This window comes from Euphorbia lathyris, chromosome 4 (assembly GCF_963576675.1).
Source record: "Euphorbia lathyris chromosome 4, ddEupLath1.1, whole genome shotgun sequence".
Taxonomy (NCBI): Eukaryota; Viridiplantae; Streptophyta; class Magnoliopsida; order Malpighiales; family Euphorbiaceae; genus Euphorbia; species Euphorbia lathyris.
This window is the reverse complement of record NC_088913.1, coordinates 65027015-65171193: the sequence shown is the minus strand read 5'-3', so window position 1 is coordinate 65171193 and position 144179 is coordinate 65027015. Positions and strand designations below refer to the sequence as shown.

Genomic DNA, 144179 nt, shown 5'->3' with positions numbered 1-144179 from the left:
CTGAAACATCACTGAATTGAAACATTACCGAATTGAAACATTACTAAACTGAAACATTACTGAACTGAATCATCACTGAACCGAAACATCAATGAACTGAAATATTACTGAACTGAAACATTACGGAACTGAAACATTGCTGAACTAAAATATTACTAAACTGAATATCACTGAATCGAAACATTACTGAACTGAAATATCATTAAACTGCAACATCACTGAACTGAAATATTACTAAATTGAAACCTTACTCAACTGAAATATTACTGAACTGAAACATTACTGAACTGAAATATTACTCAATTGAAATATTACTAAACTGAAACTTTACTAAGCTGAAACATTACTGAACTGAAATATTACTGAACTAAAACATCACTGAACTAAAATATTATTGAACTGAAATATCACTGAACTGAAACATCATTGAACTGAAATATCACTGAGCAAAAACATCACTGAATCGAAACATCAATGAACATAAACATCACTGAACTGATATATCACTTAACTGAAACATCATTGAACTGAAATATTACTAAACTGAAATCTTACTCAACTGAAACATTACTGAACTGAAACACCACTGAACTGAAACATTGTCGAATTAAAATATTACTAAACTGAAACATTAGTGAGCTGAAACATTATTGAACTGAAACATTACTAAACTCAAACATCACTGAACTGAAATATTACTGAACTGAAACATCACTAAACGAAAACATCATAGAACTGAAATATTACTGAACTAAAACCTTACTCAACTGAAATATTACTGAACTAAAACATCACTGAATTGAAACATTACCGAATTGAAACATTACTAAACTGAAACATTACTGAACTGAATCATCACTAAACCGAAACATCACTGAATTAAAATATTACTGAACTGAAACATTACTGAACTAAAACATCACTGAACTGAAATATTACTAAACTAAATATCATTGAACCGAAACATCACTGAATCGAAACATCAATGAACTGAAACATCATTAAACTGAAACATCACTTAACAGAAACATCACTTAACTGAAACATCACTGAACTGAAATATTACTAAACTGAAATATTATTGAACTGAAAAATTACTGAACTGAAACATTACTGAACTGAAATATTACTAAACTGAAACTTTACTAAGCTGAAACATTACTGAACTAAAACATCACTGAACTCAAATATTACTGAATTGAAACATCACTGAACTGAAACACCACTGAACTGAAACATCACTGAACTGAAACATCACTGAACTGAAATATTACTGAATTGAAACATCATTCAACTGAAACATTACTGAATTGAGATATTACTAAACTAAAACATTACAAACTGAAACATCACTCAACTGAAATATTATTGAACTAAAACATTACTGAACTGAAACATCACTAAACTGAAATATTACTAAACTTAATATCACTGAACTTAAACATCAATGAATCAAAACATCAATGAATAGATACATCACCGAACTGATATATCACTTAACTGAAATATCATTGAACTAAAATATTATTAAACTGAAATCTTACTCAACCGAAACATTACTGAACTGAAACATTGCCGAATTGAAATATTACTAAACTGAAACATTACTGAGCTTAAACATTATTGAACTGAAACATTACTAAACTCAAACATCACTGAACTGAAATATTACTGAACTTAAACATTACTAAATGAAAATATCATTGAACTGAAATATTACTCAACTGAAACATCACTGAATTGAAACATTATTGAACTCAAAGATTACTAAACTGAAAGATTACTGGACTAAAACATCACTGAAATGAAATATTACTGAACTGAAACATTACTGAACTGAAACATCACTCACCTGAAAGATTACTGAACTGAACATTACTAAACTGAAACGTTACTAAAATGAAACATCGCTGAACTAGAACATTACTGAACTGGAAATGAACAGCGTGAGAGGAGAGGGAGACAGAAATGAGAAGAGTAGAAGTGAATATGATGAAGATATAGAGTGATCTAATGATTATTCGGGAAAAAAATCTAAATCCATTCTTTATCCTGCCAATCTAATTTATATATTACTATGATATCAAATAAAAGGATTTTGGAACAGACTATATATCAAATTATAATTATTAAATATAAATAACATTCAATTATATTCATGAGCTTATTCACGAGCTTCTATCGAGCTTGTTTACGAGCCTATATCGATTTTATTTGTGAGCTTCTATCAAGCTTGTTAATGAGGCTCTTAACGAGCCTGCTCACAAGCTTTGACATGTTCAATATCGGCTCATTTACGAATCGAGCCTTTAAATCATGTTTGCGAGTGGCCCGTTTATAAATCGAGTCGAACTCTTATTGAGCCGACCACTGAGTCGCTCATGAGCGGCTTGGCTCATTTACAAACCTACAAATAACCAAGAAAAAACATAAGAAACAACTCTAACTTATCAATAAACTTGTTTGGAAAGTCCGATATAATAGCCAAATATTTGTCAAACCAGTTTGTTCAAATTTTCTATTAAATATGGGTAAAATTGATCTTGCTTAAATATGTTATGTTACATTACGTTAAGTTTCATTACACTACATTAAATTATATTACCTTACATTACATTATGTTATGTTACGTTATATTATGTTATGTTATGATAAGTTATGTTACGTTACGATACGTTACGTAATGTCACATTACATAACGTCACTTTATGTTACATTATGTTACGTTATGCTTCTCTAATTTATGTTATGTTACATTACATTATTTTATTCTAAGTTACGTTACGTTATATTATTCTAAGTTATGTTACATTACTTTGTGTTACGTCACGTTAAGTTACGTTTGATAACATGATGTTATGTTACGTTACGTCACGTCACGTTACATAATGTAACGTGTTGTAACATAACGTTACATCACGTGACGTGACGTCACGTCACATCATGTTACGTTACATCATGTTACGTTACATCACGTTACGTTATGTTACGTCATGTTATGTTACATTACACTAAGTTACGTTATGTTCGGTTGGAGATCGTAAGCTCAATGATTGTTTATAAATAAATAAAAGCTTAAAGAAATAACAAAAGCTAAGGATTTTAAATTGAGCTTACAATCATGAGGATTTATAGATTGAGCTTACAATCCTAAGGATTTAGAAATTGAGCTGATAATTATTATATTATGTTACATTACATCGTTACGTGATGTTATGTCACGTTAGGATTGTAAGCTCAATGACTGTTTAGAAATGAGCTTATAATTATTACGTTACGTGACATTATGTTATGTTATGTTACCTTACGTTACATTACGTTACGTTACTCTAAGTTACGTTACATTATTCTAAGTTATTTTACATTACGTTACGTTATTCTAAGTTACTTTACGTTATGTTATTCTAAGTTATGTTATGTTACGTCATGTTACGTTATGTTACGTCATGTTACGTTACGTTACGTCACGTTATGTTACGTTACGTGACGTAACGTAACGTAACATTATGTCATGTCACGTAACGTGACGTGATGTGACGTAAGGTTATGTTACGTCATGTTACATTACGTCACGTTATGTTCAGTTGGAGATGGTAAGCTCAATGATTGTTTATAAATAAATAAAAGCTTAAAGAAATAGCAAAAGCTAAGGATTTTAAATTGAGCTTACAATCATGTGGATTTGTAGATTGAGCTTACAATGCTAAGGATTTATAAATTGAGCTTATAATTACTACGTCATATTATGTCACGTTACGTTAACTTACATCACGTCACGTCACATTATGTTACGTTAGGGATTATAAGCTCAATGACCGTTTATAAATTGAGCTTATAATTATTCCGTTATGTTACGTTATGTTACGTTACATTACGTTACGTTACGTCACGTCTCACGTTGCATTACGTTACGTTACGTTATTCTAACTTATGTTACATTACGTTACGTTATGTCAGGTTAAGTTACGTAAAATTAAGTTACGTTCGATAATATGACATTAATGTAACCTAAAGCCTAAATATATTAGTGAAATTAATTAGATTAGTTAATGTTTTGATAAGTATATTATTGTGCTAATTTAGTTTAATTAATTATTAGATGTTTTTTTTTTGTAAATTTTAATTGAAAAAGAAATCATAATAAATTTAAGCTCATGATGAGCATCCTCTAATAGTATTTTTTACTAGTATTTTATTTCAATCATGATTGATGATTTCTCAATAATATATTTTTGGATAAATTCCAAAAAAAACTCTGTGGTTTCACCGATTTCCAAAAAAAACCTTGTGGTTTGTTTTTACAAAAAAAAATGACTGTGATTTGCGCCGTTACCCGAAAAACAGAAAATGGGTTAACACCGTTAAAAATGCTGACGTGGCAAAGGGTAAAGTTGGAAAAACGATTTTTTTTATTTTTTATTTTTATTTTTTTTTATTATTTTCTTTTTTCTTTTTTCTTCTTTCTTTCCTTCTTCTTCTTCTTCTTCTTCTTCTTCTTCTTCTTCTTCTTCTTCTTCCTCCTCCTCCTCCTCCTCCTCCTCCTCCTCCTATTCTTCTTCTTCCCCTCTCTCTCTTCTCTTTTTCTTCCTCTCTCTCTTTTCTTTTTCTTCCACTCGAAAGAACCGACACCGCCACATAAGACGCAGTAATGATGCGAATTCTCCAGGCTTTAACCGTAATTATCAAACACAAAGCTTCAATTCTCCTCACAAATCAAGCCGTCTGCACAATCGTGAACGCCTGTTTTCAAGTGGTTCAACACTCGTCAAACAGAGCAGATCTACTCCAAAGAGGCGCGAAATACAGGATGAGAGAATTAATCGAAGTGATTTTCGCGAGATTGCAAGATATAGAGGTGAGAAACGAGGAGGATTCAGATACCAATAACGATGATATTGATATCGGAAACTGTATCGATTCAGGATATGGAGTCCGATGTGTGATTGATATTTTTCACTTCTTGTGTTCGTTGCTGAATGTTGCGGAAGTTGTGGAGACAGAAGGGGGAATAGGGGCAGTGCGTACACATGAGGGGCATGTTCAGATATTTGGATTGATTTTGATAAGTTCTGCAGTTGAATTGAGTGGAGACGCCATTGGTTCTAGAAATCTGGAATTTCCATCTCGAATTTCCAGATTTCTGGAATTCCAAAAATCTGGAAATTCTAGATTTCCAAAATCGGAAATCTGAGAGTTCCAATTAAAAAAAAAAGAAGAAACAGAGGAAGGAGAAGAGAAGAAGGAGAAAAGAAGAAGAAGAAAAAGAAAATAAGAAGAAGAAGAAAAAGAGAAGAAGAAGAAGGAGGAAAGAAAGAAAAAAGGGAAAATTAAAGAAAATTAAAAAAATCCGGAATTTTCAATTTTACCCCTCTATTTTAACACTTTTAACTCATTTTCCATTTTTCGGGTAACGGCGCAAACCACAGTCCTTTTTTTTTTGGTAAAAACAAACCACATGGGTTTTTTTATAAATCGGTGAAACCACAGGGTTTTTTTTTATTTACCCTATATTTTTTTTGTACCATCCGTCTCTCTCTTTTCTTTTTCTTGTTTCACTCTTTTCTTTTTTTTTTCAAAGATGGTCTTGAGCTGATAGGAAGAGAGAAGTGGTTTTTTTAATGATTTCTCAATATTATTTTTTTGTTTTACAGTACAATCCGTGTCTTAGAGTCTTGAAAGTTGATAGAATGAGAGAGAAGTGGTGTTTATTGATTGAAAAGAGGTACAGATCCTCTAGAGTTGAAATCCTCTAGAGTTGGTGGAGTTTGGTGCATCTCAACCATTAATTATAAAATGAATGGATGAGATTTGATTGATCAATAAATGACTAATTAAATATTAAAATTTATCAATCAAATCTCATCCATTAATGTTGCAATTAATGGTTGAGATTACAACTCCACCAACTCTAGAGGCTTTTCAACTCTAGAGGATCTCTACACATTGAAAAGAAGTTGATGTTCTTGGAAATGAAACAATTTTAAATTCAATTTGATTTTTTAATTGTTTAATTAAATTATAATTGACTGACATGTCATCAGGTAGCCCTCTTATAATATTAAATACCAACTTAAATTATGGACCATTAGATCTTGATCCAATGGATATTAAACACTCACCACCCATGAAGATAATTTAGTGCTCACCACTGAAAACAACCCCATATATATATATATATATATAGTGTGACAAGGGGTTAGGGTGTGACAAGGAGCTTATTGTGTAACATAACAAAACTACGTAGTTTTGATGATAATTAAAAAGGACATAGTGGCAAATTTGTAAATAAAATGAAAGAGAGGATAAAGAAAATTGTTTTATTTCTTTTCTTTAAAATACATTTTGCCGACATCTCTAACATCGTTTTTCGAAAAAATTTATACTATTAGACTCGTCTAAATTAGACGGTCATTTTAAGATCCCTGAAGCTCAAGTAAAAAAATTTCCGGTGAACGGAATCCGGGTGGGCGTTTTCCGGTGAGAAAAAAATGCCCAGAAAATTCTGAAAAAAATCCAGAAAATGTAAAACATTATTCTAAGAAACTTTAATTCTTGGGTCGAAGCGGGATTTCTTACGGTTTAGTCTCAATAAAACGTTTTCCTTAATTTTATCCATTTTACATGCTTCAACAATTTGTTGGGTCAAAACTGTAAAGAATCTCACTTTGAGCCAAGAACTAAAGTTTCTTAAAATGATGTTTTAAATATTTTGGAATTTTTTGATAATTTTCTGGGTACGTTTTTTGTCCTACTTACTTTGGTCCAAATCAGTGTACCATTTGTTCCAACATAATACTTATATTGTTCCAACAGAAAATTGTTTTATTTCTTTTCTTTAAAATACATTTTTCCGACATTTCTAACCTCGTTTTTCAAAAAATTTTATACTATTAGACTCGTCTAAATTAGACGGTCATTTTAAGATCTCTGAATCTAAAGTAAAAAAAATTCCGGTGAACGGAATCCGGGTGTGCGTTTTCTGGCGAGAAAAAAGTGCCCAGAAAATTCTCAAAAAATTTCAGAAAATGTAAAGCATCATTCTAAGAAATTTTAATTCTTGGATCGAAGTGGGATTTCTTACGGTTTAATCCCAATAAAACTTGTTCCTTAATTTTATCCATTTTACAAGTTTCAACAATTTATTGGGTCAAAACTATAAGGAATCTCGCTTTGAGCCAAGAATTAAAGTTTCCTAAAATGATGTTTTACATGTTTTAGAATTTTTTGATAATTTTCTGGGCACGTTTTTTGTCCTACTTACATTGTTCCAAATCAGTGTACCATTTGTTCCAACAGAAAAATGTTTTATTTCTTTTCTTTAAAATACATTTTCCCGATATTTCTAACCTTGTTTTCCGAAAAATTTTATACTATGAGACTCGTCTAAATTAGACGGTCATTTTAAGATCCCTGAAGCTCAAGTAAAAAAAAAATCCGGTGAACGGAATCCGGATGGGCGTTTTCTGGCGAGAAAAAGAGTACCCAGAAAATTCTCAAAAAATTTCAAAAACTGTAAAACATTATTCTAAGAAACTTTAATTCTTGGGCTGAAGCGAGATTTCTTACGGTTTTGACCCAATAAATTTTTGAAAGATGTAAAATGGATAAAATTAAGGAAAAAGTTTTATTGGGACTAAACCGTAAGAAATACTACTTCGACTCAAGAATTAAAGTTTCTCCAAATAATATTTAAATTTTCTGGAATTGTTTGAGAATTTTTTGGATACTTTCAGGTTTTTTATCGGAAAATGCTCATCTAACCGCCGGATTCCATTGATTTGGGACTAAACCGTAAGGAATCTCATTTTGAGTCAAGAATTAAAGTTTCTCAGAAAATGTTTTATATTTTCTGGATTTTTTGAGAATTTTCTGGATATTTTTTTCTCACAGAAAAACAGATCGCCGGATTCCATTCACCGGAAATTTTTTTACCCGAGCTTCTGGGATCTGAAAATGACCGTCTAATTAAGACGAGTCCAACGGTATAAATTTTTTTGAAAAACAATGTTGGAAAATTTGGGAAAATACATTTTAAAGAAAAAAATAAAACAATTTTCTATTTCCTTTTATTTACAAATTTGCCATATCCTTTTGGTTAATTACAAAATTGGTCTTTGTCACATAATAAGGCTTGTCACATCATAAGAAATGTGTCACATCTAATCTCATATATATATATATATATATGGGAGAGATCAAGTGAGAACTTAGGTGAGGACACTTCCATTATGGTGAAAACACTCAAAACTATGTCGGTTTGAGTATAAAAATCAATAAAAATCAATAAAAAAACACTAAATGTTGCTAATGAAAGTCGAACCTAAACACTTGCATCTACACTCTACCCTATTTACCACTGAGACAATTGCTTCTCTTGTGCATTATATCATGCGCGCTGCTTAATATTTCATTGGGGTAAATTTCACTTATGGTCTACAACCTTTGTCCTATTTCACACTTTGGTGTACAACCTTCAATTTGTCTCACTAATATGTACGAACTTAGGGGTGACCTCCCACTGTGGTGTATAGCCGGTTAAAATGACCGGTCAACGCCCGGTCAACTCGCCAGCTCAGCATTTTTCAACTTTAATTAAACACACTTCATATGCAATTACCAAAATACCTTTATAAAAAAATAAATAAAAATACACTATCTCCTTGGTTCAACTGTCTCTTTCCCATGGCTCATTTCTCTCTCTAACTCTTCTCCCTCTCTAACTCCTTTTTCTCTCTAACTCTTTCTCTTTCTAATTCAGTAGCCATTTTTCTCTCTCTAAAACTAGTTGCAACCTCTCTCTCCAACTCTCCCTTTCTCTCTCTAAAATTCAAACTGATGGCTCCTCCTTACACGACATTAACACAATCTGACAGTTCCATTTTTATTTGGGTTTGGAAAATTAATCTGATAAAATTCAAATAAGATGGTGCGCACATCCACCGCAGCTTTTCAATTGGAGATAAAATGAATAAATCCAAGTGTGTTCATTCTTGCAGTGGTAAGTATTTTTAATTTTTTTTCTCTCAAACAATTGGTTCATTTTTTTTTACAGAAATATATATTACAATAATAAAACTACAAATATTCCCTCATCAGATATAAATAAATGAAATAATAGTAATAAAAAACACTTTTCTTATTTATTTATATTTATACTACTGATTATTTTTTAACTACTATATTTATATTTAATATAATAATAGTACACCCTTGGATGATCACTTTCCAATCCACAATCCATCATCGGACGGTACTCCATGTCTTCATCGTGATCGTATACAAATTCCAGAATTCCCACTTCGTTTCTCCTTACGTGGTCCCACAGATAATCAATCCTACTGATGTACTTTAGCTTACTATACAACCCGCCAGTGAACAGTAAACGTCTGAAGGTGGCAAAAAAGAGTCTGGCCTGTAAATATCTCTTAAGCACATCCAAACTCAGTAAGCAAGCATGGAAATATTTTTCGGTAATACGAAGAATGGTGCGGCCATGCTTGTCTTTGCCGTGGATCTTGAAGATCTCGACCTTATCAATCAATTGATCTGAATCGACTTTTGAAAAGTAATTACCGAAACAAAATACATAAAAATAGCCTTCGATTATCTCTCGAAACGATGCACATGGAGAAGCGGTAAAACATCATTCTAGAAACCTACTGTTGTGAATTGATGGAGAAGAGGAAGCTGGAGGAAATGGTGGAGGAGGAGATAAAACTTCACTTTTGTTCTTATACTTATAATTTCATCTCCAACCATTTTTGTTTTTCCATTAGATCTGGAACTTCACTACTTTCAGCTTCAGCCATTAGATATGGTGAAAGAAAAAATGGAAGAGAGAAAGAATACGATGAGAGAGAAAGAATATGATGAGACAGTGTATATCTTTTTTAATTAGAAAAGAACAAATTAAGGGTATTTTAGTAATTACATTATGTGAGTCCTTTTTTTTATTAATGAATAGAATGGAAATTGGTGAGCTGGCGAGTTGACCGAGCGTTGACCGGTCATTTTAACCGGTTGTACACCATAGTGGGAGGTCATCTCTAAGTTCGTACATATTAGTGAGACAAAATGAAGGTTGTACACCAAAGTGTGAAACAGGACAAAGGTTATACACCATAGATGAAATTTACCATATTTCATTGTGCTAGTAGCTTCTATTGTTTAATATTTGACGCATGCAATTATTAATATCGATTAAATATGCATAATAATGAATTATTAATAGAAAAAAAAAGAAATGTGCATAATAATGAATTATTGTGAAGCTGAATATTGATGGTTCCTGCCTCAGTAATGGTAAGATTGCTGCCGGAGGTGTTCTTAGGGATGCGGGAGGCGCCTGGCTTTCTGGGTTTACCCAGAATTTGGGTTTGGGTTCTTCCTTCTCTGCGGAGCTCTGGGGCATTCTCTCTGGGATCCAGCTGGCGATTAGGCTGGGTGTTAAGAGGCTTTCTGTGGAGTCAGATAACTTGGAGGCCATCAATATGATTTTGGGTAGTCATGTCATGGGTCTTCATAGCCGCAACCTTATTAAAGCTATTAAGAGGCTTAGCCCCTCATTTGATATCCTTGGGTTCAGCCACATTTTTCGGGAGCAGAACCGTGTTGCAGATCACTTGGCGGCGGCAGGCCATGAGGGGATGTTAGGTGTTTCTACCCTTACCGTTCCCCCTATCGCTCTTTCTCCTCTTCTTTTAGAGGATAGGATTGGGGTTAACTTTCCTAGGCTAATCCCGGTGTAGTTGCTTGTTTTGCTTTGCTTTCCTTTCCTTTTCTACCAAAAAAAATTAATAGAAAAAAATCCAAGAACATGCTCAAATTTCTTATTTATTTAATTTCTTTATATTTTTTCCAAGGTTCGAATCCAATCAGCAGCATCGATTTTTTTTTTTTCATACTCAAAACGACGTAGTTTTGAGTGTTCTCACTATAAGGAAGTGTCCTCACCTAAAAAAGGATTCTCACAAGAGCCCTCTCATATATATATATATATATATATATATATATATATATATATATATATTAGGTAATTTCTAATTGAAATAGTCTAGATATGTAGTATGTGTGTTTAAATATGTAAATGGACCTCCAATTGGGTCAGTTTTGTAATTTACCCTTATTTTTTTCAGGAATAGTTACAGATCAATGACTGGCCGCAGTTAAAATTTACAGATTTTCTTTTTTTACGACTGAGCATCAATAATGGCTATTTTCGTCAGAAATTCTAATTCTTTCTATTGGAGTACAATTTTTTTCCATTTCTCCACTGAATCACCATAATTTACAATGTAGAAGGATTTTCTTTCTGTTTCTCAGGATCTCGCTAAGAATCTGAATTTCTCATGATTAAATAAAAACTGAGACTCAAATTCATTCTTAAATTTACCGGCAATTCATGTGGAATTTAGTATATATCAAAATTCAGAGACTTTGATGTCCTATTTTAAAATTCAAGGGTCATCATGTTTAATAACTTTAAAGTTGAAGGGTCATAAAAAAAAGTTGAAGGGTCATAGGTGTATTTTACCTTAAAACTGATAGTTGAAAACATATGATCACTGATTTACAGCATTTCATGGAGGTTAAAGGACTTAAATTAATTGAAACCCAATCTGCTCAATCTCCAATTTCAAAAGAAGAAAAAGATGATGGAAAAAAACCAAAACATGACTGTGCAATCAAGATCCAGAATTTATTCAGAAGGTAAAAAACACTTTGAGGTACTGATATTTAGATATATTAAGCCATCCATAACCAAAAAAAAAAAAAAACTTTAGGCATATAACTCGGTTTCTCTGAAAAAAAAACATATATAACTTGGTTAGTAGAGTGTTATATACATTTGAAATTCGTATTTTTTACAATTTAAAAGCATTTTTTGAAATGTGTAATGTGGTCGTAGAAATATCAATTGTCTGCAGGGGTGGAGATAGGGAGGGGCCAGGAGGGGGCCGGCCCCTCCGGCTGCCGGAACTACCATAGTCACGAGTAGTTTCGATCCCCTTGTCTCTGATAATGTAGAATCCTCGCCTTTCCATTCATTGATAATGTGATATATATACACAAGATATATGTGTGAACATGATAATTACAAATCAATTATATTCCTAAATTACAGCAGAAATATCCATATCTAATACACCCCCGTAGTCGAAACAGGAGGTGGTCGAACGTTGAGACTAGAGCGGAAGTCGTCGAAAAGAATTTGTGGTAGACCTTTGGTGAAAATATCTGCAATTTGATGACGAGAAGGAACATGAAGTACCCTAACCTCTCCTTTAGCAACCTTTTCTCGAACAAAATGTATATCCATCTCAATATGCTTGGTACGTTGGTGTTGTACAGGATTACCAGTGAGGTAAACTGCACTCACATTGTCACAATATACCAAGGTGGATTTACTAATAGGGCAATGAAGTTCAAGAAGAAGATTTCTAATCCAGCAAGTTTCAGATACGACATTAGCAACACCACGATACTCTGCTTCAGCACTAGAACGAGATAAAGTGGGTTGCCGCTTAGCAGACCAAGACAGAAGATTGTCACCAAGGAAAACACAATATCCTGAAGTAGAACGTCGAGTGTCAGGACATCCCCCCCAATCTACATCTGTATAGGAGACCAAGGAATCTAGTGAAGAGGTTGTGAATGTAAGTCCGAACTCCAGGGTTCCTTTAACATATCGAAGAATCCGCTTGATAGCTGCCATATGAGACGTTTTGTGATCGTGCATGAATAAACAGACTTGCTGAACAGCATAACTGATGTCTGGGCGAGTGAGAGTCAAATACTGTAATGCACCAGCTAAACTTCGATACTCAGATGGATCATGATAAGCAGAACCAGATGAAGCACTCAGTTTTTGCTTAGTGTCAACAGGTGTTGTACAGGAATTTGCTGAAGAAAGACCGGCTTTAGAAATGATCTCAGTAGCATACTTCTTTTGAGACAGAAAAAGAGAGCCGGCGCTCCGAGTGACAGATATCCCTAAAAAATAACTCAATGGGCCAAGATCTTTCATAGCAAATTCGGAACTCAATTTGTTGATAATTGACTCTCGTAGAGCAGTGGAAGAAGTAGCTAGAACGATGTCATCCACATATAAGAGTAGATATGCCATCTCTGCTCCCCGACGAAAGACAAACAGTGAATGATCAGATTTACTGTGAGAAAAACCCATGGTAGACAAGAAAGAGGCAAACCGTTGGTACCACGCCCGTGGTGCCTGTTTGAGACCATAAAGAGACTTTTGAAGAAGGCATACATGATCTGGATAGTTGGGATCCCGAAATCCCAGTGGTTGATGCATATAAACAGTCTCATGAAGATCCCCATGAAGAAAAGCATTTTTTACATCCAGCTGATGTAGTGGCCAACCTTTAGAAAGTGCAATACTTAATACAGCTCGAATTGTTGCTGGCTTAACAACTGGACTGAAAGTATCACCACAGTCTACCCCAACAAGTTGATTCGCCCCATTTCCAACAAGTCTTGCTTTGTATCTTTCAAAAGATCCATCTGCATTAAATTTGTGCCTGAGAATCCACCAACTACGAAGAACATTAGCATTAGAAGGACGGGGTACGAGGACCCACGTCTTATTTTCAATAAGAGCCTTATATTCTTCAGTCATGGCTTGTTTCCAATTAGGGTCTTGTAAAGCAAGTGAGGGATTAGAAGGAATAGGAGAAATAGTGGTGGTGTGTAAGTTGAGCTTTCTTTGGGGTTTGAAAATTCCAAGTTTAGCTCGGGTTGTCATAGGGTGAGTCGGTTGGGTTGGGTTGGCGTGTATAGGATCGGGAGAAGGCGGGGAAGTGGGCTGTTGTGGGGAGGTGAGCTGTTGTGGGGAATTTGTGTTTGGGCCGTGTTGAATTGGAGAAGGAAAGGGACTGTCGAGAGGAGAAGGGGGAAGTGCTGGGCTGTTTTGGGAAGATGGGTTGGGACTGTTGGGCCGTGGTGAAACTGGGCTTTGGTTAGGAGTGGACGCATTAGTGGGGAAGGGAATAATGGGTTGGGTTGTTTGTGTAGGTGAGTTGGAAATAGAAGAAATGGGAGGGGAGGCCGAGACATGTTGAGTGGAAAATGGAAATTTGCTTTCATTGAAAATAACGTGACGAGATATAATTATTTTCCGCGCGGAGATGTCGTAACACTTATAGCCTCGATGATTGGATGGATATCCAAGAAACACACATGGAGAGGACCTAGGTTGAAGTTTATTTCTAGAGGAAGAAGGGACAAGTGGGTAACAAAGACAACCGAAAGTGCGTAAGTGAGTATAAGAAGGAGTACGATTGTAGAGAATTTGAGTCGGTGAAAGAAGACTAAGATTTTTGTGAGGGAGAATATTTAAAAGATAGGTCGCATGAGCAAGAGCATGAGGCCAGAAAGAATGAGAGCAAGAAGCATGTGTTAGAAGAGTGCGAATTATATTATTGATTGTTCGAATCGTTCGTTCAGATTTACCGTTTTGGGAGGAAGTATGTGGACATGAAAAACGGAATTGCATACCATTATTGTTAAAAAAATCATGAAAATGACTATTGTTATACTCACCACCATTATCACACTGAAAAGTTTTGATATCTTTTTCAAATTGAGTACGTACGTAATTTCGGAATGTGAGGAACACAGAAAAAACTTGAGATTTATTTGCTAAGGGAAAAGTCCACAGAAAATTAGAATAATCATCTAGGAAAAGAACATAATATCTATAGCCACTAGAACTTAGAACAGGAGATGTCCATATATCACTATGAATAATATCAAACGGCATTGATGACATATTTTTAGAAGCATAAAAAGGCAATTTAATATGTTTCCCAAGCACACAAGAATTGCAAATAGAAAAATCAACATTTTTAGGACAAGAAATAAAATTATTAGTTCGAAGATTGTCTAAAATTTGAGGACCAGGATGGCCCAATCTATTGTGCCAAACTGAAGGAGATAAAACAGAAGCATTTAAAGCATAAGAAGACTCTGAAGAGGAGGATGTGACTGGATATAAATCACCGGTGCTATTACATCTCATAATAGGGATCCCCGTGCGCAAGTCCTTCACAGAGAAACCAACAGGATCAAATTCAACGGACACATTATTATCAATAGCAAATTTCCGCACAGATATAAGGTTTTTGATTAATCTAGGGGCATGTAAAACATTGTTCAATTCTAGGGTTTTGTTGTTTGTTTTTAAGGATGCATTACCAAGACCGATAACAGGAATACAAGTGCCATTACCTACTACGATACTCGTGTTAGGACTCTTATTTAAATAAGATGTGAGTTTACCTCCATCCCCGCTCATGTGAGAAGTGGCGCCGGTGTCCATATGCCAAGGTTCTGCAGGTGGTGTGATTGTCAAGGTGTGCATAGCCGCCTCAATGTTTGTTGGAGTGTAATACTGGGCCAGATGGGCCTGCGGATGGGCTCCCAATATGCCTGGCTGGACTGCAGAAGAATTGTTATTAAAAACAGGCCCGCGAGTTGCACCATGAGTTGCACCATGTGAAGAATTGGGCCAAGAAGGATAAGGACATGGGGGATAGGCCCATTGGGGCGCCTGTCCAGTCCATGGCCCGTACCCCCATGGCTGTTGTAAAGAAACAGCCCCTGACCAGCGAGGACCGCTATTTTGCTGCCATCGTCCGCCTCTGCCCCGTCCGCCTCTGCCACGGCGATAATAACCCCGGCCACCGCGAGCAGCGCCAGAATTTTGAGGGAAAGAAGGCCGAACGTGATTTGAATATGGAGGAGCTTGATTCGACGGGGACTGTTGGGCGATAGTAACGGCGGCAATTTCAGATCCGACGGTGGCGGCTGTGCGTTTTTTACGGGCAGATTCTTCCAATAATAACATGGACCTTGCCTTTGTGAAATTGGGCAGAATGTCATTGTGGCGAATTTGTGTTCCGATTGTCTCGTAGGCGTCAGTGAGCCCCGAAATTAATTGAAGAACGAGACGATCGTTGGATACGGCAGCCCCGACGTTGCTTAATTGGTCCGAGAGGGACTTCAAATGTTGGCAGTAGGCAGAGATATCATCAAAATTTTCAAGTCTAGCATTGGACAGTTCTTGTTGTAAATAAAGGGCTCTTGAATTTTTATTATCGGAGAATTGTTGTTCTAGGAGTTTCCAAGCGTCGGCGGCTGTTAAATTTGGTCCGATGATACTGTTGAGAAGGTCTGAAGATATGGTTCCATAAATCCATTGCAACACGATGGCATCAACACGAGACCATAAACCTGGATTCTTTGCTTTCATAACCGAAGAAGAGGTTTCCGATTTATCGTCGGTTTCAGGAAGGATATGATCAAGAACTTGAAAAGCACGGGCATGTGTTTTAAAAAGTTCAGCCCAAGTGGTATAGAGGCCTTTGCCGGATTCGAGAGGATCACGAATAAAGGAGGTAATGTTGATAATGGAGAGGGCCGGATGAGTTGGTGCGGCGGCGGCACCATTGTTTTGTTCATTGTTTGGCATGGTGGCAGTAGAGTTTTTAGGGATGAAGAACGGCAGAATGAGGAAGAGAGAAAGAAGAGATTTGGGTGGGATTAGGGAGAGAAATTTTAGGAGAGAGTTTTTAGGAAAGAAATTAGGCTCATGATACCATGATAATGTAGAATCCTCGCCTTTCCATTCATTGATAATGTGATATATATACACAAGATATATGTGTGAACATGATAATTACAAATCAATTATATTCCTAAATTACAGCAGAAATATCCATATCTAATAGTCTCCACGAAATTTAAGGCTGTGGTGGTTTCGGCCCTCTGTTTCCAAGAACTAATGATCTGGTGCTGAATTGGCACCCCAAAATTGACTCAGATCCGGTTAAGCCCTCTCTAAATCCAAAATTCCAATTTTTTTGGACTGTTAGGTCGCTCTCTAAATCCAAAATTTCATTTTTTTTTTTTGCCTATTAGGCCATCATTGAATCCAAATTTTTAATTTTTTTAACCTGTTAGGTTTTTCTTAAATCCAAATTTCTAATTTTTTTAGGGAAAATTACAAAGAAAATTCATCTTTTAAACTATTTACAATTATGTCAATTCATAATTTTGGATTATGTCAAACTAGTATAATCAGTACTTTTAATATATTTTAAGAATTAGAATTTATAAATTAGAAGTCTATATATTTTCTACGGTTTATGATTTATTAATTGGCGTTTAAATTTTTTAAATTATAATATAAAATCATAATATACAGAGAATAATGACATATTAAGAATACGTTTGGTGATATGACTTACTTGTAATTTTGTACTTAATTATGATATTCATGTATTTGACCCTTTTTTCTAACTTATTAGGCCGTCTCTAAATCCGATTTTTTCTATTGGACACAATTTTTTTTACCTATTAAGAATCTTAAACACAATATAACTTAATTTTGAGAAGTTTTACATTGATACTTAATAATTGGTTCTTGACCACTCCGTTAATAACACGTATATATACTAAAAAATTTTGAACAAGTTTAATTAAGCAATTTTTTTTACACACCATGTAAAATCGGCTCTTCAATCGAACAATACTGTATTCACCACTGATTGTCTGAATTAAATGTTCACGACTGACCAATTTGGCAAGCAGTGACTCAAACATACAACAAAAAAGAATGACCAGAACAAATAAAACATTAACGACTTAATGGACCAAAAATGGTTTTTGGCTAATAATTATTGATAAGATGTGCTAAATAATAGAAATCTCATGGTAACAAAACTCAATTTAACTAAGATAAACATTAAACAAGAGTAGTTTCTTAGTAAAATCCCCATCAGGAGCAGTATCTATAGGCTTAACAACAGCATACCCATTAGCCCCTTCATATTTCCCAATCCCACCAATCACAGCAATATGAGATTCCATTTCTCTTTTATAAACACCAAACAATCTCAACCCATCTCTAAACCCATACCCAAAACTTACTGTAAATGCCACCATATGACTTCTACTTCCATAATTCTCAGAACTACCAACAAACATCCCTTGTGCTTTTCCAACTATTAATAATGAACCATAAGATGCTTCAAACAAATGTTCATCTATTTCAGTCACACTTCCCATTTCCAATTCTTGTGGAGCTTCCTTAGGCATAAAAGACATCCCAATTAGGTTATTGTAATAATTTGAAGAAACCTCAAAAGATGGTGGTAAAGGAATGCCCTTTTTTGGTGGGAAAAACCCTCTGGGTTTTGAGAATGGGATTTGGGGTGATTTAGGGTTTGGGATAGGGTTTTTTTGTGTCACATTTAAAACATTTTGCATTAGGAATTTGATTTTGGGATGGTTTTTATGAGTTTGAGTTTGAGTTAGAATTCTAGCATAGGAAAATTGGGTTAAGAAGAAGAAGAAGAGTAAAGAAATGAGATTTAATTTGGGCATTTTTGTTAAGTAAAGAAGAGGAGAATGGGTTCAACCATGTTTAAACTAGCATATGATTACAAGGTTTGGTTATTTATAAAAGTGGAAAAAGAGCATTAGGTTTGATGGCGTTGTTGGATTGTGTGGTGTAGTTGGTAACTTGTAACACCATAATATAGTACCCCATTAATGTTAATTTTTCTTTAATTCTTTGTTCACATGTTTTAGAAATTTCTAACACTATATATACCAAAACTACCAACGATTTCATATTCAATTCGGTTTCAAAACTTATTTTTCACTATACTTATAGTTGAAAATGATCGTTTTGTGGTTGTCCTGAAAACAGAAAGAGTAAGAATAAGAGTCAACACTCTATACACAAGGAAATAAATGTTTGATAATTTAATATCAAATCTTAATGACCAAGAATCTAAAATTCCATAATTAATCTAATTAATCATACAAATCCCTATAACATAAATTTATAATTATAAAATTGTAAGAAGAGAGAAAAAAATTAAAGTATTCTAATTTCAACCTTGACGTGCGTGAATGTAATGTGTGCGTGCCGGGGAAGTTATTTCCCAAATGATTTTGGTAATTTTAAGATAATAATTGCACTTAAAACTTGGCTTTTGAAGAAACGAAACGATTGGTGAAGGACTCAAGAACTGAAAAAATCTCTCTTGAGTCTTGGCTCCACTTATAAAAAGCTTAACTAACTCATAAATAATTACCAAGAAAAAGCAAAAACATTAAAAAAATCAACAGAACGAATTTTTTAATTTTTCTCCTTTTTATAATATTATGATTATAAATTGGGAAGGAAAAACAAGAAATTAATCTCACGGAAAAATAGAAATTGCAAAATAAAAGAAACTAACGACAAGAACTTAAGCTAAGAAAATAAGATTAAAAGAACAAACTTGACATTGATAAATGAGAATAAATTGCGGAAATTGGTGTTTGTCGATGTTGCGATCATGAGTTAGTAAAACGATAGTTTCTCAAGCTTAGGAGGGGTTGAATTAATGTTGAGAAATATTGAACTTGAGCCAATTAAACAAAAATGCAAATAAATGGTAGCAAAAATCAGGAAAAAATGGTGTTTCTAGGGTTTGAAATGATGTAAAAAGTCGGGTTCTGGGTAAGAGTTTGGACAAAACAAAAGTAAGTTGGTATGTTAGGATGAAATCAATGTAAAAAGTTTTGGATTTAACGAACTCGATAGGTCTGGAAAAGTATTTACCTTTTGTTCTTCTCTTTACCTTTTGTTCTCTTTTGTTGAGTTCTTCTTCTCACCTCCTCGTGGTTGTCGTCACCGCCCTATATCTCCATTCTCATCTTTTTCCTCATTTTTTTTCGTTCTAACCTGCTAATCAGGTTTACTTAGATGAGGTTCTTCTTCCTCTCATTTATATTTTAAATTTAGTTTTTAGTTTCAGATTTACTTTTTCTTGTTGGTTTGAAGTCTACATACTTTATCGAATTTCTTTTCCGTTCGATTTACACCTATTAGCTATACTTCTTTCATTTATTCTTTTTTCGGTCTTAGCAAGAGCGAAAAATGTTCATTATTCTTAGATCTATAGATCTGTGTGGTTGTAAAAAAAGAAATGACTCAAATTCGAATGTTTGGAAAAGTTCATAATGATGAAGAATAGATTACAACAGTTTTTCAAGAGGATTCAACTTACGAGAATGATATGATTTCTATATTTGTTGTGTTTGTATCTTTTATGATTTTTATATGATTTAGGGATAAGGTAGCAAAATAGGCCTAAGGTTTTTGGGAAAATACCAATTTAGGCTCAACGTTTCAAAATAGCACCAATATAGGCTTAACGTTTACAACATAATATCAATTTAGGCTTAACGTTTACAATATAGCATCAATTTAGGTCTCACGTACAAAATAGCACCAATATAGACTTAACGTTTATAAAATAATACGAAGTTAAGCTTAACGTTACAAAACATATCAATTTAAGTTAAACGTCACAATTAAATTAACCATATTATATCATTTTTCTATTAACTTTATATGTTATCTTTTTATTTAGTTCTATTTTCTTATTTAGTATAATACAATTAATTAGTATTCTTGCCCATTAAAACATTATATTTGTTTTTCATCAACCATTCCATGACTCCTAAATTCCATGACTCATGTAATATATGCAAACTAAAAGTAATTGAATATCCACAATATTTCGAACACTAACATATATCAATATTATTTTAACTAGTGTTCGAAATATTATGGATATTCAATTACTTTTAGTTTGCATATATTACATGAGCAGTGAATTTTAGTAGTCATGAAATCATTGATGAAAAACAAATATAAGATCTTAATGGGCACGAATACTAATTAATTGTATTATAGTAATAAATAAGAATATAAAACTAAATAAAAAGATATCATATAAAGTTAATAGGAAAAAGATATAATATGATTAATTTAATTATGACGTTTAACTTAAATTGTATATATTTTGTAAACATTAAGCTTAAATTCATATTATTTTGTAAACGTTAAGTCTATATTGGTGCTATTTTATACGTGAGGCCTAAATTGATACTATATCGTAAACGTTAAACCTAAATTGATATTATACTGTAAATAAAAAACCTTAGACGTAAGACGTATTTTGATACCTTATCCAGTGATTTAAAATGATAGGTCATTTTGAAACGGAAGGAAGGTCCGAACCCAAAGTTCGGCCCACATTCGTTCACACTTGACCTCCTTTGCATTCTCGTCTATCAGTTCTTAATTTTGTTCTCGAACCCAAATCTAAATTTTTCTTGTTCTTCTTCGTCTTCTTCACCTAGTCACTCTAGTAAAACCCTTCTAAAACTTTCGAATTTCTTCCCTCTCTAAAACCCTAATCCCCTTTTTTCTATTTCTTTTACATCCCTCACACTCTCATCTCCACCACACCACAACTCAACTATGTACCTTTACAGTCTCACTCTGCAACGACCCACTGGCATCGTCTGCGCCATCAACGGCAATTTCTCAGGGGGCAAGACCCAAGAAATAGTTGTAGCTCGTGGTAAAGTTCTCGATCTTATTCGCCCCGACGAAAGTGGTAAGTTACAGACTATTCTCTCTGTTGAAATCTTCGGTGCCATTCGCTCTCTAGCTCAGTTTAGACTAACTGGATCTCAGAAGGATTATATAGTTGTTGGGTCTGATTCAGGTAGAATTGTAATTTTGGAATATAACAGGGAGAGAAATGTTTTCGATAAAATACACCAGGAAACTTTTGGGAAATCTGGTTGTCGTCGGATTGTTCCTGGTCAGTACTTGGCCATTGACCCAAAAGGAAGAGCTGTAATGATAGGTGCCTGTGAGAAACAAAAGTTGGTTTATGTTTTGAATAGAGATACTGTTGCTAGGTTGACAATATCCTCACCGTTAGAGGCACACAAGTCTCACACAATAGTGTATTCAATTTCTGGTGTTGATTGTGGATTTGATAATCCCATTTTTGCTGCTATTGAGTTGGATTATTCCGAGGCAGATCAGGATTCGACAGGGTTGGCTGCTAATGAGGCACAGAAGCATTTGACGTTTTATGAGCTTGATTTAGGGCTTAATCATGTATCTAGAAAGTGGTCTGAGCAGGTTGATAATGGGGCTAACATGCTTGTTACGGTGCCTGGAGGTGGAGATGGGCCGAGTGGAGTTCTAGTTTGTGCTGAAAATTTTGTAATTTATAAGAATGAGGGACATCCAGATGTGAGGGCAGTGATTCCTAGGCGTGCAGATTTGCCTGCTGAGCGCGGGGTTTTGATAGTTTCTGTGGCTACTCATAGGCAGAGGTCCATATTTTTCTTTCTGTTGCAGACAGAGTATGGTGATATTTTTAAGGTTACTCTGGATCATGAGAATGATAAAGTCAAGGAGTTGAAAATTAAATATTTTGATACCATACCTGTCACCGCATCAATGTGTGTGCTAAAGTCAGGATTTTTATTTGCTGCATCGGAGTTTGGAAATCATGCACTCTATCAGTTTCAAGCAATTGGCGAGGAAGCTGATGTGGAAGCCTCATCTGCTACTTTAATGGAAACTGATGAGGGTTTCCAGCCTGTATTTTTTCAACCAAGAGGGTTGAAGAATCTTGTTAGAATTGACCAGGTTGAGAGCTTGATGTCTATTATGGATATGAAAGTTGTTAATCTTTTTGATGAAGAAACACCTCAAATCTATACACTTTGTGGGCGTGGTCCTCGTTCATCATTGAGGATATTGAGGCCTGGTTTGGCTATCAGTGAGATGGCTGTTTCACAGCTTCCTGGTGTACCAAGTGCAGTTTGGACGGTGAAAAAGAATGTTACTGATGAGTTTGATGCATATATTGTTGTGTCATTCAACAATGCAACTCTAGTGCTTTCAATTGGAGAGACTGTTGAGGAAGTTAGTGACAGTGGGTTTCTTGACACTACACCTTCTCTTGCTGTTTCTTTGATTGGCGATGATTCATTAATGCAAGTTCATCCAAATGGTATTAGGCATATAAGGGAAGATGGACGTATAAATGAATGGAGAACTCCGGGTAAGAGGACCATTGTGAAGGTTGGCTATAATAGACTTCAGGTGGTTATTGCTTTAAGTGGAGGGGAGTTAATATATTTTGAGGTTGATATGACTGGTCAGCTAATGGAGGTGGAGAAGCATGAGATGTCTGGAGATGTGGCCTGTCTGGACATTGCCTCAGTCCCAGAAGGAAGACAGAGGTCTCGATTCCTCGCAGTTGGTTCATATGACAACACCATCCGCATCTTATCTTTGGATCCTGATGACTGTATGCAGATTCTGAGTGTTCAAAGTGTTTCATCTCCTCCAGAATCCCTCCTCTTTCTTGAGGTCCAGGCATCAATAGGTGGAGAGGATGGTGCTGACCACCCAGCTAGTCTTTTCCTAAATGCTGGTTTGCAGTCTGGTGTTCTATTCAGGATAGTGGTAGACATGGTAACTGGGCAGCTTTCGGACTCCCGATCTCGATTCTTGGGGTTGAGCGCACCAAAACTATTCTTGATTATGGTGAGAGGTCGGCGTGCAATGCTGTGCTTATCAAGTCGACCCTGGCTGGGCTATATTCACCAAGGGCATTTCCTGCTAACACCCCTTTCATATGAGACTCTTGAATTTGCTGCTTCATTCTCTTCTGATCAGTGTGCAGAAGGTGTGGTGGCTGTAGCTGGAGATGCATTGAGGATTTTCACCATTGAAAGGTTGGGAGAAACATTTAATGAAACTGCAATACCTCTAAGGTATACTCCACGAAAGTTTGTGATTCAACCTAAAAAGAAGCTTTTGGTTATTGTTGAGAGTGATCAAGGAGCATATACAGCAGAGGAGCGTGAAGCAGCTAAAAAGGAGTGTTTTGAAGCCGCTGGGATGGGAGAAAATGGAAATGCCAATGCTGACCAGATGGAGAATGGTGGGGATGATGAAGATAAAGATGATCCTCTCTCTGATGAGCAGTATGGTTATCCAAAGGCAGAATCAGAGAAGTGGGCTTCTTGCATCAGAGTTCTTGATCCAAGGACTGCAACTACAACTTGTCTTCTTGAGCTTCAGGACAATGAAGCTGCCTTTAGCGTCTGCACTGTGAACTTCCATGACAAGGAGCACGGAACTCTATTAGCTGTTGGAACTGCCAAGGGACTCCAGTTTTTACCTAAAAGAAGTTTAATTGCTGGTTTCATTCATATTTACAAGTTTGTGGAGGATGGGAGAGCTCTGGAACTTCTGCACAAAACACAAGTGGAAGGTGTGCCACTTGCCTTATCCCAGTTTCAGGGGAGACTACTAGCTGGAATAGGGCCTGTGCTTCGACTTTATGACCTGGGAAAGAAGAGGTTGCTTAGGAAATGTGAGAATAAGCTGTTCCCTAACACTATCATCTCTATCAACACCTATCGTGATAGGATCTATGTAGGTGATATTCAAGAGGTATGCGATTTTCGTTGTCAAATCTAGATGCATCTATGTTTTGATCCCTCTCTGCCACATGATCTTTCTCTTGTACATTTTCTGATATGTCCATTTCTTTTGCAGTCATTCCATTTCTGCAAGTATAGGCGGGACGAAAATCAGCTCTATATATTTGCTGATGATTCTGTTCCCAGATGGCTCACAGCATCATATCACATAGATTTTGATACTATGGCGGGGGCAGACAAGTTTGGCAATGTCTACTTTGTGAGACTGCCACAGGATGTTTCTGATGAAATAGAGGAAGATCCAACTGGTGGCAAGATAAAGTGGGAGCAGGGAAAGCTTAACGGAGCTCCAAACAAGGTAGAGGAGATAGTACAGTTTCATGTTGGTGATGTGGTTACAAGTCTGCAGAAAGCATCTTTGATTCCAGGTGGTGGAGAGTGCATCATATATGGGACAGTAATGGGAAGTGTGGGGGCACTGCTTCCTTTTACCTCTCGAGATGATGTTGACTTCTTCTCGCACTTGGAGATGCATTTGAGACAGGACTACCCACCTTTATGTGGAAGAGACCACATGGCATATAGATCTGCCTATTTCCCAGTTAAGGTAAGTCATGGTCCATTGTTCCATTTGCTTAAACACAATTGCACTTAATGAATTTGAATTGAGTGGAAGGTAGGTGGAAGTCTTGATCAAAACCAAGACAAATTGTTTTGACCCTTTTTTATTTCATACTTAGCTGTTCAAGTTAGAATTTATTGATCTGCTCTATTTTATATATTTACAAGATAGTTCGTTTTTGCAGGATGTTATTGATGGGGATCTATGCGAGCAGTTCCCAACACTACCTCTTGATATGCAGAGAAAAATTGCTGATGAATTGGATAGAACACCCGGGGAAATACTGAAGAAACTTGAAGAAATTCGAAATAAGATTATTTAAGGAAGGTACCCACAAAGTTGCGATTTCTTAGTCATTACAACTTTTTCTAATAGTATTTACTGTTTAGTCTGTGATGATACTACGATCTAAGCATGTCTAACAGCTGTTTTTTATGTCTATATTGCAAATGAAAAGCTGAAATGTAGTGAGAATTCAATAGTTGAACACATATGTGAAAGATGTTTGAATCTTTATTTCTTTTATTTCAAATATTATGTGACTTGGTCAATCTAAGTTTAAAATTTAATTTATACTTGTTTGGCTCTTTTGTGGGTCCCACTGGGCATGCCAATTTTTGTTTGGCTCTTTCGTGGGAAATTGCGGGCGTGCCAGAGAATTATAGTATTCTCGAACTATGGAATGAAATTGAGTGCGCTTTTTAACTTCTAAATATCAAACGACTGTACGGAATAAAGAGACCAAAAATTCCAAAGGATTCGATTATCAAAACGATACCGACCTTACAGAAAATGATTAAGAACAAATAAAATAAAATTGTACTGGAAGCTTGAATGAAATTGAACTTGAATGAAAATTGAAACTAAGGAAATAAACTGAGAATTCTAAATTGCTGAAGTCTAGAGTTTTTTGCTTGGGTTTGTTGAGTTGTTGAGTTCTCATCGTGATTCCTTCCTTTTATAGATGTTGGAGGTAACTTCCTGCTTGCTTCCACTAATCCACGTTCTCTACCATATTGAGTAACCTCCACTTTGACTTCCACGATGGATTGATATGTACACTTTCTGATTTTTTCTGCTTTTTAATTGGCTCACAAAAACCCGTTAAAATATTAAGGGGCCCTTGGTTCCCCTATGTTTGCTTTAAGTCCCCCCCTGATGTCTACTATAGGAAGTTGGTTTCCCACGATGTACACTATGGCTTCCCCCCAAGGTACACCATGGTTTCCCCTAAGGTACACTATGGTTTCCCACGAGGTACACTATATAGGAAGTTGGTTTCTCCTCAGCTATACTATTTTAGATGTTTCCCCTGAGGGAAACTGAGGTTGACTAGTGAACGATGTACTAGGAAAATATGAAAAGTTTTCTAAATAGACCTTTTAAGAAAAAAGTTTCCTAAAATGTTCTTTTAGAAAAAAGTTTCCTAAAAAGAAAAGTTTATCCCATGAAAAGTATAAACCAGGGTATGCAACAAGAAAACTTTATTTTTGGTGCAAACAATACTACATGGATAATAATAATAATAAGTGGTGGTGGTCTTTGGTTTGAAACACATATGGTGAGTCAATTGAAGCAACTAGGAAATTTTGTTGACGAAATTTCAAATTAATGAGTTTGAATGTTCCATTTGATATGTGTTTTCTACTGTGCCGGTCCGGTGGAAGCTTTGTGCAACTATTTTCTATTGAGTGTAACTAGTATTTTGTTATTTGTTATATTCTTTACTATTTTTTGGCCCGTACGATACAAGGATTCATCTTGACATATAAATATTAAAAAAATTATAATTTAATAATTAAAATTAATGACATAAATGTGTTATCTAAATTAAATTTTATTATTTTATTTTTGCATTCATTTTAAATAATCATTTTATAGATAAATATAATAACATAATTAAAATTAATATATTATATTATTTTTTTATCAGCAAAAAAGGAGAAAGTGACACTTCAGCTCCATCATTATTGTTTTATATATATATATATATATGCAGAGAATTAGAGAGAATTTAGGGATTAATCTAAATTCTGTAGATCTCTTAGATATAATATGAATAAAATAATATTTTTATAGATAAATATAGTAATATAATTAAAATTAATATATTATATTATCTTTTTTTTATCAATATAAAAAGAAAGAAGTGACACCTCAGCTCCATCGTCACTGTTTTATATTATATATAGATTTGCAGAGAATTTAGGGATTAATCTAAATTTTGTATAGCTCTTAGATATAATACGAATAAAATAATCTTTTTATAGATAAATGTAATAATATAATTAATATATGAGGAAGCGACACCTCAGCTCCATCGTTACTGTTTTATATTATATATATATGTTGGATCTATGATCTGAATGGAAGTTTATTTCTTTTCCAAAATTTTAAGTAAACCTGTGATTGAATTTTTTCCCATTTCGTAACAGTGAATGTTGACCTAATAGAACTGATATGCTGGCTGCATGTCGGAGAGGTGCTGGATAGCCCTGAGCCCGGAGGAAGTGAGGTGTGTGGTTTGTCTAAAATAATTAAATTCGACCCTCTTGTATCACTCTTTGAATGGGAGAGGAAGTTCAGTAAGGACCTGTCATAGGGTCTTATTAGCTGTCTAAGTAGCTTTGATACGGGAAGATTTTGAGAGTTAGATATGTCTTGCCTAATGTTGTCAATCTGATGTGAGATGTCTGATTCATGTAAGTTGCGCTCTTAAATTATGGTAGTAATGGGTTTTCGTTTACCATGTCGGTTAATCTGTACGAGTTCTTAGCAAAAGTTTTGAACAGTCGAGCAATTGAATTTCCATTCAAGGGGCACGCTTCTCTTTTTCTCTTTCCATGTTGGGTTACTTGCTCTCTAACTGGAGATTTTTGTTGTATTACAAGTTATTCATGGAATGGAAAATCCTACATAAACAGATTCTATTAGTGCTACAAACACCATTACTGATTACACTGATGTATTCATGAGAATAACACTGAACATTGTGCTTTTAATCCGAGGTGGTTATTTAATGTCTTGTGTATTAAATAAAATTTCTTAATATTCATTATTCTCCTTTTTTGTGCATTTGTGGTAAATTCTATAAGGATTTACAGATGTGAGTGAATTAGTCTTGACTTTAAATTCTTGTGGTTTTGTACTACTAACTACAGTGATATTGTGAATATAATGTGGTGGTAATATGTATGCAGGTGTCTCACCGCCATTTATCGGAAAATATCACTGGAACAGATGAACCACAATCTGATTAAGTGTAACAGCTAACTGCAGATGGCTGACACACTAACAGAAGATCTTGATACAAGGACTTGCCTTGTGTCTATTATTGATTAAAAGGAGGGTCTCTCGTTTATGGTCGTTCTTTAATCTTTCCGGCTGGAAGGAGGCTGAATGTGAAAACTCGAGGCATCACTCTGTAGATGGTGTGTCTCAGATATTTGATGGATGATATGTACTAAGTTGGTGTCCTCTTTTCTTATTGATGTAATCATTAGCCTCAGATAGATGATAGATGTTCTGAATCCTGTATGTTTTTGTTAGTCTAGCGTCAACCAGTTTCAAGGATTTTCTAATCTCATAGTCGCCAAGTAAATGTTCATGTGACAGCAGATTTTTTTTTTTTTTTTTTCTTTGCCATTCCAAAGAAGAGATTCTGCCTATCTTGATCTGAAACTCTTCAGTAGCGTTTCTGTGTTATTTGTTTGTTTCTATTTCGGTCTTTGTTTCTGTGCAACATTTTTTTTATGTAAACTTGATAAAATTGGGAGGTCTAAGAGATAATGGTCAAATTTTGACTCAGATGTGCAAATTTACCTTTTAACTTCTTATATCTTATTATAAAATTTGAAAAAACTGATTTGACGGTCATGTAAGATGTTTTACACAACAATTAATATTTAATGTATTGTTAATGCTGTTAATATAATAACTAAGTTATTTCAAATAAGTTAATTGTAGTTTTTTTTATTAAATTGTTTTAAAATGTTTACTTTCTTACTAATATTAATTAAAATTCTATAAAACTATTTGAGTTTATTGATAAACTTATTTATGATGTTTGATATGACAATTAAATGTTTACGTAACTTTATATCATTTTTTATGTAGGGTTAAATTTGTATTTATTTCAAGAAAAATATGACCCTTATTCCATCAAATATGAACCAAGATGCCTTTTTAATTGGATAAATTGGCTTTCCACATGAATATTACATTTAAATAAAAAAGAGATAATTAAACAATAAAAATAATATAGCCCATAAATTAAATAACCGACTAACTCCACTTGAACTGAGAGCATCCTATAAAAAAAAGTAATTAAGATTCCTAAAGTGCCCTTTTGGCATAAATGAACATTGTTTACTAGTTGTTCCCTTGCCTACTTGAATTGACCCAGTAAGCAAGCATGGGGTTATCCAGATTTTGAAGAATCATCATTCCTCTCTTTCTGTTGCCTTTCCAACCTAGGATTGCCAAGGGTAGCCCTGTCATTTAACCAACCAATAATGTCCTTGAACACAATTTCAATATTCTCCAAAGGTTCCCCATAGAGTAAACCATGCCACATTTCTGGATAGAGCTTGATAGTTTTGTCTGCTGATGAAGCATCTTCATGTAGTTTCTTACTTATTGCTTTATCTGTCACTTTATCATCTTCTCCATGTAGAACCAGAAATGGCAATGATACCTATTTATAAACAATTTACTCCGTTATTAAAACAGTTATAAACAACCTGCAAAAATACACGAAACTGCTGAATAGAAGATGAGAAAGTGGAAACCTTATGGAGCCATTTCTCAATTTCCATGGTAGTTCTGACGAGTTCAAGTCCGGTTTTGAGGCGAGGTCTTCCTTTGTAGCAATATGGGTTAGATCTGACTTGATCTCTAACTTCAGGTACTTTAAAAGCAAGATCAATAATATCCTTGCCAGGGACTAATCTCCAAGTTGGAATGTAATTTGAAAGTTTTGATAGAACATTTATCACCATTGTAGGTGGTTTCATATCTTCTGCTATCTGCAAATCAATATTTTCAAAATTAATTATGTATTAGTTAAACATAAACAATAACAACAACAACAAAGCTTTAATCCTCAAATGATTCGGGGTCAGCTAACATGAACCCTCATACGAAACAGTGAAATCAAGTCGTGTTAGTCACCTAAATTCTCTCTCACTACTACGTCCTATCCACTGCCATATTTTCCTCAATCGGCATTAAATTCATATCACTCTAGATTACCTCTTCCAAATTTGATTAGGCCTTCCCCTATCCTTCACTGTTGCAACCCTTTGCTACTCTTCAATCCTTCTAACTAACACATCAAGCGCTCTTCGTCTTACATGGCCAAACCACCTTAGTCGGTTTCCCTCATTTTATTCTTAATAAATGTAACCCTACTTTTGTCCTAATTATTTCATTATTCGCCTCATCCTTTTTGGTTTGACCACACATCCATCACAATATACGTATATCCGCCACCAACAATCTTATGAATGTGACAGTATTTCACTGCCAACACTCCGTATCATATAACAAAATTGGTACGGTAGAATTTTCCCTTCAATCTACTAGGCATTACCGGGATCACAAAGAAAATTTAAAGATAAAATTACAAATGAGGCGAGATGAGGATGAAGATTGCTTCCCCATCTTCGTCCGCCTTTCTAAACCCTAAAAGGATATAAAATCCCATGTGAGAATCCTCGTTCAATTTGTGTAGACATGTCTAAATTTATCTATGTCGAACATTCCAAACTAAGTTTTTCCGTATTTATAGCTATTTTAACCTATAGTAACACTTTAAAGACAAAAAAAAAAAAAAAAAAATCAAAATAAATGACTAATTTTTTTACTATTTACTGTTCCAGTAAAAAATTCTGCCCTTGTAAATAAAGAAAACCTCTGAATTGTGGTTGCAAACTTTCATTTTACTTCTCCCTAATAATTATCCAAGAACTTTTCTGTAATATGGCAATATTCAATTTTGTTGACCCAAGAAGTTACCAAATACATAATATTTTATTTTCAGAGAAACTACCCTATAGATATATGGTCCAAAACAAAAGGAAACGAATTATTATATGTACTATATGCTTTTTGTTTTAAATTGCCAAAGCACATAATTAACACAAGGAGAAAAAAACAAAAAACCAGAAAAGCAATAATAATGGATCCAAATGTCACCAAATAAAGTCCATGGACCAATTAAATAATAATACCTTACACATAGGTGCAGCCAAAATTGCACCATCCCAAAAGTCAGGCATCTTTTTATGAAGAAGAAGAACCACTGCTCCTCCCATTGATTCTCCTAACAAATATCTCATCTTCTCTTTATTCTCTGCTCTCTCTGCATTCATCAATCTCAATTTCACTTCATTTGAAACTATCTGAAACTAAACTACAGTAAAACCTTCATAAATTATATTAACCTTTTTAAAATAATAATTTTGTCGGGTCCTGATTTGTGCATGAAATCAATATGGTCCCAACATTATTAATTTATAAAGATTTTACTGTACATGAAACTGTACGAAACTCAACAACTCACCACATATGTTTGAATAATGTTTACTACAATCATCAATTATATTATCCATGTTTTCAACATATCCTTCCAATCCAGAAGATTTCCCATGCCCTTCGTAATCCATTCCGTACACCGCATAACCTTGATTCGCTAGCCGGTTCGCCGTGCCTAATCCAATCAATCAGCCATTAACATAACGTAACATAGCATAACGTAACGGGATTATAATTCTAAATGCTTACTGTTCATGGTGATACTGCATTCCATGGCATAGCCATGGCATATAAAGACCAAAGCTTTGGGTTCTTGTTTTATGGGAATCCATTGACATGTGAATAATTTCAATCCTCTTGAATTCAATATAAATTCCTATCAGAATTAAAATTAAACCCAGATTAGGATAACAAATCGGATTTTAATTAACGATTATTAATCAAAAAACAAACCTCATCGTATTTGAGGTTGTCTGTACTACGTGATCTTTCCTGCAAACAAGATAAAATAAAAAATTGTAAGAAAATAAAATCAGATGAACATGATCTTGGTAGAGGAGAGAGAGAGTGATCACCATGAATATTGTATAGAGAGATCCCAGAAAGTTGGAGAGTTTTAATTTGGTTTTGGGGGATAGAAAAAGGATTTTATATATATATATGGGAAGAAGGAATTGATATATGTGTGGGATTATTACCTACCGATCTTTTTTATTTTTTTATAAAATAGAGAATTTAAAAGGAAAATATTGTGAGAGCCAGGTTTTTATGGTGAATAGACACTCAGATTATAAAGAAAATATTCTGAGACAGAGATATAGAGTTTGATTCAGGAAGTTCGTCTAAAATTGGAATAATATATGCTTATATTTATATTTGTATTTTCTCAGGGTTATTTTCGGAATTTAACATATTCTAATTCAACTTTTTTTTTTTTTTTTTTTGAAGAACTTTCCAATATTAATGTGAGTCATATGCTAATTTTTAATTAGTATATACATATTTTCTTTTGAGAAAAGTATATACATATTTCAATTACTAATCAATTCAACGTTTATTTTCTACCTATTTTATTTTAATAAAATCATTCTAACAAATTTGAGTAGAAAAAATTACTAGAATACAAACGTAACAACCATGTTTGAAAAAACTCGTTCATACATAAAATGACATTCAAGTGGAAATTATGTGTAGCTACGTAACGATTAAAAAAATAAAAATATATATTTTTTACTGTCAAGTGACAGTTTTAAGCAATTGAATTAAGTGGATGTTTGATTGCTCATTTTCATGCTAATATTTATCTTTTCACTTCAAAATTGAGAGTTTTAGATGTTTAGTTAGTGATCTCATGTTTGCCTTTTACACCTGAAAAATAGTCTTTTACAAAAGTAGGAAATCTCTACTTTTTGAAAAAACAGTTTTAACAAAATGTAAATAGAAAACTCTAACAACAAATAATAGGTAAAATAAACGTTCTTGATAAGTAAATAACAAATATATTTTTTTTTTGTCATATGATCATGTCATTTGTAAAAGTTACTCATTTCCAACGTGAATGTCTTGTTATTATTCAAGTGATTTTTTTGGTCTTAATTAGTTAAAATGTCTGAAATAGATTAAATGACTCTATTGAAAGGAAAAAAAAAGCTCAAACTTATTGAAATAATATGAAGTTCAATGAGATTTTTGAAACTAATAACTTCAAACTTCAGTGACCATTATTGATTGATGCAATTAACCCAGAGATTAGTGGTATTATGTTTTGGTTATAATTGTATAATTCAGATTAATATTGACAAACTGGTAAACTGCACAAATTGCATGTTAATTGATTAAAAAAAAGAAAGCACTTTGTCTTTTTTTTTTAATTTCAAAATAAATTTAGAGATGCAATTTATTTAAACCCGATAAAATACTTAAAGTTGTAAATTTTTTTATTGAATACATGCAAAATATGAGATAATAATTTTAATTTTTTTTATGTGTATTCATATATCTTTAATTTGTTATTAATTTTATTATTATATATATTTGATTTGTTATTAATGACTAATAACATAATGTATATATGCAATAATGCATATATGCATATATGCAATTGAGATAATAAAATTTAATATTGAATGAATTTATCAATATTAAACCATCAATTATACTATTTATAAAGTTATAAATAAAACTAAGGAAATATATTTTACCCTATCTTTAAGTATTTTCGAAAGCATATGAAAAATTCCAATTTTTTCAAAAAAGAAAATTCCAATTAAATCAAGGAATTAATTTGTAAGATGTTGCAGACCTACATATAATAATAATATGTAAGGGGAAAAATTATTTTGTAACAAAACAATAATAATCTATGTCAATCCGTTAGTACATTATAATATAAAATAACATAAGGAAAAATTTAAATAATTGATTAAGAGGGACAAATAAAAAGTCAAGCTTGGTTTGTTACCCCTATAATTTAAAATAAATATATGGTGAGATCATGCCTAGTTAGTTGTTTTCTATTGTATATTTTCTGTTAACTAATTAATTTCTTATTCTTTACTGCTAACTTTTTTAGTCAATTGTTTGAATTTAGGCAACTTGTCCATGTTGCTCTATTCAATGGTTATTTAAAATGTTTTATTTTACAGTTTCATACATTTGATTATAGGTTAAGCAATATATCTCATTTTTTTATTTATTTATAGTAGCACATTGAATAATTAATAAGAAATTTTATTTTTTTAATGGAAAATGAATATAAGGGAAACATTAAAATAAAAGGAACCCTTTTAAAGAAGGGAGATCCAAACGATCCTATAGGATTTCATGCTTCAACAGTGATTAACATGTCTTTTTAAGTTACTCCTAATCTTTTATCTCTTTCATCACTTCTAGAATATTTTGTTTTTGCTCTATTTTTAATCCTTTACATTTCATATTTACGCTATTCCAAAAAATATAAATTTAGTTCTATAGTTATTTAAGAAGAGAGTAGAATTAGCATTCACGTATAAAATATTGCAATTCAGGTTTAATTGACAAAAAATGAATTTTTTTTCATTAACAAAATATGCACAGTTTCAAAGCTTATTGATGGCCAGACATCGGAGGTTTGAGGATGATAAAAATATTAAATTACATATGAAAAGGCCCATTTTGATGTAGAGATGGATTCAGAGAAAAAAAATAGTGAAAGTTTTGACCTTAGACCATCAAAAAAGATTTACAACCAAAACTTGAACGAATTGCAAAATCATCGATTATTAGGTATAAACCATAACTCTCAATGAGAGAAATATGAGGGCTGGTCTGAGTGGCAATGAGTTGAATCTTTGCTTGGTGATGTCTTCAATACTGAATATACTCTACGATCTGGCTTCTGGTGATCTGAATCAACAGTAAATAGTCAGGCAGGGGTCGGAGTCCGGCGTCCCCTCTTCGATGCTTAAATCAGTGGATTACTTAGGAGTAAGTAACAACTTGAAACACTTAGTAATGAATTGTGAATAGTGAACATACCGAACGCTCAGCTTCCTAACTATTTATAGATAATTGACATAACATCCATTTGAGTCCCTAAACTAAAATTTTAAAATCAATTAGGACCTTAAATTATCAAAATCATTAATTAGATCCATGAATTAAGTAAAAATCATCAATTGAGTCCTCATCATATCTTAAAATTAGAAAATATAACTATTTGATATGAACTATAATGATCTTTGTGTTGGTTCAAAATGATTTTTTATGAGAATTCAGTTGATGATTTTTTCTTAGAATGAGGACTCAATTGATGATTTTTATTTAGTTCAGTGATCTGATTGATGATTTTGATAGTTTAAAGTCTCAATTAACTTTGAAGCTTAAGTTTGGGGAGCAACATGGTGTTATGCCTAGATAATTACATATCTAAAGTGTACGCATTTTACATGTGTCAACTTCTGATTGGATTCGGCCAAATATCTTTCCATGTATAGACCGTTTATTGACTTCAGACTTCTTTTCAATTATAAAATTCCGCAATATAATCTATTGATCCACATGTGAAACTAGGTATTTTTTATTAATGAACCTTTTGATATAATAAGTAATAGTATTTTTATCTAAGATTTCAATTCCTCAATTAATTTTTGAAAAAAGCCTTTTTCTTATTAAAAAAATCCTTTAACTAATTCTCAAATAAAGAAGAATCAAATATAAAACATTGAATTGAGATGAACAAGTCATGAAATCTTATCCATTATTCTAGAATATTTCCTTTTGCCCATTAATGCATTAATGGGGTTTTGTTATGATGAGATAAACATGGAATAATGAAATTTACTAATTTATAAGTTGCAAATTGCATTTTTCATGTGACCAATTAAAAAAAGAATGCACTAATAAATCTAAATATTTTTATACAATTTCCAATCGTTCAGGCCGCGTAGGCGCAAACAATACCAGACGGCAGCTTTGACTTTATTATATTTTATTTTTCTATTTCTTGCTTTTGCTTTTGTCACTAAAAACACAATTTCTTTTTAAGTATCTACCTCTTGGAAATTAAGGGCAATTAGGGATGCAAATGGGCGGATTCTCCATCCCCATCCGTTCACCTACTCCGACGAGAACGGGGAATCTCCGATAAGGATCCTCATAAAATGGAATGTAGATTATTTTATCTTCTGTGATGGGGATGGGGAAAGGTATTCCCGTTTCATGGGGATCCCCGTCCCGTTAATCCCCGATGAGGATATCCGATTATTTTCCTGTGATAATTGATTTTTTTAATGATTTAAGTATATTTTAATTAGATGATTTGTTATTTTCAATTTTTAGTTTTTTTCATTTGAAAATTTTGAGAATGGTTGTTTGATGTAGGGTGAAATCGACTGAGGATTTTAATCGTAAATCCACAAAGAATGCAATCTTCTCAAGCTATACTTGAAGGTTGAGTTAACCCAAATGATAGAAATCCAAGCTCTCAAGGAGGCTATAAGTTTTAATTCATTAAAGTTAAGAACATTACAAAATATGGGAGTTTAAATACTATCCCTCAAATCAAAGAGAGACCCAAAAGCCTATGAATAGGGTTTTGGTTAACACTTGGCTAAGAGGGTAAAATAGGGAGAATGGTAGTCTAGTAAATAAGTCATAATGGCAATATAGTAAATAAGGTGTCACAGAAATGGTCCCCCAATGTAAGAACTTGGAGGAGAAGTAGTCTCCAGGTCATGATACGCCCCGCGTATCGGATCTTACGCCCCGCGTGAAAATGCTCCTGGACTTCAGGAAGTTGGCTCGAGTTCAGTACGCGAGGCGTCCTGCGGAATATGCCCCGCGTTAAAAAGCTCCTGACCTGGTTGCTCGGTGTCACGCGAGGCGTCCTGTGGACCACGCCCCGCGTTATGAGGTTCCAAGAACTGGCAGACCTGCGGAGTGGAATCTACGCGGGGCGTCCAAGGGTTGCGCCCTGCGTGTTTAACCTCCTGGAACTTTTCTTGCTTAATGTGACCCATCACGCCCCGCGTGGCAAAGGATGCGCCCCGCGTCACCAACTGACATGGTCTTTCATCCAAGACCACCATTCCCACGCCTTGCGTCAGGTTGGACACGCCCCGCGTGTTCTCTGTTTTGGGTCGTTCCGGACTCGGGCTTAGGGATAAGATGCCCTCATCATTCTCCCCTTCTTCGAAAGAGTCGGGTCCCGCCTCGGTGACCTTGGTCGGCAACGTTCCCTCCGGCTTCCACAAGCTAAGGTCCTGCACATAAAAAGAAGAAGACATCTTCCCAAGCCAGTTGGGAAGGGTTAGTTGGTAGGCATTGGCACTCATCTTCTTGGTGATCCGAAACGGACCGTACTTCCTCGGCCTCAATTTACTACTAGGGGCGTGCATGAGTCGCTCCTTCCCCAAATGCACCATTACTTCATCCCCCACTTTAAATTGCACATCTCTTCGGTGCTCGTCAACTTTGGCCTTGTTCTTACTATTCTTCTTCTCGATACTATTCCGTACTTCTTGGTGCATTAGGTGGTAGTCATTGGCCAAATTCCGGGCTGCCACACTCTTCTCCTCTACCTTCGGAATCTCCCCCAAATCAAGTGAATGGTTAGGGGCCTTGGTGTACACCACTTCGAAGGGTGACTTCCCGGTGGTTGAACTTACCGCTGAGTTATAGGCGAATTCGGCTTGGGCGATCACATAATCCCACATCTTGGGCCGATCTCGGCACTTGCTCCGCAATAGATTTCCCAAAGTCCGATTCACCACCTCAGTTTGTCCATCCGTTTGGGGGTGAGCTGTGGTGCTAAACTTCAGGGTAGTTCCTAAAATAGCCCAAAGAGTTCGCCAAAAGTGGCTAACAAACTTCGTGTCCCGATCCGACACTATACTCTTTGGAACCCCATGTAATCTCACTACCTCACGGAAGAAGAGCTTAGCAATGGTGGTGGCGTCATTAGTCTTTCGACATGGAATGAAATGAGCCATCTTTGAGAACCTATCCACCACCACGAAGATCGAATCCATCCCCCGTTGGGTCCTTGGCAGCCCCAACACGAAATCCATCGAGAGATCTTCCCAAATAGTTTTCGGAATTGGCAAGTGCATACGTAATCCGGCATTGGTGGCATGCCCCTTGGAGCCTTGACAATTCTCACATCGCTCAACGATATATGCCACATCTTTCCTCATCTTGGGCCAAAAGTACCGGGAACTAACCGCTTCCAAGGTTTTATCCCTACCAAAATGACCGCCCAACACTCCACCATGTAGCTCTCGGATCACCCTTTCTCGTATAGGCGTGTGTGGGAGGCACAGCTGACTACCCTTCATGAGAAATCCGTCCACAGGCTGATATCCACCCTCTTCGGTGCCTCTTCTACACTTCTCCCATTCAATACTAAAATCGGTGTCATCCTCGTATTCTCCCTTGATGTGCTCAAAATCTGTCAACTCCAATGCCACAGTTTTTATAAGTGCAACCCTCCGGCTCAAAGCATCCGCCACCTTATTCTGTTGACCCGATTTGTGTAGAAGTCGATAAGGAAACTTATCCACAAATGCGGACCACCTAGCATGCATGGAGCTTCGGATTTGCTTTTGACTTCCCAAGTACTTAAGGGCTTGGTGGTCGGTGTACAACATGAATTCCTTCCCAATAAGGTAGTGCTCCCACGTCTTGAGAGCCCTCACTACCGCATAGAACTCCTTATCATAAGTGGCCCATTTCTGCCTTGAGTCACACAATTTCTCGCTGAAATACGCTATGGGCCTCTTTTCTTGCATTAACACTCCCCCAACTCCAACGCCACTAGCGTTACACTCCACCTCAAAGAGTTTCTCGAAGTCCGGAAAAGCTAACATCGGAGCGGTACTTAACTTCTCCTTAATCAAGGCAAAACTATTCTCTTGCTCATCTTCCCACTTGAAACCTCTACCCTTCTTCAAGCATTCGGACATAGGAGCCACGATAGCGCTGAAATTTCGGATGAACCGCCTATAGAACGTAGCCAACCCATGGAAACTCCTAATATCCCCAACTGTCTTCGGAGTCGGCCATTCCCGGATAGCTCTCACTTTCTCTTCATCCACTTGAATCCCACTCCCACTGACCACATACCCAAGGAACACCAAGCTCTCCATCACAAAATCACACTTCTTAGTGTTGGCAAAGAGTTGGTTTTCCCGGAGCAAGGTTAATACGGTTCTCAAGTGCTCTACATGCTCTTCTAGGGTCTTACTATGGATGAGGATATCATCAAAGTAGACCACCACAAACTTCCCAATCACCGGACGCAACACTTGGTTCATCAATCTCATGAAAGTACTCGGTGCATTGGTCATCCCGAATGGCATCACTAGCCACTCATATAGCCCATCCCGCGTCTTAAACGCCGTCTTCCATTCATCTCCTGCCTTGATTCGGATTTGGTGATATCCACTCCTCAAGTCGATCTTCGAAAAGACCTTGGAGCCACTCAACTGATCGAGCATATCATCAAGTTGGGGAATCGGGAACTTGTACCGGATTGTAATCTTATTGATGGCTCGGCTATCCACACACATTCTCCACGACCCATCCTTTTTGGGTGTCAACAAAGCCGGCACAGCACATGGGCTCATGCTTTCCCTAACATACCCCATCTTAATCAACTCATCCACCTTCTCCTTCATTACCTCACTCTCCTTGGGACTCATCCGGTAGTGGGGAAGACTAGGTAAGCTAGCTCCCGGCACTAGATCAATGTGGTGTTGGATGTCCCGTAGGGGTGGTAATCCATCCGGTAATTCTTCTGGGAAGACATCTCGGAATTCATTGAGTAATCTCCCCACTTCCTTCGGAACCTCTTCAGTTTCACTCCCCACACTTCCCGTCGGTGTGCTCACCTTCACCATCACTACATAAACCGTTTGACTTTCCTCATACTCGTTAATAAATGCCTTATGAGTTGGGCAAACCATCAAGGTAGATTTCCCTTTATCTGTGGACTCCCCCGATAGAGGGGTTAGAACATATCTGATGTCGTCCTTCATAAAACGATAAGTGTTCTTTCTCCCGGCATGGGTGGCGTCTCTATCAAATTGCCACGGGCGTCCCAACAGTAAATGACACGCATCCATCTCCACCACATCACAATAAACCTCATCCCGGTACTCTCCTATCTCAAGAGGGACCTTACATCTTTGAGTGACCTTCATTGCTCCGACATCCTTGATCCACCCCACACTATACGGACTAGGGTGCGCCTCAAACTCCAAACCAAACCTCTGGACAGCGGTATCACTAATAATGTTCTCTTGGCTCCCACTATCAATGATCACATTGCACTTCACCCCTTGTACTAGACATCGGGTTCGGAACAATTGGTGTCGTTGATCCGAAGCTATTCGACTTGAGACTAGGAGCCTCCTCACTACGTGTATGGCATGGCCCCCATCATACTCTTCCCCATACTCATCCTCAACGGGATCACAACAAACATCCCCCTCGTCATCATAGTCCTCGTCATCCTCATACCGCTCAACCATATTGGCACTTCTTCTCTTGGGACACTCGTTGGAACGGTGGCCCGGTTCGTTACATCGGAAGCACTTGAATGGAGCCGGTTTAGCATAAGGGTTGTTGCCCCTAGGGGGTTGTGTCGCCTTAAAAGGCCTCACATCTCCGCTAGGTGCCTTTCCCGTATTTGGCGTCTTGGAATCACTTGAACTGGCGATTCCCTTACCCTTATCGATCCCCTTGGGAGCTCCTCTCCCTCCATAGGTACTCTCGGGTCCAGCCCTTCTATAACCTTCTCGACCCCTCAAACTCAGTTGTGCTTCAGCCTTCAATGCCAAGTTACGAGCATCTTGCACCCGAATGACCATTTGCGTCCCAATCCGATCTTGGATGTTGTACCTCAATCCTTCAAGATACCTTGAAGTCTTTTGGCTTTCGGTTTCCGACAAGTTAGCCCTTGCCGAAAGCCGCAAGAACTCCGAGGTGTACTCGTGCACACTTCTAGCGCCTTGAGAACAATTCCGATAGGAACTGTAGATGTACTGCTCATAATCGGGTGGTAGAAACCGTTCCCACAACATCGACTTCATCCTCAACCAAGACCTAATCGGTTCCCTTCCTCCTCTTCTTCTCCCTTCCTTAACATTATCCCACCAAACTGACGCTCCCTCTTTCAATCGGTAAGCAACTAAACGGACCTTCCTATCTTCCGGTATTCCCGAATAATCAAAGAACCGCTCCACTTCTAGCAGCCAATCAAGGAAGCCCTCTATATCAAGTTCTCCCCCAAATGAAGGTAAGTCCACTTTCAGTTTGAAAGCGTCATCCCGCTCAGAGTTACCACCATACTCCCTTCTCATATTCGGCTCTCTAACATATCCGCCTCTCCCATTACCTCGGCCTTCATACTGATCATTCAAACCCACATTTTCCCTCTCGTAACCACCTACAACATCATTATGCACAATATCCATATTCCCGGCACGCACATGCGCGGGACCAACAACATCATTCACATGCACATAATGTCTAGACCTACCATTCATGGCATTTTCATCAATTCTAATCCCTATATTCCTAGCAATCCTAGGCATATCATAATCATCAAAGAATTCCCCATCACTATCACTATCCACATTTCTAATGGTTATGGGATTAGTCCGCCTTACCTCTTGAACCCGAGGGTCCATTACTTGTGGTGCATAGGTTATCCGTGGTGGTGGTGTTGGTTGCCTTTCAAGTAGACGGTAGGTTTGTTCTTCTTGTCTCCGGTGAGGCTCTCCGGCGGGTTGGATTTGACTATTCCGAAACTCAAGAATAAGTCTCTCCGTATCAAGACGTCTTTCTCTTCGTTCCGTTTCTTGCCTCTCTTCCAACTCACTCATCTTGTCATTTATGGCTTTCAAGCTTGATTCTAGAGCTTCAAGCCTTTGTTCTTGAGTTCCAATGGTGTCGGTGGTGATACGTGGTTGAACCATCTCCGAGAAGAAGTCTCCGATCAAGGAAAACGACTCGGCTCTGATACCAACTGATGTAGGGTGAAATCGACTGAGGATTTTAATCGTAAATCCACAAAGAATGCAATCTTCTCAAGCTATACTTGAAGGTTGAGTTAACCCAAAGGATAGAAATCCAAGCTCTCAAGGAGGCTATAAGTTTTAATTCATCAAAGTTAAGAACATTACAAAATATGGGAGTTTAAATACTATCCCTCAAATCAAAGAGAAAGACCCAAAAGCCTATGAATAGGGTTTTGGTTAACACTTGGCTAAGAGGGTAAAATAGGGAGAATGGTAGTCTAGTAAATAAGTCATAATGGCAATACAGTAAATAAGGTGTCACAGAAATGGTCCCCCAATGTAAGAACTTGGAGGAGAAGTAGTCTCCAGGTCATGATACGCCCCGCGTATCGGATCTTACGCCCCGCGTGAAAATGCTCCTGGACTTCAGGAGGTTGGCTCGAGTTCAGTACGCGAGGCGTCCTGCGGAATACGCCCCGCGTTAAAAAGCTCCTGACCTGGTTGCTCGGTGTCACGCGAGGCGTCCTGTGGACCACGCCCCACGTTATGAGGTTCCAGGAACTGGCAGACCTGCGGAGTGGAATCTACGTGGGGCGTCCAAGGGTTGCGCCCTGCGTGTTTAACCTCCTGGAACTTTTCTTGCTTAATGTGACCCATCACGCCCCGCGTGGCAAAGGATGCGCCCCGCGTCACCAACTGACCTGGTCTTTCATCCAAGACCACCATTCCCACGCCTTGCGTCAGGTTGGACACGCACCGCGTGTTCTCTGTTTTGGGTCGTTCTGGACTCGGGCTTAGGGATAAGATGCCCTCATCATTGTTAATACTTGGTATTATTATCCACTATTTCTTAAACATTTTTGCATTTACTGATTTTTTAAATATAAACGGTGAATTCCCGCAGTGAATATGGAATGGAAAATGTGAATAACGTTTTTGGAATATTTGTAAACAGGGAATGGAGATTTTCGTGGGGACGGGGATTCCCCGTGAGACGGGAATGAGGATCAGTTTATCTCCGTTTAGCTTGTAGGTATGGGGATGGGGATGGTAATAGTGAGTCCCCAACTAGTCGGGGACAGGGATGGAAAAAGCATTCCCCACCCCGCCCTGCCCGTTTACATCCCTAAGAGCAATGTAATATAATATGAAGAAATTAAATTAGAAGGGAGTTGATGCTGCTTATTATGATCAGTAATGGATGAAAATTTATTAAAATTATACATCTTTTTTTAATAATCATCAGCGACCGATAATTCATACGTTTAGATACCGTTTCAAAAAATTTCATGAATTTTATTTTATTCCAATAAATTCATTTAACTTTTTTTTTATTCAATAAATTCATATAGAAAAACCACTAGAATAGTAACCCAACAACCATACTAAGAAATAACTCTGTTATATATAATGTGAAAGTTTGTGACATGTACCAACAAAAAAAAAAATATTTTTATTGTTATGGGATAGTTTTTAGACAGTTGAATTAAGTGTGTATATATTGTTAGCACCTTTTTATGCCATACCTGAATTTTCGGCTATTAATAGCTGTTGCGGTTACTGTTAGCAGTTGCAGTAAGCTGTTAACTGTTACTGTTAGCGGTTTGTTATTAAATGTTTAATTACTAGTGTTTGGTAAAATTATATTGAACTGTTACTGTTCGGATTTAAAATGTACATATTTTAAATTAATTAACGATGAAATTATAAAAAGAGAAAATGTGAAAAAATGCCCATAAAATTGTTTTTGGCCACCAACATTACAATTATAAACGTTAAGGGTAAAATTGCTCCTAGCTACAAATGTTAGAGATATTTTTGCACTTTATCCTATTATAAAATAAAAAAATGTGTTACACAAATTAATAAAAAATAATCTATATAAAAATAAAAAATTTATTGAACGCAATAAAATCTTGTTCTTCTGGTAATTATGTTGTAGAAATATAAATAATGTTAAAGAATAAACATATTTTGTGGAAATAAGAAAGATAATTTTATCAATAACATATAATTACAAACAGCTGTTTATGAAAAGCTCCAAATATGAGCTTTTCGTGAAAAAATGTTAAACGTTGCGTTTATATAAAGCTAACCAAACGCTGTATTTCATGTGGTTTGGAGTGAAACGTTAAACGCTCATCCGAAAAGCTGAAACAAACACCCTCTCAATCATTTTTTACGTGGTTGTCATGTCATTTTTCAGGTGATTACTCTCGTCTGAAATGATCAGAATGCCTTTATTAAAATAAAAAAAAAAGTTCATGATTTTATTAAAACAAAATGAAATCCAATTACCTTTTTGAAACTAACTCTAAACTTCAGTGACTTTAAGGCCGGATCTAGGAGGATCTATATGGGGTTTGAGCATCACTAGTCCCCAAAAAACGCCGAAAATTCTATGGAACTATGTAAGAGGTTTTTAATTTTTGTATGTAAAATCACTCAAAAAAAAAATATCAAATATTTAGCACTAATAAATCACTAAAAACCACACCACCACAAATACTTTGTTAGTGAATCCTAAATCCGCCACTGGTAACAATTGGTGCAACTAGCTGAGTAAACCCGTAACAATTTCTGATATGATCAACAAAGATTTTATATTTGATAGAAGGGTCGATAAACCCTCCGTAACCCTATCCCACTGTCCATACATTATTGAATGTCAACATATATAATATAGAAATAACGTTTTTTCGAGATGTGGACTACTGCAGATTCGATTAATAAACTAATTGCTGATCACTGGCAGGACTCGCACATTTCTTTACCTCCGGCACAGCTTCTGTGTCATAAATTAAAATCTTTAAAGCCCAAGCTTCGTGCTTGGAATCATGAGGTTTTTGGGAGAGTTGATTCGAACATTTCCGCGGCTAAGCTTGAGCTTGGTAACATTCAGAACCTAATCTCTGTTCTTGGTTTGAATGAGGAGAGGAGAGACCTGGAAGCCAAGGCGCAGAGGGATTTAGATCTCCAGTTATACAGGCAGGAGCTACTAGCCCGTGAGAAAAGCAGAGAAAAATGGTTGGCTGCACGGGATAGAAACTCAAGCTACTTCCACCGTTCTATCAAAATCAAAAAGGTGCAATCCTCTATGAACAGTTTGATTATTGATGGGGTTTTAACTTCTGATGAGAATGTTATTGCCCAGCATGCCGTTGGCTATTATTCGTCGTTATTCATTGGGGACCTTCTTAATATTGATTACCCTGCCATCGCAGCTGTAATCCCTGCCTGCATCACTGACGAGGCTAACAGCCAGCTATTGCGTCGTCCTTTGGAGGATGAGATTCAGGCTACTGTTTTTGCCATGAGTCGTGACAGTTCTCCTGGTCCGGATGGATATGGAGGTGTGTTTTATCAGCATTTTTGGGCCATTATCGGATCTGATGTATGCAACATGGTTAAGGGTTTCTTTGACATGGGCTACATGCTGCCAGGCATGAATTCCAATATTATGGCGCTTCTTTCAAAAGTTGAGGGAGCTAATGAAATTCACCAATTTAGGCCCATTGCGATGGGGAATTTCAGTTATAAAATTATTTCCAAAATTCTCTCGGATAGATTGGCGCCCATTGCCTCGCGGATTGTCTCTAATAACCAGTTCGGTTTCATTCATGGTCGAAGCATCCATCATTGATTGCAGCGGCCTCTGAGGGGATCAATATGTTAAAAAAGAGGTGTTATGGTGGGAATATGGCTTTGGAAATAGATATTAAGAAAGCCTTCGACACTCTGGATTGGAATTTTATGCTTGCTATTCTGGAAGCATTTGGTTTCTCCTTACAGTTCAGAAATTGGATCCTTGAAATCCTTCGATCTGCTCGGATATCTATCGCTTTCAGTGGGGGAAACAAAGGATACTTTGCCTGTTCTCGTGGTGTGCGCCAGGGGGACCCTCTCTCTCCTATTCTTTTTAGTCTGGCTGAGGACTTCTTCAGTCGTTGGTTGGATGGTCTTGTGAGAGAAGGCAAGTTTGTTCCGATGGGCTATTCCGGGTCGTCCAGCTTCCCGTCGCATCTTCTATACGCGGATGACATGCTTCTCTTTGGGAAAGCTACGGTTAGTAATATGCATTGTGTTCGGGAGCTTTTCGCTTTTTATGCTTCTATTTTGGGCCAATTGGTAAATTGGGATAAATCAGATGCCCTATTTGGTAATCATATCAGCAATCAATGTCGAGGAAGATTGATGAATATCTTGGGTATCAGGCAAGCTTCTCTCCCCTATCACTACCTGGGCGTGCCGCTATTCCAAGGGGCTCCAAGACCTCGGTTCCTGCAGCATCTGGTGGACAAATTCCTAGCTAATTTCAGTCTCTGGCGGGAGAAAACTCTCTCATTTGCGGGTCGTCTCACTCTTATCAAATCAGTTTTGGCAGGTGCGTTGATTCACTCACTTCTGATTTACAAATGGCCTGCTGCCCTCCTCTCTAAAATCAACAAAGCTGTTAGAAATTTCCTCTGGACGGGCAACATAAACACTCGCAAATTGATTTCTATCCCATGGAAAACTTGCTGCAATAGACTGGATGAGGGTGGTTTAGGATCAAGGATCTCAAGCTTTTCAACTCTGCTTTATTGGGTAAGTTTAGCTGGGATTTAATCCAAAGTAATGCCTTCATCCCCTCCTTATTACGGTCAAGATTTTTTGAGCATTCAGGGATCCCTCGAAGATACATATTAAACTCTACGATTTGGTCTTCTATGCGGGACACTATTGGCCAGATTAGGAGTGAGATGGTATGGTGGTTTGGGAGTAACTCTTCTCTGAACTTTTGGACTGATCTCTGGATCACTCCGTCGGTTGCAGATCAACTTGCAATCCCGGTTAAGGATCAGCGCAGCCTTTTTGATCCTATCAGCAATTTCCGATTGGGTAATGAATGGACCAATTTACAGCGGCTGCCCGAGCAGGTTCAGCTTAATATCAGACAGGTTTCTCCTAATTTTGAGGATACAGACATCTGTGTGTGGCAACCATCGGCTTCCGGCAAGCTAACGGTGCGTGAGAGGTATCGTTACCTTCGTAATGTTGCTACTGTCGATTGGCATCGTTCCTATGGAACGCTGTTATTCCTCCTAGAAGATCGGTAGTCTGCTGGTTTATCATCAACAAGCGCATTTCGGTTCAGACAAGCCTTCAAGGTTGCGGTTTTCAAATTGCTTCAAGGTGTGAGTTGTGCAAGTGTAGTGTTGAAACAATTGATCACCTCTTTGTTGGATGTCCGATTGCAACGAGTCTTTGGCTCATGGTCTTTAATTTGTTTGGCGTTCATTGCTGTCGCGGAATGATCTTTGATGAGTTCTTCCTGTCGGTTCGGTCGGTGCATCTTAGGCGTGGGCTAAGGCTTGGATGGAATCATGCAATTATTACCACCTTGTGGTTTATTTGGAAGTCTAGGAATTCTGTTATCTTCGAAGATGAGCTGCCTTCAATCCAAAATATGCAGCGCAGCCTGCGTCTTTTTATTTGTGATTTTCGCCCTCGGGATCGTCCTCTTCCGGCTCTGGATCTTCGTTTTGTGCGATGGCTTCGCCCGCCGGCCGGTTGGACAAAGGTTAATACGAACGGAGCCGTGTCTGGTGCGCCTGGAGTTGGTGGTGCGGGAGGTATCTTCAGAAACTGCAGAGGTTTCGTCAGGGGCTGTTATGCGTTTCCAATTTCTGACACCTTCGCACATGTTGCTGAGTTACTAGCTATTATTTTTGCTGTAGATACGACCTGGGAAAAGGACTGGCATTGCCTATGGATTGAATCAGACTCTCTTTATGCTGTTAATTTACTGAATTCAAAGTCCGCAAAGGTCCCTTGGAAAGTTAAGCAGGATTGGTGCAGATGCCTTGCCCGTGTCTCCGCTATGAACTGTCGGATCACACACATTTTCAGGGAGGGCAACCGAGCGGCAGACAGGCTAGCAACCTTTGGCAAGTCATCTTCGTCGATGGTTTGGTGGTCGTCCGCCCCCTCATTCTGTCAACCTTTTGTGTTTGATGATATTTGTGGTTTAGCTCATGTTTGTTTCCTTTGAACTCAATTTTTTCATTCTTTTCTCTTCTCCCCTCTCATGATTCTTTGTAATTTTTCTATTCTTTTTAATAATATTCGGGTTGTTGGTTTGTGCTGGAGGTGCCAACTTAGTTGGGATGTCCGGCCTTCCTTCGCGTCCCATCCTTTAGTCAAAAAAAATATAGAAATAACCATTTGATAAATACTCCAATATTTTCTCATGCTATTTGAGAGGGTTAATAGTTTTCAGATTAAATCACAAAGAAAAAAATATATATTAGGACACTTTTTTTAGCAACACTTTTTAATATATGTTTTTATATTTTTAAATTTAGCCATATTTTTGTATTGTGTCGCCTTTTATTATTATTTAACTATTATTGTTATTATTTTACACTATTTAAAAAAAATTAACGATAGCATGTACATTTTGTAGTAATGTGATTAATGAACACGAATTTTGATAAACTTATAATCTTTGATTTATAATTGAAGTAATTGAAAGTCTGAATAATATAAATATTAATATATGACATTAATATAGTTGTTTAAATAGCACTATCTATTGTTTTTGTAAGATGCAAGATATTCTGTTTATAATTATAATTTATATTCCATTATGCGAAACAAACAAGCAATGACTGACCCACCTAGGGGTGCAACCGAGCCGAACCTTAGGTAGGCTCGGTATTGGCTCGTTAATATCTCGAGCCGAGCCCTCTCGAATCGAGCTTTGACGAGCTTTGACCGAGCCGAGCTTTGACCGAATCTGACCGAGCTTTGACCGAGCCGAGCTTTTATCGAGCTTCTAACGAGCTTTAATCAAATTCATTATACATGCACATAATAAGTAGCTTAAAAAAATATAAAAGCCTTATAACATACTCCATAAGAGTTTAAAATATTTATAAAAAAAAACAATCATGTTATTATCGAGATTCCAAAACAGTATATGATATTTGTGATCGGAAAACACAAGTTCGGAGAAAAATTTCAAACAATGACATATATATTAAACTCTGTAATATATTTTATTTTTGTGTAATTTTTTATAAGGGTTAATTCTTATTTGAGTTGTGAATTGTGATGAAAACCAATAGTAACCAATGAAATATATATAGTAATTAAAAATAATCGAGCCTGCTCGCGAGCTTTCGAGCCGAACCTGAAGAAGCTCGGACTCAACTCGTTAGTGCTCGATCCGATCCCGAACTCGAGTCGAGCCCTATCGAGCCGAGCTTTAATCGAGCTTTCACCGAGCCGAGCTCGAATAGTTTGCGAACTACCAAGGCTCGTTTGCACCCCTATCCATGCAAGGATTCATCAAATATATGTTAGCTGTGATTATTGTTTTTTAGTTTTGTCTATAATTTATTAATGGTAGAAATATGTTAAACTTAATATTTGGCATATAATACTCATTGAAACTAAAAGGAGTTAATTGAATTTTTACAAATGGAGAAGTGATCAATTAATCAACCCTTTTTAACCTGTTATATTATGTTGTTGTGCAGAATTAACGAAAGATAAATAAATAAGCAATCGAAAAAACACAGATTTACGTGGTTCACGAACGTTGTGTTGGCTAGTCCACGGGCAAGGAGAATATTATTATTAGGAGGCGAAAATCAGATCACAAATTAGGTTTACATAATGGAGTATTTATAATACCCAATCTAACCTAATCCGACTTGGAACCCACGACCTAATCTGACTAGGAACCCATGAACCTACAATGTACCCACGATTCCGAATCCAAGTAGAAACCGAAACACAATACTACTCCGAATAGGAAATAAGATATACCGTTGGGTCGGGGGAGACTTCGCCCCCCAGACCCCTAAACCAGGGGGCGCATCGCGCCCCTGGACCTCGTTGCTTCCTGTCGTGGTGTGTTATACTGGTTCAAGGCATTACGATATATGTTAAGTTGTAGAGAACTTGACAAGTTTCAAAACAAATGAAGGAAATATCAATTTTCATTTGGTTGCTAATTTCAACTTATATATTCAAGTTGGGATCACACAATGTCTTAGGTGTTATTGTAACTTCCCACTTCAAAAACTAGTATAAAGGATGAGATTTTTTACTTATACTTATCGATAAAAAAAACACGCGTCCGTTCTAAATCGTTCTAAATTGCAGTTGAAAAACTCAACTATCTCCCTCACACACATCAAGCTAAGGTTGAAAGCAACAAGTTCTCTAATAGGGGTTGAGATGATGTAACCATGGGTTCTAACATCAATGTTGGATGGTTGATAGTAATGCTTTATATTATGTTATATCACGAGGAGGTTTTTTTTGTCCCACATTTCAAGTGACTTTGACGATGTTCGGATGAGTAATAACGGTCTATCAAAGGTTGTTGGTATTTTTAAAGGTTTGATTGAAGTTTGATAATGGCATCAAGTTGGTATCTCCAACTCACATCACAGACCAAGGTTGGGACATCAACAGTCTCGATGATATGGTAGAGATGTTGTAAGCATGAGCTCTTATACTTGTGTTGGGTGGTTGTTAGTGGTGCTTTATGTCATGTCACGTCATGATAAGAATTTTATTCATCCTATATTCCAAGTGACTTTGGCGATGTTCATATGGTAATAATGTGCTAGCAAAGGTTATTAGTATTGGAGAGGTCTGTTTAAAGTTTGATATTAGGATAGCATTGGTATCTCCCCCTCAAACATTGGGCCAAGGTTGACAACAATAGCCATACTGATAAGATTGAAATGTTATAACCATAGGTTTTTATATGAGTGTTGGGTGGTTGATAGTGGTGTTTCATATCATGTTACATCATGAAGAGATTTTTATTCATCTTACATTCCATATGACTTTGGGGGTGTTCAAATTGGTAATAATGGACTGCCAAAGGTTGTTGGTATCGGAGAGGTCTATTTGAAGTTCAATACTAGGATGGAGTTAGTATCCTCCCCTCACACACCGGTCCAAAGTTAGGAGGACAACCTCCCTAATGGGGTAAATATGCTGTAACCATACGCTTTAATACTAGTATCGAATGGTTGGTCGTGGTGCTTTATATCATGCTATATCATGAATGGATTTTTATTCGTCCTATTTCAAATGACTTTAGTGACGTTTAGATGAGTAATAACGGACTATCAAAGGTTGTCGATATTAGAGAGGTTTGTTTGGGTAATAATGAACTATCAAAGAATAGGACAACAACTATCTCCCTGATATGGTGGAGATGTTGTAATAATGGGTTATAGTACCAATATTGGGTGTTATTGAGCCTTCTCACTTCAAAAGCTAGCTCAAAGAAGGAGGTTTCTCTGTCACACTTATCAGCCACAGCCGCCCCCTAACACAAAAAATGTGAAAAAATTAAACACAATGCTTGTGATTTATGCGCTAGAATAACGAGATTTAAAAGAGAGAAAAGTTATATGGCTAACTTATTTTCCTCCAAAACTAATTTATTAAATTCGGTTCCTAACTACCATCAACATCAGACCCTAATCAACACATTGGTGGCAAAAGCTATGCGCCAAATTTAGGACCCAAATTAGAGAACAACATTTGGTCTAGAAAAATTTAGTGATAATTTTTTGTATTAAAAAGACTAAACAAGTAAATATTATTTTATAATAAAAAAATATAAAAGTTTTCATATTTTAATAATCCTTCCTTCACTTCTCTTCGGATTTTTTTGTTCGTCCATCTCATACGGTCAAATCTTTGGCCATCACCTCCCCTTTCTGTTTATTTCTCTCCTTACTTCAGTTCTCTCCTTATAAAAAAGTTATAGAAAAAAAGGCCTTGATTACTTTAACATGTACTCTCTCGTGTTTAGGAAAATGTCTATTCTGATGATACTTACAATCGTCGCTTTGTGAAATCTTGAAGTACATCACATGGATGTTATGACAACTTTCCTGAATGGAGATATGGATGAAGAGATCTACAGTGAACAACTTGAAGGTTGTGTAGCTCTAGGTTAGGAAAGAGAAATCCGTGAATTGGTGAAGTCTTTATATGGATTAAACCAAGAACCAAAATAATCACATAAAAAGTTTGATGATGTCATGATGGAAAACATCTATCAAATATACGAGTGTGACAAATGTATTTACGTCAAAACTACAAATGAAGGATATAGTTATGTGTTTGTATGTTGATGACATACTCATTGTGGGAAGTATTGACAAGATGGTGAAGAGTACCAATGATATATTAAACTTGCGGTTTAATATGAAAGATATCAGACTCACAAATGTGATTTTGGTCATCCAATTCAACGTTCACCTAAAGCTCTTCCTTAACTTAATTACACTACGTGGACAAGATTATTAGCGAGTTCATTGAAAAACAACCAATATTTATCTAAGAATAAAGGTGAAAGCGTTGACCGAGTGGAATATGCAAGTATTATAGATAGTCTAATGTATCTCATAAGTTGTACAATGCCTGCTATTTCTTTTACTGTCAATAGTTTAAGTAGATATATAAGTAATCCATAGGAAATTCACTGGAAAACCATTGTAAGAATGCTTCGATATTTACGGTACACTCGTGATTACGGATTAGACTATATGAGAGAACATGTTGTGTTAGAAGGATTCCCTGATGAAAGTTGGATATTTGATATAAAAAATCAAAGGCATAAGTGGATACATGTTTACTCTAGTAGGAGGAATAGTGTCTTGGAAATCCTCAAGATAAACGATATAACTAAATCAATATGGAGTCTGAGTTTGTAGCCTTAGATAAAACCAAAGAAGAAGCTGAGTGGCTATGAGACTTTTTGGAGGATATTCCTATATGGTTGAAGCATATATCCACAATTTGCATACATTGTGATAATCAAGCAACGATTAACAGAACACAAAACGTGATATATAATGGTAAATATCAACACATGCGTCGTGACATAACGCTATTAGACAATTGATCTCAATGGGTATTATCGTTCTTGGTTTTGTTGGATCAAAGGATAATACCGTGGATCCGCAAAGGTTAAACTTAGATCAAGCTGAAAAAACATAGAAAGGAATGAGACTAAAACCTATTACAATTTAAGGTATTATGTGAAGAAAAATCATGCCTTGTCAATTAGAAATATCAAGATTTAGATTCAAATGGACAACCTAATTACACAAACCTTATGGTCATTGTGGGGTTTAACCTAAATCTATTCCGATTATATAAACAATAAAAATGGAAAAAGATTAAACTATGCTTTTATTGATACATTGTACGTATAATTCTGAGCAATAGAAATCACCTATATAAGAGTAACGTGAGATCACTTAGAATGAGACTAATAGGACTTAGTTCTCTGAAATTCTTGCAGAATCAAGACATGTTTAACCACAAGAATTAAAAATCTTGTTATGATGATATTTGTGTGGAGAAGAAGAAGAAGAAGAAGAAGAAGAAGAAGAAGAAGAAGAAGAAGAAGAAGAGATAAAGGAAAGTAGGAGAAGTAGAAAGTTAAAAGGAAAAATGAATCACATCTTAAAGAGAGAAGGACTAAAAAGGAGGAGAGCAAAACTTAGAAAAATAATGATAAAGTTTTTAAAGGTAAAATTGTCATTTTATATTAAGTGGGTCTACTTTTTGAATTGTATATCCAATGGTAAAAAAAACAAAATAAAGTTTATTTTGTCAAAATCAAAGTAAAAACAAAGTAAACATAGTTTAACCCTGTATTTTAGTTTTAGATTATCTTTAGGTTTTATATATTTTTATTCGCAAAGTAAAAATCGAGTATTAAAGTGTGAAACATGTTAAATATTGAATACCATTTATTAATGCATATTATCCATAATAAATCCATCGAAAGTTTATGTTTATTTATACATTTACATGTTTCCAATATTTGTAAATTTTCTCCATAAATCCATCGAAAGTTTATGTTTATTTATACATTTACATGTTTCCAATATTTGTAAATTTTCTCCAAGCTATGTCAGCTTGTTAAAATGTCAACTCAATAATTAGGGGTGTTGGAATTATAAAATAGTCAAATTAAGGTGTATAATATATCCAATTAAAAATTTAGTGTGCCAAATGATAAAGTGCTATAAGTGTTAGTGTAAAGTTATGTATTATAGCACTTCATAATACTTGTATCAAATTTATTTATGAAGTTTCTCATCATTATTAAGGTATTATGAAATATAAATTTTTACTTTTTTTTTTGGGTTAAGGTGCAAAAATATCTTTAATGTTTTAATATTTTGTGTTAGGATCAATTTTAATCCTAACGTCTAAAATTGTGCAATTTTACCCCTAATGTTGATAATTTGGATAAGTTTTACCCCTATTATAAAACACAAATATTTTTTTCCTTATTCTACACCAATTGCATATCAATTCGTTCTAAAAAATGATTTCATGTTTTTTATAATTTAATAATAGAATTGAAGATTAATATTTATAAATTCGATGATTTTTTTGAATTTTTTTGTCCAATTTATACAAAAGACAGTATATTTTTTTATTTTTTTCACATCCCAACGTATGTTTGTGATTTGTTACTGATAAAATGACGCACATATAAAGTGTAGATGACAAGATTCATGACCGAGAAGATAATTTGATGAATTATTTTTTAAAATTGACCTAATTTGTCAATATTATAGATAAAATTGCTTTTGACTTCTAATATTAGAGATAAAATTAAACCATTTTAGATGTTAGGAATAATATTGCTCCTCACCCAAAACATCATAGATATTTTGTACCTTAATTTTTTTCTTGTATATTGAAAATCTGTTTTTCTAAGAGTTTTGGAATTTATTTCTTCATTTTAGATATATTAATTATGCTTGTCAAATTCTTCTGAAATGTAGAACTAGAAGATATTATTTCTTTTAAAATGTCAAAATGATGAGGGCTGAGTGACGATGGATGATGTACTTATTTAATGCCAAGCACACCAATGGAATTATAATTTTCTAGTAATAATATACATCCAACTTAATCTACTTAGTTGATTTATTATCTAGGTTTGGTACTATCCAAATTTAAATAATCTATATATATATATATATATATATATATATATATATATATTATTTTAATATTAATGTAGAATTAAATTAATTAAATTTCACATTAATAATCTACTTTATGTATTTTCATAATTGAATACATTTTACACTCCATCATTTTTTTTTAACCAAGAAGAAATTCATTCCTTAAATCGAATCAGCAACAATAGTTTCCTGCAACCATACCGGAGCAGAAAAAGATACGAACTCGCTAGCATTGGACATGACATGTCGTGCAACAACATGAGCGCCCCTGTTCGCTAGGCGTGGAGAAAAAGACACTTTGTAATCGTGTCGACTACTTAGCAACACCTTACAATCCTGAATAATTGACCCATAAACAGACAAGTCTAGATCAACCGATTTGACACTATTAACCACACTCAAGGAGTCACTTTCAAACAAGACATTAATACAATTAAGATGGACACACCAATGCAATGTCTCACGTAGAGCTAATGCTTCAGCTTCCCTAATATCATCAACAATTGGGATTATGCGACTACGACAAGCCATAAAGGATGCATCAGAAGATCTAAGTAAAGCTCCCACCCCACTTCGAGACTCAGCTTTAAAGGTAGCCGCGTCACAATTGCATTTGACAAAGCCGAAAGGGGGGCGAGACCAGCTAATATGTCGTACCTGTGGCACTGTCGCCCGTGCTGAATGTTCAATGCGATGGGCAGAAGTGTGAACGTTGGCATTGGCGTCGCTGGTGATGGAAATGGGCAACCTTCGTAGCGCAACTGGGCGGACGGTGACCGGTTGGCTTGCCCGAGGAGGTGGATTTGGGCGAATCTGTGCGATGCCGGCTTCGGATTGGACCACTAAGGGCATGGACAGGTGACAGACAGCCAGCCACAGGGAGGTTCTTCAGTTGGGACTGGCGCCAGGCAGCAAGGTAGTTACCCGCAAGAGAGATTGCCATTTCTGGTAGTTGGATTTTGCTTTCCCAGACTATCTGATTCCTTTGATTCCAAATGACCCAAAGCGTCATTGCCATCTTGGTTATGGTCTCCTGATCATTGGACAAAAGTACCTGCAAAATAGAACCCGTTAGATAATCAGGTTGGAATACATCCGTATTGATCCCGGATAGGTTCCAACATTCTTGGGCGTATACACAATCCACAAAGAGGTGATGGTCATGCTCAGTATCAGAGTGACAGAAGGGACACTGCATTGGGATTGACAACCCCCTCCCTGCCAGTCTATGTCTAGTGGCCACGCAACCCGAAGCCAACTTCCACACAAACATTCTAACTTTTAGGGGGACATGCATCTTCCAAATTCTACTCCACCCATCATCCTGATTCTCACCACCATATCCATCACAAAGCGCTCTATATCCTGATTTACTTGTGTACATGCCATTTTTGGTAAAATTCCACATTGGTCCATCTTCTACTTCTCTTGTTGGTAATACCATCCTACACACAATTCTGGCATCTGCCTCAGACAACAGCTCTTCCACCTTCCCTCTATCCCAGATTTTCCTACCCTGAATAAACAGGTCAGCCACTTTTGTATCATCCTGCTGAATGACAGCCTCACCATGGGTCCTAAAAGGTGCCACAGTATTCACCCATGGGTCTTTCCACACATATATTGACTTACCATCCCCAATTCTCTATCTAACACCCAGTCTCAATACCTCAATGGCTCTCCAAACACTCCCCCAAACAAAACTAGGATTATTGCCCAATTTGGAGGAAAGAAAAGGGTCTCTAGGGAAATATTTAGCTTTGAACATTCTACCCACTAAAGAATTTGGAGTAACCATCAATTTTCAGGCCTGTTTACCTAATAAGGCAAGATTGAATTTTTGGAGGCTCCTAAAACCCAAACCTCCCTCTTTCTTATCCCTACTAAGCCTATCCCAACTTTGCCAATGAATCGATCTCCTGCCCCCTGGTTTCATACCCCACCAAAAGGAATTCATAATCTTCTCCAAGTCCAGGCAAAGGGATTTAGGAAGTTTAAACACACTCATACAAAAAGTTGGCAGAGCCTGAGCAACCGCCTTAATTAGCACTTCCTTGCCCGCAGCAGAAAGGAATCTAAAGGACCACGCACTTAACCTCTTCCTAAGTCTATCTTTAAGGAAACTAAAAATTGCGACTTTGGACTTCCCAATAAGTGAAGGGAGATCCAAGTAGCGACCAGTATCCAGAGGATGAAAAACCTGAAGAGAGTTACATACCTCATTTCGCAGTTCCAGGCCAACATTCGGACTAAAGAAAATTCCAGATTTTTGCAGGTTGATAGCCTGGCCAGAAGCTACCTCATACTCAGATAGGATCATCCCAATTTTGTTACACTCGTCCATAGAGGCCCTGAAGAACAAGAAGCTGTCATCTGCAAAAAAAACAAGTGTGTAATAGTTGGCGCACCCCTAGCAATGAGGCACCCATGGAGGGAACCCTCATTCGCCGCCCTTGTAATCAGGCTAGATAAGACTTCGGCACACAGTATAAAAAGGTACGGCGATAGGGGATCGCCTTGTCTCAGACCCCTTCCAGGTTTAATCGGGCCCACAAATGTACCATTAATCGACATAGAGTACTCCACGGTAGTAATGCATAACATGATCCAATCAATCCACAGCCCAGGAAAGCCTAATTTTTGCATAACAAGTCTCAGGAAAGTCCAATCGACCCTATCATAGGCCTTGCTAATATCCAATTTTAGAGCCACCTCACCGATTCTACCCCTATTCTTCCTCTTTATAAAGTGTAAAGACTCAAAGGCCACCATAATGCTGTCAGATATAGACCTGCCAGGGACAAAAGCAGATTGAGATTCAGATACCAGGAAAGGTAACACAATCTTGAGCCTGTTGGCTAGGACCTTGGCAATCAATTTATAAAGCACATTGCACAGGGAAATAGGGCGAAAATCCTTCATACATTCAGGCCTATCAATCTTAGGGATAAGAACAATTATTGTGTCATTTAGATGTGGAGGAAATTCCTTACTCGCCAGATAGCCCTTGCATGCGTTAACAATCTCGGGGCCAATGAGGTCCCAAAAATGTTGAAAGAACCCCGGGTTTAACCCATCAGGACCAGGAGACTTATCAGGATGCATTTGAAACATGGCAGTCTTGAATTCTTCAAAAGAAAAAGGGGAGCACAGGTCAGCCTGCATTTCAGGCGTAACACGCGGGACAAGAGTATCCACGGCATCATAGCATGGGCTAGTAGGGCCTGCAAACAGATCAGAGAAATAATCTTTGGCAATATTCCCCATATCATTCACTCCTTCCACTACCAGACCATTCATATCCTTAAGCCTGCGAATGGTGTTCCTCTGCTTTCTAGCTTTGACACAGGCATGGAAAAACTTAGTATTTTGATCTCCCTCCTGTAGCCAGAAATTCTTGGCCCTTTGTTGCCAATGTATAGCTTCACACTCAAGAAGGGAATTCAACTCTTGGCCTGAAGGAAGCTGACCACATCCGCCGGGACACTGCTATCCACAAGCCTATCCAATTTCTTCTTGCATCCCTCAATTTGCTTTCTAAACCTCAGTCGATACTTCTTTCCCCATTGTTCCATGCTGCTGGCACAGGTAGCCAGCTTTGCAGCAAGGTTTTGACAGCTACTACTTAGCCAATAGGTTCTCACCAACACCTTGAACTCAGGATCTAAAAGCCACTCTTGTTCAAATCGAAAGTGGCTACGCCTCTCATTACTAACCGGATCATCGAACTCTAGGAAAATGGGTGCATGGTCGGAATAAGATGAGATCAAAGTACGAAGCCGATGAGCTGGGAATCTGTCCGCCCAGGCACTAGTGACCATAGGCCTATCCAGCCTCTCCCTGACCCACAGTCTAGAACCCCGACTCCTCTCCCACGTAAATTGACTGCCCTGTGTAGGGAGATCAATCAAAAGATTCTCTTCCACCGTCTCCTTGAACCGGCGCATCAACCCTTGAGGGTAGCATGGGCCCCCAACCTTCTCTGAATCAGAAAGAATGCAGTTAAAATCCCCAATAACCAGTAAAGGTAGAATCAAGCATGAACACAATTGAGTCAAGAGACTCCAGGACCACACATGATTGGCTCGATTAGACTGTCCATAGAACCCTACCAACCTCCAATCCCCCTTCTCAGCATCATGCATCTGAACTTCAATATGGTGATCAGAGAAAGAAACCACTGAAACCATATCAGACTTCCTCCAAATTAGGGCAATACCCCCACTCCTACCTCTACAATCGACTGCAAAAGAACCTTCAAAGCCAAACTTCCTCCTTAGCCCATTAATACAGGATTTAGTAACTAAAGTTTCAATCAGGAACACCAGATCCGGCTTACTTGTCTTAACAAGCTCACCGAGAGACCGAACTGCCCGGGCGTTCCCCAACCCCCGGCAGTTCCAGCTTAGGCAATTCATAATCCTCGGCGGGCCTGCTCCACAGACCTCGCCGTTTCTGTATCATGTGAAGAAGAAGAATCAACTAGGCTTGTAGAAACTGTCCCCTTCGGAGTATTAAGTACCCGATCAGACCCATTCCCCTACAGCTTATTCACAATAGCCTGGACTGATATCGAATCTGGGCCTACACGCCTACGCTTTCGATCATCTGCCAGCTCAAGTCCCTCCTCATCACTATCCACTGCCATATTCACTATCTCCCCCTCCTGCACTGGCTGAATAATTGGGTTCCCTATTCCTACTACCATTTTACCCTTCAGCTTTGCTCCCTCCTGACCCCCGGGAATATTCTCCTTCCCGGCTTCCTTACCCACTCGATTGCCCTGCTTTCAGAGTTTTAACAGTGTTTTCCAAGGTAGATCCACCCCTAGAATTGAAGGTCATAGCCTGACTACTCGGTTCTCTCAGCCACTTCACACTCAACACATCCCCGCCCCTGTGAACAGGCGCCTTCAACCATTCCCCCCACTCCCTGGTGATCTCCTCAGGTTTCAGAGTGAAGATCTTGTCACAAAATCTATCAGTGTGCCCCAACAGGCCGCATATATAGCAAAACGATCCCAGTCTTTCATATTTGAACGAAATATAAGCCCACTCCTCCTTCCCTTTACGAATTTTCTTCATCCTCTTTAACGGCTTCCTCACATTAATAGAGACTCTTAGCCTCATAAATTGCCTACGTAACCCGGTGTTATTATTGATGTCATAAGCCTGAAATTTACCAATGAAATCCCCAATCTGTCTACCCACTCCCTCCGACATAGACCCAATAGGCAAGTCATAAATCTGAACCTAGAAATCGGCAATATACAGATCAACCAAGTCGGGTGACGGTTCATCTTTCCATAGAGAAACCACAAGCAAATGATTATCAAAAGACCAAGGGCCCCCTTCCACCACACGTGCCAAGTCAATAGCATGGTAAAATTCAAATACATATTTATTATTGGAGATCTCTGATATAGCCACTCCCCTGCCTGGCCTCCATATTGTGGCCATTCTAGTCTTCATGGCTATAGTGTTAATAGAGCGCTCTGTGAGAAACCTACCAATCAAGGTTAGGCCTCCATTTTTAGCAATAGGATTGGAAGACGGACCACTAAGGTCAAGAGCTTCCTCCTCACCATCTGACAACGACAAGTTGCCTATTGCTTTCTCCACACCAGCCATAATTATCAACAAAACTAAGAGAACAGAAATGCCGGACAGCAGGCCACCAACAAAAAGCAGGGCACTCAACCCAATCAAAACAGCCCCAAACAGCAAAACACCCAAGCCTAAGCACCAAACAGACAACTCTAAAATCCAATACACTGACCAATGTCAACAACACTGAGCAAAACAAGAGCCAAGGCGAAGCCAAGCAATTAAAACACCCAAGTGCAGCACAATATCCAGCCAAGACTAAACAGAGAGATCAAGATAGAAACAACTAACCCGGCTACCTAAACGGTAGAGACGGAACCGAACAGGATGAAGAACCGAGACCAACAACGTCCCTGAACCAGAGGAATGGCGAGAGAGGCTCACCAGCACCGACGGGCGGCGGAGAAGGCGGCGGCAGAAGCGGAGGATCAGAAAACCCTCAAGATCGGACAAATCGAAACCCCGCACGAGAGGGACTGAAACCGTGCGATAAACTAAAACCCCCACAGACACCATAGCGCCGGAAGGACAAACGACCTCCCACAAACCGACGACGGCGGAGAGAGACTGCGGGCCGGTGACGAAGCTAACAGGTCCCTGCGGCGGAGGTGCTGATGGACGGGATGGCGGCGGCGGTATCGCGATACATTTCTCTTCTTTCTTGAATATTTAATTTTACACTCCATCATTTAACAGTGAAAAAACGAAGTAATGCTTACTTTGTCAGTAAGCATAGAAGACACATTTATCTATCATTCTAACTTGAGAAACTCTTAGAACACTGTATTAATTTTTTTAAACACAAAAAAATAAAATACTAATATATTTAAGATGATAGATTGAATTTAATTAATTTCATTCCACATTGATACTATAATAATATACTGACAAACTTAAGTTTTCAAAAGTTCAAAGATTAAAATTAACTTAAAAAATATTTTGAAACCCTACTAAATTTTTAAAACATAACAAATAGAATAAATAATAAAATTTGAGGGACAAATTAGACTTTTCCATATAAAGGGGGGTTTGGTTGCTCATTTTCATGCTCATGTTTGCATTTCCACTTCAAAAAGGAGAGTTTTAGGTGTTTGGTTAGTGACCTCATGTTTGCCTTTTATATCTGAAAAGCCGCATTAGGTGTCTTGTAAAAGCAGTCTTTTACAAAAACAAAGAACCTCTGCTTTTTGGAAAAGCAGCTTTTTCCAACAGCAAACAGCAAACCGAAACAACAAACAACAAATAGCAACAGCAAACAGTAAACCGTAACAACATACAGTAAACACATGGTTGTCAAAATCAGACCGGTCAAACAACCGGAAAAGACAAAGGGTCAAGGGTTTGAGGTTTAACCGGGATTCAAAAATCATGTGGAAATTATATTTTTATTCATATTTAATCTTATAACATAGTATAATATCAACTATATTCATAAAAGTTGTACTAATATAATAACATTTATTTAATATCAAAACTGTTGAAGCACATTTCCACATGATTTTGATTTGACAAAATTATTTAAATTATATTTAAATTGCCATGATAAAATATTCCAACACATTAAATTTAAATGTTTTGATTTATTCATACTAATGTGTTTGTTCAATGTTGAGTTAATTGATTTATAAGAACTAAAGACATTAAAAGATCAGGCCCAAAAGCCCACAAGAGAAGGTCAAAGCCCAGTCAACATATACAAGCCTTGCGGCCCAGCAGAACCAAGCTTAGCCCAGTAGTTAGAAGAATCGAGAAGGAAGTTCTCAATTGCTTCATACCGAAGCTGCCGAGTCAAGCAGACAAGGAAGTCAGGTCAGCAGCTGACCTGAACAACTTGGAGACAAAGTCTGTCTGGAAGACTTTTCCAAAAATGTGGAGACACTCTGTCGAGCCTGAGCAAAAGCAACTGATCCCTGACGAAGACAGAAGATGCAACGTTCTTATTGGCCGAAGACGTTGAGCATTGACCGAGCGAAAGCGACAGGAAGCCGTTTCCCTCCAACAGTTATTTCGAAATTCGAAATGACTAGAGTCTCAGCTGTCACTATAAATAGGCCTCTCAAATGCTTCATTCGATGCTGACCAAATAGCAACTTCAAGTTTCTGTCTTGAAAAGCAAAGCAATTCTTACACCAATTCTTATTTTTGTGTAAAAGCCCAGATTGATTTATTCATCTAAAGTGTTCTTCAATTTGTTAGAACAAACACTTTATCATTTCTAGAGTTTAGAAAGGAGAAGCTGAGTTGCTCGGTTATAGCACTCAGCAGTAGAGATAGTATTGAGTAGAAGAATAGAGGAAGGTACTCTTGTATACTCAATAGCTATTGTAAAAGGTTTGTGCTCTACCTGAAAGAGCTCAGTAGTGGATTCAAAAAGCTCGGAAGGATTCCGGGGACTAGACGTAGGCAAGGAGGCCGAACCAGGATAAATCTGTTGAGTAATATCTTTCTAACCCTTTACTCCTTTATATATTGCTTGCTGTGTATTGCCTAGTAAAACGCTAAAAAGAACATAAGCTGAGTTGAGTGATCTGAGAGCTGAGTTCAGGAATAGACTTAAGTGCTATCTCCTGACTCATAGCAGAAGCAGTTTTAGTCAGCAGTTGACTAAGCTTGCCTCTGATTTTGCTCAGCATTGTTGAAACACTTTTCCACACGATTTTGATTTGACAAAATCATTTAAGTTAATCCATGATTAAGGAACAATTAAATTTAAGTGCTTTGATTTAATTGTACTAATATGTTTGTTCAATGTTGAGCATAAATATAAATATAAATAAAAAGTAAGACAAGACGAAGTCAGCATGATATCACGGCACAAGCTGAGTAGAGTGGAACTCAGCGTAAGAAAAGACAAGTCATCTTCAGAACAGAAGCTTAAAAATCAAGAAGCTGTGTGGAACGGAACTCAGTATCAAAAGTAGAAAAGACTTCTTGAGAACTATGTCTTGCAGAACGAAGCTGACCGTGGAAGCTGAGTAAAAGAGAACTCAGTATCTGAATTGATAACGAATAACAAAGTCATGTCGAGTGATCTTCAGGACAGCACCAATGATCCGTTAGCTAAAAGACAAGTCCGACAACTGTCTGAACCAATAATAGGAACCTCAGAATTACACACAGAAATAATTTCGAGATGCATGGGTCAAACGTCCGTTAGCTAAAAGACGAAACCTGTACAAGAAGACAAAACTGCAAGAAAAGGACAAGCCTGACACCTGAGGAAATCAGACGACAGGATTGGCCTGCAAGCCTAAAGCTGACCAGAGTCTTGTCTCCCAAAAGAGCCGTTTTGGATTCAACGGGCAAATCAAATTCAAATGATTTGATCTTCAGATTACAACTATAAAGAGACAAGTAAACCTCTTGGAACATTGCTGAATCATACAGAAAATACAAGTGAGAAAAATACAAGCAAAAAGACACATCAAAACAAAAGAGATCTTACACCAACTTTTCTATTCTGTGTAAAAGCTAGAGTGATCTTGTAATCATCTAAAGTGTTCTTCATTCGAAAAGAACAATTTGTATCAATTGTAAATTGAGAGTGTTGTGCTGAGTGTTTGGTTGTAAATACTCAGTGATAGAGAAACCTAAGTGTTCGGTTATAGCACTTAGTAGGAGTTGAGTAGACGAATAAAGGAAGGTACTCTTGCATATTCAACTGCTTTGTAAACGGTTTGTGCTCTACCTTTAAAGAGCTCAGTATTGGATTTAAAAAGCCCGGAGGGACTCTGGGGACTAGACGTAGGCGGAGAGGCCGAACCAGGATAAGTCGTACTGAGTAATTTCTAACTCTCTCTTTATATATATATATGTTGCTTGTCATATTTACTCAGCATATAAAATTGTTTAAAACTGACACTGAGTAAATAAGAGTGCTGAGTTGGAAGCTGACCACAACAGTGTCAATTCCCAACTCATACGTAAAATAGTTTTAGTCAACATCTGACTAAAGCTGTCTTACACTATAATCGGCCGTGCTCACCAAAGCTGAGTTAACTAACTCAAGAAAATATATTAAGTCAACTTAATTAAAATAGAAAAAGTTATATTAGTTCCTAACCCCATATTGGAACTAATCACACGGGACCAACAAGCATCACGGTGCTAAGAGACTTAATAAAAGTATTTGTTAAAAATATAAGTCAGGCTTAACGTGAAAATTTTAAATAGTTCCTAACCACCCTTTGGAACTAATCTTGTCACGTTACACGGAACCAACAAAAACATGATATCAAATTAATAAATTTAACATGACAAATAAATATAAAATTTTTAAAAAATATACTTTTAAAATTAATAGTGATTATTTTTATTAATAACTAACATGTAAATATGCTAATAAGAGTATGTATTTTATAATTCAACTTAAATTTAAATTTATTAGATTTTTAAAATTTATTTGTATATATTTAAAATTTAAATGCTAATTAAACTGTATTAATATTGAGAAAATATAATAAATTTTCAATGATATTTATCTAAATAGAAAAAAATAATACTAAATCATATTTTAATTATTTAAGTTATAACATTATTATTTATTTTTAATTAGTTAATAGTAGACATAAGTGAAATGATAGTGTAGTGATGAGTATTAGAGTCCATCAACCAAAAGCAAATCGGACCAAACCGCTTAACCGGCACCGGGTCAATCGGTTTATGGTTGAACTAACCGGTTTGAACGGGTTTGAACGGTTTTTAAGGATTTAACAATCGGACCACCTTTGGTCTGGAATTGTGACCGGTTCTGGTCGAACCGGGTTGGACCGTCAAACCGGGTTGGACCGACCGGACCTATCCGGGTTTGATAACCTTGAGTAAACAAGTAGATAAAACAAACTGACCCTAAATAAGTTATCTAAATGTCTCACCCTCATATCTCTCAAACAAACTTGAGATAATTTGACACAGATTTATTTCAATTTTTTAAATTCTTAAAATATTATCTATTTAGATTTATTATAATTTGACACAGATTTTTTTTTTCAAACACGAGACGCTTGTAATATCACTGCATCCTTATATGTACGTAACTAAGGCTCTGTTCTTTATCGCTGAAAAAAACTGAACTGAACTGAACTGAACTGAATTGAACTGAACTGAATTGAACTGAACTGAACTAAATTGAATTGAACTGAACTGAATACTGCTGAATACTGAACTGAATTTAACTGAATACTACTGAATACTGAACTTAACTGAATGCTACTGAACTTAACTGAATGCTACCGAACTTAACCGAACTTAACAATAATGATGATATTAGACTTTAAAATAATTTTCATGATAATATTGGACATTAATGAACTTATAATAATAATAATAATGGTTCTAATAAATTTAATAATATCAGTAATAAATAAATATATTATTAAAGATAAAACTAAATTGAATATCAAATAAAAGTCCGGAATGATAAAATCTTGGCTCGATAAACGCCGATGAAATTAAATAAAAATAAGTCTAATTTAAATTAAAAATATAAATTACATACAAACACAAATTTATATATAATTTAAAGCCTATGAAATTAAATACAAATCTTCATATGCATACAAACTCTTAACTTCTTATTTTAATTAAGGGTTAAAGTGCAAAAATAACGTTTTGGGTCAGAAGTAATTTTACCTCTAACGTCTAAAATGGTGGAATTTTATCCCTAACATTGATAAATTGGATAAATTTGAGAAATAATTCATAATATGGATGCAATTCCTAATTTTTAAATATGGATGCATACTTTAAATTTTTTTTCTTATTAAACCATATATACTTTAATAAACTATCATTTCTTGACTTTTATCTAATTTATAGATAATGATAAACTATAAATAATAATAATAAATAATGATAAATTATAGATAAATAATAATAATAATAAAAAATTATATATAAATATAAATAATTATAATATAATAAATAATGATAAATTACTGAATACTGAAACTGAATGCTGAAACTGGATGCTGAAACTGAATGCTGAACTGAACTGATTGTTACTGAAATTAAGTGATAAAGAACAGACCTAACCTTTTAGTTACTATGTTTGTTTAGCAAAAAGCCCAGAAACTAAGCCCAAAATTAAAAGGCCCACAACTCCAATCCAGCCTAAAACAGAGCTTTATATAAGCTCCAATAAACCCATTCAGTGTCTAGGGTTTCATATTCAGCTTACAGAGCAGAGAAGACAGCATCGCCGTTGCTGAGAGCTCGTAAGAAATGGGTAAGAACTTATCGTTTAATTCTGTTGTCGAATTCGATTTGTCACTGATTTCGTTTTTTCTGGAAACTAATTTCAGCCAGAATCAAGGTACACGAGCTTAGACAGAAAACAAAGGCAGAGCTGTTGAACCAGTTGAAGGATCTCAAGGCTGAACTTGCTCTTCTTCGCGTCGCTAAGGTCACCGGTGGTGCCCCTAACAAACTCTCCAAGATGTATACTCTCTCTCTCTCTTCAACATATGCATATAAAATTTGATTCGCAATCTATTGGCGTTTGATTGATTATTTTGTGTTAAATTTAGTCATTGATGTGGGCAATGTTGCTTCGTATTTCAGTGGTTGTAAGGATGCGTTTTATTTTGCAGTCAGTTTGTTTTTTTTTTTTTTAATATTTTTTCAGCTAGGTTTGGCCTTTCCAGTTTGATTATGGAATATTTTCGCCAAAATGGCCATTCATGTGGTTTTACATTTCTGAATTAAACTAGATTGCCCTTTTAGAGGTTACATTTGTGAACTAAACTATTTCCTCTTTTACTTGGCTATATTTTGTATTCAAATTGATTAAACTTGTCTATGGTATTTTAATCTTTGTTTTAAAACATTAAATCTAAGTTATTGATAAGCAAATTTAAATGTGATTTTGCTTTTAAGGAACATAGATGTACATTGTACATGCGATCATGCTTAACACTTGCCCGTTTATATTTTTATTTTTAACTTCTGGAAGAGTTGTCATTTGTTGTAACATTTGTTGCTTATTGTTTGATATTGGATACTGATTTATTGCAGCAAGGTGGTGAGGTTGTCCATTGCTCAAGTCTTGACCATTATCTCCCAAAAGCAGAAGCTTGCGTTGAGGGAAGCATACAAGAACAAGAAGTTCTTGCCACTTGATCTTCGTCCAAAGAAGACCAGAGCCATCCGCAGGAGGCTCACAAAGCACCAGGTATTTGTTTACTTCTGATTATGAGCTCTAGTGTTTTTTTACTTTTTGGTTGTATAATTTTCATGTCCCCATAGCAAGGCAATTTTGGGATTCTTATATACCATGTAACATTGGTTTTGAACTTTGTTCTTTATATCTACTATTGCAGTGACTGTCGTTGTAGGAGAAATATTGCAATGTGCATGCATAGACTACACGGTTTTTGGAACTTGCAAACTTGATAAAACGACTTTTTCATGTTTGCTTGATTCTGTTTCTGGTAAAGTGGAATGGATATTTAAGTCCTAGCTGTGTTATTGTTGCATTATGATTTGCTCAATCTCCTAAAATACATTCGAAGAAATTTGCACTATTTCCAACGGTATTTATAAACTTCATGGCATCTGGATGTTGTCCTTTGTGTTTAACACGTAGAAGGGAGCAATATGTATACTTGATTTGGTTGTGGAGTTCTATTACTTGCTTACAACATGCCTTCTTGATTGTTATATATCTGTTTGTTTGCAGCTATCGTTGAAGACTGAACGTGAGAAGAAGCGAGAAATGTACTTCCCCATGAGGAAGTATGCGATTAAGGTGTAGGTTGTGATTTCCACAGTAGGCTTTTTTGGCATCCTTCAATTATAAACCTATTTTGTTGACTAGTTTTGTTTGTTAAATCTTATGTTTCTAAACTTGGAAGGGTGCTTCTCACTCTAGCCAGGTCCAGATTATGTTGGAAAAATAGTTGCTAAAGTTTGTTTTTATCTTTTCCAAAGCTTTATTTTGATATCTACCCATTTTAACTTGAGCATGTTCTAGTACTTTTTTAGAGGTCTTGATTTATGCTTCTCACACTATTTTCCATATACTTCATTTTTGTTATTTTTGTGTTCTTCATATGCTAGAAACATGTTTATATAATGGACGTTTCATTAGTTCTAATAGTTACAGTTCCTTTATGAATACTTCAAACCAAACATAGTAAGTATATGAAGAACCCTTATAAAGCCATGTTTTCCTCCTAAACAGAGGAGAGTCAATCCATTCATTTCCCCTCCTACACCTTTCCCAACTAAAGCTGTAGAAAAATAAAGTTCAACGGTTTTTAAGTTTCAGTGACCATTGGCACAATTTACCCTGTAGTTTCGGCTTCTATCTCTCTCTCTCTACATCTCACTCCCTTTCTCCCTCTAGTACTGCAAGTATAAGTTTTTAATGGTTGCTTAAAGAAGTTGTCTTGTGCATTTTTAAAAGTTGTCTTTGTCACAAGTTTATCAATGATGACATCTGTAATATTTTTTATTTGCGTTTTTCTTGACCTTTCCTCAACTTTTCTTCTTCCCATTCGTCTTGTTTGTTCTCCTTCCTCTTCTCTTGTTCAAACACTCACCTTTTTTTTTAAATATATGGTGGGTTTGACAGTTCTTGGGCCATGGGTGCTCTCTCCGCTCAAGATCTGTTTTGTCCCAATTTCTATAAAAAAATCGGATCTGTCTTGTCCCAATTTCTATAAAAAAAAAAAGCTGTATTTTCTTTATTTTCTTCATTCTTAAAAGATTGTGTTCTCGTTATTCTTCAGCAGTTTTATTAAACTTTTTGGAAATGGGCAAGAACAACAAAAAATATCTGATCATCAAACATATCATGACCATCAAAGTAAAGACAAAGCTGAAGTTGTTTTTGACTTTTTAAAACAAGCTTGTGGGTTTATTTATTATTATTATCTGTTTTCTTTCCATTTTTTTAAGTATTTGGAATTTTGGTTTGTAAATTTCTAGCTCAAAGTTGTTTTATTGGATATTAAGGAAAAAAATGTAAAGAAACTAACTTTGAGTTGGAAATTAATAGTACCAAATCCCGAATAATTGAAAAATTGTGAGAAAATAATAATAAAATAAAATAACCCACCTGTTTGGCTGTGAGTGGAGCTTGCTTCATGATGAATATAATTTAAGATAAAAAAAAAAATTCATGTAGATACAATTATTCTCAGATGTATGGCTCTGATTTTGTGTTTTGTTTTTCTTTATGTAAAGTGAGAACTGCGTTTTGTATCGTTAACAAAACTCATTACAATTGTGGGCATTACAAATAATCTTGTAAGAGGTGTATAGGTCTCTTACAGTTAATCTTGTTTTTAACGTGCACCTAATAACAAATAACTTCGAAAATATGGGTTCAATTGTAATTGATTTTGATAACCTGCTACAAATATGAATAATAAATACAATATTTTTGTTAATTTCGACTGCTTATAACTTGAAAAATAACTAATATTGTGCATATTAGTCAGACATTCTCATCAAAATGAATGTTATATACACATTTTTTTTTGGAGAGAATTTATATACACATTCTCAAGGCACAAATATGACTACAAAATCTACAAGTTATACACATTCTTGAGTTGAACATTGTTATTGTATATATTATATACATATTCTTTGCAAAATCAAAGCACAAGAAATAAGCAACATATCATACAAAATGAACTGAAATCAATATTTAGTATATAAAAAAATAAGTGGCAATAAATATGAACCAAAAATAATACTTGTATTAAACCTTGAATAAATATGCACAATATTATTTTTACAAAGTCCTAAAATACAAATTTGTAATCAAAATCACAAATTAATAAAACCTAGACATATATGCAAAACAGTTCCGAAGAATATGTTTGATGTACATCCAAAACACACAAACAAATGATATTGCATCAAGTAACCTAACATCTCGGTACTTAGTTAGAAACCTATGCATGAAACAATGATTATAAAATTTATGATCCTCAATTTTATGTTGAGCTTCCTAGCTAAGTATATACATGCCATACTACTTCATGTAATTTTATTTGTTTCATATACTTTAGCAGTAAAAATATCATATAAAGCTACATTAATGTAGTTTCTTATCTCCTTTCGCCTCTTATCATTCAACTTGTTCTTATGTTTTATAGGCTCCTTAATTCTCTCTTGAAAGCCATCTGTTGTAGATGTTATAGATAGGAGGGAAGAGAATCTAAACTTTTAATTTGATGGAACTTATGAAGTTGGCAAACATCACATTTTAAAAATCCAGAAAAAACTGAATCAAACACACACAAAAAAAAAGTTGTTCAATAATCTAAATATACAAATTAAACATTTAACACGTAATCCAAAAAGTCGTTCATGGTGTTACATCTTTCCTACGTAGCACGATTAGGATCATTCGACGACGAGATATGTAGAGAACCATCGATAAATGTCAATTTATTCTTGGCTCGCAATTCATTGAAATTCTCTACTTTATGAGTGATAATTCCATCCATACCAGAAATAATGAAATTGTATTGAAATCTTTAACAAATTGTGAAGAGAACTCAGATTGATACAGAGAATGGAAAATGGAAGAATATTTTCCAAAATCAATTTGTAACTTAACCCCTTTATACTCAAACTGATATATACCCAAATCCATTGGTGGAACCACGACTCCGGATGATCCGGGGCTCAAACATATTAGTAAAAAAAGTTCCAAAACGTCAAAAAAAATTGAAATTAACTGTGCGGTTGACGGTAAATTTTCAAAGTCCAGCCCGTTAGGGTTGTACAAAATTTTTTTAACCTCTAACGTATTAAAATAAATAAAAACTTTTTTTAAAAAAATGAAGTTGAAATGAGTCAAACATAGACCCTCTCAAATATAAGTAAGTAACCTTAATCATCTCATCTATCTTTAAATATTGAAATAATGCTACATAGAGTTAATATAATTCTCTCCAAAATATTACCGGACATCATTACTAAATTTTTTTTTTCTCAATTCTCCGACCGCCTGCCGAGGATCGAGCCCCCTAACCCCCTTGGTTCCGCCCCTGCCCAAATCTAACCCTAATTACAATTAACTATTACACCTCTAAATGCTGCATTTTGGTGCGACTCTTCAATTGAGCAAAACTCACCATTTTGCTTACTAAGTTTATTAAACATAACAACTTAAAACAACAACAACAACAATAGAAAAAAAATAAAAACAATACAACAAACATTAATATCAATAACATCATAAAACTCATACAAAAAAAAAAAAAAAATCCAAAAACCAAATCTCAATATTTTAAAATAACCAAAAACAAAAATAACTTCAATAATCAAATAAATGAAAACAATTAATACATCAATTTTGTCAATTTAATTCACTTTCATTGAATTTCAACATTATATAAATCCAATGAAAGTGAAATAAATTCAAATAAATTTAATGAAATATCTTATAAATCACTATCAAATACATTCAAATAAATAATAAAACATGAAAATTGTGCAATAGATTTTTTTTTTTTCAAAAAAGTAACATAAAAATCTTAAACAAATTAAATTACTCTCAAAACCATTGTAAATGCAAATAATAATTAAATTTGGATGAAATACACTAAAACAAAAATACCAAAAAATAAACTATCATGAACAAATAAATGCATTATTTAATAAATTATATTACGACTAAACAACAACGATAACAACAACAAAGCCTTAGTCCCGAAATGATTCAGGGTCGGCTAACATGAACCATCATATAAAACCATGAAATCAAGTCGTGTCAGCGACATAAATTCTCTCCCTCCACTCTTTCCTATCCACTACCATATTTTCCTCAATCCCCAATAAACTCATATCATTCTCGATCACCCTCCTCCAAGTTTGCTTAGGTCTTCCCCTACCCCTCACCACTACATCCCTCTGCCACTCTTCAGTCCTCCTAACCGGCGCATCAAGCGCTCTTTGTCTTACATGGCCAAACCACATTAGTCGGCTTTCCCTCATTTTATTCTCAATAGATGTAACCCCTACTTTTGTCCTAATTATTTCATTACTCACCCGATCCTTACTCGTATGACCACACATCCATCTCAACATACGCATCTCCGCCACCGACATCTTATGAGTGTGACCGTGTTTCACTGCCCAACACTCCATACTATATAACAGTGCTGGTCTGATTGCCGTGCGGTAGAATTTTTCCTTCAATCTATTTAGCATGTTGGGGTCACAAAGAAAACCCGTAGCACTCTTCCACTTCGCCCAACCGGATTTAATCCTATGAGCAACATCTCCATCTACTTTCCCATCCGTTTGTATAATAGATCCTAAATACCGAAAACAATCCGATGCATGAACAACTCTCCCATCAAGTGCGATTGTCCCTGCCTCCATACTCCTATCGCCGCTAAACTTACATTCCAAATATTTTGTCTTACTTCGGCTCAGCTTAAAGCCTCTAGATTCTAAAGTTTGTCTCCATAGTTCCAACTTCCTCTCCACGCCTTCTTTCGTCTCATCAACCAACACAATATCATCTGCAAACAACATGCATCATGGTATACCATCTTAAAGTGAACTCTCTAAAAATAATATAAATAATTGACTCTTAGTGATTTAAGAGTGACTAAGATATATCATCTCCAACAATGCTCCTTATATTCACTCCTTATTTATTATTTTATTATTAAAATTATTATTTATTGTTATATTACCAATAGTATGAGGAGAGAGACTTATTAATAATAAATTATTAATAAAATATGAAGTTAGAAGGCACTAAGAGGTGGAGAGAGGCTCTCTATTAGTAGAGAGGATGAGAAGACTCTTAGTGATTTGAGGAGCCACTAATAGGCTGTTGGAGCTGATTTTTATTCTCCCTTCTCAAATTTTAACTTAAGAGCCAATTTAAGAGGCTGTTGGAGATGCTCTTAGCTATCTTTAAATCCAAATTATTAATTTTTTTTTTGGCCAGGTAGGCCATCTGAAATCAAATTTTTTAATTTTTTTTGTATGTTCAGCCCTCCCTAAATCCAATTTTTTTTACATGTTAGGATTATTAAACGAAATCTAGCTTAATTTTGAGAAATTGTACATTAATACTTAAATTTGGTTCTTGACCATTCAAATTATAACACGCATATATACAAAAAAAAAATTAAGCAAGTTCGATTTAACAATTTTTTTCCCCCGAACACACGTGAGAGCAAGAAATAGTAAGATATGATCTTTGTTTGGTGGGAACGTTACTAACTTGATCGATCGTTTTAATTTTACGATTATGAAACATCGGTTGTCTAGCCTAGGGGTGTGCATCAGTGCAGTTTAAAAAACATACCGAACCGAACCGATTGAATTCAGTTTTTCGGTTCAGTATTTTTACACTTTGGTTCGGCCTCGATTTTATTTTTTGGTGTATTTCGGTATTCAGTTTGGTTTGACAAAAAATATAAAAAACCAAACCGTACCAAATTACACATATTTTATATTATTTTATATATACACATATATATTTAAATTTACAAGTTTAATTTTGTTATTTTTGTTGAGATAATAAGCTAATATGAATATATTTTGAATGCATTTCAAATAGTTTTATTGTTGAGATAAATTTAATAATAAAATATAATGATTTTTACTTATTATATGTATTTTATAATTAAATTCGGTTTAAAACCGAACCGCACTGAATATTTTGGTTCGGTTCGGTTTTATATGTTATTTGATTTGGTGTCGGTGTGAATTATTTTAGTAATTTTGGTATTCGGTTTTGAACTGATGCATACCCCTATTTGGAGACCTGGGCTGGGTTCAAATTCAAACTGAAAGAGTTCAAATTCGGTTTGGGCTGGGTTCAATGGCCCATTATTAATTTGTCATTCCTCACTCGAGGCGGCTAGAAATTATTTTATTTAATTAAATTATTCTATTTCTTTTTTTCTAAAATCTTTTATTATCAGAAAAATTGAAGGGGAAATTATGATCCACTGTTAAAAAAGAAAAGAGGAAAGAAAAAGAAAACTTTCTAATGAAACCCCAAAATCAATTAGTTAAATTCACCAACCAAACAAACAAGAAGTTCCCTTTCTCTCCTTTTATCTATTCTTTTCTGTATCATAATCCAGTTTGAAGATAAAAGCAACAAAAGCTCTTCTCTTCCTTATTTCCCCCTTGTTTCGTTGCCATTACCACCTCTTGCTTACAGATAAAGGCTTCAGCTTTGGATAGCTCATGAATTCAAGTGGACAGGTCTGTGCATCTTTCTTCTTCTCCGCTCCAATTCTTGAATTTAGGCTTCAATTAGGTTGCTTTTTGCTAGGGTTTTTGCCTCTTTGGGTATATTCAATTAGGTTATCTAATTGTTTTTCGTAGAAAATTTTGGGGAAACTTGAATCTTCTTGGACTAGCGTTGAAGAGAAAATTTGCTAAAATTGTTTTCAATTATGTTTTTTTTTGGGATGAAACGGGAATATCAGTTTAATTCAGCCGACACCACGCGAACTTGCAATTCTTCCGTATGTTTAGGCATTATTAGATGGAGCTTCAAATTTTTAGTTTCCATATGAATAACGAATTAAGAATAAAAAAATCCTCGTTGACTTGGCTGCATAATCAATTGTGTTGCTTGCTTGCTCTGATTCATGTCTTTCTAATCGAACCTTTTTTTTGGATTAGGTCCTCTTGAGTAGATGAGTGGGTGCCTAAAGTGGGGAAGATGGCGTTGGTGACTCATCAACTTCAGGTTATATCAAGAAATGCTAACTGACAATTTATGCATATTTGTATTTAATGGAAAGTAGGCCTTAAATTATAAATTTCATAGGCATGCTTTCGGCTCTAATCCCTTTGCACTAAAATTCTTTGTTGCCAACCTGGTCAATTCCTTTGATTTGTCCTTGAAATAATGTGATGAATTTAATTTGGCAAATTCGCTATCAAAAGGGTCCAATTGTGTTCACTGCAGTCTATTGTTGTTTATCTATCAGTTTTGTAGTTATTGTGTTTAAATGATTTGAGAGTGTCCAGGCTAGGTTCATAGATACCTTGCTCTTTTGAGATAGTATTTACTAGTATTTGATTTTACGTTATCCTATTGAAAATGCTTATTTTTCTATTTTCATTCACTGTCTATGAATTTGGTGAAATTGATATCTGATGCATGACTATGGTAGATGTTATTTTTGCTTAAATTCAGAATACTTAAGTAAATCTTGTTAAAGGATGTATTTTGAATTTGTTTTTGTGAACCTCTTCGGTCCAACTATTCCAATTCGAATGTCAATAATACATGTGAGAAAATATCAGTGAGTCCTATTAGTTTTCTATTCACAACTAGACAATTATTTAGGCTCACCATTCAAAAGCATGATATCTCCCAGATTTCAGTTATGTGTACACCTGCACCAAAAATTAAAGCTCACGAGGTTATGCACCCAATTTCTTTTTTTTGTGGCCCTTTGTTTAGCATTTAGTTGCAGTATGTTTTGTTAAATACTTGTTATACAATAATTCCATGGCCTCTTTAAGTTTGATGTTCCTGAATTTCGAAGACTGTTTTTGACTATTTTACAGGGTTCTTGTGCCACATTTCCACTGAGGTCTTTATCATGGACCAAGGGGTTCAAATTGAGGAATCATGTATCAACAATTCATGCGTCTGGAAGAACAGATAGGCGTTTTCCTGTAAAGCGTAATATTCGTTTAAGGTTAGAAATGCTTTAATGGAACTGATCTGCATGTCCTCTGATCTCCTATTTCCTTGTTATCTAATGGATGCTAGATGTTAGGAACTGATTTTGATTTATTTCATCAGTTTAGGAGCTTGTACTCATGGACCCAAGATGAAACTTTTCAAAATTTTGTCGTTCAAAGGTAGTGCTCAAAATGATGAATCAGGAACTAGAGCAAAGGGATCCAAAGGTTCCAAGAACTCTGTTAAGGTTTCTTACATACCAAATGAAAGTGGGGAGAGTATAGTGGGATCGCCAAAGGTACACAGTGTTCCAGTTTCGTATACCTCTGAAGCGAATGAGAGGATTGCAATTTCACCTGCTATAAAGTTATTCAAGAAATGGTTGAGCATATTGAGCTCTCCATCATCTGGTCAAGTTGGAGATGAAATTATGGGAGATGAACCATCCTCAAGTGAAGAAATTCCACAAACTCAGAGTACTATACAAACCAAGAAAAGAGGTGAGATTTTAAAGACAGTGTGGTGTCACTTTCTCGGCCTGGATGCAACTATAAAGACACCCTTGCTGATTTTGTAAGTGCAATTATTTCTTCCAAGCCTTTCTGCATGTGCGCATTTACTGACTTTTGTATGAATGTTGCATATTGTTAGTGTTCATACTAAATAAAAATAAAGCTTTAAAATGAAACTTTACATATGCACACCCATGACTCATTGTTCAGCCTCGTCAACCTATTCGTTGTGATATTTTTGTAATTTGTTAGTTTCTTGTGTAAAGGAAAAATTGAAGTATTGTCGAATTGGAATTAACTTATAACTCACCCATAGCCAGTTAGTCGAAAACAAGAATATTTTATTATTCAAGCGAAAAAACTCTCTTTCCTGTTCAGTCAGTTATCCCTTTCCAAATTTGTCCACTTGCGAAACATGCAGAGCTAGAATTGAGTTTTAATCAGCTAAGCAGTTAGGACTAGTATCTGCACTTCCATGTGCTCGAAATTCTATAAATGAAATGGTTGTTATTTCACTGCTTCACTTCTAGATGTTTAAAATGATTTAGTGACATCTCTGTCATTTTTTCACTTATAACTTTTCTGCGGTATTTGCAGCGCTCCTTTATACCTGGCAGTTAACATGATTTACGGGGCTCAAGTGTCAAAGGAGTTGATGCCATTGTGGATATTCGGGCCACCAGTTGTTGTATTGTACATTAAAATGCTGCAGTTTTTGTGGGCACTCTATGTCTTCAGCTTTAAGCAGACGGTTAAACTAATAAAGAACTTCCCTACTTACTATTCAGTGGCGTCGAGCTATATTTCACAAGGGAAGCTGAAAGAAGATGTACAAGGACGATTATTTTGGCCTCTGATAACCATGAAGAACTTAGACTACAAAGAGTTATCAAAGAAGAAGATGAAGGAATTTGAAGAGTGGTTCATGGATAAGTATCTTGATTTTGTGGAATCTATATGGCCGTATTATTGTGGAGCAATCAGATTCTTAAAGAGGGCTAATCTAATATAGTTTTAGGCGAGGACTAAAGTGTTGATTTTCGGTTTCTTCAGAAAAAGTTTCAGAAGGTTGAGATTTTTGAAGTAGAGCTGGCCTGGCAAGCCTCGTTTTAGTTCGGGATTGGTTTCATCTCTTTAGGCAAGTCTAGATCAGGAAAAAAGGGGGAAAATTCTATGGATTTTATGTAATTTTGCAGTAGGTCATTCTTGCACTAGATATATATGTTGATCTTATTATTAATTTTTTTATTTTATATATTATGTTTGTTGTTCCTTGAGGTTTCATAAAGTTATGAGAAGTGGTTCAACTCTGAATTAGCAACGGCCATATGTGTATGTTCATATATTTGATCTGTATCCACCAACATTATAGGTGCTGTAGTTGTATATGTTCAACTGGGAGGTTGCTGCTGCTTCTGCTCCTTGGCAATAGCAGAATCCCCTATAAAAAGGTTTCAATGATCAGTTATTGGTTTCATTTCTCTATTTCATCTATTATTTTTCTTTAAATTTTGGTTATGATGAGAGATTGTAAGTTGGAGATGATTGGATTTAAATTTTGATTATGATGAGATTGTAAGTTGGAATTCTGATTGGAACTTTGTTGATTCAAAAATTGAAAATTAAGTTTGGACAAGTTAATGTTGCTTAATGATTTGGATCTTTTGGAGTATTCTTCATTTTCATGGTTTTGGAATATGTTGGTTACAAGGGATGAAGTATTATACGAAAAAGACTTCTCATATCATATATCATTTTCATATAATGGTATAACACGCCCTCTATTTTTCTCTTAATTGAGGAAGATTTTGATTACTTGTCTTTCGGTTGACTCCCACATGCAACATGGAATGTGGTTTTTTCCGTTAAAAAATGTAGTTATTCTTAAAGCATATTTTGCAATAGCATCTCTAAACTCATATACACTTTGAAATATCATCCTGAAAGGTCACGTTGCAATTTTTATAAAAGAAAAAGTCATATTGTATATGAGAAGTCAACCAAAAGGCGAGTGTTCCTCACGGGCCAACATCTTATCCGATTGAGTAAAAATAAGGGGTGTTATGTCACTTTCAGGAAGTTAGAATGACTAATGGATTGTCTCAATGACCAAAATGGACAACTCCAGAGCTTTGTATGGTTTAGGGCTAAATGAATTTATCTTCTACTCATTTAACTTATTATCATCCAATGTTACGAGTTAAGCACTTGTATGTTCTTTAACCATATTTATATCGTTTATTTTCAACCAGTTTCACCTAATTTCATATGAATTGAAACTAGATGAAACTCACATAAAATTGCATTTAAACCTATTGAAAAGAAATGTTATGTGATGAAACTTTGAGTTAATGTTCCATTATATTTCAATCAGTTTTATACGAGTTTCATCCAGTTTCACATGAGGTGAAATTGGATGAAGTTTATTTAAACCTATTGAAATTCAAATGTAATTCAATGAAAAATTGGCGTTAATAAGTTGAATCAGTTTTACATAAGTTTCGCATGAGCTGAAACTGGGTGAAACCCATGGTCGAGCACTTCAATGGTTTGACCATTAATGGAAGGTCATTTAGATAGAAATTGGTGAGCAATTCTAGCCGCATATTTTAAAATTCTACTATAGAAAATATCAACTATTTTTAAATTGTTGTGAAATAATGATTTTTGGAACAACATTGACATAAATGTGTTTGTTTTGGAATTCCTTCTAATACGAGTAAATTTGTGGGTAATGTTCCGATGACAACTGAAAACCCTTCTACGTCCGAGGTAAGACAAAAAAAGGATCAAAGAGGGACAGATGACTGACGATTCCACTTCGATGTTTAAGTTAGCATAGTTTAAGAAGGTGAGAACTAAGCAATCAAGTATCAATTACAAAAGATATGTGTATGTATCTTGACTATGTGACATTGTGTTCTATTTATAAAGTGCTAAAAAATTCCGGTAGTCGGTTTAAAATGTCTCTTAACTTCTCTTGAGAACATATATCGACTTCTGAATGACGAATGTCTATTATGGCATATAATGTGCCTAAACTGTATTCTTTATATTTCTACCTGAACTATAAATCTTATTCTAGAATCGATTTGAAATACTGTCCACCTATCGTGGCGATTACTCATTCTCTTTGATTGGAAGAATCTCATTGCACTATAGGTCCTCATGACCCATGTAGATATGATATATTTGATATCACCTTATAATTTGTGTTAGGTTGTTAGTTGGATGTGCTTTGCAATAAAATTTCCTTTATTTATAAAAAATTAAAGAAATAAAAGAAAAAGTGGAGAGAGAAATTAAGGAAAGATCTAAAACAGTGAGAGGCCCAAATATGATGTGGTAGGATATAGGATTGTCCTAATCTAACTCTAACTTCCAACTGCTTTTCTTTTCAGCCCAAATACCATACAAATAAACAACCCACTCTCTCTCCTTGAGGAAGAACTTTCAATTCCAACAAGAACCCATTTACCCAATACCTCGAAGTCTCCGAATTCCTCAAATTTCCCACCATTCTCTGTTTCCTTCGCCTAATTGCTCACATGGGTATCGTCAAGGTCCTTCCTTTTCAACTGGGTCTTTGTTGAAAATCTCTAACATATTATAAGTAAGTGAGCAGGGAGGTAGTTAGGTATATATGGCAGCCAAAATCGGCCCGCCTTCATTTTCCTGTGTGGCAACTGCACTTTCTTCTTCTTATAAACCAAGAAGAGCTTCCCAGGTATTTATTTGGCCGTATCTCTAATTTCTTCTCAATTTTTTTGAGCATTACTGATATTAAGTTCAATTTTTTGCTGGGCCGAAAGGCTTTGAATTTAAGCAATAGATGACTATTTTTTTCTGCAAATTGACCAAAGTATATGCATTGGTTGTTCTACAATGTGCATTTTCTTGAAATTTGAATTGAAGTGCTGAGCTATTTATTAGTATTAGCTCATTTATCTTGGTGAATTTTTGTGATTTATTGTTGATTGTCTATCATAAGGCTTTGTTTGTAGTAAAAGAAGTAGGAAGTATGTTATACTGATTTCAGAAGTAACAGTAATTGAAGATGAGGAAAATATCAAGAATTTCTAGGGAAGAGAATTTGTGTGCCTACTTAGAGAATTTGCACATGCTTGTGTTAGGCATGACGTCACAGCATGCGATTGTTCGCGGAAAACAAAGACAGCCAGTTCAGTAGGAATTTTATCACTATGTTAATAACGTTGTCTTTGAGGAGCTTCAGTTAATGTTCAGATCTCTAAAATAATACTGGGTTATTTGAAGAATGGGTTTGAGGATTAAATCATCTTAGAGAAATTAAATTAAAATTAGGGAAAATTAGGTGTACATGGTGTCATGGAACCGTTTTAAACTAAAAGCTCAAGCTTAACTATCGTTGATCTTATATCAATCGCTGACATACCCCCCACATGCAAATGCGTCTTAGGGCTTGCAGCGTGCACAACACAGGCCCATCCCACCATATGTTTTTAATTCCACAAATTAATGAGATTGACCGGACTTGAACCCTCAACTGTTTGGTCCAAGAGGCTCTGATACCATGTCATGGAACTATTTTAAACTAAAAGCTAAAGATGATAGTTAAGGCCCAGTCTTAGATATTATATTAATCGCTGACACATGGTGCATTGGAAGGGCTCAGACGTAGCTTATTATCAGAGTCATGAAATGCTTATCTGATTCTTAACACTTATGCTTTCAATGTTAGAGGAATTGGCTGGATCTTTAGCATTTATTTTCTTATGAAACTCTTGATCTAGAGATGTTATTATTAGTTATGCTGGAATAGAATTTGGTAGTTTCTACTGCGATTTCTGTTAGGAATGCTAATAATATGACGATTTTCCAACTGTTAAATACTGCAAGATAGATAAAGATCGTTCCTTGCTCATATGCTCAAATATACTAGGGTTTACTGTTTACAGTTCTTTTAAATGGCATGAATTGTTCATTATTACATGTTTTGTTAATGTGAAGGTACATCATTCTTTTTGGTGATTTGATTTTTCTCATATTAATGGTTTCAAGCTACTAAGCCCTAACCTCAAGCTATATTTTATATTTTTATCATCCATAATCATAAAAAATCAGTATAGGAATTAAATTTTGCAAGGCAATATGCAATAGATATTTTCTAATTTCTTTGTGAATTCATTGATGCTCTACCTCTTTAAGTGATGATGATATTTAGTAGCATAATAATAGTCATATGTCCATGCCAATTGGATGGGCTTTAAGCATTTTTAGTGCATTTTCCTCTTCAAGAGATTGATATTGAATTTCTCTTACTTTTTTTTTTTTTTAATAATGTGAGGCTATCTGTCTATCAATGATGAGCCGTCTCTCCCTGACTGAACTTCCCAACAGAGAAAAAAGATTAAAGTAGTGGAAAAAAATATGCCTCGGCATGCTAGGTGGTTTTCCCGTTTGTGGTGATTCTTACCCTCACTTTCTATCCCTTCTTTTCCTTTATAGCTATCTAGAACATTCATCTCATTTTTTTTTCCCTTTTAAAAATGAATCTACTACTAATTTGACTTGCCTTTGGCCCTTTCTTTTTTGGTCATGCTTTTGAATATGATCTTTGCAGTCTTTTACCGATTTAGGATGGAACCAAGTTGGCCCTTATTTTTTTTTTTTTCTGTTGTTTTTGTTTTTCATATATCCTTAGAAGCTTTATTTTCTTTTTTCATAGATGAATTTTCTAGATTTTCACATATACAACATATATCACTGTCAAGAGGAAATTTCTTATTATTTAGACATTTCAATTAAAAAAAGTTAAGGATTAGAAACTTCAAAAACAAGGATTGGGTTGTGTCATATATATGAAAGAGTTGCTATGCAAAATTGTTATGTTCATTTTATTGTTTCTATTCAGTTTGTTGCTAGGTTTTCACTTTTAAAAATGTTGTACGATGCAGTGATTTTACTTCGCTTTGGTCAGTCGGTGAGTTTCCATTCGATAATTATGGATTAATACTTGATGCTTCTCAATGAATGAATTTGATTGACGGTCTGTGACTTAGCCAAAAATGTTTATGAAGCCTATCATAGTTGTTAAAGGCGCGCCTCACTCAAGGCTCCAGGCGCTGTACAAAAGGCTCTCTCCTCGTGCGCCTGGCTTGCGCCTCAAAGCCTGGATCAAGACGCACCTTAGGGTTTTCAGTAGGTTTTTTTTATTTTTATTTTTTACTATTTTATGTAAATAAATGTTTGATTAATCTCAACCGCTAATCCAATTTGATTAATCTCAACCACTAATCCAATTTAAATAAGTTTAATCTTAACCTTTGATCTAAATAAGAATATCAAGAGGCATAACTAAATATAGAAAGAATGGAGAAGGATTAAGAGCTTTCACGTAAAGAAAGAAGAGAAGTCACATAAAGAACTAAATATATGAAGACAAACTTTATAATCTAGAGGCTTTAAGTTGAGCCGGAGTAAGACAGAATATTTGGAGTGTAAGTTTAGTGGCGATAGGAGTAGAGAGGTAGAGACAATCACCCTAGATGTGAGAGTTGTTCAGACATCGGATTGCTTTCGGTATTTAGGATCTATTATCCAAACGGATGGAGAAGTAGATGGAGATGTTGCTCATAGGATTAAATCTGGTTGGGCGAAGTGGAAGAGTGCTACGGGTTTCCTTTGTGACCCCGACATGCCTAATAGATTGAAGGGAAAATTCTACCGCACGGCAATCAAACCAGCACTGTTATATGGTATAGAGTGTTGGGTAGGGAAACACTGTCACACCCATAAGATGTCGGTAGCGGAAATGCGTATGTTGAGATGGATGTGTGGTCATACGAGAAAGGATCGGGTGAGTAATGAAATAATTAGGACAAAAGTAGAGGTTACATCTATTGAGAATAAAATGAGGGAAAACCGACTAAGGCGGTTTGGCCATGTAAGACGAAGAGCACTTAATGCGCCGGTTAGGAGGACTGAAGAGTGGCAAAGGGATATAGTGGTGAGGGGTAGGGGATGACCTAAGCAAACTTAGAGGAGGGTGATCGAGAGTGATATGAGTTTATTGGGGATTGAGGAAAATATGGTAGTGGATAGGACAGAGTGGAGGGAGAGAATTTGTGTCGCTGACATGACTTGATTTCACGGTTTTATATGATGGTTCATGTTAGCCGACCCCGAATCATTTCGGGACTAAGGCTTTGTTGTTGTTGTTCTTTTTTATTGACAATGAATGGTTATTAGTTTAGTAGTATTGGTTATAGTTAGGTACTTAGGTTAAGGCGTTAAGTATATGTTAATGTCTCTATGAAGTATGAACTTAACTTGGTGCTTGACATTTATGATTTAGTGTGATGTATTTATGTGGTCTTGTTTTTTTTACGTGGTCATAAGTGTTTTTTTTTTTTTTTTGGGTGTATGCTTAACTAGTAAAAGAGTATATATTTTTATTTTATGCGCCTCGCCTTGCGCCTTTAACAATTATGAAGTCTATAAATTTTCTAAAATTGTTTGCTCTTATTTTGTTGTTCTCCAGCTGAGATTCTCAGAAAAACCATTTCTTCAACTGCATTATGATTCTCAAACACTCGGCAATGCTAAAGGTGAGCCATTTGATCAGTTTCAATGCTACAAAACTACAAAATTCTGGATATAACTTGTGATTTGGAAAAGGACTTTTCTCCAAGCTACAAGTGTTAATAATATTTGAAACCTCTTTTTCTGTACCATGATTGACAGGGTTGGTGTATTATGTTTAAAATATTACTCCCTCAGTTTCATTATGATTGACGCTTAAGATTTCTACACGAGTATTAAGAAACCTATTAATTAGCCTAAAAAGTAGTTAAACATTACCATATCATTATCACCCTTTAGCAAGAATACTTAAAATTTCTATATAAAGTTCTTTCCTTTTATTATACAATGACAAAGTTGGTAAAAACACAGTTAATGCTTATTGATAAGTGTAAAACGTCATTTGAAAAAGAATTCTTTCCTTAAAATGTCAATTATAATGAAAAAGAGGGAGTATGATGTTTCTCTATGTTTTACACAGTTTCTAGTCATTTGGATTTTGATTTCGTCACTGTTTTGCAAAGTTCAGAATCATGACTGTTGCTCTTAATATGTCTCTAATAGTATTCTTCTGGTATCATGGGTAGTCAACGTGTGCCGCCCCATAGGTTGCCCGTTGAGACTAAACAGAAATCCTGCAAGACAAAATGTGCTTTTTGCAACTTCTGAAGATGAGCCACAATTCACTGAGGTTGAATCAGATGCACTGGAGCTAGAAGAAGATCACAGTTCTACAGCTGAAACACTTTCTCCTGCAAGCGGTTCCTTTAGTCTTTCTCGGGGAACTGATGGAAAACCGGGTTTAATTTCGTTTTATAATCGCCCTTACAAGATACAAGATGAGATCATCAAATCTAATGTGCAAAAGAAACAGAGTAGCCTATTATGGTTAATGGGTCCTGCTGTCCTTGTAGCGTCTTTCATTTTCCCGTCACTTTACTTGCGGAAAATATTCTCCACAGTATTTGAGGACTCTTTGCTGACAGGTGATTACGCTGCTCTGGTTTTCTATGGGCTCTGAAATTTATCGTTGACAAACTTAAAGAAAAGCAGAGAGAGATTGGTGAATTTTGTTTGGTTATTTTGCTTCTGTTGCAGGATAAATTTATATCGCTCTAAGAAATCCGTTGTTCTTTATTTGTAGATTTCCTCATACTATTCTTCACAGAAGCTCTTTTCTACTGTGGTGTTGCGATTTTTCTTCTGCTAATAGACCATATAAGGAGGCCAGTGGAATTACAGTCTGTTGCAAATGGTGGCACTACCCTGGCTCCCGAGTTGGGACAACGAATATCTTCCGTTGCTGCCCTCGTGTTGAGTCTTATAATTCCTTTGGTGACTATGGGCTTGGTATGGCCATGGACCGGCCCTGCAGCTTCTGCTACCCTGGCGCCTTTCCTAGTTGGTATCGTTGTTCAATTTGCATTCGAGCAGTATGCAAGATTGAGGAGGTCACCTTCATGGCCTGTCATTCCTATAATTTTCCAAGTAAGGGCTAAGGAATGTTGCCTCTTTGTCTTGACCAATCTTGTTTAGAGGTCCCATGTATGAATGTGGAGACGGGAGGAAGAAATGCTTATGTTCACTTTAGTTTTACAATTTAGTTATGTATCCAAAGTAATATCGCGGAAATGGAAAGAGTCCACTTTAACAATCTCCATTTGAACATGTAGTTGCTCCTAATTAGAACATCGTTTTTTTTCTTTCTAATTATCAGGTTTATAGATTGCACCAATTGAATAGAGCGGCGCAACTGGTAACAGCTCTGTCATTTACAGTGAGAGGAGCTGAAATGACCTCTCACAACTTGGAGATAAGCAGTTCTTTGAGTACACTTTTGAATGTCCTTCAATTCCTCGGTGTAATATGCATGTGGTCACTCTCAAGCTTCCTTATGAAGTTTTATTCCCCAGCTGCCACAACTTCTGAGTGACTTATGGTTTTTATTAAGGTTGGTAAAATTGACAAGCGTCATCGTCTACTTAACGATTCTGGTTGCTCTTGATCCAGGTAATCTGTACATTACGTTCCGATGTTTTCACAATATGCTTCTGCTTAGTGAAATTTTAAATTGTTTACTTTGTCTGAAGCATTATGGAAAGATCTGGCAGGATTACTTGAATGAATATGTTAAAAGTTGAAATTACCAAATTTCTTCTATTTTCAGTTGACAGTTCCTGATCTTGTGATCAGAATGCTAGGACTTCTTTTTTTTGTCAGTAACTACTATTCATTTTTTTTTTTCTTAAATTGTTTCGGAAGTCATGCGCTCTGGATACGATATACGTGCTGAGATTTAGTATTTGTGGTTCTCATCTATTAATGAAGCAAATTACTGGATTTTTGTGCCACATCAAATACATTTCTGACTCTTTTTTTTTTTTTTTGTTGAAAGGAAGCATAAGGTGGTGTTATGCCTTAAGGGTATTGCCTAGATTCATGCTTAAAGAGGTGTCAATTCTACGTTGCACGGACATTCTTCTTTAGTAGCGTTTCTTGTCCATGTCCGTTTTTGTTTGAAGGGTATTTAATGAAGGTTCTAGAAATAACGTTGGTGATGTCCTTTTTGGTCTCGGTTTCCATGTCCGTGCAACATAGGGTGTGATAAGACACTTGTCTTCATTAGTCTATAAAGTTTGCATCCATCAAAAACAAAATGATCACTTTGATTACAGCTATTGTATAGTTTAACAAATATTTTTGTTTTGGAAGATGTTTGTATGAACTTTATAATAAGAATAAGTTGAGATTTGGGGATTGATTTTGGCATAAAATAGTTCTATTATATTGAATAATTTTTGTGATTCTCTCATTCCCCTGCTCCATAATGTTGTAACTTCTCCTTTGGCTGTATCCCCTTGTAGCTATGCCCTTTCTTTCACATTCGTTTGGTAGTTTTGAACATAATTGTCCAGACTTTCAGTTCTTAATTCTTTTTAATTAAGAAGTCAGGTTGAAAAGTCTAAGATTAGGTACAACTAGGAGAATTCACAGCATGTGATATGCTTATTTAAATTGGATGACTTCTAATGCTCTATTCTAGGGTTTCTAATTGTAATTTTATATGTTGTGAAAAAGGGATTCAAGTCTTGTGAGTAAGAGTGATAATTTTTTATATGATAATATGATTTATACTAATAATCTGACTGATGTGATATGATTTATACAAATTTTTGTTTTTATTTTTTTATTTATATTATATATAATCATATATAACTTATAGATGAGGGAAGAATATGAAAAAAAACATCTCGTGGTTTATTTTGTAAATAGATAAATGTGATTTTTATTTTTTATTTTTTGCAAAAGAGCATGTGTTTTATACCCTTAAGGTGTGTTTGTTTATTCTATTTATACTTTTTAGAAAAATAACTTTTTCCAACAACACCAAATATCAAATAATAACATCAAACAACAATAAACATTAGGTAAACCAAACAGATGTTTAGTGGGAAAAAAATTGATTAATGGTGTCAGTCTTTGATGACGTGATTTGTGATCTTGTTGATGTGGACTTTTGATGATGTGGCATGTGGAAATGATATTTACTTGATAATATGATAAATAATGTTAATTAAGTTTGTTTTCTAATCGCGTAAAGCATATAAAATCACATTCTTTTACATAAAATGATACAAAGTTTTTTGTTTCCTATAAATAATAGGCAAAAAAGCATTATGAGGGTCTTGATTTTTTTTGGTCTTGTTATTTATTTTTGGTTGCATTTAATCTTGTTAAATTAGTTAATTATAAACCTCTAAGAGCATTTCTAACATCGTCTAATTTGACTCTTAAGTTAAAATTTGAGGAGTGAATTAAAAATCAGTTCCCACAACTTTTCAATGGTTCATCAAATCACTAAGAACCTCTTCATCATCTCTAATAAAAGAAAGTCTCTCTCCATCTTTTAGTATTTAATTAATTCATTTTTTATTAATAATTTATTATTGTGGAATTTTTCTTTTCTCACTATTATAAATATAATAATAATTAATAATTTGAATGATAAAATAATAAATAAGAAGTGAATATGAGGAGTATCGTTGGAGATGATTAATCACTCTTAAATCACTAAAAATCAATTATATATTATTTTTAGAAAGTGAATTAAAAGTTTTTTTTATCCAGATGTTCTAATTCAGTTGGAAAAGATGTTATCAATTAATCTGTTTTAAAAATATATTTTTTTATAATTTAAAAATAAATTTTTTACATTTTTTCTATAATCATATATACGTAAAAAAAAGGGTAAATTTTAAATAAAACCCCTGTAGTTTTACTAATTTTCAGATAAAGGACTGTGGTTTACTTTTTGTCAAAATGAGGATTGATGTTTTCAACTTTAGCAAAATAAGGACTTTTTTGATTGATACTATTAAAATCACCCTTGACGACTTCAAAAATGACATATTTTAAAAACTACTAATATTCTAAACAACTTTAATTCTTCAACTTTTTTATTTTGAGATTGTTTAGATGATGTTTGGTAAAGAGAGAAAGTTCTAAAAAAGATGATTTTCGAAAATCGAAAATGTAGTTCCATAAAAAATATGACATTGAACAACTTTAATTCTTGAAAATTTTCATTTTCAGGTCGTTAAAGATAGTTTTAATAGCATTAATCCAAGTGCGAAACCTCAATCATCGTTTTGAGCAAAAGTAAACCACAGTCATTTATCTGAAAATTAGTAAAACCACGTGGGTTTTATTTGAAATTTACCAAAAAAAAATCCTTTCAAACTGTAAGTTCCGAATCCATATGAAATGGATAATACCCTGTTAATGGAATATATAACAAGATTTTAACATGATGAGTCAAATTGCATCATGGGGCTAAAACTTAAATTGCCAAAACAAAAATGAAATTGATGTCATGCTCGTGCGTGCAAATCTATAGCATGTGTAGAGAGAGAAATAGGTGGAAGACAAAATGTACGTCTCTTCAGCACTTTGGCCAAATGGTCCATCTGGATAAACATGCCCTCTATATTCTGACAGGGACCTAACCTCAAATAAAATCTTTTTACTTTCGTTCAATTTAGTCCCTGAGAAGCCAAGCTACCTAAAATGTCACTGAAAACTACGTTAAATTTCCCATCAATTTCAAGCTAACCCACTTGTCTTTACTCGTTTGTGTTCTTTCATTACAAGAATTTTTTTTATTTTTGTTTGTTTTAATATTTGTCGGTCAAAATTCTATATGTATACCTAATACACATGGATCTTGGTTTTAAATGTTAGTTTATTATGGTAGTTTTGATCTTTTGTTTTCTTCCTGTATTCAAATACCCAATTTGCTGGTTTTAGGTAGAGTAGGAAGTACCTCTTCAATTGTTATAAAGTTCAAATTTACTGTGTAAAGAGTAATTTTATTTTTAATATTCTTGAGTAAAATTAACTTTACCTCAACCTAATAGAAAATTTGAACAGACTGATTTGATAGTTATTTAACTCTTTAAATAAGTTTATTGATAAATTGAAACAGTGTTTTGACATTTTAGCAGATTATTGATAACTGTTTTAATAACCTAATAAACATTTTAAATAATTTTTTTTTATGATTAACTTATATTTACTAGACTTAAGTGAGTGTTTGTCTTTTCATATTAAAAAAATGAGAGTGAAACCTTTTATACATGAAAAATAGTTTTTCCAACAGTAAACAACAACAACAAAGTGTAAGTAAACCAAACGGGTTCTAAATATTGATTTTTTGCAGGTTATTTTTAGCTATGTGAGTCTGATTTTGGTCGTTTTGCTTTTTTTAAGATTCATGGAATACATCTTTCCCAGTTAAATTACTTTTTTACGATCGAGTGATCAATTGATTACATTTTACGCAAGTTCAGGGGGGCTAGCTGAACATTTTATGCAAGTTCAGGGGGCTATTAGAACACTTTGAAAGTTCAGGGGTCAATCAAGCTTTTTGGACAAGTTCAATGGGCAAATGATGTATTAAGTCTATTTAAAATGTTCGATGTGACAGTTAAATAATGAGTTAAATAATAATAAATCAGTCTGTTTAAAATTTATGTTACTTAGAGGGTTTTGGTTGCTCATTTTCATGCTCATGTTTGTCTTTTAACTTCAAAAGCGGAAGTTTTAGGTGTTTGGATAGTGATCCATGTTTGCTTTTATACCTGAAAAGCAGCATTTTATAAGGAATCCCTGTTTTTTTGGACAAACCGTAACAGTAAATAACAAACAACAACAAACAAACAATAGACAAAACAAACGTACCCTTAATCTTGTTTAGAAACGTTAAGATAAGATTGTAGGTAAAATGATACCATTCACACTTCAATCCAACATAATTTGGAAAATTTACATATTTTTGGAATTATTCATTCACCCACTCACTCACATATGGACATGGAAAAAAAATCAAGAAAGAAAAGTAATATACGTATGCATTTAGAATATCATCATCAATCCTTAGAAAACAACCAATCCTTGCTTGCCAATACCTTCATCAAGTAATTAAATTAAATCATTATTTTCTGATTACTTTTTAACTTTGTCTACATAATCTTAAAAAATTCCATGTAATTATCAACTAAAATTACACCTAATTACTAATTAATACGTGATTAAAAATTTGTCAATACAAGCATATCATATTTAGCTGACCTTCTTTTCTTTTCTTTTATCATATAATTATTATTATTTAGAGGATCTCTTAGAAAGTCAAAATTCTACTTATGTCCCTCAACTTTTTCTGTTCTCCATACCTTAACACCCATATCTATCACTTTACCTTATAACCATACACTTCCCCAATTCATATTCTACTCTCTTTTTTAATGATTGACTTTGTTTACTGTGTGTACTAACTTCTAGCCCTTGGATGAACATCTTTTAATTGATCCTGTGATTAAAAGAAGTCCTTAAAATAATCACATGTATAGAGAATCATTTCAACATTAAGATAGACTATGATTCAAAAGACTAATTACTATGAAATGCATTATTGTTAACTTTCTATGTAGATGATGATTGGGCATATGCATCTCTTCAACTACACTATATAAACATCAAAGCTTTCATCATCATTCAAAATTCCATCTTCCTTCCTTTTCTCTTACTCAAGATTTCTCTTTTCTACCGTTTTCACTCACTTTCACTCACTTTCGCTTTTCGTTTCTCGTATGGAATGCTCACCGTTTTTCTGATGCAACTTGAAAAATGGGTAGCACACAAATGTCTCATCTGATTCTGCTGTTTCTAGCAGTGGTAAATTTTTCTGCTGCTGCTTCTGGTAGAAATGAATCAGTTGAGTCTTATTGGCTTCTAAAGATCAAATCCGAATTGGTTGATCCTTTAGGAGTTCTTGAAAGTTGGTCTTCAGGAGCTGAAGTCTGCAGTTGGCATGGAATTACATGTTCTGATGATCAAACACATGTTGTGGGGTTAAATCTATCCAGCTCAGGACTTTTGGGTTTAATCTCTCGAAAGCTCTGGCGTGTTTCTTCGCTCGAGGTACTTGATTTGTCTTCAAATTATTTCACTGGCTCAATTCCTTCTGAGCTTGGATTGCTTCAGAATTTGAGGGTACTGCTTCTGTATTCAAATGCTCTCTCTGGCAGGATTCCTGAAGGTTTATGCAGTTTGAAGAAATTGCAAGTTCTTAGAATAGGAGACAACTTGTTATCCGGTGAAATTACGCGGAGTATTGGGAACTTGACTGATCTGAGAGTTCTTGGTCTTGCCTTTTGCCAATTGAATGGAAGCATTCCATTTGAAATTGGTAAGTTGAAGCATTTGGTGTCACTTGACTTGGAGGAGAACGGCCTTACAGGCCTTATCCCGGACGAGATTCATGGTTGTGTAGAGCTCGAAAATTTTGCAGCATCAAACAACAAACTTCAAGGAGATATCCCTGCTTCAATTGGGAAGCTTACATCACTGCAGATACTGAACTTGGCTAACAATAGCCTCTCAGGTTTAGTACCGGTCGAGTTAAGTCATCTCTCTAACTTGAGGTACTTAAATCTGCTCGGAAATCGATTGAGTGGTCAGATTCCGGTGGAATTTGATCAGTTGTTTCAACTCGAGAAGCTTGACTTATCGGTAAACAATCTCTCAGGACCGATAAGCTTCCGGTTAAGGAATCTTCGAACTTTGGTCCTGTCAAGAAATGATTTCACAGGTAGCATTCCAAGCAACTTCTGCCTCCGAAATTCGAATCTGCAGCAGCTTTTCCTGAACCAAAACAACCTGTCAGGCAAGTTCCCTTTACAGCTACTGAACTGCTTGTCTCTGCAGCAACTAGACCTCTCGGATAACAACTTCGAAGGAGAACTTCCGTCGGACATTGATAAACTAGAGAAACTCACAGATCTCAAGCTTAACAATAACAGTTTCAATGGAAAGCTACCTCCTGAGATTGGGAACCTGAGCAACTTGGCAAATATTTACCTGTTTGACAACATGATCACAGGGAAACTTCCACCTGAAATTGGCAAGCTTCAGAGGTTGAAAAGTATCTATCTTTATGATAATCAGCTCTCAGGAGAGATACCAAGAGAATTAACAAACTGTACAAGCTTAACCGAAATTGATTTCTTCGGGAATCACCTGAATGGATCGATTCCTCCAAGTATTGGAAAGCTGAAGAATCTGATTGTTCTTCAACTCAGGCAGAATGACTTGTCAGGTTCAATCCCACCGAGCTTAGGCTACTGCAGAAAACTTCAGACCATAGCCTTGGCAGATAATAAGCTCTCAGGAAAATTGCCACCGACATTCGGATTCCTTTCACAGCTTTCTAAAGTTACTCTATACAACAATTCCTTCCAAGGGCCTTTTTCTACATCCCTTTTCCTTCTGAAAAACCTGAGAATTATCAATTTTTCGCATAACAGGTTTAGCGGAAGCATTTTTCCTCTTTTAGGTTCACATTCTTTGACTGCACTGGACTTAACCAACAATAGTTTCTCAGGTTCTATTCCTGCTAGACTAGCCATTTCGATAAACCTGACACGCCTCCGACTTGCAAATAATTATCTTACTGGAAACATTCCTGACGAATTTGGAAAACTCACTGAGCTCAAGTTCCTTGATCTATCATATAACAATCTGACAGGAGATATAGTGCCTCAACTTTCGAACTGTCAAAAACTCGAGCACTTCCTAGTTAATAACAATCATCTTACAGGAGCCCTGCCTTCTTGGTTAGGGAGCTTAGAAGAACTAGGAGAGCTAGACTTGTCATCCAACAAATTCCATGGAGAAATACCTGCTCAGCTCGGAAATTGCTCGAGATTACTCAAACTTTCTCTTCATAACAACAACCTGACAGGCAGAATTCCACAGGAGATAGGAAATTTAACTTCTCTCAATGTCCTAAACCTGCAGAGAAACAACCTTTCCGGGTTCATCCCTCCAACAATTCAGGAATGTAAGAAGCTATTTGAATTGAGGCTGTCTGAGAACTTCTTCACAGGTTCAATACCTCCGGAGCTAGGAAGGTTAACAGAGCTGCAAGTAGTGATGGATCTGAGTAAGAATTTGTTAACCGGTGAGATACCATCTTCTCTAGGAAACCTGATGAAATTAGAAAGATTGAACCTTTCCTTCAATAACCTCCAAAAAAACATACCCTTTTCACTGACAAAGCTGAAAAGCCTCCACATGTTAGACCTGTCAAATAATGAACTAGAGGGAGAAGTTCCTTCAACCTTTTCAGGATTCCCACTTTCTTCATTCATGGGCAATAAAGAACTGTGTGGTCCACCATTAGTACAATGCTCCCTATCAAGGAATCAAGATAAAAATAGGCTTTCCAATGCTGCTGTGGTGGGTATAATAGTGGCTATAGTGTCTACTTCAACAGTGATTTGCTTAGTGATGGTTTATATTATGGTGAGAATTTGGTGGAATTGGAGAAGAGTTTGGGTTTTGAGATTGGATGAACAAAGAAGAGAGGAAGAGAAATGGGTTTATGGCGAAAAGACAAGGAATGGTGAGTACTGGAAAGTCAATAATTCCATGGCATTGGGTTGTCCACAGGATAATAATAATAAGCATGATTCTAAGACTTGCATTTTTCAATGTAAAATGGATACAGGATCCACAGAAAAAACTATGGTTTAACCTTTTTTTTCCTTATCCTTTTTGCCTTTGTTTATAGTGTATAAATTTTTGTGATTTACAAGGATTAGTATTGTTAGATTTAATTAGAAAATGCAGAGATGTTTGTTGTTTTAAGATGTTATTCACTTTTTCTTGTGATTATGATTATTGATGATAATTAAGTTTTAGGCTTAAAAAGAAAACCTCGCGAATATAAACTTCAACAATCAGTTAAGAAAACCTAGTGGCACTTATGTCTCTTTGATGATCTGGATATTTTCATATGTGGTGACACAGGGTGCGTCAAGCTAATACTTTTTCTAATTTTCATATAAACGTGGGTAGGGTGGAGATCGAAATCTTTTAGTAGACTGGTTTTGGGTTGAACTGTTTAATCTGCTTCGATAGTAAACTCTAATTACCTGAGGTAACCATGTATCCTATTCATGCTGATATGCATTTGAGCCCTTTTTTTTCCATGTTTATATATATAGCTATGCAAATTCTCATGTTTGTAATCAAATCAAATTTCATGCATCAGCAACGGAAGCCTATAGATTTCTGGAAATCTTTGTATCCGTGACTTTTTGACAATTACGTGCCCATAATCACATGTTCTGCCATATGATTAGCATGTCAAAGCTGCATCAAATTCTTATGCGCCATGATCCAAGTTATATTTTTGTACATTGTATTATTGTACTATCAGAAAAGAAGTTATATTATGAGTGTTTGAATGACTGATTGGAAGATTGGTTAATATAATGTGATTGATGGATTGGTTCATCTTACTAAAGTGATTGACCATATCCGGATAGATCTCCAAATCGTACTGAAAAAAAGAAAATCCCCGGATTGGATTACAACCTAAACTAGAAATTGGTATATCCGGTTCCAATACGCGACATTATTGGAAATGAAAGACTAAAGCACAAATGGGGACAATTTTACTAGACTTCAGAATATATATGGTGAATCAAAAAAATGAATTGATAACTTTAATCAAGAATAGAGAAACCAGCTACATACAATTTTAGAAGCCAAAAGATAAAACCGATGGTATTTCTAGCTTTTATACTACCTTATACCCAACCAATGGTATTTACACATCCTACTAATAAAACTGCACCAATCATTTCAGCAAAATCCCCACTACCAGCAAGGAGGTCAAAAGATCTGTTGTTTGTTACCTAAAGAGTCTTTCAGAATTGTTATTTCACCTTCCTTGATAAGTATGTCTTCATCAAGCCCTTGTATCTTCTCCTTCAACGTCTCAATCTCTGAATTCAGTAGCACATTTACCTCCTTCAGTTCATTCACTTTCTCAAACATCGCATCTCTCTCCCCTGAAACTTTGGGTAGAATGTCCCTTGTGTACGTCAGTTCTTTAATGGATTCATGGAGCTCATTTTGAAGCTGGTTCATCTTCTGATCTTTCTTCTGCATCTGTTCAAAAGATTCAAAAAAACTGGTCAAAAAAACAAACAGAGATTTTTCCTGTTCGGGTTAAGAAAAACAAACAAAATGAGATTTATCTTCATATAAGGCATTTTTTTCTTAGTTGATCATCTGCTCAATCAAGATGAGTGTCAAACCTCAACATTATTGTGCCTTGAAGACAACATATAAATCTTATAATACTAGAGAATTCATGCATATAAAACATAGACTAAGAAAAGGTTGTCACAAGAATTGGGTATAAGTTGAATTACCTCAAGTTCATAGTCTTTCAACTTGTGGCTGGCATGAGAAAGGTTGTCCATTACACTCTGAACTTCAGACCCACGAATGTCATTTCCTCTCATTGCTGATGCCAGTTCAGCACGCAACTGCTCAGCTTCCATCTCTTGGGAGTACAGCTTCTCTCTTAATAAACTAGTAAGCATAGCTTCTGCTTTCAGCTCACATCTTAACGTCTCCTGAAAAATGAACAAATAGTATTAAAAACTAGAACACTAAGTGAATGTATCATGTAGGGGTCAGCAAAACCAATCAATTTTGTATTCTGCAATGCATTAAAATAAAATAAAGCTCATTCAAGCTCTGCAACATGCAAAGTACATTATATCATATTCAGTATTATCAACTACCACATGCAGACCTTATTATTCAAAAACAACAGGTTTTGTGTGTTTGTGTATATAATATTACCTCTGAAGTGCGCAGCTCAGATTTTGAAGCAAATGAATTTGACTTCTTCTGCAGCACAGAAGATACTGTCTTCAAACTCCTAGTTACGTTTTCAAATCCACGATTAAAGCCTTGAACTTTTACATCAGCTTCAACAACAAACTGTCCATCTAACCCATTTCTTTTAAGTAATTCCAATAACTGAGAGCATAGATGAGCACTCTCCTTCAGCATTGGCAGCCCTTGATTTTGCAGGCAGCATACACGGGACCACATTTCTGTATCTAACTTGAAAGTTAAAGCACCAATCTCTTCCCCACACCCCTTTAAGCGCTTCAATAGACCAATGTTCTCATGCCGAAGTGAATCGACTTCTATCTTCTGAGATTCCACCTTCCTTCTCAAAGACAATTCAACACCAGTCAATCTCATTTGCTCCATCTGAAATTTGGTCACATTCTTATCCTCCTTCTCAAGTTCACAACTAAATGCTTGGTGCAATCCCTCAATTGTCTTCTCTTGTTCACTCCATGTTCTTACCCATCTACAAATGTATTTTTGTAACTCTTTGCACTCCTCATCTTTCTCACTGAAATTCCTTTTGAAGCAACTGAGATTCTCTTCTGTCTCTAAGTACTTCTGCTCTAATTCAGACAATTTTTCTCTTAGATCAGTATTCTCCTTACTCACCTCTTCCACCCTTGAAGTTAGGTGACTAACTTGTTGCTCTGAACATGTTAAAGAAGAGACTTTCCTTTGAAGGGAAACATTCTCCTCTGCCAGCACTCTAACCTGATCACGGAGCCTCTGCTCTTCCAGTTGAGACTTATTAAGCTTCAGTGACCAGTCACGTGACCTTCTGTCCAACTCTTTTTCCAACACTGACTGCAACTCGCTCTTCTCTTTCCATAATTCTGACTTAACCAGTCTAAGTTCTTCTTTTGAGCTCTGTTTCTCAGCAATTCTAGACCTTAGAAGACCTGAAACCTCAACTGCCAAGCTCAACTTGTCCTCCTTTAATTTCCTATCTTGAACGAAGGATTCTTGCTCAAGTTCTTCAGAGAGAAGCAAGACCCTCTCCTCTGCTTCTTTATATCTTTGCTGTAAGGTTAATAAATCATCTCCATGATAGCTGTCAACAGTTTCATATGCTTTCTCCAATGAGCAACTCTTTGGGCAAGGAACATCTAAATTTGGATTGAAGCATTCATTCACCTTAACATGATAGATATCTTCAACTTTGATTGGCATACGATGATTGGAATCCTTCAAACTTGATTTATTCACAGAAGGAGTTTGGTAGAGTCTCTCAAAGACATTCTTTCCAAGTCTACGTGGAGATTCATGATTATCTACCAGATCTCTAGAAGAAGAGTGAAGACGGGAACCTTTAGAATGAGATTTGGGATTATCTTTGGTACCATCTGGTGGAGCTGAATATTGAACTCGTGGAGGGCGTCTTGCATCAGAATTTCCATTTCGTTCCAGGGTCTTCTTTTTGGGCCTAGTCTGCTCTCTTCCTGATGAATCATGAACATTTCTTTCTGAAGGAACAGGAGAAATAGAATTGTTTGAGGAAAAGGACTTGAAAAAGAATAGGTTTCTCATATCTATATCTCAAATTAGCCGAAACACACTTTCTCCAAACAAATGAAAATGAAAATGGAAGTGCAAGATCTTTATAAACCCACGAAAAACAAGAATTTTTAAAAAAAAATCCAGAAATAAATGACATTCCATAAGGAAATAAAACGCAAAATTGATTATTGGAAGAAAGAAAACAAAGATTCACTTACTTTTTCAAAATAAGGAAAAAATAGCCAGAACATACTTTTTCAAAATAAGGAAACAATTCAAAAAATCCAGAAATAAATGACTTAACATAACTGAAATCCTCACACGAATATTCAAAAAAATCCAGAAATAAATGACTTAACATAACTGAAATCCTCACAAGAATATTGAAAAAATAGGGAAAGAATCAGGAAATGAATGAGTTGTTTGAAAACATAGGGAAACCGAAATCTTACTTGCTGGCGTAGGTAACGGCGTAATAATGCCGGCCGGGAAAAGACGTTACTCCACATCCGGTAGAGAGTGAAAGAGGAAAGTGATTGACAGTGAGAAGACTGATGACTGATGAGCGTTTCATTTTTAGTATTTTCTTAATCAAAGGAAGGGTACTTTTGTCATATCGTTTAATTTAAATGTATTAATCTTAGGGTAAATTACACCCATGGCCACTGAACTTTACACATTTTCACATTATGGCCACTGAACTTCATTTCTTCCCGGTATGGCCACTGAACTTTACACTTTTTAACACCGGTGGCCACTTAACGCCTCAAAACGACCATTGACGGCTAAAAATAAAAAATCCAAAGCGTTAATGATATTCTAAGGAACTTTAATTCTTGAAAATTTTCGTTTTGAGGTCATTTAGGTGTTGTTTGGTTAGGAGAGAGAAAGTGAATTTTTAGAGAGAGAAAACTCTAAAAAATGTGATTTTCGAAAATAAAAAATGTGGCTTCATGGTAAATGTCGTTCTGAACAACTTTAATTCTTGAATATTTTCATGTTAAGGTCGTTAACGATCGTTAACGGTCATTTTGAGAAGTTAGTTAAAATTGAGTGGCCACCAGTGTTAAAAAGTGTAAAGTTCAGTGGCCATACTGGGAAGAAATGAAGTTGAGTGGCCATAATGTGAAAATGGGTAAAGTTCAGTGGCCATGGGTGTAATTTACCCATTAATCTTATTACCTTTTGGGTTAATTACAAAAATGGATCAAATGGGAGGTCCATTTACATATTTAACCCATTTACTCAACCTACTACATATCTAGACTGATTTTGTATGACTTTTCCATAATACCCTCAATATTTACGCTCGTCTCCCCTCCTCCTGTCTGACTTCGCAGATTCCATATTATGCGAAGCCTGCGAAGCTAATGTTTGGGTTTATATGCGAAGCCTGTGAAAGCTAATGTTTGGTTTACTTGATGAATTTCATTAGCATATGCGAAGCCTGCGAAACTAAAGTTTGGTTTACTTGATGAATTTAGTTCGCATATGTGAAGTCTGAATGTGTTTTGAAACTAATTCGTGAAGTGGTATATAACAAAAAATGGCAAACAACAACGAATTCTAATATTAAAATCATAACATTATCAAAATTTACAACAAGATTGCCACAATAACAACATTAAAATCATAACAGCATCAAAATTTACAACAAGATTGTCATAATAAACTCCTAACAAAGCACATTCACTTCTAAAATGATTGGTTAGTAGAGATTGTGCCAATAATCCGGTACCAATTTTGAATCGGATGAGTAATCTTGGTGTGCACCGTGAGACACATCCATCCCAAAAGGTCTGGACTTCCAGACCTTTTGGGATGAGAAATGGAAGTCCAGACCTTTTGGGATGGATGTGTCTCATGGTGCACACCAAGATTACTCATCCGCTTCAAAATTGGTACCGGATTATTGACACAATCTCTCATAACCAACCATTTTAGGAGTGAATGTGCCAATCTTGAGGGAAATTTCTCCTTGTACAGGAAGGAAAGTTATCTCCCCTGCATCCGAGGACGCCGCCTTCTAGAAAGGGATGTTATGTAATTAACCACCTTCATAAAAAATTAATCGTGTTAGGCAGGGAAAAAGACGATTTTGGCTTCGCGAAATGAGGATTAACGAAGCATGCAAATGTAAATGTGCAGGGAAAGAGGTAATTTTACTTCGCTAATCAATGTTTTCGCGAGGTATGCGAGGTCTGAAACGTGAAGATCTACGTCGCATATCGATGCTTTCGCGAAGTCTGCAAGTCAAATCATGAACTTTTCTACTCGCAGACTTCGCGAACTAACCGATTCGCGAAGTAGATCCACACGTTCCAAGCTCTTTTTGTTCGCAGATCTTCGCGAAATCATCGATTCACGAAGTAGATCATCACGTTTCAGGCTCTTTCTTTTCGCAAATCTTCGCGAAATCATCGATTCACGAAGTGTATTCGTGCAGAAAAAACAACAGATACTTATATTTTTCGCGCCTTTCACCCTTAAAAGCGACAATAACAATATGATAAACTGGGAAAAACGAAGGAAATAACGTAGAATAACCATTTCTTTGATGGTAACAAGAAGAAATAAACCAAGTAACGAACATGAAGTTGAAGAACCATAGCTTCGTTTTCTAGGATTAGGAAGTTGCAGAATCAAGAGATGAAGAGAGGAAAAAGAGAAATTCATTGTGATTTGGCGAAATGGTGCAGATTTCGTGTAATTTAAAGGAAGAAATGAAGATCAAAAGTCTTGAAATCATTAATGGAGGAGCCAACTTTTTGCGTAACCAAGGAGATGGGGGGGAGCGGCCGTTCCCGTTGTGGTGGGAAGTGGGAAGGTTAGGGGTATTATGGGAAAGTCACACAAAATCAATCTACATATGTAGTAGGTTGAGTAAATGAGTTAAATATGTAAATGAGCCTCCCATTTGACCTAGTTTTGTAATTTCCCCTTACCTTTTTAATTTTTTTTATTGATTCCAATAACACATTTTCCATTATTTTAATGTGTCATTTGGATCGCCGTATAGAACGACATAGAAATTTTAAAAAAATAACTATTCGTATGTTTGATTGGTGGAACAAAATAAAATAGAATATATATATATATTATAACATTATCTTAGAATTTCTTATTTCTTTCAAAATTTTAATTATTACTGTAAATTGATTAAATATTTAATATATATATTATTTTAAAAAGTATATAAAAAACAGAAAAATGAGAAACATGGAAGATAGAAAAAACAATGAAAAATGGAAAAATTGTAAAAAAAACACAAAAAAAGAGGTGGAAAACAGTAAAAACAAAAAATATAAAACGCAAAAAAAAACATTAAAAACACAAAAACTAAAGAAAAAAACAAAATAAAATTGGAAAAAAGGGTGAAAATGCGAAAAACATATAAACGGGTTAACACAAAAAACATACAAAAGATGAAAAAACAAAAAAAAATGTGCAAACGGTAAAATGCAAAAAGAATGTAGATATGTGGAAAGTTGTGGAAAACACAAAAATGTAAAAAACGTTAAAAACACGAAAACTTGAAAAAAATATGAAAAACAGAAAAACATGAAAAAACGCAAAAAAAAAGTGAAAATTTTGTAAAAAACGTAAAAAAAAAGTGAAAATTTTGTTAAAAACACAAAGAGTGGAAAATATGAAAATCACGAAAAGTAATAAAATGTTAAAACCTGGAAAACATGAAAAAAGTGGAAAAATATAAAAATGTAAAAAACGAAAAACACTAAAATATGAAAAAGGTTAAAAACAGAAAAAATGTGAAAACATCAAAATGTCAATAATGTGTTTATAACAATTTTTTCATATTTTCTTGTTTTCGGTATTTTTATTACGTTTTTTCGTATTTTTCAAGTTTTCTTGTTTTCCGCGTTTCTTCACATTTTCGTATTTTTTATGTTTTATCACGTTTTCGTCTTATTCGCGTTATTGTGTTTTTTGCATTTTTTCGCGTTTTCACGTTTTAGTTTTTCAGTTTTTTCCTTTTTTGCGTTTTCGGTTTTTTCGTGTTTTTGTATTTTTTGCATATTGTTACTTTTTTGTGTTATTCACGTTTTTTCATATTTTTCGTATTTTGTTTGCGTTTTTTCGCATTTTAATGTTTATCACGTTTTTCACGTATTGTCACATTTTTGTATTTTTTGCGTTTTTGTATATTTCGTGTTTTGTCACTTTTTTGCGTTATTCCTATTTTGTGTTTTTTTGTGTGTTTGTTATTTATTTTTTTGCGCTTTCATGTTTTTCGCGTTTGTTCACGTTTTTATATTTTTCGTGTTTTTTTGCATATTCTCGTGTTTTGTAATGTTCTCACGTTATCCATGTTTTTCATGTTTTTCGTATTTTTACATTTTTTAACGTTTTCCCCAATTTTCTATTTTTCACGTTTTTTATGATATAAATTATGGATTCGTCAAAATTTGTAGGATTTGAGGAATTGGCTAGAGAGAAGATTGAGGATTTAATATAGGGTAATTTTGTAATTATAAAAATACAATAATAAGAATATCCTTAGATAAATTGAAGAATAGTTATTCCATGAAAATAAGGAATAGGAATTTCATTAAATAGTTATTCCATAAAAAAAATTGAACCAAATGTGAGAATAGTTACTCTATTCACCCTTTACATGTCCATCATTTTATCATTAATTAGTAATAAATCACAAACACATGAATAAATGTTAAAAATCCTTTTCAGTAACACGTCTACTCTTTTATTGTCAAAATCCTCACTTCTCACTTTTCCAAATTATCTTCTTTAAAACCTCACATCTCATTTCTTCCCTAAAAACTATTTCTTTTGTTACAGAGGAAAACGAAAAAACGAAAACAAAGAAAAAAAGACAAGGGAGGCCACGTTAAGTAGCAAGTAAACGGAGAAGGCAGACTCCCATGTAATCTTCATGCAGTAGCTTAGTAAACAAAGAAATTTGATTATTGCGAAGCCTTTAAAGAACCCCAAATTAGTATATGTAACCAGGGAGGATTTGAAAGATGTGGTATTGAACATGACATTATTGGAAATGAAAGACTAAACCACAAACGGGACAATTTACTAAACTTCAGTAGCATGATAGAATATAAATATGGTGAATCAAAAAAATGAATTGATAACTTTAATCAAGAATAGAGAAACCAGCTACATACCATTTTAGATAAAACCAATGGTATTTCTAGCTTTTATACTACCTTATACCCAACCAATGGTATTTACATATCCTACTAATAAAACTGCACCAATCATTTCAGCAAAAATTCTTCAGCATAATCCTCACTACCAGCAAGGAGGTCAAAAGATCTGTTGTTTGTTACCTAAAGAGTCTTTCAGAATTGTTATTTCACCTTCCTTTATAAGTATGTCTTCATCAAGCCCTTGTATCTTCTCCTTCAACGTCTCAATCTCTGAATTCAGTAGCATATTTACCTCCTTCAGTTCATTCACTTTCTCAAACATCGCATCTCTCTCCCCTGAAACTTTGGGTAGAATGTCCCTCGTGTACGTCAGTTCTTTAATGGATTCATGGAGCTCATTTTGAAGCTGGTTCATGCTCTCGTCTTTCTTCTGCATCTATTAAAAAGATTAAAAAAAAACTGGTCAAAAAAACAAACAGAGATTTTTCCTATTTTTCTTATTTAGACCACTGCTTTGATCATTCTAAAAGCAACTAACAATGACCAATCTGGTCAATCAAGATGAGTTTTAAACCTGAACATTATTGTGCCTTGAGACAACATTTAAAATCTTATAATACTCGAGAATTCATGCATATAACAGTAATAAAACATCGACTAAGAAATGTATAAGTTGAATTACCTGAAGTTCATAGTCTTTCAATTTATGGCTGGCATGAGAAAGGTTGTCCATTACAGTCTGAACTTCACACGGAAGAATGTCATTTCTTCTCATTGCTGCTGCCAGTTCAGCACGCAACTGCTTAGCTTCCATCTCTTCGGAGTACAGCTTCTCTCTTAATAAACTAGTAAGCATAGCTTCTGCTTTCAGCTTATATCTTAAGGTCTCCTGCAACAACAGGAAAATGAACAGATAGTATTAAAGATCCATAACTAGTTTAAAACTAGAAAAATAAGTGAATTTCAATGAGTGCGTGTGAGTGTGCAAGTGAGTTTGAACCGTCTGTGGGTTTGTGTATATAATATTACCTCTGAAGTTAGGTCATTTAGTTTCCCTGCCCGATCCCCAATAGTGCACGACTCAGATTTTGAAGCAACTGAAGTGGACTTCTCCTGCAGCACAGAAGATATTGTCTGCAAACTCCTAGTTAAGTTTTCAAATCCACGTTTAAAGCCTTGAACTTTTACATCGGCTTCAACAACAAACTATCCATCTAACACATTCCTTTTAAGTAGTGTGTCCTGTTTAGTTGCTGAAAGTTGGCTTGCTTGCTCTTTACTGAATTCCAATAACTGAGAGCACAGATGAGCACTCTCCTTCAGCATTGGCAGCCCTTGATTTTGCAGGCAGCATATACGGGACCATATTTCTTTATCCAACTTAAAATTTAAAGCACCAATCTCTTCCCCACACCCCTTTAAGCGGTTTGATAGACAAATGTTGTCATGCCGAAGTGAATCGACTTCTATCTTCTGAGATTCCACCTTCCTTCTCAAAGACAATTCAACACCAGTCAATCTCATTTGCTCCATCTGAAATTTGGTCACATGCTTATCCTCCTTCTCAAGTTCACCACTAAATGCTTGGTGCAATCCCTCAATTGTGTTCTCTTGTTCACTCCATGTTCTTACCCATCTCGAAATGTATTTTTGTAACTCTTTGCACTCCTCATCCTTCTCATTGAAATTCCTTTTGAAGCAACTGAGATTCTCTTCTGCCTCTAAGTACTTTTTCTCTAATTCAGAGACCTTTTCTCTTAGATCAATATTCTCCTTACTCACCTCTTCCACCCTTGAAGTTAGGTGCCTAACTTGTTGCTCTGAACATGTTATTGCACTTCTATTTTCTGTTTCTCTCTCGCTTAAAGAAGTGACTTTCCTTTGAAGAGAGACATTCTGCTCTGCAAGCTCTCTGGTCCGAGCACGGAGCCTCTGCTCTTCCAGTTGATATTTATTAAGCTTCAATGACCAGTTAGTTCACCTTTTGTCCAACTCTTTTTCCAATGCTGACTGCAACTCACTCTTCTCTTTCCCTAATCTCCAGACCTGTGACTCAAATTCTGACTTAACCAGTCTAAGTTCTTCTTTTGAGCTCTCTTTCTCAGCAATTCTAGACGTTAGAAGACCTGAAACCTCAACTGCCAAGCTCAACTTGTCCTCCGTTAATTTCCTCCTATCTTGAAAGAAGGATTCTTGCTCAAGTTCTTTAGAGAGAAGCAAGACCCTCTCCTCTGCTTCTTTATATCTTTGCTGTAAGTCCACATTGACTGCATCTTCTTCTGTTTGAACAGACTTCTTTTCCTCAGAATTGTTTCCAGCAAAACATATTTCATTCTGAGAGGCTACGAAATCATCTCCATGATAGCTGTCAACAGTTTCATATGCTTTCTCCAATGAGCAACCCTTTGAGCAAGGAACATCTAAATTTGGATTAAAGCATTCATTCACCTTAACATGATAGATATCTTCAACTTTGATTGGCATACGATGATTGGACTCCTTCAAACTTGATTTATTCACAGAAGGAGTTTGGTAGAGCCTCTCAAAGACATTCCTTGCAAGTCTACGTGGAGATTCATGATTATCTACCCGATCTCTAGAAGAAGAGTGAAGACGGGAACCTTTAGAATGAGATTTGGGATTATCTTTGGTACCATCTGGTGGAGCTGAATATTGAACTCGTGGAGGGCGTCTTGCATCAGAATTTCCATTTCGTTCCAGGGTCTTCTTTTTGGGCCTAGTCTGCTCTCTTCCTGATGAATCATGGACATTTCTTTCTGAAGGAACAGGAACATGAACAGGAGAAATAGAATTGTTTGAGGAAAAGGACTTGAAAAAGAATAGGTTTCTCATATCTATATCTCAAATTAGCTAGAACACAATTTTCCAAACAAATGAAATTATGAAAATGAAAATGAAAGTGCAAGATCTTTATAAACCCACGAAAAACAAGAAAAAAAAATTCAAAAAATCCAGAAATAAATGACATTCCATAAGGAAATAAAACGGAAAATTGATTATTCAAAGAAAGAAAACAAAGATCCACTTACAACTGTCTGCTCTTAAAGGTCACAAAGTAGCCAGAACATACTTTGTGTAAACCCACGAAAAACAAGACAAAAATTAAAAAAAGCCAGAAATAAACAATCGTACTATAACTGAAATCCTCACAAGAATATTGAAAATTCAAAAAATAATTGAAATCACCAACATTAAGGGAAAGAAGAACAAACGGAAGCAATTAATCAGTAAATGAAGGAAATGAATGAAAACAAAGGGAAACGGAAATCTTACTTGCTGGCGTAGGTAACGGCGCAAAAAGGCCGGCGGCGAAAAGACGTTACTCCACATCCGGTCGAGAAAGTGTACTTATTAGCGGTGACGGAAATACAGATTAGAGACAGTGAGAAGATACAGAGAGAAATATGATGACTGACGAGCGTTTCACTTTTAGTAAGTACTGTATTTTCTTAATTAAAGGGTAATTTGGTTTTGGGTAAATTACACTCATGGCCACTGAACTTTAGCTATTTTCACATTATGGCTACTGAACTTCATTTCTTTCCGGTATGGTTATTGAACTTTACACCTTTTAACACCGGTGGCCACTCAATATCTCAAAACGACCGTTGACGTCTAAAAGTAAAAAATAAAAAATGTTAATAATATTCTAAGGAACTTTAATTCTTGAAAATTTTCGTTTTGAGGTCATTTAGGTGTTGTTTGGTTAGGAGAGAGAAACTGAAATTTTAGAGAGAGAAAGCTCCAAAAACTGCGATTTTCGAAAATAAAAAATATGGTTTCATGGTAAATGTCGTTTTGAACAACTTTAATTCTTGAATATTTTTATTTTGAGATCGTTAACGTTCATTTTGAGAAGTTAGTTAAAATTGAGTGACCACCAGCGTTAAAAAGTGTAAAGTTTAGTGGTCACACCGGAAAAAAATAAAGTTCAGTAGCCATAATGTGAAAATAGCTAAAGTTCAGTGGCCATAGATGTAATTTACCCATTTGGTTTTATATTTTAATTTAAATGTTTTTGTATGCCGCGTATAAATCGGAGGATTTCTCCTAATGTGGACCCTCCTACTGATATAGAAATTGAAATTATTTCATCTACACAATCTTAGAAATTTCTTACTCTTTCTTTTTTTTTCAATTCCGTCTGATTTTGAAATATGCAAAGATAATATTGCTTAAGAATATGAAATTTACTTCGCATATTTCGCAATTTGCAAAGTATGCGAAGATAATATTGCTTAAGAATATGAAATTTAATTCGTATATTTCGCAATATGTGAACCCTGCAAAGGCAATACTAATTCGCAGAATGGCTTTTACTTTGCAGATTTCGCAATATACAAAGTAAAAGTCGTGTTCTTAAGCAGTATTATCTTCGCAGGCTTCACAAATTGCAAAATATGAGAAGTGGTATATAACAAATAAAACATGACAACAAGAGTGCAACAATAACTCTAACATTAAAATCATAACATATCAAAAATTACAAAAATATTGCAACAATAATTCTAACATTAAAACCATAACATTATCAAAATTTACAACAAACTTGCAACAATAATTTGAATTCTAAACCCCAGACGTTACAGAATCAATGATCTTTTGGGATGATAATGGTAATTTTTCTTTTTTCCCCCTTGCATCATGTAAGGGGGAAATATGCAAACTCAACCCCAAGCATTGGCAAAGCTATGAGAAGGCTTCAGCATGGAGTGGTGAATGGGGCATGTCAACGTACGCTGATGGAAGAGGCGGAGTTGGCATAAGGAACACTATAGGGGACATGGATTATCCTGGTGTTGGATCTCCGCCACCCCATGGGTCAGTAGTCAGAACTGGCTTAAGCGATCCACCCTCGTCTATTAGGGACAGGAGAGTCGGGCATACGTCCTTTGTGAAGGAAGGCAGATGTCTCCATAGAGGGGAACTCTATAGACACTGTGGGCGGACCGAGCCCACAGTGCGTGCCCATTTTAGGGCGAGGTTTAACCACAAGGAGAGCCTTCGGGACGGAATACCGATAGAGGCATTGATGGAACCCTTCGGTGGGAGTTGGCTGGCCGAGACTTGGAAAAAGTCGAGGTGCCGCAAGGGGTTTTGGTCTGGTCTAGAGTTGGCCCCGTGACACATCCCACAACACCATCCCCTACATCCTAGAATACCATCTCCCCTACACCCCAGAACATCATCCCCTACATCCCAGTATACCACCTATTGTCATTGTTTCTCTTGTATTCAAGCTAAAATGGATAACAACAACAACAACAACAATAAAGCCTTAGTCCCGAAATGATTCGGGGTCGGCTAACATGAACCATCATATAAAACCATGAAATCAAGTCGTGTCAGCGACACAAATTCGCTCCCTCCACTCCGTCCTATCCACTACCATATTTTCCTCAATTCCCAGTAAACTCATATCACTCTCGATCACCCTCCTCCAAGTTTGCTTAGGTCTTCCCCTACCCCTCACCACTACATCCATTTGCCACTCTTCGGTTCTCCTAACCGGCGCATCAAGCGCTCTACGTCTCACATGGCCAAACCACCTTAGTCGGTTTTCTCTCATTTTATTCTCAATAGATGTGACCCCTAATTTTGTCCTAATTATTTCATTACTCACCCGATCCTTTCTCGTATGACCACACATCCATCTCAACATACGCATCTCTGCCACCGACATCTTATGTATGTGGTAGTGTTTCACTGCCCAACACTCCGTACCATATAACAATGCTGGTCTAATTGCCGTCCGGTAGAATTTTCCCTTCAATCTATTAGACATGCCGGGGTCACAAAGGAAACCCGTAGCACTCTTCCACTTCGACCAACCAGCTTTAATCCTATGAGCAACATCTCCATCTACTTCTCCATCCGTTTGGATAATAGATCCTAAATACCGGAAGCAATCTGAGGCCTGAACAACTCTCCCATCTAGGGTGTTTGTCCCTGCCTCCCTACTCCTATGGTCGCTAAACTTACACTCCAAATATTATGTCTTACTTCGGCTCAACTTAAAGCCTCTAGATTCTAGAGTTTGTCTCCATAGTTCCAACTTCCTCTCCACTCCTTTCGTCTCATCAACCAACACAATATCATCTGCAAACAGCATGCACCATGGTATACCATCTTGAAGTGGACTTGTTAGTTCATCCATAACGATGGCAAAAAGAAATGAGCTTAGTGCGGAACCTTGATGCACTCCAATCGTAATAGGGAACTCTTCAGTCTTTCCAACACTAGTACGTACACTCGTGCATGCTCCCTCATACATTTCCTTTATGATGTCAATATATTTCCACGAAATGTCTTTCCTTATCAAGGCCCACCAAAGTACTTCCCTTGGTACCTTATCATATGCTTTCTCCAAGTCAATGAAAACCATATGCAAGTCTTTCTTCTTATTTCGATAGTGCTCCATTAATTGTCTCATTAGATGGATGGCTTTCATAGTTGATCTTCCCGGCATAAAGCTAAGCTGGTTTTCCGAGATCTTCACCTTCCTCCTTAGCCTTTGTTCGATCACTCGCTCCCAAAGTTTCATAGTGTGACTCATTAATTTGATTCCCCGATAGTTGGCACAATCTTGGACATCGCCTTTGTTCTTATACAAAGGGATTAAGATACTTTTCCTCCATTCTGATGGCATCTTATTGTTTCTCCAAATTTTGTTGAAGAACGTCGTCAACCATTCGATTCCTCTTTCTCCCAAACATCTCCAAATCTCAATAGGGATGCCATCCGGTCCTACTGCTTTCTTCAACTTCATCTTACTTAATGCCATTTTGACTTCACCCTTTTGAATTCTCCGCAGGCATTCATGATTTATCATATCGTGATGGATACTTATATCTCCAACATCTTGTCTGCGATCTCCATTAAATAAGTCATCAAAATAGGACCTCCACCGTTCCTTGATATCCTTATCTCCAACTAGGACTTTCTGGTCCACATCCTTCACACATTTAACACTCATAATTCTATCGCTCTTCCTAGACATCGCTACTACATCATCAATATACTCCCTATCAATAAGAATACCTACTCCATTTCTACCCTTATCCTTTCCTGAGTACCAAAGCTTATAACCCCAAGGAGCTATCTCTCTAGCCTTGGCTCCAACCCACTTGGTTTCTTGTAGGCACATTATATTTATTCTTCTCCTCTTCACAACATCTACAATTTCAGCTAATCTTCCTGTCAAAGAACCTATGTTCCATGTCCCAAAGCGTAACCTACTACCCTTACCCCTACCCTTACCATTACCGTGGACTAGCTTAATTACCAGCAACCCTTGCATATTTGACACCACCCCCGGGTCCTGGGGTGGCGCGCCGCTTCGGGGCGACGACCTAGCAACCCTTGCACATTTATCACTACACCCGGGTCTAGGAAGTGCAGCGCGTCGCTGAGTAGGGAACGCCCCAACGGTATTTATAGTATGGTTCATGTCATAAGATGTGGCTAAGTTTTACGCTGGCCGCCACAAACCTACCGCAACCCTCCTCCTTTGTCTGGGCTTGGATACTTGAATTTAATGTTTTGTATTCAACCACATTCACAAAATTTAACAAAAAAAAATGATGATTTTACTTTGCAGAAAACAATTATGCGAAGTCTGCGAAGAGAAAATTAATCCAGAAAGACAATTTTGTTTTGCAGAAAATGAGTATGCGAAGTGGAAAAATCATGGTAAAAATGATGATTTTCTCTTCGCAAACCTCGTATAATCTTTTTTTGTGAAGCAAAATCGTCATTTTCAGCCTATTTTTTCTTCGCAGACTTCGCAAAACTCATTTTACGAAGCCATTTCTTAGAAAAAGAAGAAGATGAAACAGTATATACTTGCATTATTTCCGTTTTTACCATTGAAATCGACAATAACAATATGATCAGCGAAGAAAAACACGCAGAATAGCGTCGAATAACGATGTCTTCATTTGGTACAAGAAGAAACCAAGAGACGAAAAGAAACAGGAAGATGAAGAACCATGACTTAATTTCTAGAATCAGGAAGATGAAGAATCAAGAGATAAAGAGAGGAAGAAGAGACAAACATGATGATGAAGAAAATGGATGTGATTTCGTAAAATATATAGGAAGGGGAGAGATGAAAGGTTGAAATCGATACACATGATAGGTTGAAACTGATAGAAAGAAAGAGAGGAAGACGAAAGGTTTGTGATATTTTAGAAAAATCATCAAAATATAGTCTAGATATGTAATAAGTTAGGTAATTAGTCTAAATATATAAATTGGTCTCTAATTTTATAATTTTCTAGTTTTTTTTTTTTTTTTTTTATCGTATAAGGGGTGCAATGACAAATCATTCATAGAGTAAATCTTTTGTGTGAATGAATTCGGTTAAAAAGCAATTCATTTTTTTTTCAAAGTTATATATATATATATATGTATTATTTAAATGGTGCAATTCATGTCACTCTTTTATTTTCAAAATTGTCACTTCTCGCTCATTCAAATTATTTTCTTTAAAACCTCACTTCTCATTTCTTCTCTAAAAACTATTTAAAACCTCACTTAAATCTCTCACTTATTTTTTATTTTTTCACTTCAACTTAAAAAAATACCATCTTTTTGTAGAATTGCCATTCTCTCGGATAATTACGCTAAAATAATTGGGTATGTATTTAACGACCCTTTTAACTCACAATTAAATGAATTAGGGTTGGTCTATTTATGAGTTGGGTCATAAATATATCGACCCACCAAACTCATATAATAAATAGATTGGATCGCGAGTTAGTTGGGTTGACCTATTAAGACATAATAATTTGTGAAAAAAATGATAAAATCATGAAAATTTGAAAAAAAAAATGGAAAATTGAAAAAAAATGAGAAAAACAAAAAAAAAAAACTGAAAACCCCGAAAAAAAAAACCCATAAAACATGAAAAACGAGAAAACAAGAGAAAATGTGATCATGTGAAAAGGTTTAGAGTAATCAATGGGGTAAGGATTCCCTGAAACCCGTGAGGATCTGAACCGGCGGAGAAGGAAAATCCCTAAAATATTCGGGCATGGAAATAAGGGTGGGGACATTTTGCCTCCGAAGTTAGAACATGAGGGTGCATGGGTGTTATCCCCACTATATTCCTGAATAAATCCCCATATATAGTGTTGATATAAATAATATGTTGAGTTGAAATTTTAGCGAGATTGCTATGTGGATCTCAAATTCATATATAATATCTCCAACCTAATTGTAAAGTTTCATATGGTATGGTTAAATATTTTTACAAATTAGTTGGAATGTCGTTTATTCATATACACTCGCAGAAACTATGTATAAAAAAATAAATCCTATTTAAATATTTTTTTAACCCTTTAAAAAAATCAAATACTTCTTATGCGTATTAATTCAATTCAATTAAATCCAATTGATTTATTAATTATCAATTCAATTCAAACTCCCTAAATATCAATTATCTGAATATATAGTTAAGTTTGTTTAAAACTACCCCTAATTAAGTAGAATTTTTTTTTATATATAAAAACCTTAAAAGTGCCTAATTAAAGAAGATATTCCAAGTAGAATTTACTATATTTCATTAGTACGTAATTGACATTTTGTTTTGGAATGGGAATTTCATGTTCACAGGTGCCAACACGCTCTAATCGTCAGAAACCGTCCCTTATACAATTGATTATATCTTTATTCACATTTTCACGTTTTCCTCTTTTTAATGAAGTGTAATGAAGATGGTACTTTATTTTTGTACTTGTTGAATTCAAATTTAAATAGGTTTGAGTTGAATTTTAATTATATTAAGAAAATATAGCATGTAAGAGGATAAACAACATATATTATTAGAATTTTTTTTTTTTGTAAAAAGATATTAGATTTTATTTAGTGTGTTGATTTAATCTAATATGTTGAATTTTGATTTTAATTATATTTAAACTAAATTTTGCTTAAATTTAATTAATTGGATTAAATGGGTCAATCTATATAACTCGTTTAATAAAATATATTGTATCATGTCCACTTATTTATTAAATGGGTCAATCTAGATGCTTCGAACGACATGGAAGATTGGATTCGTCGTTAAGTATGTGCCTTTTAAATTGTCACACCATACTGTCGGGCTACATGGCAATGGGTAACCAATTTCTTAGAGAAGCATTTGAACCCAAGTTTTACCTCTGACACAAGTGAAATAAGTGCTCGATACTCTGCTTGCATGAGTCGAACTCTAACCATATATGTCGAATTATCACTAAAAAACCAAGAAATATGACGTATGAAAAGAAACAGAAGTTCTAGGAGCTAAACAAAATTTGGGAGAGGAAATTTTTTTCATATAAATTATCTATCTACTTCGAATGAGCTAAAAAATCACTCTTGTAGGCAGACTGTTTGAATTTTTATTTTCTCAATTAATTCATGAATTACTTCAATCAATATTACCGAATTAACATGTTAATGATAATTAAAATCAACATACGGACTAAAACGTCTTACGAAATTAATAATGAATATTAATTTCATTTAACCATTCAGCTTTTAGTAGAAGGATCCAAAATTTATGAAATTCTTGGCTTACATGTCATCAATTGTTGATGTGGCAGCATGTTGAAAGGTTAGAGAGTTATGCTTAGACGGAGAGTTGTGAAAAAAATAGTGAAAAATCCTAGTTTGATACATCCTCGATTGCTGATGACATCATGTTGAAAGGTAAGTTCTACTTTTATAGATATATATAGATATAGATTAATAAAAAAAAACTCTTTTCAGATTAGTATTAATTAATTATGACAAAACAAAACGAAAAACTCTTAGATTTTAGATTTAAAAAATGGATAAGGTGTGAAAATACCTCCAACGTTTACACCTAGAAGAAATTTTATCCCTAACGTTTAAAATGGTGCAATTTTACCTCTAACATTGGCAGTCAATAACAATTTTTCCTCTAACGCTAGCAAGTTTGATTCTTTTTATCCAACTCGTATGAAAGACTATATTTTTTTTAATTCTTTTTGTTTGTTCGTGATATGTTACTGATGAATTATAAAATGACGCACATGTGAAGTGTAGATGATAAGATTTATGACCGAGAAGAGAATTGATGGATTATTTGTCAAATTGACCGAATTTGTCATCGTTAGGGGTAAAATTGCATAATTTTAAACGTTAAAGATAAAATTGCTTTTGACTAAAAATGTTAGGGGCATTTTTACACTTTATCTTAAAAAAATGACAGATAGAATTGATTAGATAGAGTTTTTATTCATTTTTCTCTTTTATATTAATTATTTCGGATAGACAGGTTGTTTGTCTTAAGAGTCAGAATCTCATTAAAGCCATCTTGAGGCTTCGTCCTGCCTTCGATTCTCTTACCTTCTCCCATATTTATAGGGAGCAAAACCGCGTGGCGGATCGCTTGGCAGCTGCTGGGCATGGGGGGATGTTAGGTGTTTCTACCCTTTCCGTTCCTCCTTCTTTTATGTTACCTTCTCTTCTTGAGGATAGGATTGGGGTCAGTCTTCCTAGACTGATCCCGGGTTAGGTTTTTGTTTGTTTGTTTTTTTTCTTCCCTTCTTACCAAAAAAAAAAAAAAAAATTAAAGAAATGAGGAGTTTCAGATATGTATTTATTTTTGACAAAAAAAAATGTTGGCCTAACTTGAGTAACTCTTTATTGCCCAAAACAAAATGAAATTTCACTATTTATTTCTCCATTTATTTGCATTTTCCATAGGGATGTAAACGGAGCGGGGTGAGACGGGAATTGGAGTTCCCATCCCCGTTCCCCGACTAAACGGGGAATCCCCATACCCGCCCCGCGAAACAAATGGGGACAAAATTTATTTCCGTCCCCGTCCCGAGGGAATCCCCGACCCGTGGGTATCCCGTTTACCCATTTAAAATTTAAAAGAATATATGAAAAAATATGTTGAACTACGCTTCAAACGATCAATCAACCACACAGAGAAACAAAGTACACAAAGATCACAGATTGGATCTTGAAACAACAATCAAAAGAATACACACAGAATTTACCCTGGTTCGGCTTAACTGCCTACATCCAGCAACTTCACTAATCAATGGAGATTACAACAAGATTGAAACAGTTTCTCCTTTTCCAGAAACTCTCGTGTTTTCCCAATCCCCAATTCAGATTATCACAGTGTACACTTATGACTTAGTCTAAGAATCTCTCGTATGAAACTACTTCCCAACCCAGACCTTTTATAGCCTTTACAAGGTTGTGAAAATACCCAAAATATCCTTACTCAAAAAATGTACAAACTCAGCAAGACCTACTGACCAGTGGTAACACAGCAAGACCATGTTGACCTGTATTATCACCTCAGTACCATGCTGATCACAGCCATGCTGACTTGATAACTCAGCATTCCGACTTCTTGATTTTACTCTTGCTGACGGGTTGACTTACAATTATGCTGACTTGATTACCCAGCATCATTCTTGTAATAGAAAACAACAACGACTTACAATGCTGACTTGTTGACTCAGCATCATCATCAGCAAGTGATAGAAAACAACGACTTACAATCTCCACCTTGTCTTTCTATTCACTCCATCAACTAGTGAAGAAAATACACTCAAGGACCACTGACCATCCTAACCAGTTTCAAGCAATGTTCAAATTTATTACTTGAAACAGATTTGGTCAGCATGTCGGCTGGGTTATCCTCAGTTCCCACTTTCACCATCTGAACAGTACCAGTGCTAATCACATCCCTGACGAAATGCATTCTCACATCTATGTGTTTGGATTGCTCGTGAAAAACTTGATGTTTTGACAGATGTATAGCTCCTTGGCTATCATAGTAAATCTTCAAACCATCAATCTGTGTCACTCCAAGTTCCGTTAGGACTCCTCTCAGCCACATAGCTTCTTTTACTGCCTCTGTAACAGCAATAAACTCAGCTTCGGTTGTTGACAAAGTCACAACTGACTGTAGACTTGCCCTCCAACTTATTGCAGTTCCAAACACAGTGAATACGTACCCGGTTTGGGATTTTCTGGTGTCAATGCTACCAGCATAATCAGAATCAACAAAACCTGCTACATCATCCACTAGGGCTTCAGCTCCACCATAACTCAAACCTTTACTCAATGAGCCTTTGACATACCTCAGCACCCACTTCACCGCTGACCAATGAGCTCTTCCTGGATTTGCCATGAACCTGCTGATGAGACTCACAGCATGAGCCAAATCTGGACGTGTACAGACCATCGCATACATTAGACAGCCTACAACACTAGAATATGGCACCCTCTCCATGTCTTCCTTTTCCTCATCAGTTTGAGGACTCTGCTTGCTGCTCAGCTTGAAGTGACTTGCAAGTGGAGTGAGAACGGCCTTTGAATTCGTCATACCAAAACGTTCTAACACCTTGCTCAGATAAACTGACTGACTTAGGAATAGCTTCTTTCTTCCTCTGTCTCGAGAAATTTGCATCCCTAAAATTTTCCGTTCTGACCCGAGATCCTTCATCTCAAACCGTGTGTTTAGTTGTGCCTTTAACTGATTTATGGCTGCTTTGTTTTGACAAGCTATAAGCATGTCATCAACATATAACAAGAGATAAATCTTAGAGCCATCACTAAGGTCTCTACTATACACACACCAGTCATAACTAGACCTATGAAAGTCCTGACTTATCATAAACTCATCGAACTTCATGTACCACTGTCTAGGGGACTGTTTCAGACCATATAGAGACTTCTTAAGCAAACATACCCGCTGGTCTTTATCTCCTATTTCAAAACCCTCTGGTTGTTGCATATATATGACCTCATCCAGGTTTCCATGAAGAAAAGCTGTTTTGACATCTAACTGTTCTAATTCTAGATCAAAACGAGCTACAAGAGAGAGAATAATCCTGATAGACCTATGTTTAACAACCGGTGAATAGATTTCATTAAAGTCTATACCTTCCTGCTGAGTAAACCCTTTGGCCACCAACCTAGCTTTAAACCTAGGTTCCTCTACACCAGGTATCCCTTCCTTTCTTTTAAACACCCACCTTGAACCGACCAACTTCTTATCAAAAGGTTTATCTACCAAAATCCAAGTTTCATTTTTATCAAGGGATTTTATCTCATCCTTCATAGCGTTAAGCCACTGTTCCTTGTCAACCGAATTCACAGCTTCCCTATAGGTTACAGGTTCAGACTCTTGTACTTCCTTAGCAACACTAAATGCATAAGCTACAAGGTCCTCAAAACCATATCTAACCGGGGCCCTAGGGACTCTTCTTTCACGGTCTCTAACAAGTCTATAGCTTTGACTGGACTCAGTATCATTACCATCACTGACTTCTTGCTCGGTTTTACGGGTGTTTTCACTATTTTCTTCAAGCTCCACCTCATTCTTAACACTCTCAAGGTTTTGAATGGACTTAGGACTACTCGGTTCTAACTGAGTTTTTTCTTGGTTTTTCCGATAAGGAAAATCCATCTCATTGAACACAACATTTCTGCTGACTATGGATTTCTTATAACCAGATTCTAGGCACCACAACTTATAGCCCTTGACTCCTATAGGGTAGCCTATAAAAACACATCTTAGAGCCCGAGGTTCTAATTTTCCCTGTCTAACGTGTGCAAAAGCTGAACAACCAAACACTCTAAGTTTTCCATAATCCTCTGGGTAATCAGACCACATTTGCATAGGTGTTTTAAAACCTATAGCAGATGATGGGCACCTATTGATTAGGTAACACGCAGTTTGCACTGCTTCAGCCCAGAAAGACTTAGGGAGACTGGATTGGATTAACATGCACCTAACTCTTTCTAGGATAGTCCTATTATACCTCTCTGCTAGGCCATTCTGCTGTGGAGTTCCAGGAACGGTATGATGTTTAGTTATACCTGACTTCTTGCACAAAGTGATGAAATCTTTGTCAAGAAACTCCAAACCATTGTCGGTTCTCAACCTTTTGATTTTCTTTCCTGTTTGGTCTTCCACTAACACTTTCCAATCCTTGAATGTTTGCAAAGCCTCATTCTTATGAGCTAGAATATAAACCCATACTCTTCTAGAGTAATCATCAATAAGAGTCATAAAATAGGTCCTCCCATCATGAGACTTAGTTCTTGTTGGCCCCCATAGGTCAGAGTGAATGTACTCAAGAATGTCATGGGTTCTATGTATTGCTGACTTAGGAAACTTGACTTTACTGGACTTCCCTAAGACACAGTTCTCACAGAAATCTATCTTTCCTATGTGATCTTTACCAAGACAACCCTGCTTCCTAAGTTCTTGTAAACCAACTTCACTCACGTGTCCTAGTCTAAGGTGCCAAAGATTGGTTCTATCAGTTTTAGACTCGGTGAGATTTGCGGTAGAGACTAACACAGTACTACCTAGGAGTGTGTATAGGCCATTACTCATGGTACCTTTCATAACAACTAAAGGTCCTCTAGATATCCTTATGATACCCCCTTCGGCTCTATAATTGTATCCTTGTTTATCAAGCGTACCCAAAGAAATTAAATTTCTTTTCAGTTTTGGCACATACCTCACACCGGTCATAATCCTTTCTTGACCATCGAACATCTTCAGCCTAATGGAGCCTTGACCCAGTACCTTGCACAACTTGTTGTTGCCTAGAAGAACCCTCCCACCTTCCTCTTGAAAGTCTTCGAACCACGTCCTGTTAGGAGTCATATGGAACGTACATCCGCTGTCCAAGATCCAGTCAGTGTTTGGATCTTTATCAGTGACAGCAAGGACCTCAGCGCTCTCATAACCTTCTTCTACCACAGCGGCTTCGCCTTGATCTTTAGGCTGACCTTGACTCTTCTTCCTCTCAGGACAGTTTTTCCTGAAGTGTCCTTCCTTATAGCATTGGAAACACTTGTAGACCTTGCCTTCTTTGTTACTTGAGGATGGAGTCTTGGACTTTTTCCCGTTCTTATTCTTTGGCTTGTGAGAGTCCTTTTTCTCAGACCTTCCACGAACAAATAATCCTTCTGCAGCTTCAGTGTTGGTGTTGGCCTCAATCTGTTTTGACTTTAGCGCCATCAGAACTTCTTCCAGACTTAGTGTTTCTCTAGCGTACTTCATGGTTTCAACAAAATGACTGAAAGACTGGGGTAAAGAATTCAAGATCATTATGGCCTGATCTTCATCTTCAATCTTTACCTCTATGTTCTCTAGGTCAATTATGATCTTTGAGAAATCATCAAGATAGTCTTCAACTGGCTTGTCCTCGTTCATCTTGAAGCCGAAAAGCTTTCCCTTAAGATAAACCCGATTGGTAAGTGTCTTCGTCATGTACAACTGTTCAAGCTTGAGCCAAACCCTAGCAGCTGAGGTTTCCTTCGAAACTTCTCTTAGCACTTTATCGCCAAGATACAGGACGATCGTACTGTAAGCCAATTCAAGAAGATCTTCTTTCTCCTCCTTCGTCATTGTCGCCGGAAATTCCTTCTCGCCCTTCAGAGCCTTCGCAACCTTCATTTGAACCAAGATTGCCTTCATCCTCTGTCTCCATAGAGCAAAATCTCCCTTACCATTGAAACGCTCGATCTCGATCTTTGTAAAACCCATTGCTCTGTTCTTGATTAGCTCTGATACCAATTGTTGAACTACGCTTCGAACGATCAAACAACCACACAGAGAAACAAAGTACACAAAGATCACAGATTGGATCTTGAAACAACAATCAAAAGAATACACACAGAATTTACCCTGGTTCGGCTTAACTGCCTACATCCAGCAACTTCACTAATCAATGGAGATTACAACAAGATTGAAACAGTTTCTCCTTTTCCAGAAACTCTCGTGTTTTCCCAATCCCCAATTCAGATTATCACAGTGTACACTTATGACTTAGTCTAAGAATCTCTCGTATGAAACTACTTCCCAACCCAGACCTTTTATAGCCTTTACAAAGTTGTGAAAATACCCAAAATATCCTTACTAAAAAATGTACAAACTCAGCAAGACCTACTGACCAGTGGTAACACAGCAAGACCATGTTGACCTGTATTATCACCTCAGTACCATGCTGATCACAGCCATGCTGACTTGATAACTCAGCATTCCGACTTCTTGATTTTACTCTTGCTGACGGGTTGACTTACAATTATGCTGACTTGATTACCCAACATCATTCTTGTAATAGAAAACAACAACGACTTACAATGCTGACTTGTTGACTCAGCATCATCATCAGCAAGTGATAGAAAACAACGACTTACAAAATAAATAAATAAAAAGAATAAGAAAATCTACTGTATAAATCCCCGACCCCGCCCCGTTACTGTATAAATTTAATCCATGATTTCATAATGAAATTAACACACACTTTCTAGCTAATTAAAATCTACTTTCATATATTTCAAAATACAATTTAATACTAAATTTTTAGAAAAACAGTGGAATTACAATGGATTTGAAAGCTGGATAATATAAACTAAACGATTGTAAAAATATTAAAGAAAAGAAACGATGATTAAGGTATTATTATTGAAAAATAATTAAGGCTTGCAAGAAACGTAATGTATATTAAATGTATGTAGAGTTTGGCACATTCATGTTTGGTCTGCCAAACACAACACGTGTTCTTCTCTTGTAGCTCTAGCATGAGTTATACAGTTATACTAAATTGCTTCTATCTGCACCATATATTCGTCCATAGATAAGTGCATAATAACAAGTAAAACATACATAACTTTAAGTGAAATCATCGTCATAACAATGTTTGTCTAGTAAATCAAAATTTAACATAGGAATCCCCGCGGGGCACAATACGGGGCGGGTTCGGGGATCCCCACTACCCTTTCTCATCCCCACCCCGTCCCCGCTAACGGGACACGTATTAGTCCCCGTCTCCGTCCCGTTAAAAAATGGGGTGGGGATTACCCTTCCCCTCCCCGTCGGGGACGGGTAATCCCCGCCCCATTTACATCCCTAATTCTCCATCTCAAATAACTTTGCATATATATATTGCACCAAGCAAAAGGTAATTTCATCTTTTTTTTTGTGAGATTTATAAAAAAAAAAAATCAGACAAGAGTTTAAGAACGTTAGGCCCCATTTGTTACTAAAAGAAATTGTAGAGAAAAATATTTTTTTGAGTTTTCCATATTTGTTTTCTTTTGGAATTTTATTATTATCTTATCATATTTTAATGACCTTCCATCCAAACAATGTATGAAATGCACATAACTTAAACCCGTATTCTTTGTTAAATCTGTATTTTTTTTGTTCCTCACAATTCTAACCAGCCTCCACTTCTTCCTACCTCATTCGTGAATTAGGTGCGCTAACTTTTGCACACAAACCAGAAATAAATACAGAAAAATAAGATCACGGATGATAAACTAGATCCTTTAGTCACAAAGATCTATCAACCATAACAACTCATTTGTAATTGTAAACAATCAAATAACTACATCTTTGAATAACCTTTTTATTAAAATTCATAACAAAATTTGCTTTTCAATTACAACTGAGGATCCTACAAAATATAAATACAACAAAACAAAAGGGTCATGTCATGTACAACGACCTGTGTGACCTCTTCTGTTCTACAACAAAACAAAAGGGTCATGTCATGTACAACCTGTGTGACCTCTTCTACAAATACTACAAACACTACAAGGAGATGATAACATACAACAAAAAAGCAGCAGCAGCATTTCTATAAATCAATGAACGAATTAGAACGCTACTTTACAGATCTCATCTACAAATTTACATTTTTTCATCCTTTATCGAATCCAGCAAACATACTTCACCCAAAAGCCGTTCATACTCGCTTTGAGCTTCTGCTACCTCCTTCTTCAGCTTTGTTACCTGCATCAATTTTATCATCTTTACACTTAGATTGATTCATTCATTTAAAAGAATATTTTCAACGTTAATTTCCGAATGAGAAATATTTCACATGCTACACATCAGTTCAGAGCCATTCAAATAGGTGCCTAGGCATTCAAGAATTACATATGACAAGCTAATATGTAAAAAAGAAAGAATTCGCCGGATATCTGCAGAATTTTCAAGAACATCTTAATTGCTGAATAGCATCATAGTTATTTAAGGTGCACGGAAACAAAATATATAAAATTATAAATGACAACAATTAACATTTCTAAAATGTAACAAATATTAAAATAACAACAATCTTAATCATAAAATGCATGAAATAAATTTCTAATTCACAATTAACTCTTCCATAATTATAATTCAAAAGGGTCAGGCGTGCCTTTAGCAACTATGTTGAATAGTAATGGGCATGCAAGTGATAGGTTTAACAAACAGAAAATACAGAGACTGTTGATGATTGGTACTACATACCTTCAAATCAAGTTCTTCTTTCCTGCTCTCAAATTCTACACATCTGAAAAAATTGTACATGGAATTTCATGAGTATATTCTGCAAATACTAAGTGTATGTTTGGATGGATGGAAGTACGGAAGGAAGGTAGCATAAAATAAGCTCCTATACACTTACTTTTCCTTGATTTTTTTGTTTTCCTCCATCAACTTTGCAGCCTCCGGATTTGAGGTAATGTCAGGCTATGCAAAAAGGGGAAGAAGTTATTAATAAGAGGAACATGATAACAGGCAAACTAAAGTGAGTTTAACCAGTATAAGAATTACACCATACAAGCTAGAGGCACGAAACAGTCAGACGGTAAGACATCATTAAGACCATTTCTGCCTATAAACTAAGGTAAGGAAAAGGCAGCAAAGAAGCCTTTGTGCATGTGCCGTTGTTTGAACTCGGTATCAATTATCGAATTTGATCTTTTATTTGTATGCTAATATGCTACAGCATTCTTTTACCAAAAAAGAAAAATATGCTACAATCTTCCAAAATTAATATTCTCCAACTACACCTTGAACTAAGATCATCATTGTTAAAGAGAGGAGCAAATACAATTTGTAGGTCAAAGTTTTTAAACATACATATATATAGAGAGAGAGGGATATAGTTCACTTGACCAATAAATAATTAATAATACATGACATGAGCTCCATGTTCCAAAAGTATACCTCTGCTTCCAAACTGTGCCCTGCAACAACTGAATTGAGCCCAGTGCAAGATTGCCTTTTAAGACTCTCATCTTCCACCAAATCATTATGTCCTTTTCTTTTCGTACATAATCCTGTCCCAATATGAGAGTATCATTTCTAAGCAGAGATAAATAAATTCCAGTAATAAAAACATGGTAGTCTTGCCAAAGCATGTGACCAAGAAATGACTGATAATAGACTTTACTAATTTTCAGAGGGAAATACTACCTTCAGTATCTGATCCTTTTGCACTAAGGACAACATGAGAATTCTGATTCAACTTAACAGGCTTTGTTTTAACATCTGGCATGTTGAGGGACGGCTTATGTTTGGGCGCCAGTATTGGATGTTTTTTCTTTACCAAATATCCAATTAAGCCACAATGATAATCCCTGCCAAAGTCCAATGATTTACATCTGTAAAATTTAACCCCAATGATTTACATCTGTAAAATTTAATCCTTGTAATGTTCCCCAAAATCTGGGGTTGGCTTTCAATGGGGTTAATCTGTTTTATTCAGCTCAAAAAATCTGGGGTTGGCTTTCAATGGGGTTAATCTGTTTTATTCAGCTCAAAAAAATTAAAATATCAAGTTAACAACAGAACACTTCCAATAACTGAATCAAAAGAAACTAATTCCATTCTGCTGATTTTAATCAGTTTTCAGATTATAACACCTTTGTATTTTGGCCCAAAAATAATACTTCACCAGTTCCAAAAAAAAAAAAGTAGTCCATATTTCTACTTTGGTCTGTCCAAATTATAGTCCACTTTCCTTTTCTAAACAATTTATCTTTCAGTTTCTAAAATATGTCCCTATTTACTCTATATTGTGATTAGGAAAATACGAAAACAATTATTAACTTATACTAGGAACTGAAAACTACCAATGAGTATCAAGTTTAAGCAGGGGAAAATTATGTATAAAAGTCTATCCTTAAACTATCCTAATAAACTAGGTCTTTTATAACTACGTAAAGCCTGAAAGTGAACTACCTTTTCTGGCAGTCTTGATCACATGCACCTTAATGAGCATGTAGAATTTGCTCATTCACCGTTAGATCTAGGCTTATTAGAATCCTAAGCCTATATCTAACGGGGAATGAGCAAATTCACTTGCTCATTAAGGTGCATGTGAAATTCCTGCTTTTGTGGACAGCATATTTTAGGAATTGAACATGAATTTTTCAGTTAAGCAAAATATAAGAAGAGATCAATAGGGCTACTATCTAAAAAATACCAGACCTAGTTTAAACAGAATTAGCCAAAATCTATCAAGTTTAATCAATAATTAGTTAAACCTGAATAATAATTAGCCCCACCCAAATTAATTTAGAGAATACTTGCAGAGAAATCAATTAAAGATTGCTTTTTTTTTTAATTTGTAAAATTTTACCAGTACTCCCATGTCATTTCCTTCAACCGAACTTCAAGCTTCTGGAAAAGGGAAGTTCTCTCAAACTCTTGTTTGTTATGTGTGGGTTCAATAAAATTTGCTTCCAGAACACCTAAAAGACCATTAAAATCGTCAAGCGTATATCCTACCTCAAAATCATAAAAATTAGTAAAGTTTAAGCTGCTTCTCACCAACCACTCCCCTACCCCTGCTGTCTCCGTAGCTAACAACTGGCCAGAATGGCTGCAACAAGAGAGGAAGGAGGCATAGGTCAGAAGTTTAAAACAATTGATCAAGAAAAAGCATTTAGTTGCGGAAACCGAAGTTACATCTATACTAAGTCGCTGTATGGTGGCAGGGTACAGATAAAAGGGAAGGGAGGGAAAGAAAAGGAATGAGCGTCATATATGCTCCATGAACCATGAAAAGTTCAAATAAATAAATAATCTAGCTCAATGACCGGTAAAAAAAATGCTTAGCATATTGATTTCATTTCTTAAATATCCCAGTCCAAGAATGAATGATGTTTCTACTGCAGCATAACATCCTCAATACAAACTGATGTGCATGCCTACGGACATCTGAACGAAAAGCCAGCATGTGCCTTAACTCACATGCGTGCACATCCTCCATGAAATGTCAGATTAAAATAGTAGCGGTGTTCTTTCTTAATACAAGGAATCAAAAAGAATTTGTACACCAATAAAATTTCAGAACACAAGTTTTGAGCCACTGTATAACATCTGGCAAACCAAATGCATGCAAAAGGACTACAAGGTACAAACCAACACTTAAAGTAGGGATATATATAGAACTATCTTTGATTAAGATAGACTTGACAAATAAGGTGCAGAGAAAGGGAACCTCACCAGTATTAAGCGATTCTTATGGTAAATATTGAAACCATGAACGTGTACTTGTGGAGCTTCTTTTAAAAACCCAATTGTAGTTATCACCTGACCCTGCATAAAAAAAAACCAGAAAATCACAGAGGAAGATTCAGCAAAAGGCTATGTTAAAGCTAGGTAAAGATAAGCTTGTATAGCCAACCCCCACTTTAAAGGAAATACTGAAGCACTACCAACCACAATATTTAATTTAGGCTTAATACCTCCGCCGCCCCCTGAACTTGTCCCATTTTGTCATTTAGCTCCATCTACTTAGTGGCCAACCTATCAGCCCCCTCAACTCAACAAATGTAACACTTCGTGCCCCTTTGTGTGCCTACATGGTATTGATTAGCCCCCTCAACTCATCTATATAACACTTCATTCCCCTTGGGTTTTTATGTCTGTTTCAAAGCAATGAAGGAAGAGTTCTTCACATCAGTATGCAGAAGGTGTATTAGAATGGATGTTGAAGGTGTCATGGGAGGTGTACTCAATGACATGTAGGCACAAAAGGGGCCAAATGTATGACAATTTTTGAGTTGAGGGGGCTGATAGGTTGGCCACTAAGTAGATGGAGCTAAATGACAAAACTGGACAAGGTCAGGGGGCGGCGGAGGTATTAAGCCTTTAATTTAACTTATCATCCATAATTAACACAAATACTCATTTACTAAAGCTACAAAATAAGTATAAATACATGATATCAATTTTTTTTTTTTCTTTTTGTGAATATGAAGAGGAAGATGTTGAAATCTAGAAAAAGTTATTTGCACAATTCTTTTAAGTTTTAACTTATGTTGGGTATTTGCACATTCTAACAATTCATGTCTGGCATAGCTTGAAAGCAACCAACTAAAATAACCTCTTTAACTCCACCACATTGAGGTTTATATAAGATGAATTCTTGAAATTTCAGATCATTAGCAAGATTATGTTGCTCAATGAGTCGTCCACGCAATATTATTCTGAAACTTTCAGGTATCCGCAGGTACAATATAGACAGATATACCTACAAAGCATAAAAAAATAAATAAAATTAGTAGCATGTACATGCATGAGTAGAAGCACATGAGCATACACAAGCAAAGGAGCATTGTCAAGTTGTCATTGTAACTTACTCTGAGAGAGTAGTGTAATCGGTTAGATATGTGCTGTTCATTAAGTGTCTTCGAAGCAGCACTATTTCCTACTGTTTTTTTTATATCCCCACTGATACGAATATCCTGCAACCAAACCCATGATAAACCAACTCATTCAGAATAATACTACTAAAAATGAAGGGAGAAAAATAAACAGACAACACCAGTTTCAACCTCAGTATCTGTGTCGAAATCCAGCTCTGCATTTCCATCATCACTAAGCCATAAATTATAGATAATAACTTTTGTGCCATTCGGTCCAACGTCATCAAACTGAAATCAAATTATGTTTTAAGAACATTAGGTGACTAACAAAACAAGAAAAACATACTAAATGCAAACAATCGAAGATTTCTCAAAAGGACTTCAATGTTCTGGTCACCTCTTTTTGTTTCTATGGACACACATGACGTCCCATTTTTGTTTTCTTTTTTTTTCCTTGTTTTTGTGCATGAATTGAACTAAAAAAAGGTCTCCATGTGGTTGTCTATGGAAAAAGCCCAGAGATTATATACCAACTTTGTTTAGCACAAGGATTAGAATGGACACAATGACTAGGATTAGGACATTGTGATCTCCAAGGCACCTTAAGGTTTCAAGGCAGTCAAGATCCACAAATTTTTTCCGTTCACAATTTCTGAAGACATTTCTCGCATTATATGGAATATATCATTAGCAAAAAAAAAGTGCATCGGCAACTTGATTGTATACTATGTCTAAACAATTTAAATCATAATCTCTATTTTCTCTGCTCTGAATTTAGTGGCAAGGAAACTACAATCACATTGAATTTGTCGGAGAGACTGGACGAATTTTTTCAATAACAAATTGTCAAAAGACAATGCAGAAATGAAGGACCTTTAAGAAATGTCCTCATAGATATTGAATCTAGACAGCTGATTATTTGATGAGACATTTTGTTGATAGCAGCTTCTTTCTTTTTAAATAATTGGGTAGTGGAAGTGCTTATTATGCACCAACAGTAGTCGGATCTGCTGCTGCTGAATCTAACAGCCAAATCTTGAAAACTTGTAGCTTCAACAAAGGATATGCTTTTAGGTTTATTAAATTATCTTCTACTTAGCTTAGAGGTCAGAGGGTTCTCTCTAAGGAGCCCTCATCATCATAACAATATACGCAAGAAAGACAGAAGAACTACCAAACTTTGGTTTTCACTAAGGCACTAAGGGGTCCTGGAGCCTAGGATCAAGGCGCGCCACTGAAGAACACGAGGCAGAGACCAAAAAAACGCAATTATGACCACACAAACAAGACAAAACCACATAAAAACATAATTACTAAATGTCAAAAACACCTTCATAGAGACATTAACATATACTTAACGTCTTAATCTAAGTACCTTACTAGTGCTACTAAACTAATGATCATTCATTGTCAATCAAAAAGAGCACACACACACATACCCAAAAAAAAAAACTAATAATCATCCTCAAGATTAATATTGTCCTCTCCACAGTCTTCTATGTGTCGCAGGTTCTTCTATTTCTATGTGTCACAGTATTTCTATATTTACCTCTCTTGATATTCTTATTTAGATCAAGGGTTAAGATTGATTAAGTTTATTTAAATTAGATTAGTGGTTGAGATTAATCAACCATTTCTTTTACACAAAACAGTAAAAGAAAAGGCATAGTGAAAACAGTATATGTTACTGAGGTACGCCTTGACTCAGGCTCCAAAGCCCAGTCGAGGCACACAAGGTGAGAGCCTTTTAAAACGCATCTCGCCTCTACCTTGAGCGTTGCGCAGGCGCGCCTTCAACAACTATGATTTGATGGGAAGCGGAATACATTTCGGGACTACCTAACTCAGCTGGTCACCTCTGTTTCTGAACTTCCCAAATAAGGGACAACTAAACCGCATGGAATTCCTCACCTCACAACAAAGGAGTGTAAAGGCTGTTCAGGGGGTGGACTCTATGTTAAGCAGTGGCAGCTGTATAAAGGAGCTGTGCAGATTGAAAAAGATGAGTTGTTTTTACATCAAGGAGGTGCCACAATTTGGGATAATAAGGGGTGTGTGTAGCCTAATCAAGACTTGGGGCCACAGACTTGCATTTGTTTTCATGTGGATGCCAACTTTTATAATCACGTTTTGAAACAGCTTAACCAACAAAAGCACAAAGCAAATGCAGTCAAAAATAAATTCATTGCTGTTACGATTGTTTTATTTTTTAGTTTTTATCAATTAAGAGTCTTTAATATTTAGGAGTTTTATTATTTAGGGAGTTCCATTTGCTGTAGGATAGGGTTTTAGGATGTTATTTAATTATTATTTTAGTTTGATAGTTGCTGTAGGATAGGTTTCGCATTCTTTAGCTGATAGTGTTTTCTTAGGACTTTTATTTATTAAGTGGTAGAATCCTACTTGGAGAAGATACCTAAGGAAGAGTTGGTGATCTCTTTAATTAAAAAACCACCATTCCCAAATTGTGAAAAATAGGTACTCCAAGCAAAGGCCGTAAGAAGAATAAGAAGACCGCACTCGACTTTGCGGTGGAAAGACCCGTGACGAGATCCTATTTGCGGACCCATAACAACTGCTACAAACTCTTCTATTGAAGAGAACCCCTCCTAAATATTTATACTCAAATGCACGCAATAGTTCAGATCGTAGAGCTGGTATAAAAAAAATGGATGAAAGAAAAACTAGATGGATCAATATGCATCAGTATAATTTGCAACCATAGCATTCAAAAGGACAAGTGAAGTTCTTGAGGCTGGTAGAGGATGAAGACGACAGTGAGGAGGGAAACATGGGCCTAATTGGTGTGAAGTGCAAAATCACAGTAATGGCGGACAAAATTGCTTAGGTGGTGAAGAAGTTGGCAAGAGGCTGGCGAGCAAGGTTACTTTAATGTGAGAGGGTGAAGATGCTCATACTCTGAATAAAATAACAGGAACTGATTTCTTGATGAAGAGGGTTCTAATGAAGAAAGTCAATAAAAGATACTCTATTCTAATAATGATTGTAGTTTGTAATTATCAGGTTGGATGCATCAAGTCTTGGCATGCTCTATAATGAACAAGCACCTTCAGCATGGTTTAACATGACTAAAGGGTAAATTAGGAATTAGAAGGACATGTGGCTTGTTAGCTTATCTAGAGTTTATTCGAGAGGTGTTTGGTTATAAATATGTGAGTGAGAGTCTAGCTAGTGGAATCAGCTTGTGGGAGAAATTAGTCTGTTGGTCCTAGCTTAGGCTTTGGAAGGGGTTGCCCTGTGGAAGCAGAAGAAATTTCTGTTCATTACTTTCTCTTTGTGTTTGTTTGAACTGTTCTCTATCAGTATCCTTGATCAGCTTGAAGGTTACATTACAAGCACACAAAATAAGGAATTTCATTTCAATATGTCATTAGCCTAAGAGTTAAAAGAATATAGTAGTAATATAGCTCACATTTCTTTTTTGATCTTGATTATAGTTGTTATCATCATTTTTAAATGGGAGCCATAGTTTGACCCTTAGTCTTAGATAGGAAAAACCCATGGGATACTGTTCTCTATCAGTATCCTTGATCATCATTTTTCCTTGCATTGAAGGCAATCTCTGCTGAAATGCAAAGTACCATTTCACATAACTAGAACATGCATCAACACTAAATACGAAGTGTATTCTCAGGCCTGTTTTTTGAGAGAGAACTCGGAGACTTGATTTCACCAAGAAAAAAAAAAGTGCTAATATAAATGAAAACTTCAAAAATGAATATCTGAAGGAGCAGAAAATGTAAGCTGATAAATGGCGGTGATGGAGAAGCGAAAAATAAAAGAAGAATCTTTACTTGTTGCAGAAGCTCTGCTTCTGTTGAATATGGAGACCACTGTAGCAGCATGGAAAGATTAGACTTAAAATGCTCCTTTGCAGAGAGATGATAAATTTCAAATTTGCCAGTTTCGCTATTAAACTCATAATCCACCTGCAAACAGAACAAGCTCTTAAAATAGTAACTCTATTGTTATAGACCATGGAAATAGAGAGAAAATCCATGGGATACCATGTAGATTAAGAGCCTACATGAATATGTTAAAATAGTAACTCTATTGTTATAGACCATGGAAATAGAGAGAAAATCCATGGGATACCATGTAGATTAAGAGCCTAAATGAATATGTTTTACTTAAGAGCACTACGCACATATATATACAAGACATTCCTAAAACCACTCCTTAAATCAAGGAAACATAGTAGCCCTACTAGCCACCTATAGTTGTCTTGTAGCAGCCTATAGTCAACAACCATGCTATACATTTATTACATTGACTTATCTTGTAACATCTATAAATGAAAATACAACGATACTAGCATACAAACAGCAGCGTCTGCTTCTCCACTAAAAAAATGTAAAATCAAATTCATGAAGGTCAATAAATGGCAGGAACTAGAATTCAAATTGATGCTTAGTATGAAATGAAACTCACCATTGGCACTACTATCCTGTCATAGCCTGTTCGCGATAAAAATGTATATGAGAGAAGACCAATGCTTTGAGTACACACCCTGTTCATTTCAGAAACCAACAAGGTAAGAAGCTTAATCGGCCTCATGTTGCTCAACGTTACCAAATACCACAAGAAAACTTGAGAACAATTTGTTGTTGAACTATGCACAGAAGTACTTATTGGAAACAAAAATGTCAAGCAGAGTGACATAGAATTTTCGGCAATGATGGATATTAAGGGCAGACCTCATACCAAAAACAATGTTATGTTCGAGAGTCACAAAATTTCCTTGCACAGAACATTCCATAAGACAGTATAACCCATGCATGCATGCAAGGTATTGCAATTTGCTTCTTAGCTTGACAGAAAATCAAGGACATAGAAGCATTAAAATTTTCTGTTGTTGCTTCTTCAAAGATCCATCTAGAGCCATTGCCCGAAAAAGATTAAACTCGGAGCAACATTTCCAAAAACTCAGTTTCTCCAGTGTTGCAAGCAAAAAAAATAATAATTAAAATGACCGACTACATAAACATAAGGGGGGACAATTTTGCCCCTAAGCTTATTGAGAAAGTTCAATTTCACCCTCATCATACAAAATGAATCCATTTTTCCCCCATGGTAAAAATCCTATCTCAATTTTACCCTTTTCCAATTTGGTGGCTAATTTTCATCAGCATTTACTTATAAAATAGTAAAATTGAGCTATTTTCCAATATGAGGGTAAATTTGAGTTAAAGTTTCTACAATGGGGTCAAAATTGAGGTATTTTGTAAAATAAAGTTAAACTTTTATTCCTGAACTTAACAATTGTGTCTTTCATAGTCCATTTGTGGCCCTTCTGTCAGACCCCCCATCTCAAAAATACCCTCCAGTTTACACACTCACACACAAACAACACGTATGTGTATAACCTTAGAGCATAATGGTAATTTGTAGTTTCTTCTTCACTTCCAAAATACTTGCAAATTGGCCTTGAGATTTTAAATGTATCTGCTCTTGACTTCATAAATTGACTAGTCAAAATCAGTTAGCTTTGAAATCTTTCCTTTTGACATTTGTTCCAGTTCCACAAATTACTAATAGTGTGTTTGTTTTGAGGGAAGTAGGGAGGGAGAGGATGGAAAGAAAGGTGTACCCATGTGTCTAGATACACCCGTATTTCCTTCCTTTCCCTCCCTATTTCTCTCATAACAAACACAGCTAATTTCTGTATGATTCTCCAGAGTTAAATATCTTAAAAATAATTTTTTTTCATCAATTCTGAAAATATAAGATTAAGCACTATGAAGAGAGAGAGAGGCAGGAATAATAGAATTTCTTTTGTTAGGAATAATTACAAATATGGAACAAGGTATCATTCTCATCCGAGCAGCACACAGAACAAAAACTCTGACAAAGTAATGGCATCATGGCATGTAAACAGTAAACACACTAATAACACTGGAAGGCAGTGCTGAGTGCTCTACTAGTCCAGAAACAGAAAGCATAAAAAAACAAATAAAAACAACAACAACCACCTTGTCCCTTGAAATATTAAAAGACAAAATAAACTCTTAAATGTGCAGGCATTATGCTGCATCCAGATGATCCATAATGCCAGAAAGAAACCAAAAAAATATAAAACAAGCCATTATGAAAAAAACCCCAACATCTAAAGAACCCAGAAAAACATGAGGAATGAAGGAAAAATTGAATTATGAGGAACTTTCAAAAAGTAACCACTGACAAGAGAATTCCCCAAAAAAATTTGCCATCCAAAATTTTCCTATATTTAAAATAAATAATAAGAATGAAAATCAGTAACAAGATATTGGCACAAGTCTAGATGTATAAAACAATTGTATGGCCCAAATAGCAACCAGAAACAACTAAACTCAAATAAAAAAAAGCATGAGAATTCCGCATTGCAGCCAAACCTATTGTGTAAGTGGCGACTGAAGACAATTACATCTCCCCCGAGTCTCATGGTGCTAGTCTTAAAGCCATTACCATCTGAAAGACCAACAATTAGTCCATAAATATGAAAGAAGACAATATAACTTGTAGAATGGATGAAAAAGATCCATACATTGTCCTATGGCTGATTTGGACTTTTTAGCTGAATATCCGAAACTCATACAATGTCGCATTGCTTCAGGATCCATTCCACCACCGTCATCTAGATGCAAGTGTTGAGTTTTGAACCAAGAGTTAGGTATCTACTTAACTAAATAAATTTTATATCAGTAATCCAACGATAAACTTACAAATACCTTGAATTAACAATGCTGGACTTTCATCTCTTGGATTTGAAGTTTTATCTACAACGACAAAAGTGGCTCCATTTTGGATCTATCCAATGAAAAAATAGGGAAATGAAAAGGTAAATGGATAGGGAAATGAAAAGTTAAATGGATAGCAAAGACATTAGCTGATGATAGCCACATATAAACAGATGAAACATCATAATCAATCAGTTAGCATAATATATAGTGAAACATCATATATTGTAACCAAATTATGTAAGAACGGCTACTGCAGTCTCAGATTAAATCCATAAAATGTCTAATTTGTATGACTATTCTAATTTTGAAGAAAAAAAATGGTTAAATAAAAATTATAGACCCAGACCATTGCTTGAACATTCCAAATATAGAAAATTAATGAAACTACTCACACTCAGATGTATATCAGCACCTTTATAAGAACATCAAAATTTGTAAACATGCTTCTTAACCCCAATAGTGACCGTTATACATCATAATATATTAATGATCAACTAGATTCTAAAATCACAATCACATATGACTATGGTTACACTTTACTAGATACTGGAATGCATGCATTTCAAAATCAATAACATTATTTCATTTACTTTAGGATTTAAACTGTTGACTTTAGAATTCTCCTTCATAGCTTTTTTTTTTTTTTTTTACAAAAAGATATTCCCTACAGTCTTGTAGGTTGGGGGTGGGGGGAGGTGAAGAGTTACCTCATCAACTGCATTATCAAGCAATTCTGCTATTGCTGCAAACATAGTGCATAAGAAAAATAATTAATACAATAGTAGCAAGTTCAACTTATCATCAAGAAAATACACAAAATGGAACCAAAATCAACAGCATTTATACATACCACCAAAGGCCCATTTATGTGATGTGGCATTTGAATGAAGAAACATAGGGTGGACATGGAGGTAATTTTTGCCATCTGTCATCCCCAAAAGTAAAGAAACTATTTCATACTTCCAAGAGAAAAAAAATCCATAAAACAATAGATCAAGCATCAATAAATATTCACAATCCATATGAATTCCACAAGGTTTATCATTGGAAACCAAAGAAAAATATAACTCGAAAAACTCGTATCGTTTTTCAATAGACATTAGTTTGTCGAAACCAATTATTTTGATGATCCTTAAGATTGAAAACAAGCCAAACTGCTCAGAAGCCATTTGGACATTATATTATTAAATACTCATCCAGTTCAGTTAATTGCCTGTTAATTAATGAGCTTATCACTTAATGCAAAAAAAAAAAAAAAGGTTCAATAAGACTTAAATTTGTTAATTTTATAGCCTATAGCCAATAATATTACCCAATTTCGGTTAATGGCAACTAATATTTGATGCCTAACAGTAAAAAGCAAAGTTTTTGGTAAAATGCTGCAAGCAATTGCTTTTTATATAATTAATTTCCATTAAAGATCAAGTGAGTCATTTAGTATGCCCCATTTGGTATGAACCATTTGTTACCAAATCGAAAAGTGTCTGGACTAAAAATTGACCAAATTGTAGTTCAGAAACCAAATGATGTACACATAGAACCATGTACAGGGACGAACATTGTGTTTTGCCAAAATCTTATCACACATAGTACAAATGCAAATTTATACTAAGTCACTCCTAGAGTTAAGCTTTATTTTTGCTTCAAGCCAATTCTAGAACTCGACATGCCACAACTTAGATTAGTTCAATTGACCTACAGCATAATATTTTCAATTGTGTAGAACATAAAGATGGAATACATACTTTGAAGGTTGACCTTGGAACCAATAGCATCATTGTAGTTCCCAGCTTTCCAAAATTGACGACAAAGTGGCGCTGGACATATTGTTGTTGCAGAAGAAATGCCAGTGTCATCCACTGGAGATTGCCCTTGCTCCAATATGCTGGAGCCACTCTGGCAAGTACTCCAAGTTGCTGAGCATCTATTTTCTTCAAATTCTTGTCTTCCAGGTTGGACCATGGACCTTTGATGCTTGGCTAGTGAGACATTCTCAATTTTTTTCTTTTCAAGCCCACCCTCCGACTCCAATTTAACAGCTTTCATTTCAGATTTTCAAAGCCTAGTATCACTACACAAGTACAATATCTATATAATGTTGCTTAAAGGAATATATTGCAATGAATATAAAACTAACATTATCATATTTAAAATTAGTGTCACGTTTAATAATAACCATTCAAACAATGAATCCTAGAACCCAATATTCAAAGCCAAAAAAGACATGATAAAACCATAGCTCAATACACACTTAGTACCCAACTGAATCTTAATCCCAAAATATGTGTACTAAGACCATCTCCAACAGCCTCTTAATTTGTCTCTTAAGTTAAAATTTGAGGAGAGAGAGTTAAAAATCAACTCCAACCGCCTCTTAGTGGGTCCTCAAATCACTAAGAGCCTCTCCATCCTCTCTATTAACAGAGTTCTTAGTGCCTCCCTATCTCAATTTTTATTAATAATTTATTATTGAAGAGTCTCTTTCCTCTCTCTATTGATAAATATAACGATAATTAATAATTTTAATAATAAAATAATAAATAAGGAGTAAATATGATGAGTATTGTTGGAGATGATTTGTATTAATCACCGCTGAAATCATTAAGAGTCAATTGTTTATATTATTTTTAGATAGTGAATTAAGAGTCTCTTGGAGATGCTCCAAGTCCTTAAACATCATTTGCCTACACTTCATTATGTTCTGGAACGCCTTGTCCAAACAACCTAACTAGAGCCATTAGATCTTTTGTTAACAGTTACTCACTCTAAAGGTACCTTTCACCTCTTTATCTAAGATAACAGATAACTCTGACGGTCTTCACTTTACGTGGAAATGCACTTATGCATATACCCAAACAATAGCAATCTCCCACCTCTATTTTTCAATAGGCATCAGTCTACCATTCTCATAAATAAGTCCAATAGTTTATTATGATACTAGATATTTACTATAGGAACTAGCTCAAAAGCCCAAAAAACACTTACCTTCAAACTCTCAATCAAAATAAGCCTATTAGGAGAATATTTTGATCAAGTGTTGAACATGTATGTGAACTAGTGTTCATATTAAATCATTCATAAATGTGAAGTCACAATTAATTTTTGGATCTTTAATAATTCAATAATCTGTTTTTCAAAGTGTACAATGGTTCCAATTTGTAAATTGGAATATAATAATTCCTCAAAATCTAATGTTAAGAGTGAATTCGCCTTATTCTATCAAAACCCTAAACTTTATGTGCTCGCGCCATGGTTGTTCAATCTAGACTCGGTGCAGAAAGTGGGAGAGAAGTATCAGAGATTGAACTTGTTTTAAGAAATAGTGTTAAGAAAACCTGCTGTAAATTGTTACAGATTCTACAGTTATAGATAGCTTAGGTAAATAACTTGGATTTATGCCTATTTCTTTACTTTCCATATGCATGCATTTTCCTAACAGAAATGTACTACAATTTTCCCATTGCCTCTGATTTACCATAGTATCAGAGCCCATGGAAATTAGGGTTTAACTTCACCTGGAGTAACGGCGCACTCGAGTTGCTGCCTCTCTATTACAGTAGCACCGGCGGCTTGTTCTTTCCGGTAGGATTCTCAATTTACTTCTCGTTTTCTTCCGGTGGGATTCTCTATCTGATACGTTCCTCTGTTCACTCTATCTGCTCGAATTCCTTTTCCTGCCGCTACTCGATTTTTGGTGGCAATATCTAGCAGTATTGTCAACTTCGCTGGTTGCCGGATGATTTGCTTCCCGTCATGATTTTCGGCGGCAGTGTGTTCTTTGAATTTGTGATTCCGATTGGTTGGGCTTGCAAGGACTGGTTGGTCTTTTTCCTGCTAGGCCACGTCCAACTCATCCATTTATTTTTACTCCAAACTCTGTTCAATATATAAAAGAGAAAACAATTTAAAAATGGCATAAACACTGATATGTTATTTCCTTAACCTGTTTTGGATGAAAATTCATTGGATTTACAAATTCTTTGTACATAATACAACTTTTAAGAACTCGTATATAGACCAATTGTTTCATATAGATTGTAGGAATAAAGGGTAAATTACATCAATAGTATCTGAATTATACTACAATTCACACTTTGGTATCTGAATTACATTTTGTTACGAAAATATACATGAATTAACGATGACTGGACAATTTAGTACGTTTTACCGGTCACTAATGGTCAAACGTGAATGTTGACCAATTTTAATTAAAATTTGGGACCCACAAACACTTAAATAACATAAAAATTACAATATTGTCATCTCATTCCTTCTTCATCTTCTTATCAGAGATTAATATAAGATATATAATTGGACCTTAACTATTAGTTCGAGCTTTTAGTTCAATTAGTTCCATGACATGGTATCAGAACCTCTAGGATGGACATGTGTTGTGCATGAGGTTTACTGGGGGCAAGCCTTCCCCTGCCAATTTATTTGGCAAGAGGCCGCTCCTAAGACTCGAGCTCGTGACCTCTTGGTCACACGACAACAACGTTTACCGTTGCGCCAAGGCTCGCCCTCACTAATTCATGCTTAACGTTTAAAAAATAATACCAATTGAATATCTAACAGAGTAATATAAATGATGTGTCACGTTTCGTTATCAATGTCTAAATTGGTACTTTTTTTAAAACGTTAAACCTATATTGATGTTATTTTGTACGTGGAGCCTAAATTGATACTTTCCCAAAAAATTTAGGCCTATTTTGGTACCTTATCCCTAGATTTTATTTGTGGATAAATAAGAAAAAAAATTAATTCATTATTTTACCACATATTAAGTTTATATAGAAAAAAATTAAAACAATTGGCACGTATATGTCACGTGTTAAAAATTGTATCATGCGAAAAATTTAACAAATCGGATTAATTTTTCATCCAAAATGGGCTAAATGTCACCTATGTGAATACTTCATATGCCAAATGTTACCAAATAATACCACATAGGCAAATAATAAAATTTTGGATACCATCAGAGCCAAATAGAACTTTAATCCTTTAAAAATTCATCGAATCAAATCTTTATTTTACGGATTTATCCTTCTAGTATGTTATTTTAACACAAAAATAAAGGGTAAAATAATCTTTCAAGTCATGGTCCTAATCATGTTCTTGAACACTGATAAGTGTCTATTTCAGCGATAAAATACCCATTTGTTATGCTATTTGTTAGCCGGTTTGATTGTTATCACGAGTTTTATTGCTTGTTTTGTGTATTATGCCTCTATAGGGACTTATTATGAAGAAATGAGCTGAATTGGAGCTATTTGGAGCTAAAGATAAAATCTGGAGCTGTTTTAAAGACCTGAAGTCAAAGCTGGGAGTTAGTCTTGCCCAAGACTAAGAAGCAAGCGGACAGAAATCTTTCCAAATATGTCAAGTGCGAATCTGTTTAAATTTATCACGTTTCAGATGTCTATTAAGGAGTTTTGAGCCTACAAATCATGAAGGAAGAAGTCAAGTAGTATTAAGAAGTTAGAATATTTATTTTTTATAATTAGCTAGTATTTATCTCCTAATTAGGGTTGGAGAACTCCTATAAATAGGAGAGGATCTATCTCTAATGGGAGTTCAGTTTTAAAATTCCGTTTTTAATCAGAATTCAATTTTAATTTTCATTCCGTTTTTAGATTTTAGGTTTAGTTTTTATTTTTATTTTGTTCTCTCTTTCACAAGAGAGAAATGTTGTTCTCCATGGCTATTCATAGCTAAACTTCTATTTTCAGTTAAGGGTTAATTCAAATGAGGTTTTCTTCATTATTGTGAGGCTGTTGTGCTTTAATTCTTATCTTACCGCTTATTTGTTCATTGCATTTTAGAGATTTATTCTCAATTGATTATTCATACTTTGAGTGATAACTGCAGGTCATTCTTTGAATTGGATTGTCATACGGCTGAATTGGTAAAGTTAGAGTTTTACCTAAACGAACCAATCATAGTAGCAATCGATAATATAAATTAAGTTAGTTTTGTATTTGAAAGAATAGATTCAGATTTGACAACCTGAGATTGTCTTTCATGTGACATTAATACAAAAGTAATTGGGTTTATTTGAGTTGAATGAACAAATAACTTAGTTTCTGAATCGTCTACGCTGAGTGTCGGTTGGTTAAGGTCAGGTTCTTCTAATTCATAAGGCTGTCAATAGATTGAATCTTGACCGCTGAGGCTGGATTATTTATTGATTAGGAACTAGTTATTTGTCGTGCTTGACTAGTTTAATATTAAGGAAGAATACTCCAAACTGATCCGGTATGTGTATAAGAGTCTATTTTATCTGTCAATGATCAAGACTAATTGAATTCCTTGCCTGAGAACCCCTTGACTGAAATCTTCTTTACTATTTACATTCAATCCCAATTTTATTTCGCTGTTTTTGTTAATTTAGTTCAGCAATCTACTCAAACCCCCTTTATTTAATTTTATTGTCTTCTTGATTATTAATTTAGTTAAATCAGTACTAATCCTTTGGGTTCGACCTTTGCTTACCCTTGTGCAAGCCTAAGGGCTGTGAAATTATAATTATTTTTGGTGGATTCGACACCCGTTAAATTTTGGCGCCGTTGCCGGGGATTAGTTTAATTTGCTTTAATTTTATTAATAATCAGGTTTGTATTTTTGTTCCTTTGAGTGATTTTTCATAATTATGGATCATGTGCTTCACCTCATCAATGAGTATCAATGGAATTCTCATCATGATTATGATCCATATCATTCCCCATGTCCCGATTTCTTTTGGAACCAATTAAGTTCAGATAATTATCAATCATATTCTATTAATTCATCAACCTCAGGTATGTCCCTTGATGAAATTGTTTTGAATCTAGCCACTCCAATTTTAGTTCATGACTATGCGTTAGAGGAAGATGAAATAATAGAAAATCACAAGGTAATTGATGATAAAAATTACATAGCTGTCGATGAGTTAGATTATTCAAAGGATTTTTATGTTTTGGATGCAAGTAGTAATTCAATCATAAATTCAGAGCAAAATTTTCTGATTGACTCATCTAAGGCTAATGAAAATTTGGATATTCAAGAGGGTATAATTTTATATCCAATTGAATTTAATTGTGTTTTTCAGGTTGGCTTGATTGATTCCATTGTGCAGGAAAAGAGTAACCCGGACAATCTTGAAAATATTTTTGGTTATGATTAGGATGGAAAGGAGGATGAACGGTTAGGAATTGGATAATGGAAAATCACAGACGTCTGGCCAAAGACGTTAAATAGAGGCGCTTTTGGGAGGCAGCCCAAGTTGGTCCTGCTCAAGACCAACGTTTATCATTTATATTCAGTCTTATTTTTTATTTTATTTATTTCATGTAGGTTAATTAATTTAACTAACATCATCTTCTCCAAAGGGCTTGAATTTCTAAGTTTTGTTTTACAGGTTTGAAGAAAAAGAAAAGAATGGTGGGATAAAGGCCAAGAGAATGAGTTAGGGAGTTAATAAAAAGCCCAAAAGTGTTAAGTAATGGAAAAAGAAAAAAAAACAATTTTATCCTAAATATTATTGTTTAATCCCTAATTCTACCCTACACAGCCGCACACTTCCGTTTTCTTCCCTGACCAATTCGAACCTGAGCATCACTGCCTCCCTCATTTTTAATTTTCTTATCTCTAACTCCCTCACCAATTCAGCCCACTCACAGCATCACCATCTCAACTTCCACTTCCCTGGATTTTTATTTTATTTTATTTTATTCCATTTCTTTTCTTTTCCTTTGAGTTCCACCCAACACCCACTCTCTTTTTCCAATTTCAATTCCTTTCCCACATACTCACCATCGCCATTCCATCTGACATCCTCGCTGCGGTTTGAAGAACGACGCTCCCCTCACCATTCCATACATCATCGATTCGATATTTTTTTGATCCTACACGTCACGCAAGGGCAATCTTTTTTTTATGCAGGAATGTTAAATGAGATCGAGGGAATACGTGCAAATCAATAGGCTTACTTCAAGTATGTGAACTTTGTACAAATATTCCTAAAGAAAGATTGAGGCACGAGGCCCCCTCCTCCAAAAAGGGCAGTATGTTTTCCACAACTCGTTTATATTTTGATTTTAGTTAGAATTTTATCTTCTTCCTTGTGGTGTTTGCTGCCCTTCGCCCCTAATTGTGTGAATTCCGCACCGAGACAGTGCAAAGAGAAAGTGGGGGAGGGATCTTTGCTATATAAGTGCTTGGCTTGTGATTTCATGGTTAATTGGTTGATTATGCATACTGTTGAAAGGCTTCTGACTATTTTGAAAATTTTGTGCTCTGTTTTTGCAATGATTTTCATGCTGGTATGTTTGGGATTAAATTTCTGAATTTGCTGCTGAAATTTTCTGAGTTAAATGATACAAATTTTCTGGTTTTTGGTGCTAATTTACTGCTATAAATTGATTAATTTGCTTCTGAAATTTTGGGTGAATTATCTTCAAGTTGCTGCTGAAAAATCGGGTTTAATTATATGGGATATGTGCTGAAATAGTGTGAGGTGTCCGCCTCAAAAGAAAAAAATCAGAAAATATGCTCGAGTCTAGTGTGAGGTGTCCACCTTTTGCTTCGTCCCTAAAACTACCAATGCTATCTCTCTATTTTGCGCTCGATTGAAACTAGGTTGCTAACTTAGTACTGAAATCCTTAAGTCTTGTATTGAGTAAAGTCATTGATTTCAAAGGGTCAGGATTGCATAATTGTCTTAAAGATGCATATGAACTACTTGGTTAATCTCCCTTTACATGGAAAGATGTTTTGAATGAAGCAACACCACTTGTATCCCTATTTTTGGAAAGACTTTGAGCCTAAATGCAAGAACAAAATACATTACACTTTGTTCTATTTTTCTAAGTGTTGTCCAATTTTAGTTTGAAATTCTAGAACTTGCCATGTTATGCATTTCGAGACCACATCTGATGAATTTGAGCATTAAAAATGATAAGGGCAGTAGGTTTTTTTTCTTAGCCATTTCAAATAAATTCGAACCCTTAGTCTTGCTCAAGACTAACAAAAATAACAGTATCCAGCCCTTAGTTTAGCCACATTTGAGCCTTTTCCCCATTCTTGACACAACCCTTGTTTGAGTCCTTTGGTCAGGGACATTTTAGCTATCAGAGTCTGTATATTCTTTTATTTTATTCAATGATTAATTGCTGCTTTGAGCAATTTCCGTGTTTGAAAACCACAAGTTCAACAAAGTATAAGGATTCAATTGAATAGTCCTTTAGTTATAGTATATGTGGGTGTGCTTCAAAAAGTGTCTAAATAGACATTAGTCTGCAAAATAGCAGCTTTCTTGTTCTAGTTCAAAGGTTTTCTATATTAAAAAAATGAGAAAAAAAAGCCTCAGAAAAAAAGAAGAAAAAAAAAGTCAGAGGCATAGAGAAAAAGAAGAAAAATAAAAAGAAAAAGAAACAAAGAAAAATTTCTTGTTAGTTTTTTTTATTTGAGTCTGTTTATAGTTGTTTAAGTTCATCTTGGACATTCATTCTGAAGTTTGAGAATTGTAAGTCGTTTGTAAATAATTGAGCCTTGATTTCCATTTAGCCATTTTCAGAGTAGAATGTACATTTTTACTACTCTCGGTTTCCCTTTCTTCCTCCTTTCCTTTCCAAACCTTACCTGTAGCTTATATTACACCCTGTTTTAAGTCCCTTTGATTTAGTGTCTAGAATTCATACTAAGTGGTGGAGATTTGATATATTGGCAAGCTTATGGTAATTTCATTCTAGGTTGTGACTTGAGTGATTTCTTGAAATTAATTATAGCCTAAAACACTTGAGTGCAAGGAGTGATTTCCGTGAGGGTGTTGCTGAAATTTGATTCATCTATCATGCACATGGTTAAAAGCTTATTTGCTGAGATTTTTCAACTAGTTACACTGTGTGTTTAAACATGAATAATTTCTTGGCTTTGAAAGTTGATGGCTGATAATCTTTACATTATGAGGGGGGATCGGGAAAGGTTAGTAAACACGAAATCATTAGAGCTAAGAATTGTTGACATGATCTTGTATGCTTGAGGACAAGCATTGGGTAAGTGTGAGGTGTTTGATAAGTGTCTATTTCAGCGATAAAATACCCACTTGTTATGCTATTTGTTAGCCGGTTTGATTGTTATCACGGGTTTTATTGCTTGTTTTGTGTATTATGCCTCTATAGGGACTTATTATGAAGAAAGGAGCTGAATTGGAGCTAATTTAGCTAAAGATAAAATCTGGAGCTGTTTTAAAGACCTGAAGTCGAAGCTGGGAGTTAGTCTTGCCCAAGACTAAGAAGCAGGCGGACAGAAATCTTTCCAAATATGTCAAGTGCGAATCTGTTCAAATTTATCACATTTTCAGATGTCTATTAAGGAGTTTTGAGCCTACAAATCAGGAAGGAAGAAGTCAAGTAGTATTAAGAAGTTAGAATATTTATTTTTTATAATTAGCTAGTATTTATCTCCTAATTAGGGTTGGAGAACTCCTATAAATAGGAGAGGATCTATCTCTAATGGGAGTTCAGTTTTAAAATTCCGTTTTAAATCAGAATTCAATTTTAATTTTCATTCCGTTTTTAGTTTTTAGGTTTAGTTTTTATTTTTATTTTGTTCTCTCTTTCACAAGAGAGAAAGGTTGTTCTCTATGGCTATTCATAGCTAAACTTCTATTTTCAGTTAAGGGTTAATTCAAAGGAGGTTTTCTTCATTATT

At 35.5% G+C, this 144179-nt stretch overlaps 8 protein-coding genes and 1 pseudogene across 12 annotated transcripts; 5 read left to right on the top strand and 4 right to left on the bottom strand.

Moving 5' to 3' along the window:
- The first annotated feature begins 21155 nt into the window (after positions 1-21155).
- On the top strand, positions 21156-28758 carry LOC136227492 (spliceosome-associated protein 130 A). Of its 2 annotated transcripts, XR_010688097.1 has the most exons (5): positions 21156-24364; positions 24470-24961; positions 25161-25303; positions 27412-27491; positions 28177-28758. XR_010688097.1 is itself a non-coding variant. In XM_066016179.1 (4 exons), the coding sequence occupies exons 1-3, from the start codon at positions 21350-21352 to the stop codon at positions 25296-25298; spliced, it is 3645 nt and encodes a 1214-aa protein (XP_065872251.1). In that variant the 5' UTR covers positions 21156-21349; the 3' UTR covers positions 25299-25303; positions 28177-28758. The 2 variants fall into 2 exon arrangements, 1 of the variants encoding a protein (XP_065872251.1); XM_066016179.1 differs by lacking the exon at positions 27412-27491.
- A 386-nt stretch (positions 28759-29144) lies between these two features.
- Positions 29145-32351, bottom strand: LOC136227765 (caffeoylshikimate esterase-like). Its single transcript, XM_066016506.1, has 7 exons — positions 32089-32351; positions 31967-32005; positions 31763-31889; positions 31542-31688; positions 31210-31340; positions 29767-30003; positions 29145-29672 (listed from the first exon to the last, which is right to left on the bottom strand). The coding sequence occupies exons 1-7, from the start codon at positions 32089-32091 to the stop codon at positions 29397-29399; spliced, it is 960 nt and encodes a 319-aa protein (XP_065872578.1). The 5' UTR covers positions 32092-32351; the 3' UTR covers positions 29145-29396.
- Positions 32352-66745: 34394 nt separating this feature from the next.
- Positions 66746-68607, top strand: LOC136227997 (large ribosomal subunit protein uL29). Its single transcript, XM_066016825.1, has 4 exons — positions 66746-66872; positions 66949-67084; positions 67661-67817; positions 68325-68607. Exons 1-4 carry the CDS (start codon positions 66869-66871, stop codon positions 68397-68399), a joined length of 372 nt encoding a protein of 123 aa, XP_065872897.1. The 5' UTR covers positions 66746-66868; the 3' UTR covers positions 68400-68607.
- Positions 68608-74601: 5994 nt separating this feature from the next.
- LOC136226555 (uncharacterized) lies at positions 74602-78079 on the top strand. Of its 2 annotated transcripts, none has more exons than XM_066015110.1 (5): positions 74602-74851; positions 75278-75344; positions 76175-76308; positions 76416-76795; positions 77405-77541. In XM_066015110.1, exons 2-5 carry the CDS (start codon positions 75318-75320, stop codon positions 77431-77433), a joined length of 570 nt encoding a protein of 189 aa, XP_065871182.1. In that variant the 5' UTR covers positions 74602-74851; positions 75278-75317; the 3' UTR covers positions 77434-77541. The 2 variants fall into 2 exon arrangements, with proteins under 2 accessions (XP_065871182.1, XP_065871181.1); XM_066015109.1 differs by having other exon boundaries at positions 74606-74851; positions 76416-76868; positions 77405-78079.
- Positions 78080-80203: 2124 nt separating this feature from the next.
- LOC136227519 (uncharacterized) lies at positions 80204-87161 on the top strand. 3 transcript variants are annotated; one of them, XR_010688113.1, is made up of 6 exons: positions 80204-80534; positions 84330-84396; positions 84958-85356; positions 85515-85858; positions 86088-86380; positions 86766-87161. XR_010688113.1 is itself a non-coding variant. In XM_066016210.1 (6 exons), the coding sequence occupies exons 1-5, from the start codon at positions 80451-80453 to the stop codon at positions 86301-86303; spliced, it is 1110 nt and encodes a 369-aa protein (XP_065872282.1). In that variant the 5' UTR covers positions 80204-80450; the 3' UTR covers positions 86304-86321; positions 86766-87161. The 3 variants fall into 3 exon arrangements, 2 of the variants coding, with proteins under 2 accessions (XP_065872282.1, XP_065872281.1); XM_066016210.1 differs by having other exon boundaries at positions 86088-86321; XM_066016209.1 differs by lacking the exon at positions 86766-87161 and having other exon boundaries at positions 86088-86687.
- Positions 87162-90847: 3686 nt separating this feature from the next.
- On the top strand, positions 90848-94570 carry LOC136225514 (LRR receptor-like serine/threonine-protein kinase GSO1). Its single transcript, XM_066013565.1, has one exon. It carries the CDS (start codon positions 91556-91558, stop codon positions 94463-94465), a length of 2910 nt encoding a protein of 969 aa, XP_065869637.1. The 5' UTR covers positions 90848-91555; the 3' UTR covers positions 94466-94570.
- An 848-nt stretch (positions 94571-95418) lies between these two features.
- Positions 95419-98485, bottom strand: LOC136226673 (uncharacterized). Its single transcript, XM_066015292.1, has 3 exons — positions 96596-98485; positions 96157-96363; positions 95419-95890 (listed from the first exon to the last, which is right to left on the bottom strand). Exons 1-3 carry the CDS (start codon positions 98180-98182, stop codon positions 95612-95614), a joined length of 2073 nt encoding a protein of 690 aa, XP_065871364.1. The 5' UTR covers positions 98183-98485; the 3' UTR covers positions 95419-95611.
- Positions 98486-103187: 4702 nt separating this feature from the next.
- Positions 103188-119725, bottom strand: LOC136227202 (uncharacterized; annotated as a pseudogene).
- A 1989-nt stretch (positions 119726-121714) lies between these two features.
- LOC136226727 (protein MICRORCHIDIA 6-like) lies at positions 121715-137369 on the bottom strand. Its single transcript, XM_066015368.1, has 20 exons — positions 137006-137369; positions 135236-135561; positions 134341-134415; positions 134198-134232; positions 133479-133557; positions 133295-133384; positions 133143-133218; positions 131203-131281; positions 130566-130700; positions 126940-127038; positions 126745-126849; positions 126489-126635; positions 125606-125698; positions 124928-124979; positions 124737-124848; positions 123569-123732; positions 123320-123432; positions 122775-122839; positions 122618-122660; positions 121715-122116 (listed from the first exon to the last, which is right to left on the bottom strand). The coding sequence occupies exons 2-20, from the start codon at positions 135534-135536 to the stop codon at positions 122015-122017; spliced, it is 1965 nt and encodes a 654-aa protein (XP_065871440.1). The 5' UTR covers positions 135537-135561; positions 137006-137369; the 3' UTR covers positions 121715-122014.
- Between the last annotated feature and the right edge of the window lie 6810 nt (positions 137370-144179).

What these genes read in the sequence shown, in the direction of transcription:
- LOC136227492 (XM_066016179.1), top strand. Translation starts at nt 21,350, where the DNA reads ATGTACCTTTACAGTCTCACTCTGCAACGACCCACTGGCATCGTCTGC. An exon ending in ATGTAGGTGATATTCAAGAG is followed by an intron (nt 24,365 to 24,469) that starts GTATGCGATTTT and finishes TTTCTTTTGCAG; the next exon opens with TCATTCCATTTCTGCAAGTA. An exon ending in CTGCCTATTTCCCAGTTAAG is followed by an intron (nt 24,962 to 25,160) that starts GTAAGTCATGGT and finishes TCGTTTTTGCAG; the next exon opens with GATGTTATTGATGGGGATCT.
- LOC136227765 (XM_066016506.1), bottom strand. An exon ending in ACAACCTCAAATACGATGAG is followed by an intron (nt 31,890 to 31,966) that starts GTTTGTTTTTTG and finishes TAATTCTGATAG; the next exon opens with GAATTTATATTGAATTCAAG. An exon ending in TTGAGAAATGGCTCCATAAG is followed by an intron (nt 29,673 to 29,766) that starts GTTTCCACTTTC and finishes GTTTATAAATAG; the next exon opens with GTATCATTGCCATTTCTGGT.
- LOC136227997 (XM_066016825.1), top strand. An exon ending in CCTAACAAACTCTCCAAGAT is followed by an intron (nt 67,085 to 67,660) that starts GTATACTCTCTC and finishes GATTTATTGCAG; the next exon opens with CAAGGTGGTGAGGTTGTCCA. An exon ending in GGAGGCTCACAAAGCACCAG is followed by an intron (nt 67,818 to 68,324) that starts GTATTTGTTTAC and finishes GTTTGTTTGCAG; the next exon opens with CTATCGTTGAAGACTGAACG.
- LOC136226555 (XM_066015109.1), top strand. Translation starts at nt 75,318, where the DNA reads ATGGCGTTGGTGACTCATCAACTTCAG. An exon ending in TGGTGACTCATCAACTTCAG is followed by an intron (nt 75,345 to 76,174) that starts GTTATATCAAGA and finishes ACTATTTTACAG; the next exon opens with GGTTCTTGTGCCACATTTCC. An exon ending in AAGCGTAATATTCGTTTAAG is followed by an intron (nt 76,309 to 76,415) that starts GTTAGAAATGCT and finishes TTATTTCATCAG; the next exon opens with TTTAGGAGCTTGTACTCATG.
- LOC136227519 (XM_066016210.1), top strand. Translation starts at nt 80,451, where the DNA reads ATGGCAGCCAAAATCGGCCCGCCTTCATTTTCCTGTGTGGCAACTGCA. An exon ending in AACACTCGGCAATGCTAAAG is followed by an intron (nt 84,397 to 84,957) that starts GTGAGCCATTTG and finishes TATCATGGGTAG; the next exon opens with TCAACGTGTGCCGCCCCATA. An exon ending in TCATTCCTATAATTTTCCAA is followed by an intron (nt 85,859 to 86,087) that starts GTAAGGGCTAAG and finishes TCTAATTATCAG; the next exon opens with GTTTATAGATTGCACCAATT.
- LOC136225514 (XM_066013565.1), top strand. Translation starts at nt 91,556, where the DNA reads ATGGGTAGCACACAAATGTCTCATCTGATTCTGCTGTTTCTAGCAGTG.
- LOC136226673 (XM_066015292.1), bottom strand. Translation starts at nt 98,182, where the DNA reads ATGAGAAACCTATTCTTTTTCAAGTCCTTTTCCTCAAACAATTCTATT. An exon ending in CTGAGCTGCGCACTTCAGAG is followed by an intron (nt 96,364 to 96,595) that starts GTAATATTATAT and finishes TTCATTTTTCAG; the next exon opens with GAGACGTTAAGATGTGAGCT. An exon ending in TGAAAGACTATGAACTTGAG is followed by an intron (nt 95,891 to 96,156) that starts GTAATTCAACTT and finishes TCTTTTGAACAG; the next exon opens with ATGCAGAAGAAAGATCAGAA.
- LOC136226727 (XM_066015368.1), bottom strand. Translation starts at nt 135,536, where the DNA reads ATGAAAGCTGTTAAATTGGAGTCGGAGGGTGGGCTTGAAAAGAAAAAA. An exon ending in TCCAGCATTGTTAATTCAAG is followed by an intron (nt 133,385 to 133,478) that starts GTATTTGTAAGT and finishes ACTTGCATCTAG; the next exon opens with ATGACGGTGGTGGAATGGAT. An exon ending in AAAAGGATCAGATACTGAAG is followed by an intron (nt 123,433 to 123,568) that starts GTAGTATTTCCC and finishes ATATTGGGACAG; the next exon opens with GATTATGTACGAAAAGAAAA.